Below are 144,179 nucleotides of genomic sequence, written 5' to 3'. Positions count from 1 at the left end.
CCGGATGGTCTGTTTCAATATACTTGTTTACCATTTGGGCTACATGGGGCTCCAGCGACCTTTCAAAGGTTAATGGACATAGTCCTCAAACCCCATCGTCGGTATGCTTCGGCATATCTGGACGACATTATAATATTTAGTGATGACTGGGAAAGCCACTTACCAAAAGTACAAGCAGTACTAAACTCCCTCAGAGCCGCGGGGTTAACAGCAAACCCAAAGAAATGTTCCTTAGGCTTGGAGGAAGCACGGTATCTGGGGTACATAATTGGGAGAGGGGTGATAAAGCCACAGTTCAACAAAGTTGAGGCTATCCAAAACTGGCCCCAGCCCTCAACCAAAAATCAGGTTAGAGCTTTTCTAGGAATTGTAGGTTATTACCGCAGGTTCATTCCAAACTTTGCCAGCACAGCAGCGCCCCTGACAGATCTTACCAAGGGAAGTAAGTCTGTCATGGTCAAGTGGGACACGAAGGCTGAAAGCGCCTTTCAAGAGTTGAAACTGGCCCTGTGTAACCAACCAGTCTTAGTCACTCCTGACTTCAAAAAGGAGTTTGTTGTCCAAACTGATGCTTCTAATGTGGGTTTCGGAGCAGTTCTGTCACAAGAGGTGGGTGGTGAGGAACATCCTGTGACCTATTTGAGCAGAAAACTTACCCCGGCTGAGAAAAACTATAGCATAGTTGAACGGGAGTGCTTGGCAATTAAGTGGGCACTTGAGTCCCTGAGATATTATTTATTGGGTCGTCGGTTTAGTTTGGTTACAGACCACTCTCCTCTTACGTGGATGTGTCAAGCTAAAGAGAGAAATGCAAGAGTTACACGGTGGTTTCTTACTTTGCAGAACTTCAAATATACTGTGGAACACAGAGCAGGAAAACTGCAGGGCAATGCTGACGCGTTGTCTAGGACACACTGCCTTGTAGCTAAATGTGTCCGATCCCACGGGCTCGAACAGAGGAAGAGGGTATGTGAGGCAGTGACAGGTAAAGTCATTGAGGGAAGGTACATTTCCCCTAGAATCCTGTCAAATGTATCCTAGGCTCCAGGGAATGAGTAGTTTTTGCAATAGAAAACTCTAGCTTTCCAATCTCGGCTTAAGGAAAAGCCGGAAAAAGGGCCTGGAGTTGGATTGGGGAAGAGCAGGACGGGTTCCCCAATCCCTAGTCCATCTCTGTTTGTAGGACAAGGCTGCTGCTCAATTAGCTGCACCTGCAGCCTATATATAAAAAGGTGCAGACACAATGTGTGTCAGTCTCACCCCTGACTCAGACTGGAGACTACTAAGTCTGAAGTAGCCTGTATTCTAAGTGAGTAAAGACCTGTGTTACTTTGTGTCCAGTGCCTGGTAGGAAGGCACTTGGTATAGTTAGATAATATCTTGTTTAGTTAGTGCTCAGACGAGCAGGATTTATTTTGTATTTTGCCTTGTTGTACAAGAGGCTGTTTCTTTGACAAGAATAAAACACAGGCAAAGCCCTGTTATGAACTTTAATGCACGGTGTCCCTGTCTCTGGCTACTAAGAAACCGCTGTACCAACCTCTCCTGATGCTAAACCCCCACACAGGTCAGAAGGGTTACTAGGACAAATGACAAAAAAAATATTGTGCTGTTTGTCTAATAGCCTTTAGAAAGCATATGCCCAACCTATGCTTATGAGTCTAACGTATTCATCATGAGTAGAGCGTTCCCTCTGTCTCTCCTCACTGTACACTTCAGCCAACACTCACTTGTGAGAAAACAGGTAAACATAGGCAGCAGTAAGCAGTAAGAGTCCAGGGTATGGTTTGGAAAGGGTTATTAGACAAACATCACAATACAGTAGATTCGTAAACTGGCCATACATTTTAGATAGCTGTCGGCCAAACTATAGTTTTAATGACTCCGCCATACACGTGTTTTCAATAGAGAGAGGGGAGAAAGCTGCTGCCAGAATCCTCCATGTGGTTTTACAGAGGGATGGGGGCTCCCTCTGTAAGCCAATCAAGACCCCCGCAACACTATCGTGGAGTGCCGAGGGCAGCTGTGGGCCTAATAAGTCCCCAGTTCTGCCGTGGACATTAGCCTATCAGGCCCTGCACTTCAACTCGTCCTGCAAAACAACAAGCTCTCATAAATCTACGTCAACATAAAAATAATGTTTTTATTGTGCATAAGTAGTAAGGGTATGTTCACACGCTAGACTAAAAACGTCTGAAAATACGGAGCTGAAAAGAAAGCTTCTTTTAATTTGGAGCTTCTTTTGGGGCTTCTTTTCAGGCTTCTTTTGAGGCGTTTTTTGAGGCGTTTTTCATAGTGTTCAATGGAAAATCAATTCCAAAAAACGCCTCAAAAAGTGACACGCTCCATTTTTTAAAACAGAGGCGTAAAAAGACGCCCCCTATGAACTAAATGCTGTTTTTCCCATTGATTTCAATGGGCAGATGTTTGTAGGCGTTCACCTTCCGTTTTTTCAGGCGGTTTTCGAGGCGTAAACGCTGCGTGTGAACATACCCTAAGACATAAAGAAAACTTGATTAAATTTGGTATCACAGAAATCATATTGACATGCAGAATAAAATTTATACCACATTGTGAACGCCATAAAAGCAAATCCTAAAATACAATGGAGGAAATTTATTGTTTTCTCCATTTCCCCCCAAATTTATAAAAGTTATTCAATACATTATATGTACACCAAAATGGTGCCATTAAAAAAAATACAACTCGACTTGAATAAACAAGCCCTCATACAGCTCGATGGAAAAATAAAAACATTTCAGCTTTCTGAATGCAGAGATGAAAAAAATAACAAAAAACGCTGCGTCCATAAAGAAGCAGTCCGGCAAAATAATTTCCCTTCCCCGTTTGAAAATGCGATGAAGTGAAATATAGTGAGGTGTATTTGCTTACCGGGTGCTTTTTTTCTACAGTTAACCGCTCAGTTCCAGGGCGCCGTTGGATTGTGTGATCTCCATTCTGACTCCCTGAATCCTACAGCATCAACTGTAGGGACTGTAAGTCAGTGTCTCAATGCAAGCCTACTTATATTGTTGCAGACAAATCCACTCTTAATGCATCATGCGCACGACCGTTGTGACACTCAGGCCATTTTTGACGGCATCCGAGTGGCACCCCATAGTCTTCACTGACCCATTCTATTTAGCGGGTGAATCGGGACCATGAAAAATTATTATTATTATACTCGGCCGGCGTACACGGTCGTGTGCATGAGGCGTTAGTCCTCAGTTTTGGAAAGCGATACTCTGCATAGCATGTTGTTTCAGCATGTGTACAACTATTAAAAGTTACGTTTTAACTAAAATACATTCACCCTCTTGATACTACACCGCGTTCCAAATTATTATGCAAATGTTGATTTTCCTAAATAGTCGATGCAAATGACAGTCAATATAATCTTCAAGCCATCAACCATTGGAGTATAATGCGAGTTTTATTGAACAAATCTCCTAATGATGACAGATTTTTTTTTAGAAGTAAAAAACTCAAAATGCACTGTTTCAAATTATTATGCACAACAGAGATCAAAACATTTTAAAGGTTGTAAAGAGAACTAAAATGGTAATTTGTTGAATTTGCAGCATCAGGAGGTCATATTTACAGAAATCAAAAGCTCTTTCAATAAAAAAAACTTAGCAGGCCAAGTTACATGTTAACATAGGACCCCTTCTTTGATATCACCTTCAGAATTCTTGCATCCATTGAATTTGTGAGTATTTGGACAGTTTCTGCTTGAATATCTTTGCAGGATGTCAGAATAGCCTCCCAGAGCTTCTGTTTTGATGGGAACTGCCTCCCACCCTCATAGATATTTTGCTTGAGGATGCTCCAAAGGTTCTCAATAGGGTTGAGGTCAGGGGAATATGGGGGCCACACCATGAGTTTCTCTCCTTTTATGCCCATAGCAGCCAATGACACATAGGTATTCTTTGCAGCATGAGATGGTGCATTGTCATGCATGAAGATAATTTTGCTACGGAAGGCACGGTTCTTTATGTACCACGGAAGAAAGTGGTCAGTCATAAACTCTACGTACTTTGCAGAGGTCATTTTCACACCGTCAGGGACCCTAAAGGGGCCTACCAGCTCTCTCCCCATGATTCCAGCCCAAAATATGACTCCACCACCTCCTTGCTGACGTCGCAGCCTTTTTGGGACATGGTGGCTGTTCACCAACCATCCACTACTCCATCCATCTGGACCATCCAGAGTTGCACGGCACTCATCAGTAAACACGGTTTGAAAATTAGTCTTCATGTATTTCTGAGCCCACTGCAACCGTTTCTGCTTGTGAGCATTGTTTAGGGGTGGCCGAATAATAGCTTTATGCACACTTGCAAACCTCTGGAGGATCCTACACCTTGAGGCTCGCGGGACTCCAGAGGCACCAGCGGCTTCAAATACCTGGCATAATGGCATTTTAGCAGCTGCTCTCCTAATCCTATTAATTTGTCTGGTAGAAACCTTCCTCATTATGCCTTTATCTGAACAAACCCATCTGTGCTCTGAATCAGCCACAAATATTTTCACAGTACGATGATCACGCTTAAGTTTTCTTGAAATATCCAATGTTTTCATACCTTGTCCAAGGTATTGCACTATTTCACGCTTTTCGGCAGCAGAGAGATCCTTTTTCTTTCCCATATTGCTTGAAACCTGTGGCCTGCTTAATAATGTGGAAGGTCCTTCTTAAGTAGTTTTCCTTTGATTGGGCACACCTGGCAAACTAATTATCACAGGTGTCTGAGATTGATTACAATGATCCAAAGAGCCCTAAGACACAATACCAACCATGAGTTTAATTCAAAAACTAATAATTAAATGTTTATGACACTTAAATCCAATGTGCATAATAATTTGGAACACGGTGTATATTTGACATTTGGTGAACTCTTGGGGTCTGTACCACTAACAGCCCTGTTACTGTTTGTTTCTTTATTATTTACATATATTTAAAGAGGCTCTGTCACCAGATTATAAGTGCCCTATCTCCTACATAATCTGATCAGCGCTGTAATGTAGATTACAACAGTGGTTTTTATTTTGAAAAACGATCATTTTTGAGCAAGTTATGAGCAATTTTAGATTTATGCTAATTAGTTTCTTAACCTCTTAATGACCAGGCCATTTTGCACGTTAATGACCAAGGATTGTTTTTTGCGGGACGAGTTGTATTTTGTAATTGTACCATTTTTAGATGCTTATTATATATTGATTATTTTTTATTAACTTTGTTTTAGGAGAGAATTGAAAATAAGCAGCTATTGCAGCATTAATTTTCAATTTATAAATTTACGCCGTTTACTATGCAGCGTAAATAACATGTTAACTTTATTCTATGCGTCGGCACGATTATGGGGATACCAAATATGTAAAGGTTTTATATGTTTTCCTATGTTTTCACAATAAAAAGCCTTTTAGAAAAAAATTACTTGTTTTTGCATCGCCGCAATCCAAGAGATGTCATTTTTTTTATTTTTCCACCAATGTGGCCGTATGTGGGCTTGATTTTTGCGGGCCAATGTGTAGTTTTCATTAGTACTATTTTGGGGTACATAGGACTTATAGATTAACTTTTATTTAATTGTTTATGGGGGGAATGGGAGAAAAGAGAGAATTTTGCCGTTGTTTTTTTGGATGCCGTTCATCTGGCGGTTTAATTAATGTGTTCGTTTTATTGTTCAAGTTGTTACGATCCCGGGGATACCGTATATGTGCATGTGTTATTTGTTTTGACACTTTTACTAAATAAAACTACGTTTTATTTGATTTTGATTGTCATTTTTTTTTTTTTTCACAAACTTTATTTAACTGATTTACATTTTTTTTTTAGTCCCACCAGGGGACTTCACTATGCGATCTGCTGATCGCATATATAATGCTTTGGTATACTTAGTATACCAAAGCATTATTGCCTGTCAGTGTAAAACTGACAGGCAATCTATTAGGCCATGCCTAACAGGCATTTGCTGAAGGCAGACCTGGGGGTCTTTGTTAGGCCCCCGGCTGCCATGGAAACCCGACGGCGACCCGTGATTTCTCCCTCTGTCAAACAGATTAGATGTCACTGTCACTATTGACAGCGGCATTTACTGGGTTAAACTGCCGGAATCGGAGCGCACTTCGATTCCGGCAGTTGCAGCAGGAGCCAGGCTGTGTATAACAGCCGTGCTCCTGCCGCTGATCGCGTTGGTAAACTATCAGTACCCGCGCCATCACAGGACGGATATATCCGTCCTCCTGCGCGAACTAGCAGCTGCAGAGGACGGATATATCCGTCCTTCGGCGTTAAGTGGTTAATAGACAACTGGGCGTGTTTTTACTTTTTACCAACTGAGCGTTGTGAAGAGAAGTGTATGACGCTGACCAATCAGTGACCAATCAGCGTCATACACTTCTCATTGTTCCAGCCCAGCTTCTTTCACTGCACAATCACGCTGTGCACAATCACGCTGTGCAGTGAAAGAAGCTGGGCTGGAACAATGAGAAGTGTATGATGCTGATTGGTCACTGATTGGTCAGCCTCATACACTTCTCTTCACAACGCCCAGTTGGTAAAAAGTAAAAACACGCCCAGTTGTCTATTAAGAAACTAATTAGCATAAATCGAAAATTGCTCATATCTTGCAAAAAAATTAATGTTTTTCAAAATAATAACCACTGTTGTTATCTATATTACAGCGCGATCAGATTATGTAGGAGATAGGGCACTTATAATCTGGTGATAGAGCCCCTTTAAATATATTTAAAAAAAAATTAAATGTAATGTACCATCGTCGTGCCTGGCTTGACTTTCGATCACATACTGAGAAGCCTTTATACACTAAGCTATAAATATCTTCCTTTAGCAGATATGATTCCTAATCACAAGGAAAAAAAACAACCTCTCCCTTGTTTACTTACAGCAAATGTGAATAGGCAAGAAAGTGTTCACATAATGATGTATTCCGCCTAATTAAATATCTGACAGCTCAAAAACAAAGTCATAGGTAAACATATAATAAAGCATCTAGGTAACAGCATATATTGTGATAGTATAAGTGGAGAGTTTACTGTATCTAATAGGTGTCATTTACAAGATGTGAACTAAATAAGATAAAAACATGATTAAAATTCATGAATGAGAAAACTAGCGTTTCAGCTTTGCATATTTACTCTCTAAGAAATTACATACAAATTTCTCTAACAATTGATTTTCTTCCCTACTGTTTTGTGATATGGCAAAAATGGTAAGAAATTCTACACTTCTCAGAAAATGGTCCATAATAGAAATTGATTTAGTAGGCCTACTATACTTTGAGAATTTACAAATATTGTGTACAGTGGCAGATTAAAGGCCTTTTTGCACCGTCTGATAAGCGGCCAGTGCAGCCAAGCGCCGATCAACGAGAGATTGTTGACCGGTGCTCGTTTGCTCCTGTCACACGGAGATATGGATGGGGACGAGCGGTCGTTACGCCGATCGCTCGTCCCCATACATTATAATCATGTCAGCAGCGCGTCTCCCTGTTTGCACCAATCACACAAATACACTGTTTTATTAAAGAGAAAAAAAACAAAAAAACGATTTCAATGGTGTACATAGCCTTCAACACATCAAATAATAATAAAAAAAATTGTAACTAAACTTTTAAATCTTTAAAGTGTAACTAAACTTTTAAAACTTTTGACATGTCATAGTGACATGCCAGAAGTTTTAATCGGTGGAGGTCCAAGAGCTGGGAACCCCACCGTTTGCTAAAATGTAGCTCGGTTGAATGCTTCGCCGCTTCATTTCTGATCGGCATTCCTCGAAGTGGTGTACGTCTCAATAGAAAGTCTATAAGTCCGTACACCGCTTGCTCGGCTTTCCGAGAAAAGCCGATCAGAAACGAAGCGGCACAGCGTTCACCCGAGTGCTTTGTTTTAGCAACCTGTGGGGTCTCAGTGGTCGGACCCCCACCGATCAAAACATCTGACATTTCACTTTGACATGTCAAAAGTTTTTTAGAAGATTAGTTACCCTTTAAGCAGTTAGACACCCCTCCCCTTGCAGTAAAATAATTACTGAGGACTGTATGGGGGGGATTATATTCCAAGGGGAGGTCAGTTTGTCTGACTGACTGCTGAAGGCTCTATGGGGGGTCTGAATGTCTGACTCTGACAGCTCTGTGGGGGGAAGATATCCCCCATAGAGCCCTCAGTGGTCAGTCAGATAATCTGACCTCCCCTTGCAATATAATAATTACTGAGGGCTCTACGGGAAGGGTGGGGATTATACTGTAAGGGAGGTTTAACCTTTTAACTGACTGCAGAGGGCTCTATGAAGGGGGGCATATCCCCCCATCCCCCATAGAGCCCTCAGTTGTTATTATACAGCAGGCAGGGGGGGTTGAGCATCTAACTGATTGCTGAGGGCACTATGGGGGGAAATTATTATCCACCCATAGAGCCCTCTGTAGTCAGTTAGATGGTTAGACCCCCCTGCTGTATAATCCTCCTTAGCGTCGGCCGATCACTTTAATTTTGGCTGGGGCAGGAGGATCAAACTAACCTCACCGCCCTGCTCTCCTGTTCCTCTCTGGCGGCGCGTGCAGCATCAGAAAGGCGTGTTCTAAACACTAGCAGACGTGCCTATCATACCGCTCATCTGCTAGACCTATCCCGGCCCAGCCCGCCCCTGCAATTTTTCTACCTGCCCTTCCTCTCCATCAGCAGCAGCCGTCAGCAGTGCTAGCGCGCTGCATAGTTCTTTTAGTATTTTTTAAAATGATGTGATGCCCGAACTGCCCCTATGATGATCCGCGGCAGATTGTGTAACATGGGCCGAGGTGGTGTATGGTCCTGACATGGATGTCACAGAAGAGATGCCATAGAGACTAGGAGTAATGGCAAAACAAAATCTCTACTCCGGTTTTACATCACACCCGATTACAGCAACAAGAATATAAATTCTCAGAATAGAGAGACACAGTCTATACTGTTGGTTCAGGCAGGTGAATGATGGCTGGCAGGCTCACACTTCCACTACATAGAGTCAAGGGCACTTCTCCCTGATACAGGGTTATGTCCTAAATAGATCTCCGGCCTAGCACTAGGACTTAACCGGCTGCTTATTTGCTTTTCTGCTCCACTCAAACTGTTAAATATGGGGAGGCTCTTGCCCGTCACTCGCCGACCACCACTGTGCACTGCATACACGTGGGGAGGTTTCTGCCACCATCTACACTCGACACAGCAGCTCTCACAACTGATGAACGGAAAGCCAAACGGAAACAATAGCTTCCGATTGCATTACCATTGATTTCAATGGTAATGCTTCCGTTGCAGTTGGTTTCCGTTCCGTAAAGTTTCAGGTGTTTTTAGTGGAATTAATAGCATAGTTGACTGTTCTATTGCTTCCGTGAAAAAAACGGATACCTTGCGGAACGGAAACCAATTGTAAAGGAAGCATTACCATTGAAATCAATGGTAATGCAAACGGAATCTATGGTTTCCGTTTGGCTTTCCGTTCATCATTTCCTCCGACGGAAAGGTCGAATGAAACCCATGAACGGAAGACCGACGCTGTTGTGAACACACCCTTAGTTCAAATTTCTTATAATGTGCAGATTTCTGCCCCTATTCATATATATGAACATTTTAACAGTACTCAGGCATTTCTTAGAATTAGGAATACTTGCACGCAAGCACAAAAATGCCCTATTACTGGTATCTTATGAGATCTCATTTTTACACTTTGCGCACACTGTTGGTTTCATCGTTGTGCTCGGTTCTAGTATCATATTATCTATGTATGTAATGAGCTTGGTTTTGTATTTATGTAGTAAGCTTGTACTTATGTACAGCGCCCTGGAATTAATGGCGCTTTAAAATAGAAATAGTAATAACAATAATTTTGCCTATCATTACCTTATACACATCCCAGCTTGACATGACTACTGCACTCATTTACTAGTTTTGGTATTATTCCAGCCTTATTAACTGTATGCTTGTGGAAAAACTAGTCTGAAACAGCTTATTATCCCCCAGAGCTTGTAAGAGCCTTGAATTAGGTATATATTATATATATACATTATTTTTCGTTCTCATGTAGAAGTTAGAAAAAACACATACACAGAAGCTGTATACTTTTATCTGAGTCATAGCAGTCCAAGGTCGTACATTAACCCCAGCCACAAGCCACAGTTGCTAAACAGAATGCCACCTAGGTGCCCCCCTTTGTGTATGCCACAGGGCTCCCATTGGCAAAAACAGCCCCCCTTTGGTATATCGTACAATGTATTAGGAAAGTCTTGAGACTTTTTAAATTTTTACACATTTTGTTATGTTGAGGCCTTGTGCTAAAATAAAATAAAAATTCACATTTTTCCCCATCATTCTGCACTACAATTTATTGAAAAGGAAAAACGAAAATATTACATTGACATAAGTATTCAGACCCTTTACTCAGTACTTAGTTGGAGCACCTTTGGCAACGATATCAGTCTCCAGTCTTCTTTTGCATGATGCCACAAGACCTGCACACCTGGATTTGGGGATTTTCTGCTGTTATTCTTTGCAGATTCTCTCGAACTCTGTCAGGTTGGATGGGAAACGTCAGTGGACAGCCATTTTCAGGTCTCTCCAGAGATGTTCAATTGGGTTCAAGTCAGGGCTCTGGCTGGGCCACTCAAGGGCATTCACAGAGTTGTCCCTAAGCCACTTATGTGTTGTCTTGTGTGAGCTTAGGGTCGTTGTCTTGTTGGAAGTTGAACCTGTGGCAAAGTCTGAGGTCCAAAGAACTCAGGATCAGGTTTTCATGAAGAATATCTCTGTACTGTAACGTCCGTGGTCGCTAACCACGAACTCCTTCCATCCAGTCGACGCCCTTCTCTCCTGAGATGTCTGCACATACGGCCGTCCTGTTCCACAGTGACCACCAGGGTGCACTCGCGAGCTCAGTCCAGACTTAAGAAACCAGAGCGTACGCATGTGAGAGATTGAGCTGATTGCTCCCAGAGTACCCTGGGCTATAAGAAGGTCCCAGGCCCATCCTCCCATGCCTGGGCGTTGTTGTCGTATCCTAAGATTGTCTTGCAAATGGTCGCCTAGTGTTTCCTGCTCCCAGTGTTCCCTGTTCCTGTATCCTGTAACCTGTATCCTAATCTAGTGCCGTGCTGAACTGTAGCCGTGCTGTGCTGTGTACCGCGCCTGTCCTGCTACTCCACGCCTGATGTCTACCTGCTGCCTAGTCCCAGCCAAGCCTGCCTTGCTACTGTCCGAGCTGCCACAAGTACCCTATATGAACTATAGACTCTGACCTGCGCCATGTTGGCCAGCTGCCATACCGCCAAGGCGATACGGCCCAGTGGGTCCACGAACCCTACGTGACATGTACTTTGTTCCATTCATCTTTTCCTAAATCCTGACCAGTCTCTCTGTCCCAGCCGCTGAAAAACACACCCAGAGCAAGAGGCTGCCACCACCTGTAGGGATGGTATTGGGCAGGTGATGAGCAGTGCCTGGTTTCCTCCTGACATGATGCTTAGAATTGAGGCCAAAAAGTTCAATCAGACCACAGAACCTTGTTTCTCACAGTCTGAGAGTCCTTTAGGTTCTTTTTTGCAAACACCAGATGGGCTTTTATGCGTCTTTTACTGAGGAGAGGCTTCTTTCTAGCCACACAGTGCTGCAGTGATGGTTGACGCCCTGTAAGTTTCTCCCATCTGCACACAGGATCTTTTTAGTTAAGACAGAGTGACCATTGGGTTCTTGGTCACCTCTCTTACCAAGGCCCTACTCCCCAGATTTCTTAATTTGGTAGGGCGACCAGCTCTAGGAAGAGTCCTGGTTGTTCCACACTTCTTCCATTTAAGAATTATGGAGGTCACTGTGCTCTTGGGAACTTTCATTGCAGCAGAAACTTTTTTGTATCCTTCTCAAGATCTGTGCCTTCACTCAATCCTGTCTCTGAGCTCTACAGGCAGTTCTTTCCTCCTTATGGCTTGGTTTTTGCTCTGATATGCATTGCCAGCTGTGAGACCTTATATAGACAGGGATGTGTCTTTCCAAATCATGCCCAATCAAATTAATTTACCACAGGTGGACTCAAATCAAGGTGTAGAAACATTTCAAAGATGATCTAGAGAAATGGGAGCCCCCCAGAGCTAAATTTCAAGTGTCATAGCAAAGGTTCTTAATATTTATGTTCATTCAAAATGTGAGTTTTTGTAATAAAATTTGGAAGAAAATTCTAACATTCAGTTTTCACTTTGTCATTATGGGGTGTTGAGTGTAGAATCATGGGGAAAAACGTAAATTTTTTTTATTTTAGCACAAGAACTCAACATAACAACATAACAAAATGTGAAAAAAGTGAAAGGGTATGAAGATTTTCCGAATGCACTGTAGTTAAACATGGTCAACATACATGTTGTGAACAGTACCTATGAATTTTCCAAACTTGTGTAGCCCACCAGCCTATAATTAAAAAAAAACATTTCCCACACTATGAATATAATTACATGTGCATATATATATATATATATATACTCACTACAAGCACTACATTATACTCATCCATTAATTATAGATGTATATGCGCACATTCATAGGCGTGCAAAGTTGATTCAGTTAGACTGTGCACCGTGGGAAGAGGAAAAGAGGTGTGCTGCGCAAAGGACACCACAACAAACCTCCCAACCATTTTTCTCACCGTCTTAATACAAAAGTTTAGTGTTAAACGGGTTGTTCGACGGCACCAAAAAAAACCCTCAACAAACACATACAAAATGCCTCACTAATGCTAATACAACATTATACAAAAAAAATAAATATTTTCATATCTATTACCTACCGCTGATAACGCGGCACAAACACTCCCACACTTTCAGGTTGTATGCAGTAACTTAGCGCTGAACTGGCTATACCACAGGTCCTGTCATGCATTACTGTGCTCTTGTCAGCCTAATCGCCGCCCACAAGATACAGCTGCAACTTAGAAGGGGCTGGTTTAGGAAAGAATCAGTAGCAGTACCACTGTGCCAGCCTCTTTTGGTTACATGTTTCATGACACCAACAGAGTAAGAAACAGGCAAAATGTCATGTGGGGCTGTGTCTACACATTAACAGTTAGGTCAGAACTACAGAGGTCCAGGGATCACGTGACAGATGTTCTTTTAGCGTTTCTGGCCAAAATTACAAGCATATTGGTAAGCATGTTAAATTCGTATATAATTTCTAGGCAAGTGTTTAGTTTCTCTGTCTAACCCCTTTAAGCCTACAATTAGACTTTCAGATCTAAGTTCAACACATAGATACAATGCCAGGACCAAGGACAGTATAAAGATCAATTGCAAAGTCAGGTTAAAGCTGCATTCACATCTGCGTCAGGGCTCCGGTCCGACGTTCCATCTGAGCTTTCCATTGGAACGGAGCCCTGACTGACAGAAGCGGAAACCATAGGTTACATTTCCATCACCATTGATTTTAATGGTGACGGATCCGATGCAAATGGTTTTCTTTGTCTCCGTTGTGCAATGGTTCCGTCATTTTGACCATAGCATTCTCCATCGTGTAAAATAGATTGCTGCCAATTATATACTCAATTTATATTAAAATCCTCATAATGCCACACACTTGGCCCCCTGAATGTACAAGTGCCACACATTGTGCCCTGACTATAATAACATCACACACTGTGCCCCCTGATCCCTGAATCTAATAGCATCACACACTGTACTCCCTGAATCAAATAGCATCACACACTGTGCCTCTGAATCTAATAGCATCCCATACTATGCCCCCAGAATATAATAGCACCACACACTGTGCCCCTTGAATATTATAGTGCCGCACATATTGTGCCCCGTTAAACACTATGAAAATACTAGTGCAACACACACTGTGCCCCCTGAATATAATAGTCACACACTGTGTCCCTTGAATATAATAGTTATACACACATTGTCTCCCTGCATGTGAGTCACACACTGTGCCCCTGAAAATAATAGTGCTGCACACATTTTGCCCCTGAATATAATAGTTATAGGAAAAAAACAGACGAAATGATCCAGCGCTCGTAGAAAGTTATAAAAAGGAAACTAAGTTCCACGTTTATTCCATTGATTTAAATGTTCAAGTGCAAGGAGGTGGTGGCAGCAGCCTACGCATTTTGGACAATGCTTTTGTCCTTATTCATAGGTCGTGAGCCATGAATAAGGACAAAAGCGTTGTCCGAAATGCATATACATATATATATATATATATATATATATATATATATATATATATATATATATATATATATATATATACAAAAGTATAGGCAGCTCAACACAAGTTCCAATTCAGTGAAAAAAGGTTTTATTCACTCACGACTTTCTACATACGACTTTCTAATACTGACTTGACGCTGAAACAATTTGGTTTGTTTAATAGATGTAATTTTTTACCTCCTACTAACATATCTGTAATCAAGGCATTCATGACAGCGGTAAAAAATTATCTAGAAAGATTGAGGGACAATCATAACTTGGATAGATTTAAACATCCGAATATCAGACATGATGAGTTACAGGCACTTACAGAACCTGTCCAGGACAATGACCTGATCATGAAACCCGCCGACAAGGGTGGGGCGGTCGTTGCCATGGATAAAAGTATGTATATGTCTGACATAAGACGTCAACTAGGAGACACAAATGTATATAGATGGCTCTCACATGATCCTAAATTTGAAATAGCTCGTTAAATCAAGTCTATATTAGATGAAGCTAAGGTATCTGGTTTGATTGATAGTGAACTATATGCATATTTAACAGTTAACCATCCGGTTACACCTGTGATCTATATTCTGCCAAAAGTGCATAAGTCATTCATTAATCCCCCTGGACCACCCATTGTGTCTGGTGTGACTCTGTTTTGAGTCATTTAGCTATTTTGTTTGGATAAGGCACTTAGATCTTTTACAGTAGATACTTCCTAATATATACGAGATACAGCTGATTTTTTGTTTAAATTACAGGATATAGATTTGAGAGGTGAGAGTGAGGTATATCTTGTATCATTTGATGTCATAAGCCTCTACACATCTATTGATCATGAAAGGGGGCTGTTGGCGGTTGCTAAAAAATTACAAAGTTCTCAGTTTTCCTTGGAAAGTTATGAGTTCTTATTGAATTTATTGCAAATTGTGTTGATCTGTAATTATTTTCCCTTTGAGGATGATTTTTTTTATGCAGATGCGCGGTACAGCTATGGGCGCAAATGTCGCGCCCACCTACGCAAACATTTTCATGAGTGTGTTGGAGGAAGAACACGTCTATGTGTCCCACCACTTCAGACAAGTTCTGAAGTGGTGGAGATATATAGATGACATATTCCTAGTGTGGAGGGGAGACTTATCTGAATTGAATAATTTTCATACTTTTCGGGATTGATCTGATTTGGGGTTTTCTATGGAATGTTCAAAGGAATTAATACATTTTATTGATGTTAAGGTTAGCCTTGTTAACCAGATGATTATAACCAATCTGTATAAAAAACCAACAGACAAAAATAATCTATTACGATTTGAAAGTAATCATCCGCAACCGATGGTTAGATCACTCCCCTATAGTCAATTCCTTAGAGTTAGAAAAATCGTTAATAGGGATGAGTTATTGGCTCAAGCTTGAGACCTTGACCAAAAAATTTAGAGAAAGAGGATACCCCATGTCCTTAATTCAGAATCACCGACAAAAAGTGAAGAATCAGACACGTGATGTCCTATTACAATGTACACCAAAAGGGACAACAAAACTCAGAGAATACCTTTTGTCTCTACTTAGAGCGATGTGAGCCAGCCTATATCATCAATTATTCTGAGACATTGGCCAATGTTAGGGGGTTGCTTAGAAAAAGTTACAGAATTTAAAGTTCCCCCCTTATTATCCTACCGCTGATCCCATAATTTGTGAGACAAACTTGTCAGGGCGGATTTGTGTCCAACATGGATAGGGTCCCAGACTTATCTTGCCTCTATTAACAAGGGATGCTACCCATGCCTAAATTGCATCAATTGTCCCCTCATTATTAAGGGGAAATCCTTTTCACACCCAAAAACGAACGATATCTATTGAATTAATCATCGTTTATCTTGTAATACAAATAATATGATCTATAATAAAGTATCCTTGTGACTTGTGGATGTGGGTGAGACCACGTTAGACTTGAGAATAAGAATAAACCAACATCGGTATACAATACGAAAAAAACGATTAGATCTACTAGTCTCTAAGCACTTTACGGAAATGAAACATGCAGAGAAACCTTTGAGTCCATTGAGATAGGGAGGGGACAGAACACGCTTTCTCAAACAGAAGGAACTGGAGTTATTGGTTAAAAACGCTTAAACCAAATGGCTTAAATATTGAGTTCAAATGGGTGGCGTTATTTGAGAGGGTTAGCTTGCCCAAAGTCTTACTGTGTTGGAATAGTTTACTTTTCTCCGTGTAAATTAGATTGAACATTGTCTGTCTGTAGGTCTGTCTGTAGGTATAGAGTTTAAAGAACTGTGTATTTACTATGATCTAGATGGGCAAACCTACTGTACAGAGTCCCTTATAGACACCATTGCCATAATTCTATCTGTTGTGACAATATAACCATGCTCTTAACAAGCATTATTTGAGCCTCAAAATGAAACTTTTTTCTTGATCAACAATATTAATAATAATAATAACAAAAATGTAACATAAAAGATTCCTGGAATTTCCTGGTGGTGTTAGCTGCAGTATTTGAACCGGCACTCCACAAGCTATCTTCATGTGGCTGGCATGCACAAACTGGGTGTGCTATTTGCAGACTCAGTTAGCTTATGTGTCAAGCCATTGGGATGTTTGAGATATCCTGCAGGAGGACTCAGTGGGTCCCTGAAGGGGTACTAGTGGAAATAGGAATCTTTTCCTCCCAAACATGTTAGGATTATATAAACTCAAGACCATCCTGACCTTTTAGGTCCATTAATGATTTAACCTAAAGAGTTTATTATTGATTAATATAGATGTTATTAGGGAATATTGGGATTGTTTGCCCTATCTCAACATGGCTGTGACTGCCTCAGAGAGGTGGAGTCAGGGTTACTTTGTTATGATGGAAGCCATAGCAACAAATGCATAGACATGAGCACTTGTAATGACTAGACGCCTGGGGATGGTAGGGTAATATGAGGCACTGTGTCCAGCTGGGAACTCTGAGGGGTAGGGTTTTAATGTAAAACACAAGTTTATTGACACAATGTAATAAACTAATTATATATAAAAGATGCACGTTGCACTGTCGTATGCGTGAATAAAACCATTTTTCACTGAACTGGAACCTGTGTTGTGCTGCCTATTCTTTTGGGAATACAAATGTGGGACTGGAGTCTGAGGAGGTCCTAAAGCAATTCCAGACCATCACATTACCTCCACCATGCTTGACAGATGGCGTCAGGCACTCTCCCATCAACTTTTCAGTTGTTCTGCGTCTCACAAATTTTCTCCACTTCTCTTTCTACTCTGGTTAGAGCCTGTTTGTGCTGTCCTCTGAAGGGAGTAGTACACACCGTTGTAGGAAATCTTCAGTTTCTTGGCAATTTCGTGCATGGAATAGCCTTCATTTCTAAGAACAAGAATAGACTGTCGAGTTTCACATGAAAGCTCTCTTTTTCTAGCCATTTTGAGAGTTTTTAATCAAACCCACAAATGTAATGCTCCAGATTCTCAACTAGCTCAAAGGAAGGTCAGTTTTATAGCTCCTCTAAACAGCAAAACTGTTTACAGCGGTGCTAACATAATTGCACAAGGGTTTTCAAGCGTTTTCTAATCATTCATTAGCCTTCTAACACAGTTCGCAAACACAATGTACCATTAGAACACTGGAGTGATGGTTGCTGGAAATGGGCCTCTATACACCTATAGATATTGCATTAAAAACCAGACGTTTGCAGCTAGAATAGTCATTTAGCACATTAACAATGTATAGAGTATATTTCTGATTAATTTAATGTTATCTTCATTGAAAAAAACTGTGCTTTTCTTGCAAAAATAAGGAAATTTCTAAGTGACCCTAAACTTTTGAACGGTAGTGTGTATATATATATATATATATATATATATATATGTGTGTGTGTGTGTATATATATATATATATATATGTATATATATATACACACACTGTATATGCAGACCTAGCCAAAAGTTTTGAGACTGATACAGATTAAGGTTTTGCTGCTTCAGTTTTTATAGTGGCAACTTGCATTAACTCTATATTGTTTTGAAAAGTGACCAGGTGAATTGAAACTAATTGCAAAATCGTTCCTTCCAATGAAAATTAATTTAATGACGAAAAATCAATTTCCACAGCATTTCAGCCCTGCTACAAAATGACCTGCTAACATAATTTCACTTATCTCCTCGTTAGGTCAGGAGAAAGTGTTAATGAGGACAAGGCAGCTGATATCGCTCTGTCATGCTGATTGAACTATAAGAGCAGACTGGTTGCTTTGAAAGGGAGATGGTGCTTGAAATCATTGTTAATCTTCTTCTGTTAACCATGGTTACCTTCAACTAAACACATGCAGTCATCAGCAGTTTGCTTTAAAAGGACTTTACAGGCAATGACATTGCTGCTTCTCAGATTGCCCCTAAATCAACCATTTATCGGATCATCAAGAACTGCAAGGAGAGAGGTTTAATTGCTGTGAAGAAGGCTTCAGGGCGCACAAGAAAGTCCAGCAAATGCCATGACTGTCCCCTAAAGAGGATTCAGCTATGGGATTGGTTCAAAACCAGTGCAGAGCTTGCTCAGGAATGGCAGCAGGCAGGTGACAGTGTATTTGCATGCAAAGTGAGGAAAAGACTTTTGAAAGCTGGCCTAGTGTCAAGAAGGGCAGCAAATAAGCCACTTCTCTCCAAGAAAAACATCAAGGACGGACTGACATTCTGCAGGAAGTATATGGATTGGATAGCAGAGGACTGTGGTAACGTTATTTTCTCTGATGAAGCCCCCTTCATACTGTTTGAGACATCTGAAAGAAGGATTGTCCGAAGAAGAAAAAGTGAGCACTACCATGAGCCCTGTGTCATGCCAACAGCAAAAAATCCGGAGACCATTCATGTGTGGAGTTGCTTTTCATCCAAGGGAGTGGGCACACTTACAATTTTGCCTAAGAACACTTCCATGAATAAAGAATGGTATCTAAACATCCTCCAAGAGCAACTTCTCCCAATAATCCAGGAGGAATTTGATGCTTTTTCCAGCAAGATGGAGCACCATGTCACAAGGCAAAAGTGATAACTAAATGACTTGGTGAACAAAACGTTGTAATTTTGGGTCAATGGCCAAGAAACTCCCCAGATCTCAATCCCATTGAGAACCTGTGGTCAGTCCTCAAAAAGCGGGTGGACAAACAAAACCACAGAAATTGGGATAAACTTCAAGCACTAATTAGCCAAGAATGGGTTGCCATCAGTCAGGATTTGGCGCAGAAGCAAATATCCAGCATGCCAGGGCGAATTGCAAGAGGTCTTGAAAAGAATAGGGGTCAACACTGTAAATATTGAGACTTCGCATAAACTTGATGTATTTGTCAATAAAAGTCTTAAAACATATAAAATGCTTATAATTGTACTTCAGTATACCATAGAAACATCTGACTAAAAGATCTAAAAGCACTGAAGCAGCAAACTGTGAAAACCAAAATTTGTGTCAGTCTCAAAACTTTTGCCTAGGACTGTATATATATATATATATATATATATATATATATATATATAAATATATATATATATACACTACCGTTCAAAAGTTTAGGGTCACTTAGAAATTTCCTTATTTTTGAAAGAAGAACACAGTTTTTTTCAATGAAGATAGCATTAAATTGATTAGAACTACACTCTATACATTGTTAATGTGCTGAATGACTATTATAGCTGCAAACGTCTGGTTTTTAATGCCATATCTACATAGGTGTATAGAGGCCCATTTCCAGCAACCATCACTCCAGTGTGCTAATGGTACATTGTGTTTGCTAACTGTGTTAGAAGGCTAATGGATGATTAGAAAACACTTGAAAACCCTTGTGCAATTATGTTAGCACCGCTGTAAACAGTTTTGCTGTTTAGAGGAGCTATAAAACTGACCTTCCTTTGAGCTAGTTGAGAATCTGGAGCATTACATTTGTGGGTTCGATTAAACTCTCAAAATGGCTAGAAAAAGAGAGCTTTCATGTGAAACTCGACAGTCTATTCTTGTTCTTAGAAATGAAGGCTATTCCATGCGAGAAATTTCCAAGAAACTGAAGATTTCCTACAACGGTGTGTACTACTCCCTTCAGGGATGCTGGCCTTCAGGGCAGAGTGGCAAAGAAAAAGCCATATCTGAAACTGGCTAATAAAAGGAAAAGATTAATATGGGCAAAAGCACACAGACCTTGGACAGAGGAAGATTGGAAATAAATGTTATGGACAGACGAATCGAAGTTTGAGGTGTTTGGATCACACAGAAGAACATTTGTGAGATGCAGAACAACTGAAAAGATGATGGGAGAGTGCCTGACGCCATCTGTCAAGCATGGTGGATGTAATGTGATGGTCTGGGGTTGCTTTGGTGCTGGTAAAGTGGGAGATTTGTAAAAGGGATTTTGAATAAGGAAGGCTATCACTCCATTTTGCAATGCCATGCCATACCCTGTGGACAGCGCTTGATTGGAGCCAATTTCATCCTACAACAGGACAATGACCCAAAGCACACCTCCAAATTATGCAAGAACTATTTAGGGAAGAAGCAGGCAGCTGGTATTCTATCTGTTATGAAGTGGCCAGCGCAGTCACCAGATCTCAACCCCATAGAGCTGTTGTGGGAGCAGCTTAACCGTATGGTACGCAAGAAGTGCCCATCAAGCCAATCCAACTTGTGGGAGGGCCTTCAGGAAGCATGGGGTGAAATTTCTCCCGATTACCTCAGCAAATTAACAGCTAGAATGCCAAAGGTCTGCAATGCTGTAATTGCTGCAAATGGAGCATTCTTTGACTAAAGTAAAGTTTGAAGGAGAAAATTATTATTTCAAATAAAAATGATTATTTCTAACCTTGTCAATGTCTTGACTATATTTTCTAGTCATTTTGCAACTCATTTGATAAATATAAGTGTGAGTTTTCATGGAAAACACAAAATTGTCTGGATGACGCCAAACTTTTAAACGGTAGTGTATATATATACAGTGAAGGAAATAAGTATTTGATCCCTTGCTGATTTTGTAAGTTTGCCCACTGTCAAAGTCATGAACAGTCTAAAATTTTTAGGCTAGGTTAATTTTATCAGTGAGAGATAGATTATATAAAAAAAAAAACAAACAGAAAATCACAGTCAAAATTATATATATTTATTTGCATTGTGCACAGAGAAATAAGTATTTGATCCCCTACCAACCATTAAGAGTTCAGCCTCCTCCAGACCAGGTACACGCTCCAAATCAACTTGGTGCCTGCATTAAAGACAGCTTTCTTAAATGGTCACCTGTATAAAAGACTCCTGTCCACAGACTCAATTAATCAGTCTGACTCTAACCTCTACAACATGGGCAGGACCAAAGAGCTTTCTAAGGATGTCAGGGACAAGATCATAGACCTGCACAAGGCTGGAATGGGCTACAAAACCATAAGTAAGATGCTGGGTGAGAAGGAGACAACTGTTGGTGCAATAGTAAGAAAATGGAAGACATACAAAATGACTGTCAATCGGCATCGATCTAGGTTCCATGCAAAATCTCACCTCGTGGGGTATCCTTGATCCTGAGGAAGGTGAGAGCTCAGCCGAAAACTACACGGGGGGAACTTGTTAATGATCTCAAGGCAGCTGGGACCACAGTCACCAAGAAAACCATTGGTAACACATTACGCCGTAATGGATAAAAACCCTGCAGTGCCCGCAAGGTCCCCCTGCTCAAGAAGGAACATTAACAGGCCCGTCTGAAGTTTGCAAATGAACATTTGGATGATTCTGAGAGTGATTGGGAGAAGGTGCTGTGGTCAGATGAGACTAAAATTGAGCTCTTTGGCATTAACTCAACTCGCCGTGTTTGGAGGAAGAGAAATGCTGCCTATGACCCAAAGAACACCGTCCCCACTGTCAAGCATGGAGGTGGAAACATTATGTTTTGGGGGTGTTTCTCTGCTAAGGGCACAGGACTACTTCACCGAATCAATGGGAGAATGGATGGAGCATGTACCGTCAAATCCTGAGTGACAGCCTCCTTCCCTCCACTAGGACATAAAAAATGTCTCGTGGCTGGGTCTTCCAGCACGACAATGACCCGAAACATACAGCGAAGGCAACAAAGGAGTGGCTCAAAAAGAAGCACATTAAGGTCATGGAGTGGCCTAGCCAGTCTACAGACCTTAATCCTATCGAAAACTTATAGAGGGAGCTGAAGATCCGAGTTGCCAAGTGACAGCTTCGAAATCTTAATGATTTACAGATGATCTGCAAAGAGGAGTGGGACAAAATTCCATGTAACATGTGTGCAAACCTCATCAACAACTACAAAAAACATCTGACTGCTGTGCTTGCCAACAAGGGTTTTGCCACCAAGTATTGTTTGCTAAAGGGATAAAATACTTATTTCTCTGTGCACAATGCAAATAAATATATATAATTTTGACTATGTGATTTTCATTTTTTTTTTTTTTATATATATAATCTATCTCTCACTGGTAAAATTGACCTAGCCTAAAAATTCTAGACTGTTCATGTCTTTGACAGTGGGCAAACTTACAAAATCAGCAAGGGATCAAATACTTATTTCCTTCACTGTATATATATATATATATATATATATATATATATATATATATATATATATATATATATATATACAGGGCCGGCCTTAGGACGGATGGCGCCCCATGCGAAATTATCTTTTGGCACTCCACCCCCATCATAAGAAAAAATGCCCCGTAAAAAATTATAATGCCCCCCACAGTATAATGCCCTATATATTTCCCCAACACTGTATAATGCCCCATACAGTATAATAATAATATTTAATAATATAATATATTATATCCCCTTCAATAACACAGTATTCTGTGCTCTAATTGTGCCCACACAGTATACCCTTGTCGACATTGCCCTCCAAAAAATTTTTCACTCACCTACGCCCCGTTTCCACGACAAACTGAGCTGCTCCACGATGGGATCCTGTGTAGGCCGGCATGATCCTGTAGCCTAGTACGGAGTTTCCCAACCTTTTCGGACTCGAGGCACCACTGGAAATGTAAAATTTCCTCAAGGCACCCCTACCAAAAATTGTTTTGAGAAAGACAGAAAACAGCTAAAAACAAGCACTACACTCATAGGGTATGTTCACACAGCTTTTTTTGTAAGGCAAAAAAAGTCTGCCTCCAAGTCTCTTCAAGAATTTTGAAGCAGAGTTTGAATTGGCAGCGTTGTTTGACAGCGTTGTTTTTTTTAAACCATTGAAGCTAATGCAAAAGACGAAGGCAAAACAGCACTCCAAACGAGCGCCGCAGGTATTTTCTGCGTCCTATTAATTTCAATTGGAGCACAGAGGTGGAAACCACTTGAAGACTATCAGCCCCCCACTCACAGTGAAATGACCATCAGCCCGCCACTCACAGTAAAATGACCATCAGCCCCCCACTCACAGTAAAATGACCATCAGCCCAGCACTCACAGTAAAATGACTATCAGCCCCCACTCTCACTAAAATGACCATCAGCCCGACACTCTTAGATTCTGCCTGTAGATAGGGCCACACACCACCCCTTGTAGGTAGTGCTACACGGCTCCTTGTAGGTAGTGCCACACAGCCCCCTTGTAGGTAGTGCCATACATCCTCCTTCTAGGTAGTGCCCCGTAGCCCCCTTGTCGGTAGTGCCACACAGCCCCTTTGTAGATAGCACGCCCCCCCCACCACCGCACTTCCTGTAGATAGCGCCACTGTAGTGCCCTAAAAGAGTAAAATCCCCCTATGGCCGGGGATTCCACTCCTGGAGCACTCCGCTTGATGTCTCTGTCCATATATGGACAGTGACATCAGAGGCAACTTCTGAAGCGGAATCCCTGTCCACAGCGTTGCCAACGCTGTGACCCTGGATTCCACTGCAGGAGAAGCCCCTGTCGTCTGTGTCTACTTATGGACAGGGACGTCATTGGCTTCTCCTGAAGTGGAATCCCCTGTCACAATATCGGGGATTCCTCTCCAGGAGAAGCCCCTGATGTCTCTGTCCAATTATGGACAGTGACGTCAAGGCCTTCTCCTGGAGTGGTTTCCCCGATCACAGAGTCGGCAATGCTGTGGACGGGGATTCCGCTTCAAGACTTGCCCCTGATGTCCCTGTCCATATATCGACAAAGACATTAAGCGCTCCATCCAGAAGCGGAATCCCAGCCACATGAGGATTCCACTCCTTCAGGGAGCTACAGTGGACCTAGTAGATAGCAAAGCAGGAAGATACCACCCTGCTCTGCTATAGTGGCGTCGCTACCGCTGTAGCAGCCGCAGCAGCTGCTAGCGGCTCCGCCGGCCATGGGTGGGCCCGTCCCTGTCCCGACGGGTTGCACGGGTGCCCTAATGCCCTGTGTTGCGGCTAGCAAATTGCTATGGCTGTTACAGCGGTAGCAACGCCACTGAGTAAAGAAGAGCCTGGGCGAAAAAGCAGCTGCTGAGTCGCCGGGCCCGGGCGCTTCTAAATCATGCAGGGGAAAGGAGCCATCGCCCGCTTCTGCCTGCTGGAGTGATGCGCCCCTTAAAAAGAGGTACTTCAAAGGCTGCATTGTGTAAAAGTCTCTGTTCAATATACATTTGTTTCGTAAGAAAAAATATGAATAATAAATGTATGCAACTGTATGCCTATACAGTTATATATGTCTGCCTTTGTCCTCCATTCTAAAAAATTGTATAACTTAATGGGTACCTTTCATTTCATTTGACTTTTCAGGATAAGCTGCCATGTGTGTACCTGGCCATTATATGACTTTGCTTATGCAATTTTTAGCAGTTTTCCCCTTTGCATTCTATATCTAAAGTTTGCATTTCTCTCTGAGCTGGAGGTGGAGACTAGCAGCCATACAATACACACAGTAAGTAGAAGATAATCTGCTCCATAACCTTCTCTCTGACTCAGAAACAGCCCCAGGATCATGCAGGACATATACAGAGAAGTGCTTTGGTTGTGATGGAAAGTTTCTATTCCTGTCTTTCTGCTCTTATCTCATGCACTTCCTGCTCACTCTCCCCCCTCCCCTCTCCATAGTCTTCCATAGACATGTATAATCTGATACATGTGAGCTGCAGTCCAACTCGAGATGTATAGAGCTGAATTTTCAGAGTTAAAGTCAGTTTAACAAAGGGAGGGGGGCAGGAAAACAGCCGGATAAGAGCTGCAAGAGGCTTGTTACTCTGATAAGATATATGACAAATTTTCTTATAATTGCCTTTACTATTCATTTATGCAAAGTTTGTTGAAATGACAGTGCCCATTTAAAGCGAATCTCCACCCTTTATCGTCATGCAATTTTTAGGTCCAAAATTCTATACTGATTACATCTTTAGAGTGGTTCGAGCTCAATTTTCAGATACAGAGCTTTAAATTCAATGCATAGCCATAGAGTTAGATGATGAAATGCTAGCTACATACAGCCACCTCTAGGGGAGAATGAATAAGCACCTAAACTCTTTCTTTAGATATTGCAATCATATTAAATGTATTAAATCTTTATCTTTTAAATTATACTGAAACTCTAGGTGCAATATTCGGGCTGGGTTCACACGACCTATTTTCAGACGTAAACGAGGCGTATTATGCCTCGTTTTACGTCTGAAAATAGGGCTACAATACATCGGCAAACATCTGCCCATTCATTAGAATGGGTTTGCCGACGTACTGTGCAGACGACCTGTCATTTACGCGTCGTCGTTTGACAGCTGTCAAACGACGACGCGTAAAAATACAGCCTCGTCAAAAGATGTGCAGGACACTTCTTTGGACGTTTTTGGAGCCGTTTTCTCATAGACTCCAATGAAAACAGCTCCAAAAACGGACGTAAAAAACGCAGCGAAAACGGCGCGAAAAACGCCGCGAAAAACGCGAGTTCTCAAAAAACATCTGAAAATCAGGGGCTGTTTTCCCTTGAAAACAGCTCCGTATTTTCAGACGTTTTTGGTCACTACGTGTGCACATACCCTCGGGGAGCAGAACTCATTTGAAGTTAGGGAACAGAATGAAAAGTTTTACTTATTGCACAGCATTTCAGTGACCCCAGGGGTTTAATACAGGAACTTTTCTTCATGAGAACATTAGCAGTTACACATCTTGTTATTTTATTTTATAATTTGTGTATATCAAAAATTATCCCGGCAGCAAAAGGGTTAAATCTATTTTTATGCAGGGAATTTGGAGCTTTGTATCAGAATAACAAATCTTCAACCTCTATAAAGATATTTAAGAAATGAATCAGCACAGAATTATTAAGCTGAAACTTACTTTAGGGTATACTTATTGGGGCATTCATGTAATTTAGCCAAACAAAAAAAACTATTTTGGCATATGTCTGGCCCATAAAAGGCTATTGAAATGTTAAGCTATGTTCACATGGTAAGAAAATCTGCCATGGGTATGGGAATAATCTGCTGGAGAAATCCGTAGCTGAAACTCATACTTTAGCGCATTGGCAAAGGGATCCGCCTGAAGATTAGCTTCATTGAAGAGTAGTGCAGAATCCATGTCATAATGAACATACTACAGATTATAAAATCCACAGCGTGGTCATTATCCTGTACAGATTTTTTCCAGAGCATGTTAGTGGGGTATAAAATACCCCAATCACATGCATTGCCAGTGGAATTGCTGCAGATTCTGCCTGGATTTACATGCCCTTATAGTTTTTGTCAGAATACCTTCCAGATATATGCCAAACAAAGTTGGAAAATGTGGTGTTAACAGAGCCATATACACTTTTTTTTGTCCCACACCATAGAGGCTGTAGGCCTTCTTTTTGAAAAGGATGAGTGTGTTTCATATCAAACAATGGGGGACAAGAACTTACTTTTCAAAAAGGAGCAATTAAGAGGTGTAGTATAAGGAACTCTGTAATAAAATGATTAAGAATATTACAAATCACTTCAGAGGTTTGTTGCCTGTATAAATAAGGCAACAAAGGTTTGTTGCCCTGCAGTAGTAGGTACATTATCCAATATAGATATATGATATAATGTTCACCATTCGGTACATGTTCATATGTTATATTTATCAGTAATCAAGTTAAGAAGTGAGCTTTATCTCATAACTTTCTCAAATAAACAATTAGGGACTTGGAAGGTATTACCTTTCCCCCTCTACTGCTGTGCTGGAAATAGGCACAGCTATCCAGGGCTTAATGCAGCTGTTGTCTTCTCCCATGGTATTGGTTTCCAGTCACAATGCTCTATAAATATACGTGGAAAAAAAAAATCATAGTTGTCCACGCCACTGATGATTGCTGATCCAGAGCATTTTTACTCTAGCCAACAAAGGGGAGGACCAGTTCCACTGATTTAATTGAAACGTAAGGCAAATTTCAGAGATTAGGAAAATGGAGCTACTGGGGTTGTATAACCTTAATTGTACTAGGGTCATGTAATCATTAACGCCTCCCTTCTGGTTCTTAAAATGCAAGTGCCCAGGGTGCTCTGTACACTATAGAGCCTTATACCACAGAAAATAACAAAATGGCTGCATGTTACTTGGCTGTACAGGTTGCCTGATAACACCCTTCTCTGACATCACTAAGAGCTCTACAGTTATTGACTGAAGCTTCACCTCACATACTTCATGTTCTACCCGTTCCCTGCATGCACTATTCACATAATACTAGTAATACTAAAAGCTCTGCAACTTTTCAGCTAATTCTCTCCGCTCTTTGGTCCAAATGCAGAAGGAATCAGTTAAAATTGAGCAGAGAGCTCTCAATATAATCAGCATTATGTGCAGAGTACATGCAGCGAGAGCAGGAAGTTAGTGTGGTGCAGCTTCAGCCAATAGTGATATGGAACATAAATACTATGGGCTTCGGTGACCTAGAGCCAAGGAGTGTAGTTGCCTGTGTGTGAAGAATAATGAGATGAAATTGCAATAGAAGTGATTGAGTGAGTCCCATTAAGACAGGGACCAGGAGGGCAGCATAGTGAGAGAAAAAGAGGCTGCTGAAGAAAGCCACAGAGGCAGAGCGGATTTTTTTTTGCACATTCTCTCAAAATTTTGGTGTTTTTCACAAATAAATATTGAATTTATCGACCAAATTTTTTCACTAACATAAAGTACAATATGTCACGAGAAAGCAATCTCAGAATCATTTGGATAGGTAAAAGCATTCCAAAATTATTACCACACAAAGTAACACATCAGATTTGAAAAAAAATCTGCTGTGCCACAAGGCCAATACAGGCTGCGTCCTCAAGGGGTTAAAAGAATATGGCTACCACAGCAAAACCCCAAAAAAAAAACATAAATATGTTTTGTAAGTGAAAACAAAACCTTTGGCTATTACTGTGTGCGCTTCCTCAGCAGTAGTAGAGTGTATATTTTCTCTCCTCTGCTTCAGTCCTCCTAACAGTACTGATTCTCATGTGCATATATCTCCCCCTACAAATATGTAACGTTTGGTTTATACCTCTATGTGACCAGTATTTCTGTTAGTGCACATAGTGCGAATTGGGATAGCAAGGATATACAATAACAGTTTTGTTTTTTTTACTTCGGGAAACACAGTTTAGCCATTGTTTTGTTGAATAAATAATGCTGCACATGGTCAATACAGGTCTTCAGGGTGTGCTTTTACATAAAGCAGTGTTTGACTTCTGATTTACTAATGTATGGCAATTTTTATAAAATTGTTGCATTGTAATTGATAGAAACTGCTGAGAAAATAATTAGAGCTATGATATCATTACATATAGTTCTTTGTTTACCTTGTGTTATAGATTTTATCCATTGATTACTTTTGCAGTAGGTCATTCCACATTAGGCTGTTTGCCTTATATGCAACTTGTGTCTCTTAAAGGGAATGTATCGCTAGAAAAATTATTATTATTTTTTTTTTAGTTAAACAGTTAGTGTATAAATGATTAAAGAATGTTCTAATTTTTTTAATTTTTTCATGAGTCAGGAAATATTATAAATTAGATTCTAATTTATAACATTTCCCTGTGCTGGTCACTAGAGGGAGCAATTCCCAAAATTGCATAATTGGCATGTGGTAAAGCAACCACATTGCTTTATGCTGCAAAATTTGAGAAGACACACTCGCTCTAGCGTCCTCAAACAATCCCCCCTCCTTTATCCTGGCTAGTGCCATGAGAAAGGAGGGGATTCAACGTTCAAACCTCCTACACTGTGTGCCGCCATTTTTTGAGCGAATACACAGTGTAGTAGGCTTACATACAGTGCTAATCACACAGTAAAATACACAGACATAACTTACCTGCTCCTGCCGCCGCCACTCCCTCTGGTCCGTCCGCTCCGTCTGCTCCCTCCGCTCCTAGTGCTTGCTTCAGAACACATGTTCCAGAAGCCGCGACCGGAAGTAGTAATCTTACTGTAAGGCCGCGGCTTCCGGTCCACAAGAAAATGGCGCCGGATGTCGCTCGGCCGAAGACCTTCCATTTGGACTGTGTGGGAGCGGTGCATGCGCCGTTCCCACACAGACGGCGTACAGCATAGTGAATGGAACGGCTCCCGTTCGCATTCACTATGGGGCTGTATGTGCCGTATTCCATGTCTGTATGTGTCGTTAATCGACACATACAGAGATGAAAAAAAAATGCCAGCCCCATAGACAAGAAAAAGTTTGAAAATAAAAAAAAGTAAAACACAAACACACAAATAAATAAAACATTTTTTAATAAAACACTAAAAGCAAATTTATATAAAAAAATTTTTTTTCGCGACACCCTTCCTTTAAGCTCACGGACTTAACGATTACCATTCTGAATGATGTGGTTAACAATAATTGTTATGTTCATGGTACTAAAAATGATTGATGGAAATTCGTTCTATTGGTGAAATGCACTTACTTTCACCGGAATTGCAGCATACAGTTTGTTACTGCCTAAGAAAAATACATGTGGAGCAATGCAAATGCATTCCAAATAAAATAAAAAATATTGGCATAATATGGTCAAACTTTTTGTTTATTGTGTTGTTCCTGAAAATAGTTTTCTAAGCCTGTTCTTGAGAGAACTCCCATTCCCTGTGTGCTCCAGTGGCTTGTGTTCAACCCCTTCCAAATCTCTTATGTTTTTTCTACAGTGTGGTAGGCAAAACTGTACCCCAAATTGAAGATGTAACATCAAAGGTGACATTAAACTTTTTAATAGACCTTACAGCTGCTGCTTGGCATTAAGTGCTCTCCATTATATCTTTCTTGTTAAAGAATATATTTTTAGTGTAAACTGTTAAAGAATATATTTTTAGTGTAAACTGAGTAACTAATATATTCCATTTATTTTAGGTGCAAAATGCAGAACAACAATGATAAGCCAGAAAATCAGCTTTTAGTAAATGATAATCCAGTGTCCCCTGATCAAAATGGCTTATCATCCCTTGAGGAAGTGTTACCAAAAGAAACTGATGTGCAGCCTAGTAAAGACAGTACATGTGGCTCAGCTGAGCAAGACATTTCAGATGAGCTGAGCAGGCAGCTAGAAGATATAATTCAGACATATGCTTCTGTTTCTGTAAATGTTGAGAACCAAAACTCTGGTTTGCCAATCAAGGAAGAACAATCGAAATATGATGGAGAAACTGAGGATGCAAATGCGGAGGAGCCAAAAGAAGCCATTTCTTCATCAGATGTCTCATCAGCAAAAGACTCTGCTTCAAATAAAGACCAAAAACTGGATAAGAAAATGTTAAAAGGCTTAGGTATGTGCGTACATTTTTATGCTCTATTCTAAATAAAAGTGCACTAGGAATTGCAATGCAGTGTAAACAGATGCATCAAGGGTATTTTTTCAAATGAAAGAGAGGCAGATAGTTTTGGAAATATTTTCTAAAAAATGTCCCCAGATACTTTAGCTCAAAAACCACATTTAATAATTACATGTTGTTACATGTTAGGTAGAGCCACCTAAAGTGTTAACGGAAAAAAAAGTTTATGACAAATATTTTAACACTTTGCTGCAAGTTAATGGTTTTTTTTTTATCAATGGAGTTTTCCCGGGATTATGTTTTATATTACTCTTAAAAAAACAAAAAAAACAATTAGAATAATTTAGAAAATGCTCCTGGGAATAGATATTACTGTTACATACTTGGCGCTCCGTAGTGTTCTTTTTATCCTCAGAACGTCCACCTAATGTATCGAGTGCTAGAAGTTGCTCCTAGGTCAAATATTCCTATTGGCTAACCTACACAATAGCAGTAATCATTTTGCCGCCCATGTACAGGAGAAGCCTGACTGTTGGACTAAGCTACTGAGCGTGTTTGACTACCGGCGCGTAAAACATTAGTTGGACCTTCTGAGAGGGAAGCAAACTAATACCAGGGTGGGCCATAACAAGTATGTAACAGCAATATCTCGATACAGGAGCATTTTTTTTATAAATTATTTTAATTGGAGAACTGTTCTGTTTTCTTAGATCTAACTGAGAAATGTGTTGAAGCAATCCTGTGCAAAATATATTAGACTGAAGGTTTTAGATTGGTGTGTCAACGGATACCCTTTAGTCACTTGCCCAGATCCAAATCCATTAGTTATATCGATATATCGGAGAGAAGTAAGAGACACACAGACATGCTTTGTATACCCAAAAAATCCTTTTCTGGTTTATTGTTAGTATGCAGTTACAATTGTATCCCAAAAGAGAAATTGACTTGAGCGGAGGGAGTTGGCTTGAGCTAAGCCAATCACACGCAAGAAAGGTTTCTTGTGGGAACATACAAGTAAGACAGAAGCTTATAATAATAATGAGTAATAATGAGAAATAATGAGTAAGACAAGATTTCCCATAACAATCTTACAGCTGCAAATACAACATGTACATTCTCATAGCAGATTCAGATAAAGAATGGTAAACGCATGATTTCCCAGACAGTCCCAGAGCAAGTTTTGTCCTACAGAGAAACAGATGATGATTCAAAATATAAAATGGATTCTTTATACAAAATGAAATTACCTAAACACATTTTATTCACTTTCACATTTCCCACCTTTTGTTTATTTGCGGATGTTTTGTATCCAAGCCAGGTACTTAAAGGGGATCTGTCACTAGTTTAGTAATGCCCTATTTCCAAACTAATCTCATAGGTGCTGTCAAACTGATAATGCTATTGAAAATGGTGTCTCAAAAAGTTTATTATTTTAAAGGTTATGAGCTTTTTTCTAAGGGTATGTGCACACGCTAGCTGTCATTTACGTGTGAAAAGACAGACTGTTTTCAAGAGAAAACAGCTGCCTCGTTTCACTCGTAAATGCTCCTCCTCGCATTTTGCGAGGCGTCTGAGACGCTCGTAAATCTTGAGCTGTGCTTCATTGAGTTCAATGAAGAACAGCTCAAATTACGTGGCAAAGAAGTGCCCTGCACTTCTTTGCCGAGGCAGTCCATTTACGCGTCGTCGTTTGACAACTGTCAAACGACGACGCGTAAATTACAGGTTGTCTGCACAGTATGTCGGCAAACCCATTCAAATGAATGGGCAGATGTTTGCCGACGTATTGCAGCCCTATTTTCAGATGTAGAACGAGGCATAATACGCCTCGTTTACGTCTGAAAATAGGTCGTGTGAACCCAGCCTAAATATGCAAATTAGTCTATACTAGACAAATGGGCGTCAAGAGCAGCGATTCTCCTGAGGTGGAGCTGTCTCAAAGCCTCTGATGCTGTCCTATCAGCATGAAGCTGCTTCAAGCAGTATGAGAGACTGAGACTGGAGGGAAGGGGATCACTTAAATTGCAATTGTTTTGGCAGGCGCCAGAATATGAGGCACCGAAGCAAATATAATGCGATACATAATAAAACAACCTGCAGGATACTCTGGAGCAAACCCATTATCCATCCCCCAATACCCTTAAACCAGTAAGAGGGGTTTAGCCATGACAACCAATCTAACCACTCCAGGTTCCAACCATCTTTGGAATTAGCTTTCCTGAACTCTTTCTTTATTTTCTTAGCTTGATCTATGTCATGCTTGACTTGCAAAATTCCGGAATGTCTATATAATAGCAGCATTCTGGACGAACTATTGAGCACATGCCCCCTTGGCAGGCTTCCAAATAATCTAGTACTTGTAATGACAGGGATAGGGAAACAGACAAGTGAGCCCTAATCTACCCGCCACTCAGTCCCTGCCTACTTGCAACGACCCGCCCTAGGCGACGGGGTACAACTGGGCGACGGTCCCTACACTCAGTAAGTGCACGACAGACAACCAGACAAGGAAACACAGAACAAAGGGAAACGGGGCAGTTGCCCACGGCAACACCGTGAGCAACAAGAGTAGTAAACGAGCTGAGTCAAACCAGGAGAGTACGAGGTGCCAAACGCAGAGCAGGAGAGTAGTGAACAAGCCGAGTCAAACCAGGAGTGTACGAGGTACCAAACGCAGAGCAGAAGAGTAGTCAGTAAGCCAGGGTCAATACGAAGCAGGGACAAGTAGTTCAAGAAGCTGCAGCAGGGCCAGGAAACCAACAGAGAAGAATCACAAGCAAGGAGGAACAGGAAAGGCAGGTATAAATAGACAGAGGGCGGGAGCTAGCTCCGTCTGGCCAGGCTGTGATAGGCTCTCCCACTCCTAAGCCTGCCATCCTGAGTGGTGGAAGATGGAGTCAGTCTCACAGACATAGAAGCAGGTGCAGACTGATTACCTATGGGCGTGGATACAGAAGCTGTGCCTGGCAGATCCTTAACAGTACTATTGTATGTTGGTTAGTCACTAATACTCTGGGATTGTATTAACAGAACTTTCACCACTACGGATATACAAGATCGTGGGCAGCATTTTTTCCAAACCTAAAAATACACAGGAGTAATGTCACATAACATGACTTCAGGGTTCTCATTGCTTATGAGTTACAAAAACTAGTTACTTTCACCTCATAACTCCACATAATAAACCACTTTTAATACGTTGTCATTTTCAGTACTGTGGCATATTTACATACATTATGATTATAAACCTCAAACAATATAAACAATAGGCCTCAACTAATAAAATAATGCTTTCACCAATCTCAGTATTTCATCCCAGGATTGGGTCCCATCAGGGGCATAACTAGAAAAGTCTGGGCCCCATAGAAAACTTCCCTCCCCTGGGTGCCACACACAGCTCCCCCTTGCATATGGTGCCCCCCTGTAGACTGTGCCATACAGCCCCCCTGGAGATTCTGCCGTACAGCCCCCTGTAAATTCTGCCATACAGCCCCCCTGTAGATTGTGCCATAGAGCCCTCTGTAGACAGTGCTATACAGCCCCCCTGTAGATAGTGTCACGCACCCCTTGTCGATAGTGTCAACCTCCCCCCTGTAGATATTGCCCACCTCCCCCCTAATAGACAGTGCCATAAAGCCCACCTTGTAGATAATGCCCCCACCTCCCCCTTGTAGATAATGCCATAGAGCCCACCCTGTAGATAGTGCCCCCACCTCCCCCTTGTAAATAGTGACATACAGCCCCCCTTGTAAATAGCACCCCATCCTCCCCCTTGTAGATAGTGCCATGCAGCCCCTCCTTTAGATATCGTCCCCCACTTCCCCCTTGTAGATAGTACCATACTCCTCCCCTGTATAAAGTGCTCCCCATCTCCCCCTTATAATTAGTGCCATACAGCCCCCTGTACATAGCGCCATACAGTCCACCTGTAGATAGCGCCATACAGTACCCCTGTAGATAGCGCCATAGAGCCCTCTGTTAATAGCGCCATAGAGCCCCCTGTAGATAGCATCATACAGCACCCTGTAGATGGCGCTATACAGCCCCTCCTGTAGATAGCGCCATACAACCTCCCCCTTGTAGATAGTGCCATACAGCCCCCCAAACAAATAAAACCAAAAAATCTAATATTACCTAAGCCCCGTTCCCGCGATGAATGGAGCTTCTCCAAATAATTAATGGCTATGGGATCCTTGCGTAGGCCGGCGTGATTCAGTAACATCATCATGCCTGCCTGCACAGGGATCTTGTGGCTGTGCCTGATGGGCTGCAGGCTGAACTTGGCCTGTAGCCTAGTAAATGGCAGAGCAGGTGGATACCTCCCTGCTCTGCCATAGTGTTCAATAGTATCTGCGTCCTAAGGATGCATATACTATTAAATGCAGAGGCGTTGCTGCTGTAGCAGCAATAGCGGCTGCTAGTCGCACCACCGAGCATGGGGGGGCCATGCCGGCATGGTCCCCCTCATGCCGTGGGCCACGTAGCAGCCTCTATCGCTGCTACAACGGTAGTTATGCCACTGGGTCTCATTAGTGCATTGACAAGTCCTGTACATAATCATCCTCTTCTGTCTTCTGCAATTCACTGTCTGTCACCCTTAGGGTAACTCAGAGTTGTCTCTTCAACCAACCCTAGGTTCTGGGGTTTTTGGGGGCACAGACGCACAAGATGGCCTCCGAGGCCACAATACATAGACAGACAGAGACCCGAAGTGCATCTGCGTTGTCTCTCCTGGATAGAGAATTTGAGATGGTCCGTCTTCAAAGATTCCTCAGGTGGAACAGCAGATGAGGACAGCAGGGGTTGCTGAAATGTGAGAGCCGGACTAGGGAGTCCTCCCTCCCGAGGAGCAGCTCAGAACCTTTCTCGGATCTTTATGTCAATCCGGGCTGCCAGAAGAATGAGGGTAGATGGCAGCTCTCGGGCGGCAAGCTCGTCCTTAATCATGGGGGACAGTCCCTGCCAAAATGTTGCCACCAAGGCCTCATTGTTCCATAACAACTCTCCCTTAGGGTGCGGAAGTGAATGGTGTACTCGCCTACTGAAGTTTCTCCCTGGCAAAGGTTCAGCAAGGAGGCGGCTGCCGACAAGACTCGTCCAGGTTCCTCAAATACCATACAAAATATCCGTAGGAGCCCATGGAAATCACGGGTCTTTAGTCCTTGTCGTTTCCAGATGGGGTTCGCCCATGCTAGGGCCCTGCCAGTGAGGAAAGAGACGATGAAAGTGACCCTTGCGCCGTCAGTGGAAAATGCTTTGGCATACAGGCTGAAGGGGATCTGGCACTGGTCGAGAAATCCCCTGCAGGTCCTCGTGTCTCCATCATAGTGATGAGGTAGTGGCAGAGAAAATCGGGAGTCAGCACTGCCAGTAGGTGTAGTGGGAGGATCCGTACTGCCAGGAGGTGTAGTAGGAGGAACAGCAGAGGCAATATGAGCAGGTGCCAGGGGAACTGCAGCTTGTGCCTCAAGTCGCTTGTGATGTCGTCACGGTCTTGAGTTGACCAGCGGAGTCCATGTCACGACGCGGTGTGGACCCACTGGGCCGTACTGCCGTAGCGTTATAGCAGCTGGCCAAACAGGTTACAAAGTCAATGTCTATAATTCGGATAAGGTACCTGTGACAATTCAGACAGTAGCGATGGATTAGGCTAAGATGGAATTCTGGCAGCAGGCAGACAACAGGTGCGGTGAAACACAGCGGGTGTAGTAGGCGACACAACACGACTCCAACACTGTACAGCATGGGAACACGGTAGCACGGGATACGGGATACAGGTAGCAGCAACGGGAACACTGGAACTGGAAAACACTCAAGGTACCATTTGCAAAGACAGACACGGGTAGGTACAAACAACGCTCAGGCAATAAAGAAAGAGGCAGGGACCTTCTTATAGTCCAGGGTGCTCTGGGAGCAATCAGCTAATCTCACACATGTGTGCACTCTGGCTCTTTAAGACTGGACTGAGCTCGCGAGTGCACCCTAGTGGTCACTGCGGAACAGGATGGCCAACATGTGCTGGCATCTTTGGAGAGAAAGGCGGCAGCAGGATGAGAGGAGTTCGTGGTCAGCGACCACGGACGTTACACTGTGTATGGAATCTGACTAAGCAAAATGTGGGGATTGGGAACAGTCAGGGTCTGTGTTTTAAGAATTGGGTTTGTACATACATTATCAGAACCTCGTGTCTCACTCTTTACAAATCTCAAACAATGATGGGGTGGGTCCGAATTTTCAATATCTGTATTTAATTCCCATACTTTTGGACCCAGCGGAAGCAATGTGGCTGGGTTCACAACACTACAACACTAGATAATAACACATGAAAAAGCAAAGAAGTGAGAGTTCATACTTAGTGAGTCTAGTCTAGCGCCCACACTGTTGAAGACACCTCATCCCTGGCACTACATTTACAGTCCACATTTTGTAGTCTATCTATATACAGACAAATGCTTGGATTGCGCTTGTTGTAATTTTCTACTATCAGCGTGAGAGAGCACCTCTGCATAGTATATTACTGAGGGTGGTACTAAGGTCAGCAGTGTGAAGATAATAGACGATTAGTGTTGTGTCTTGCAAGAACATTTCACATTCTTTCTGACACTCCCACACACCGTAACCAGCTGCCTGCCGTTTCCCACAACCCCCCTCCTCTCAGACCCATTTTTGTAGAACTATGAGTCTCAGCAAGACAAAATGCTGAAAATAACTAAGACTCTGCTATATTTATAATTCTAAAACCTGACTGCACACAGCCAACCCCAGTCATTTAAAACCCATACATAAGGCACGCAAACTAGTCATCCAATTTACACAACCTTGTACTTAAGTTCAGTGTTCTAGGGTTTTTTACACACTCTTTAGTAACGAACAATTCAGTAGATATACAAAATGTTCTCATTACAGCTGATAGGAGTGAGAGAGCATGCAGTATAGATCTAAAATCAATATTATACTGTGGCCAACTGGTCTCAGTCCGTCAGCCATGAAATATCATTGGAAAGAGATTTCCCACATTTGTCAGTCCATTCTCATTTGAACCAGTCTGGTCCTCACACTCGTCTTCGACACACACACTGCACACGTGTCCACATTACACCCCCGTCATAATTTACATTGCTCACTGCAATGTACCCAGCTGTATTAGTCTTCATCATCACTAGTACAGTCACTCTCCTTGTCAAAATCTATGCCTGTATACACGTACCACTCATACCAACTTACTTGCACCACCAGTAATCCCTTACTCTCTGAGTTCCCCATTATCAGGAGTTAACCACAGAAGTCCTGATGGTACTACTGGATATTACCTCCGAATATCCAACTTCTCTGTCCCTAAATATCTTTGTCACCAATGGAGAGTCTGTCGATCCGGACAGTTTTCTATCCTCGACTCCCTGTCACCCAAGCACAGTCTGCCAATCCTGGAAAGTTGTCTGTCCCCCACGCACAGTCTGTCGATCCGGAAAATTGTCTGTCCCTGACTCTCTGTCATACAGTCTGTCGATCTGGACAGTTGTGTCACCCACTGACACCTATAGTACCTCACTGTGTCAGACGTCTCTGACACTCAAACAACTGAGCCGGACTTGACTTACCTGGTACTCAACTCTCTCAGACCAAGCGGGCAACAGGGTAACCTTTCCGTTGGTCTTTAACGATTTTACACAACAGCCAAATAATATATGAATTTACCAACAACAGACCTATAACAATACAACACAAACCCAACAGCCACCAATTCATTGCAGTTTTATTCTACAAAACCTTAATCTTCTTCACCTTTCCACACAGCGTGAGGAACCAAACACAATGGACACACTACCAGACCTCTGAAATTAGGTGACATTTTTTCTAACTGTCCAATCGGTAATACCTGAACGACTTACGTTACGTTATATGTATGTTAAAACTCCTCTCAACCATCCGCTCAGTATGATAGAACTGTAACCTAGCCTAGGGGTCTGACAAAGCTCATTCACTGAAGCAATATTTCTCATCACTTTTGCTTTTAACTCTAAGAGAACATTTACACTGTCGAAAATATACGCTCATATCATTCATAACTTTAACTCACTTATGCCCTTTATACCATTGACTCAAGAAAGATTTACACATCTGCAATCATTCATCACACAATAGTTTTAAACATACCTCTGAACAAGTGACTGCGTCTGGGAGATTGTCTCATCACAAAAACTAATACAAGGTCTTAACAATACATACAAGTAAAATGGTTTCTGCAAGAATAAGTTTCTTATTTACCGCGGTTTTGTTGTTACACCGATGCATCAATGACCGACTTCCTAGTGACAGTTATCAGACGATTAATCTCCCAGGTTTCGGCACCAAAAACTGTTGATGCAATCCTGTGCAAAATATATTAGACTGAAGGTTTAAGGCCCCATGCACACGACCGTAAAATAGTCCGTAATTACGGGCACATTCATTTCTATGGCTGACGGACACCTTCTCGTATATTTACAGTAAGGTGTACGTGCCATAGTAACTTTCCGAAAAAATAGGGCATGTCCTATTTTTTTATTTTATGTACCATGCTCCCATACTTTATAATGGGAGCACAGCCCGTAAATGCGGCCAGCTGTCTGCGGTTGTGGGCATTGAGCCTTAGATTGGTGTGTCAACGACACCCTTTAGTCACTTGCCCAGATCCAAATCCATTCGTTATATCGATATATCGGAGAGAAGTAATGGACACACAGACATGTTTTGCATGCCCAAAAATCCTTCTATGGTTTATTTCTTGTATGCATCTACAAATGTATCTTGAGGAGGAGGAGTTGGCTTGAGCGGAATGTGTTGGCTTGAGCTGAGCCAATCACAAGCAAGAAAAGTTTTTTTTATGAGAGCTTACAAGTAAGACAAAAGCTTCTAACAAGAAGTAATGGGTAAGACAAGATTTCCTATAACAATCTTACAGCTGCAAAGACAACACGTACATTCTCATAGCAGATTCAGATAAAGAATGGTAAACACAATATCTCCCAAACTGTCCCAGAGCATGTTTTGTCTTACAGAGAAACAGATGATCCTTCACAATATAAAATGGATTCTTCATACAAAATTGAATCACTTAAACATATTTTACTCACTTTCATAAAATGTAAGTAAAGCAAATGTAAGATCCGCACAACAGTCTTGTTCTGAAATTACAGACACAGGGACTGGGGGAACGTGTATGCAAGTGGGTAAAGGATTGGTTAAGGGACAGAAAACAGAGTTGTTATAAATGGAACTTACTGAAAATGGGTTGAAGTCAGCAGCGGGGTACAACACGGATTGGTGTTAGACCCAATACTTTTTTATTAATGACCTTGCGGATGGGATTGATAGCAAGGTGTGAGTTTTTGCTGACGATACAAAACTTTGTAGGATACTTAAAACTCAGCTTGACTCTAAAATATTACATAAAGACCTAGATAAGCTGGCAGCATGGGAAAAATCATGGCAGATAAAATTTAATGTTGATAAATGTAAAGTAATGCACTTAGGACGCAATAATAACATTAATTAATATACATTAAATGGAATAAAACTGGGGATAATGGAACAAAAGAATGACCTGGGTATTCTGGTAACAAATAAGTTAGGCAGCAGCATTCAATGTCAGGCAGCAGCTGCAAAAGCAAATTGGATTTTGGGGTATATTGTAATGACAGGAGGGTAGGGAAACAGACAGTGAGCCCTAATCTACCCACCACTCAGTCCCTGCCTACTTGCAACGACCCGCCCTAGGCGACGGGGTACAACTGGGCGACGGTCCCTACGCTCAGTAGGTGCACGACAGACAAACAGACAAGGGGACACAAGCAAAGGGAAATGGGGCAGTTGCCCATGGCAACACCGTGAGCAACAAGAGAGGTGAACGAGCCGAGTCAAACCAGGAATGTACGAGGTACCAAACGCAGAGCAGGAGAGTAGTCAGTAAGCCGGGGTCAGTATGAAGCAAGGTCAAATAGCTAGGAGCTGCAGCAAGGCCAGGAAACCACACGAGAAGAATCACAAGCAAAGGAGGAACAGGAAAGGCAGGTATAAATAGACAGAGGGCGGGAGCTAGCTCCGTCTGGCCAGGCTGTGATAGGCTCTCCCACTGCTAAGCCTGCCACCCTGAGTGGTAGAAGATGGAGTCAGTCTCAGAACATAGAACCAGGTACAGACTGATTACCCATGGGCGTATACACAGAAGTTGTGCCTGGCAGATCCTTTACAGTACCCCCCCCCCTTTTATGAGGGGCCACCGGACCCTTTCTAAGTGGACCTGGTTTATTGAGGAAACAAAGGTGGAACTTCCTGACCAATACCCCAGAGTGAACATCCCGAGCGGGTACCCAAGTCCTCTCCTCAGGCCCGTATCCTCTCCAATGGACCAGGTACTGGAGGGAGCCTTGGACCATCTTGCTGTCCACAATCTTGGCCACCTCGAATTCCACCCCCTCAGGGTTGAGAACGGGAACAGGAGGTTTCCTCGAGGGAGTCCAGGACGGGGAGCAGCGTTTAAGGAGGGAGGCATGAAACACGTCGTGTATGCGAAAAGATGGGGGCAACTCCAGTCAGAAGGAGACAGGATTGAGGACTTCAATGACCTTATACGGCCCTATAAACCGGGGAGCAAACTTCTTGGACGGGACCTTAAGGCGCAAGTTCTTAGACGATAACCACAACAGATCCCCGACCATAAACAAGGGGTTAGCAGAACGTCTTCTATCAGCCTGAGTTTTTTGTATACTCTGGGACGCCTCTAGGTTCTTCTGAACCTGGGCCCAGACTGTGCACAGTTCCCAATGGACGACCTCTACCTCGGGATTGTTGGAACTACCAGGTGAAACGGAGGAGAACCGTGGATTAAACCCAAAATTACAGAAAAAGGGGGAGACCCCTGACGAGTTACTGACCCGGTTATTAAGGGAAAATTCGGCGAGGGGAATGAATGAGACCCAATCATATTGACAGTCAGAGATAAAACACCTTAAATATTGTTCTAGAGACTGATTAGTCCTCTCAGTTTGGCCATTAGTTTCAGGATGGAAGGCAGAGGAGAAGGACAGATCAATCTCCAACTTTTTACAGAAGGCTCTCCAAAACAATGAAACAAATTGTACCCCTCTGTCCGAAACAATATTGACAGGGACCCCATGGAGACGCAGGATGTGTTTGAAAAACAAGGTAGCTAACGTCTTAGCATTGGGTAGTTTCTTGAGGGGCACAAAGTGGCACATCTTACTGAAGCAGTCTACTACCACCCACACCACCGACTTGCCTTGAGATGGAGGCAAATCGGTGATAAAATCCATGGAAATATGGGTCCAAGGTCTCTGGGGAATGGGCAAAGAACGTAGTAAGCCCGCTGGTCGGGACCTGGGAGTCTTGGACCTGGCACAAACCTCACAAGCGGCGACGTAGGCCTTAACGTCTTTAGGCAACCCAGGCCACCAATAGTTTCTGGCAATGAGGTGTTTGGTACCCAGGATGCCTGGATGACCAGATAGTGCGGAGTCATGATTTTCCCTAAGTACCCTTAGCCGGAATTGCAGGGGAACAAACAGCTTGTTCTCAGGAAGGTTCCCGGGAGCTGAACCTTGATCAGCCGCAATTTCAGAGACTAAATCAGAATCAATAGAAGAAACGACTATACCAGGAGGCAAAATACAAGCAGGATCTTCCTCCGAAGGAGGGCTGGCCATGAAGCTACTCGACAGTGCATCGGCCTTAATATTTTTAGACCCAGCCCTATAGGTAACCAAAAAGTTGAATCTGGTAAAAAATAGCGCCCATCGAGCTTGTCTCGGGTTTAGCCTCCGGGCAGATTCTAGGAAAACCAGATTCTTGTGGTCGGTAAGGACCGTTACCTGGTGCCTAGCCCCCTCCAGGAAGTGGCGCCACTCTTCAAATGCCCATTTAATGGCTAAGAGTTTGCGGTTGCCAATATTATAGTTACTCTCAGTGGGCGAAAACTTCCTGGAGAAGTAGGCACAGGGACGGAGATGGGTGAGGGACCTGGTACCCTGGGACAAGACAGCCCCCACTCCCACCTCGGATGCGTCAACCTCCACGATAAATGGCTCCATTTGGTTGGGCTGGACCAGCACCGGGGCCGAGATAAAGCACTTCTTAAGGACCTCAAAAGCCTGGACAGCCTCAGGAGGCCAGTGGAGGAGATCAGCACCTTTGCGAGTGAGGTCCGTAAGAGGCTTAGCGATGACCGAGAAGTTAGCAATAAATCTCTTGTAATAATTAGCGAACCCCAAGAAACACTGTAACGCCTTCAGGGAGGCAGGTTGGACCCATTCCGCCACAGCCTGGACCTTGGCAGGGTCCATGCGGAATTCATGAGGAGTGAGGATTTGACCCAAAAATGGTATCTCTTGCACCCCAAACACACATTTTTCGGTCTTAGCAAACAGTTTGTTTTCCCGAAGGACCTGGAGCACCTTCCTGACATTCTCAATGTGGGAGGACAAGTCCTTGGAAAACACAAGTATGTCATCAAGGTACACTACAAGAAATACCCCCAGGTAATCTCTTAAAATCTCATTTATGAAATTCTGGAAGGCCGCGGGGGCATTACACAACCCAAAGGGCATGACGAGGTATTCGAAATGACCTTCGGGCGTGTTAAACGCAGTCTTCCACTCATCCCCCTCTTTGATGCGGATAAGGTTATACGCCCCCCCCCCCCCCGTAGATCAAACTTAGAGAACCATTGGGCCCCCTGGACTTGATTAAAGGGATCAGGAATCAAAGGAAGGGGATACTGGTTCCTTACAGTGACCTTATTCAAGTTACGGTAGTCAATGCATGGCCTAAGACCACCATCCTTCTTCCCTAAGAAGAAGAAGCCAGCACCTACCGGAGAAGTAGAGGGGCGAATGTAACCCTTGGCCAGGCATTCCTGGATATACTCTCTCATGGCTTCACGTTCGGAACAAGAAAGGTTAAATATCCTACCCTTAGGGAGCTTAGCTCCTGGTACCAAATCGATAGCGCAATCGTATTCTCTATGAGGAGGTAACACTTCAGAGGCCTCCTTAGAGAAAACATCGGCGAAGTCCTGAACAAACTCAGGTAGCGTGTTCACCTCCTCAGGGGGAGAAATGGAATTAACAGAAAAACATGACGCCAAGCATTCATTACCCCATTTGGTAAGCTCCCCAGTATTCCAGTCAAACGTGGGATTATGCAACTGCAACCAGTGAAGGCCTAAAACCAAATCGGACGATAATCCCTGCATCAACAGTACAGAGCACTGCTCCAAATGCATGGAGCAAACAAGGAGTTCAAAAACAGGGGTATGCTGAGTAAAATAACCATTAGCAAGAGGAGTGGAGTCGATACCCACTACCGGGACAGGTTTAAGCAAATCAATCAAAGGCATAGCTAGAGACATAGCAAATTCCACAGACATGATATTAGCAGAAGACCCTGAATCCACGAAGGCACTGCCTGTAGCAGACCTACCACCAAAAGAGACCTGAAAGGGAAGCAAGATTTTACTATGTTTCATATTTACGGGAAATACCTGTACGCCCAAGTGACCTCCCCGATGATCACTTAGGCGCGGAAGTTTTCCGGCTGCTTATTCTTACGCCTAGGACAGGTGTTCACTTGATGTTTGTCATCCCCACAATAGAAGCAGAGACCATTCTTCCTGCGGAACTCTCTACGTTGTCGGGGGGACACGGAGGCCCCGAGTTGCATAGGTACCTCCGAGTCTTCCGTGGAAGAGCGAAGCAACGGGACCTCGGGAGGCATCATGGGGGAGTCAGAGGGGAAAACACAAAACCGTTCAAGTTGTCGTTCCCTGAGACGTCGGTCAAGTCATACCGCTAAAGCCATAACCTGGTCTAAGGAGTCAGAACAGGGATAGCTAACTAGCAGGTCTTTCAGGGCGTTCGACAGACCCAACCTAAACTGGCACCTTAAGGCAGGGTCATTCCACCAAGAAGCTACACACCACTTCCTAAAGTCAGAGCAATACTCCTCCACAGGTCTCTTACCCTGACGTAAGGTCACCAGCTGACTCTCGGCAAAGGCAGTCCTGTCAGTCTCGTCATAAATGAGTCCGAGAGCAGAAAAGAAACGGTCAACGGAGGAAAGTTCAGGAGCGTCAGGAGCCAGGGAGAAGGCCCATTCTTCGGGCCCTTCCTGGAGCCGGGACACGATTATACCCACCCGCTGGCTCTCAGAACCTGAGGAGTGGGGCTTTAAGCGAAAGTAGAGCTTACAACACTCCCGAAAGGAGAGAAAAGTCCTCCGGTCCCCTGAGAACCGGTCAGGCAACTTGAGGTGGGGTTCAAGAGGTGAGGTGAGGGGTACTACCATGGCAGCGTCAGGCTGGTTGACCCTCTGAGCCAGGGCCTGGACCTGTAGGGAGAGACCCTGCATTTGCTGAGCCAGGGTTTCAAGGGGGTCCATAATAGAGTGAGGGACCAGGGTAGCCTAGGTATATGGGCTTGTGATTATGTAATGACAGGGGGGTAGGGAAACAGACAGTGAGCCCTAATCTACCCACCACTCAGTCCCTGCCTACTTGCAACGACCCGCCCTAGGCGACGGGGTACAACTGTGCGACGGTCCCTACGCTCAGTAGGTGCACGACAGACAAACAGACAAGGGGACACAAGCAAAGGGAAATGGGGCAGTTGCCTACGGCAACACCGTGAGCAACAAGAGAGGTGAACGAGCCGAGTCAAACCAGGAATGTACGAGGTACCAAACGCAGAGCAGGAGAGTAGTCAGTAAGCCGGGGTCAGTATGAAGCAAGGTCAAATAGCTAGGAGCTGCAGCAAGGCCAGGAAACCACACGAGAAGAATCACAAGCAAAGGAGGAACAGGAAAGGCAGGTATAAATAGACAGAGGGCGGGAGCTAGCTCCGTCTGGCCAGGCTGCGATAGGCTCTCCCACTCCTAAGCCTGCCATCCTGAGTGGTGGAAGATGGAGTCAGTCTCAGAGACATAGAACCAGGTGCAGACTGATTACCCATGGGCGTATACACAGAAGTTGTGCCTGGCAGATCCTTTACATATATAAAAAGAGAGATAAAAACCCGAGATTCAAATGTAATATTACCACTCTATAAATCCCTTTTAAGGCAACAACTAGAACATGGAATTCAGTTTTGAGCTCCACATGGTAAAAAGGACAAATGAGAACTGGAGAGGGTTCAAAGGCAGGCAATGAGATAATTAAATGGGATGGGAAGTGTCGCTTACAATGAAAGGCTGGAAAAATTGGGCTTGTTCAGCTTGGAAAAAAGACTTCTTAGAGGGGATCTTATTAATATGTACAGTGAAGGAAATAAGTATTTGATCCCTTGCTGATTTTGTAAATTTGCCCACTCTCAAAGACATGAACAGTCTAGAATTTTTAGGCTAGGTTAATTTTACCAGTGAGAGATAGATTATATTAAAAAAAAAACAGAAAATCACATTGTCAAAATTATATATATTTATTTGCATTGTGCACAGAGAAATAAGTATTTGATCCCTTTGGCAAACAAGACTTAATACTTGGTGGCAAAACCCTTGTTGGCAAGCACAGCAGTCAGATGTTTTTTGTAGTTGATGATGAGGTTTGCACACATGTTAGATGGAATTTTGGCCCACTCCTCTTTGCAGATCATCTGTAAATCATTAAGATTTCGAGCTGTCGCTTGGCAACTCTGATCTTCAGCTCCCTCCATAAGTTTTCGATGGGATTAAGGTCTGGAGACTGGATAGGCCACTCCATGACCTTAATGTGCTTCTTTTTGAGCCACTCCTTTGTTGCCTTGGCTGTATGTTTCGGGTCAATGTCGTGCTGGAAGACCCAGCCACGAGCCATTTTTAATGTCCTGGTGGAGGAAAGGAGGTTGTCACTCAGGATTTGACGGTACATGGCTCCATCCATTCTCCCATTAATGCGGTGAAGTAGTCCTGTGCCCATAGCAAAGAAACACCCCAAAACATAATGTTTCTACCTCCATGCTTGACAGTGGGGACGGTGTTCTTTGGGTCATAGGCAGCATTTCTCTTCCTCCAAACACGGCGAGTTGAGTTAATGCCAAAGAGCTCAATTTTAGTCTCATCTGACCACAGCACCTTCTCCCAATCACTCTCAGAATCATCCAGATGTTCATTTGCAAACTTCAGACGGGCCTGTACATGTGCCTTCTTGAGCAGTGGGAAATTGCGGGCACTACAGGATTTTAATCTATTACGGTGTAATGTGTTACCAATGGTTTTCTTGGTGACTGTGGTCCCAGCTGCCTTGAGATCATTAACAAGTTCCCCCCGTGTAGTTTTCGGCTGAGCTCTCATCTTCCTCAGGATCAAGGATACCCCACGAGGTGATATTTTGCATGGAGCCCCAGATCGATGTCGATTGACAGTCATTTTGTATGTCTTCCATTTTCTTACTATTGCACCAACAGTTGTCTCCTTCTCACCCAGCGTCTTACTTATGGTTTTGTAGCCCATTCCAGCCTTGTGCAGGTCTATGATCTTGTCCCTGACATCCTTAGAAAGCTCTTTGGTCTTGCCCATGTTGTAGAGGTTAGAGTCAGACTGATTAATTGAGTCTGTGGACAGGAGTCTTTTATACAGGTGACCATTTAAGACAGCTGTCTTTAATGCAGGCACCAAGTTGATTTGGAGCGTGTAACTGGTCTGGAGGAGGCTGAACTCTTAATGGTTGGTAGGGGATCAAATACTTATTTCTCAGTGCACAATGCAAATAAATATATATAATTTTGACTATGTGATTTTCTTATTTTTGTTTTATATAATCTATCTCTCACTGGTAAAATTAACCTAGCCTAAAAATTCTAGACTGTTCATGACTTTGACAGTGGGCAAACTTACAAAATCAGCAAGGGATCAAATACTTATTTCCTTCACTGTATAAGTATATGTGTTTGCAATACAGAGAACTAGCACATGATCTGTTCCTTCCAAAGACTCTACAAAGGACAAGGGGATACGCATTGCGTGTGGAAGAAAGACGTTTCAGACATCAATAGAGAAAAGGATTCTTTACAGATAGTAGAGATGGCAGATACTGTCAGCATTTAAAAAAAGGCTAGATGCCTGATGGACATGTGTTTTTTTTTTCAACCTATGTACCTCTGTAGTATTGAATCGTGGGACAACACCTTTAACAGTTTACAGCCAATTACTTGTAAGAACAAATGAACCAATCAAACAAAAAAATATAATTGTGAAAAATGCAAAGTGATGACAAGTTCAGTTATGACATCCTTGGTGTCAATGGTGTACAATAATGTTTGAAACTGCCATCAACTAATTCAGACACATCCAGATGGCCCAAACACTAAATGGGACTCCCGAACCACTAGTTGGGGGACACCATCTTAAACTGAATCATAATATGATATTATATGAAAATATACTGTACAAAATTATATATAACATATTTACATATAGTGCTTTTAATTTTTTCAGATTGGTCTGAGGATTTTTATCTTGGTGATTGTCTAATTATTTCCTTATGTGGTCAAGTATTACATTTTAAAGTAATAAAAAAACTATAATTAGCTTACTGTGTCAGTCTAGTTATACTATTCCACCCAAGCTAACATCGGGCGTAAAGAGAAAGCTCCTACAAGCTGGGCGATGCTGTTGCCATGGCAACCCTATGAGATATGGAAAGTATCGTGCACTGGTCCAATTCTTATTAAATGGACCCGTGCATGATACTGCCGTTTTTCACAGCCGATTTGCACCTGATTTCATAGACCCCTCATAGACTTGTGTATATTGAGGGATCCGTGAAAACAGGCAAAAATAGGACATGTCCTATTTTTTCACGGGACGTTCACACGGTCTGTGAAAACAACGGTCAGGTGAATAGCTCCATAGAAGTACATTGATTTTTATGCAGCCGTATGACGGCCGTTAAAAAAACGTCCATCACACGGCCGACTTCCACGTTCATGTGAATAAGGCCTAACTGGACTGACACTTAAAACGTTAACTATTTAGCAATAATAATACAATAGAATAATTCTTATATCATTAATAGTTTTAAAAATGTATTAATCTACGTATTTAAATGTGCCCTCTACCATTGTCCCGATGTGAAGACATAAAAAGCATCCTCCTCCTGGAATCCAGTAAATATGTGTTAATCCCGGTGTGCAAGAAACATGTTCAAATGCTTTCCCTTAGTGATATCCTAGTGATCCACTGTCAGATAAAGACAAAAGAGACATAGTACAATACCTCCAGGCCACCATAGCATACTAAAATCTGTCTTTATTAATACTCACAAACCAGGCTGTACACAAGGTACAAAATTGTATGAAAAGTAAGATTAAAAAGTCCACATGTAGACCAAATGCCCATGGAATTTTTTTATCTTACTAGGAGATCTCTGAGGGAAAACAAGTTAATATGTTCTTTGCACACCAGGATTGACAACTATTCACTGGATTCTAGGAGAAGAAGGCTGCCGTACATGCTCTGTCGGGTGTGGAATATGCAGGGATATTGTCCCCTAGAATGCAATATTTCTAGGAGAGAATACTTCCGTACATACGAAGTCTGATAGAGCATGTATGTCAGATTCTAATAGAATCTGAGGTACACAGAGGAACAGTAGAGGACCTATGCACCTCTATGGGCTTTGTTTTAATGCAAGTTTTAATGTCGTTTTTTGAGAGGAAAGACTTATTCAGTTTTTGTAGTCACTCCTCAAAAAAGCTGCATGAAAAACTGCATGTGTGAATCTTGTTTTAGATAGTTTTTATAAATGACCTCCTACTGTGTTTTTTGTATAAGAAATAAAATAAGTATTTTCATGTTTTATTTATTTTATTGGGGTAGGTACATTTTTCTAGAGCTGATTCTGTGTTCTTAGTCAATTACTTCAGACCCAGTTCTTTGGCCTCAATATATAGATAGCACACATTATCTCATAACAAAACACTACAGATATAATTGCCCTCAAAACATCCCTGATCCATGGAGGCCTTGACTTTACGAGACCTCTTAAGGTTCCTGTGGTATTTGGCACCAAGACGTTAGGTAGGCCTCCATGGATCAGACTTTTTTTTATAGCACATCCCACAGATGCATGATTAGATTGAGATCTGGGGAATTTGGAGGCCAAGTCGACACCTTAAACTCTTTGTCATGTTCCTCAAACCATTCCTGAACAACTGCAGTGTGGCAGAGCCCTTATTCTGCTAAAAGGGAAAACCGTTGCGATAAAGGGGTGTACTAGGATGGAAACAATATTTAGGTAGGTGATGCGTGTCAAAGTAACATGCACATGAATGCCAGGGCCCAAGGTTTCCCAACAGAACATTGCCCAGAGCATAACACTGTTTCTGCCAGTTTGCCTACTTCTCATCCTGGTGCATCCTGATAACATCTCTTCCCCAAGTAAGCAAATGTGTGTTCTGACACCTTTCTATCATAACCAGCGTTTACGTTATAAGCAATTTGTGCTACAATAGCTCTTTTGTGGGATCAGATCACACGGACCAGCCTTCACTTCCCACCCGCCTCATTTAGCCTTGGGTGCCGAAAAACCCTGTCGCAGATTCATCAGACCCTTATGCTTGCCCGTTTTTCAAAACCTGACTGCTCATATATCTATATATACATATACATATATATTGTCAAGTCCATGTCCGCGGGCCGTCAGGCCCACTCACCACCTGACGGCCGCAGCCATGGGTCTGCGAGCGCTGGCCCCAGTCTCCTCCTCAGGAGAAGCCAGCGCTCACTTCCGTTTACCTCGGCTGGGTCCTGTAGGGTGCTCGCGCACGCTCGTGCCCGCTCTTATAGGGCCAGCGTGCGCACCTGAAGTTAATGTCAAAATTAGCCCATGAGTACAATGGACTATAAAAAGGGCTCAGCCGTTTCCTCCCATGCCTGAGCGTTGTTGTCGTACCCAAAGTTTTTCTAAGTAAATGGTCTTCTAGTGTTTCCCAGGTCCCAGTGTTCCCCGTTCCTGTACCTGTATCCTGTATCCTGTGCTATCCTGGTTAAGTGCCGTGCTGAGCTGAAGTCGTGCTGTGCTATATATCATACCTGCCCTGCTACACCACGCCTGACATCTGCCTGCTGTCTAGTCCCAGCCGAGCCTGTCTCACTATTGTCTGAGCTGCCACAGGTACACTATATGAACTATAGACTGTGACCTGCATCCTGTTGGTCAGCTGCTATACCGTCAAGGCGGTATGGTCAAGTTGGTCCACGTACCCAACGTGAGAGTACGCTCATGTCAAGGACCCAGCTGGTCGATCTAAGACCAAGATGACGTCACAAGAGATGCGGACGGATATGCTAGAACTCCGGTCTCGACAGGACCAACTCCTCCAGGCCTTGAATATTATCGCACGTCGGCAGGAGGTACAAGCTGCCATTCCTCCTACTACACCTCCTGGCAGTGTTGATCCCCGATTTTCTTTGCCACTTCCTGATCGCTATGATGGAGATGCAGGGACCTGTCGTGGATTTTTGAACCAGTGTCATACTTCAGCCTGTATGCAAGGGCATTTTCATCTGATGGCGCAAGGGTCGCTTTCATCATCTCTCTCCTCACTGGTAGGGCCCTTGCATGGGCGAATCCTATCTGGGAGAGACAAGGACCAGAGACTCGTGACTTCCAGGGGTTCCTCCGGACATTTTGCATGGTGTTTGAGGAGCCTGGACAAGTCCCGTCTGTAGCCGCCTCCTTGCTGAACCTACGCCAAGGAGACACCTCCGTGGGCGAGTACGCCATCCACTTCCGCACCGGGGCGGGACAACTGTTGTGGAACAAAGAGGCCCTAATGGCTACATTCTGTCAGGGACTGTCTCCTAAGATTAAGGACGAACTTGCCGCTGGAGATCTACCGTCTACCCTGGATGACCTCATGCTTCTGGCCGCCCAGATTGATATAAGGATCCGAGAATGGCTCCAAGAAGCTCGTCGGGAGGGAGGTCTCCCTAGTCCGGTCCCTACTGTGCAGCAACCCCTGCTGTCCTCAGATGCCGACCCTCCTAAAGAGTCTGTGAGGATGGACCAGTTTAAGCTATCTACACAGGAGAGACAACCCAGACGCACCTCGGGATTCTGTCTATATTGCGGCCTCGGAGGCCATCTTGTGCGTCTGTGTCCCCAAAAGCCCCAAAGGTAGGAGAGACAACCTTGGATAAAGAAGGATTTTTGTCTAAATTGTCTATTCCCGTGACCATAATGTCTGGCGAAAAAACGCATGGGGTCTCTGAGTATCTGGACTCTGGTTCTGCGACTAATTTCATTTATAGAGACCTGGTGGATTTTCTCGAATTACCCACTACCCATCTGGAGAGGCCGTTGATGGTTGCATCTGTAAATGGACTGCCTCTGCCAGACCCAGTTGTAGCTGTCACGAAGCCGCTGAGGCTCCAAGTAGGGGCTCTCCACTCCGAGCTTCTATTGTTCTTTGTCTTGTCCAGGGCCGTTAACCCCGTGCTGCTGGGCCTGCCTTGGCTCCAACTGCATGCCGCAGTCCTGGACTGGAACTCTAGAGAAGTTCTACAGTGGGGCCCCGAGTGTCTCAACCGTTGACTGGCACGAATTCGTTTGGCTCAGCCTCCTCTGCCTCGGTCATTGGCGGGATTGCCTGGTCATTATGCTGCATTTTCGGACATCTTTAGCAAGAGAGGCGGAGACGCTGCCCCCACACCGGGCGTATGACTGTCCTAACGAGCTGATTCATGGTGCATTCCTTCCCCGTGGTAGGGTATATCCTCTCTCCTTGCCAGAGACTCTGTCCATGTCCACTTATGTTAAGGAGAACTTGGAGAGGGGCTTCATACGGATGTCTTCCTCCCCGGCAGGAGCCGGGTTCTTATTTGTCAAGAAAAAGGATGGTTCCCTGCTGCTTGTATTGACTACCGGGGTCTCAACCAGATCACGGTGAAAAATAAGTATCCGTTGCCTTTGATCTCAGAATAGTTTGATCATATATGTGGTGCCAAGATTTGTTCCAAACTAGACCTGCTTGGGGCTTGCAACCTAATCCGGATTCGTGTGATGAATGGAGGACTGCATTTAACCTCGGTGACGGACACTATGAATATCTAGTAATGCCCTTCGGCCTGTGTAATGCTCCCGCGGTCTCGAGGAGTTCGTTAATGACATCTTCCGTGACCTCCCCTATGTTTGTGTTGTGGTCTATCTTGATGACATCTTGATATTTTTTCTCCAGATCCTATAACTCATTAGAGACAAGTCTGTCAAGTTTTGCTGCAGTTAAGGGAGAATCGCCTGTTGGAGAAGTGCATGTTTGAGAGAGATGCACTACCCTTCCTGGGCTACATCATCTCGAATCGAGGTCTCAAGATGGATCCTGAAAAGGTCAAGTTCGTCCTGGAATGGCCACGCCCTCAAGGCTTGAGGACCATACAGCGCTTTCTGGGATTCGCCAATTTTTACAGTTCATTCCAAACTTCTCCTCATTGACATCTCCTATCTCTAACCCCACCAAGAAGGACATGAACGCCAAGGTGTGGACTCCTGAGGCAGAGTACCTTCACTTCAGCCTCTATCCTCCATCATTCAGATGTTTCTCGACAGTTCTCGTTGGAGGCGGACGCCTCCTCTGTGAGTGCTGGTGCACTCCTGTTCCAGATAGGTTCCAAGGGCAAGTCAATGGTATGTGGATATTTCTCTAAGCTCTTATCTTCCGCAGAACGCAACCACTTGATTGGGGATTGGGAGTTACTGGCCATCAAATTGGCCCTGGAGGAGTGGAGACATCTACTAGAGAGCGCAGCTCATCCCATCCTGATTTTTACGGACCACAAGAATCTCACCTATCTCCAGACGGCCCAACGGCTGAACCCTCATCAGGCCAGGTGGTCGCTGTTCTTTACCAGGTTCCAGTTTGAGCTCCATTATCGCCCGGCTGACAAGAATGTGAGGGCCGATGCCTTGTCCTGGTCATTTGAGACAGAGGACACCATGGAGATTCCACAGAATATTATTGATCCGTCTTGCATTGTCTCTGTCAACCACTTGCAAGTTAGGGACATCCCTCCGGGGAGGACCTTTGTGCGCCTGGCTGACAGAGGGAGAATCCTCTGCTGGGGAAATTGCTCTAGACTGGCAGTTAACGTAAGTAACTGTAAGACCCGATACCTGATTGCCCATCATTTCTGTTGGTCCACGCTGCCCAAGGTCATCATGGACTTTATTTCTTCCTGCTCAGTCTGTGCAGCTAACAAGGTTGCTCACTCCAGACCTGCTGGTCTGCTCCAGACGCTGCCGGAGCCCGATGTTCCCTGGCAGCATATAGCTATGGACTTTATTACTGACCTGCCTCTCTCTGCGGGAAGCAGTACTGTCTGGGTGGTGGTGGACCGATTTTCGAAAATTGCTCACTCCGTTCCACTGACCGGCCTTCCTTCTGCTCCTCAACTGGCAAACCTTTTCATCCCACACATCTTCTGCCTGCACGGCTTGCCATGGCATATTGTGTCTGATCGGGGGGTCCAGTTCACCTCTAGGTTCTGGAGAGCCCTCTGTAGACTTCTCAACCTGAAATTGGACTTTATCCTCTGCCTCCCATCCTCAGTCCAATGGTCAAGTCGAGAGGATCAAACAGTTCTTAGAGAACTACCTACGCCACTTCAGCTCCAAGCAGCATGATGACTGGGTGCAGCTTCTTCCATGAGCTGAGTTCTCATATAACAATAACACTAGCGAGTCCACAAAAACCACACCGTTCTTCATTGTCTACGGCCAACACCCACAAATTCCTCTCTCGGTGCCCGCTATGTCTGAGGTACTAGCAGCTGATTCCGCTTTTAGGGACTACCTGCAGATCTGGTAGCAGACCCGAGCCTCCATCTTACTGGCAGTCGACCGCATGAAATGGAAGCAGACAATAGGAGAAGAGAACGTCCTCAATTTCTCGCTGGCACAAGGGTCTGGCTGTCCTCCAGGAATATAAGACTGAGGGTGCCATCATACAAATTTGCTCCCAGGTTCCTCAGACCCTTTGAGATCTTACATCAGATCAACCCTGTCGCTTTGGCTACCTCCTACCTTCAAGATCCCCAACTCCTTCCATGTCTCTCTCCTGAAGACGGTAGTTCTGAACCGCTATACCAAGACTCCTAGCCCTGCAGTTGCCTCCAGCGGTCCTTCGGACACCTTCGAGGTTAAGGAGATCTTGGACACTAAGAGAGTGAGAGGAAAAACGTTTTATTTGGTGGATTGGAGGGGGTTTGGTCCTGAAGAGAGGTCCTGGGAGCCAGATGAGAACCTCAATGCTCCAAACCCTCCTGAAGAAGTTTCTCTCTCGCTCTGGTCCCAAGAGGAGGGGGCGTAAGAGGGGGGATATTGTCATGTCCATGGCCGCAGGCTGTCAGGCTCACTCACCTCCTGACGGCTGCAGCCATGGGTCTGCGAGCGCTGGCCCCAGTCTCCTCCTCAGACACCACTTCCGCACGTGCCCGAACATAAAGAGCCAGCACGCACCTGAAGTTAATGTCAAAATTAGCCCATGAGAACTCTGGACTATAAGAAAGGCTCAGCCCTTTGCTCCCATGCCTTATCGTACCCAAAGTTTGTCTAAGCAAATGGTCTCCTAGATTTTCCCAGTTCCCAGTGTTCTTCGTTCCTGTACATGTATTCTGTATCCCGTGCTATCCTGGTTAAGTTCCATGCTGAGCTGAAGTCGTGCTGTGCTATATACCACGCCCGCCCTGCTACACCATGCCTGACATCTGCTGTCTAGTCCCAGCCGAGCCTGTCTCACTACTGTCCGAGCTGCTACAGGTACACTATACAAACTATAGACTGTGACCTGCATCCTGTTGGCCAGCTTCCATACCGTCAAGGCGGTACGGTTCAGTGGGTCAACGTACCCAACGTGACATATATATATGTATATATATATATATATATATATATATATATATATATATATATACACTACCGTTCAAAAGTTTGGGGTCACCCAGACAATTTTGTGTTTTCCATGAAAACTCACACTTATATTTATCAAATGAGTTGCAAAATGACTAGAAAATATAGTCAAGACATTGACAAGGTTCGAATAATGATTTTTATTTCAAATAATAATTTTCTCCTTCAAACTTTGCTTTCGTGAAAGAATGCTCCATTTGCAGCAATTACAGCATTGCAGACCTTTGGCATTCTAGCTGTTAATTTGCTCACGTAATCGGGAGAAATTTCACCCCATGTTTCCAGAAGGCCCTCCCACAAGTTGGATTGGCTTGATGGGCACTTCTTGCGTACCATATGGTCAAGCTGCTCCCACAACAGCTCTATGGGGTTGAGATCTGCTGACTGCGCTGGCCACTCCATTACAGATAGAATACCAGCTGCCTGCTTTTTCCCTAAATAGTTCTTGCATAATTTGGAGGTGTGCTTTGGGTCATTGTCCTGTTGTAGGATGAAATTGGCTCCAATCAAGCACTGTCCACAGGGTATGGCATGGCGTTGTAAAATGGAGTGATAGCTTTCCTTATTCAAAATCCCTTTTACCTTGTACAAATCTCCCACTTTACCAGCACCAAAGCAACCCCAGACCATCACATTACCTCCACCATGCTTGACAGATGGCGTCAGGCACTATTCCAGCATCTTTTCAGTTGTTCTGCGTCTCACAAATGTTCTTCTGTGTGATCCAAACACCTCAAACTTCGATTCGTCTGTCCATAACACTTTTTTCCAATCTTCCTCTGTCCAATGTCTGTGTGCTTTTACCCATATTAATCTTTTCCTTTTATTAGCCAGTCTCAGATATGGCTTTTTCTTTGCCACTCTGCCCTGAAGGCCAGCATCCCGGAGTCGCCTCTTCACTGTAGACGTTGACACTGGCATTTTGCGGGTACTATTTAATGAAGCTGCCAGTTGAGGACCTGTGAGGCGTCTATTTCTCAAACTACAGGGTGGGCCATTTATATGGATACACCTAAATAAAATGGGAATGGTTGGTGATATTAACTTCCTGTTTGTGGCACATTAGTATATGGGAGGGGGGAAACTTTTCAAGCTGGGTGTTGACCATGGTGGCCATTTTGAAGTCGGACATTTTGTATCCAACTTTAGTTTCTTCAATGGGAAGAGGGTCATGTGACACATCAAACTTATCGAGAATTTCACAAGAAAAACAATGGTGTGCTTGGTTTTAACATTACTTTATTCTTTCATGAGTTATTTACAAGCTTCTCTTTGTTTACAGCCATTGACATGTCGCAGAGGTTAACACGTGAGGAGCGGATAGAAATTGTGTTGATGTCTGGTGAACGCAGTACCCGGGTCATTGCAACAGATTTCAATGCAAGACACCCTACGAGACCACCCATCTCCCATGCTATAGTTTGCAAACTGCTTGCCAAGTTTCGTGAAACTGGTTCAGTGTTGGATTTGCCCAAATGTGGACGCATGAAAACTGTCACTAATGAAGAAACATCAGTGGCTGTCCTAGCTTCATTCAGCAAGAGCCCACAGCGTAGCACTCGCCGCATGTCACTGGAGAGTGGCACCCTTACAAACTCCAGCTGCTGCAGCATCTCAACGAGGATGACCCAGATCGGCGCACTGAATTTGCAGAATGGGCAAAACAAAAATTGGAACAGGACACTCAGTTTACACAGAACATTTTGTTCAGTGATGAGGCAAACTTTTATGTGAATGGTGAAGTTAACAAACAAAATCACCTCTATTGGTCTGACACTAACCCACATTGGATAGATCCCTCCAAGACTGTTGGAACACAAAAATTGATGGTATGGTGTGGTATATGGGGTACAAAGATAGTAGGGCAATTTTTCATCAATGGAAACCTCAAGGCCACGGGATATCTGAAAGTGCTACATGATGATGTGTTTCCCTCTTTATGCACTGAAGCTGGCACGTTCCCTGAGTTTTTCCAGCAAGATGGTGCACCACGACATTATGGGTGTCAGGTCCAAGCATTCCTAGATGAACAGTTTCCTGGAAAGTGGATTGGTCGTCGTGGGCCAGTTGAATGGCCCCCTAGGTCTCCCGATCTGACCCCCTTAGACTTTTATCTTTGGGGTCATCTGAAGGCAATTGTCTATGCTGTGAAGATACGAGATGTGCAGCAACTGAAACTACGGATACTGGAAGCCTGTGCTAGCATTTCTTCTGCTGTGTTGCTATCAGTGTGTGAAGAGTGGGAGAAGAGGGTTGCATTGACAATCCAACACAATGGGCAGCACTTTGAACACATTTTATAAGTGGTCAGAAACTTGTAAATAACTCATGAAAGAATAAAGTAACGTTAAAACCAAGCACACCATTGTTTTTCATGTGAAATTCTCGATAAGTTTGATGTGTCACATGACCCTCTTCCCATTGAAAAAACTAAGGTTGGATACAAAATGACCGACTTCAAAATGGCCGCCATGGTCAACACCCAGCTTGAAAAGTTTCCCCCCTCCCATATACTAATGTGCCACATACAGGAAGTTAATATCACCAACCATTCCCATTTTATTTAGGTGTATCCATATAAATGGCCCACCCTGTAGAGACTCTAATGTACTTGTCTTGTTGCTCAGTTGTGCAGCGGGGCCTCCCACTTCTCTTTCTACTCTGGTTAGAGCCTGTTTGTGTTGTCCTCTGAAGGGAGTAGTACACACCGTTGTAGGAAATCTTCAGTTTCTTGGCAATTTCTCGCATGGAATAGCCTTCATTTCTAAGAACAAGAATAGACTGTCGAGTATCACATGAAAGCTCTCTTTTTCTAGCCATTTTGAGAGTTTAATCGAACCCACCAATGTAATGCTCCAGATTCTAAACTCGCTCAAAGGAAGGTCAGTTTTATAGCTCCTCTAAACAGCAAAACTCTTTACAGCGGTGCTAACATAATTGCACAAGGGTTTTCAAGTGTTTTCTAATCATCCATTAGCCTTCTAACACAGTTAGCAAACAAAATTAGAACACTGGAGTGATGGTTGCTGGAAATGGGCCTCTGTACACCTATGTAGATCTTGCATTAAAAAACAGACATTTGCAGCTAGAATAGTCATTTAGCACATTAACAATGTATAGAGTGTATTTCTGATTAATTTAAAGTTATCTTCAGTGAAAAAAAAAAACTGTGCTTTTCTTGCAAAAATAAGGAAATTTCTAAGTGTCCGTAAACTTTTGAACGGTAGTATATATACAGTGGAGGAAATAAGTATTTGATCCCTTGCTGATTTTGTAAGTTTGCCCACTGTCAAAGTCATGAACAGTCTAGAATTTTTAGGCTAGGTTTATTTTACCAGTGAGAGATAGATTATATAAAAAAAAAAAAAGAAAATCACATTGTCAAAATTATATATATTTATTTGCATTGTGCACAGAGAAATAAGTATTTGATCCCCTACCAACCATTAAGAGTTCAGCCTCCTCCAGACCAGTTACACGCTCCAAATCAACTTGGTGCCTGCATTAAAGACAGCTGTCTTAAATGGTCGCCTGTTTAAAAGACTCCTGTCCACAGACTCAATTAATCAGTCTGACTCTAACCTCTACAACATAGGCAAGACCAAAGAGCTTTCTAAGGATGTCAGGGACAAGATCATAGACCTGCACAAGGCTGGAATGGGCTACAAAACCATAAGTAAGATGCTGGGTGAGAAGGAGACAACTGTTGGTGCAATAGTAAGAAAATGGAAGACATACAAAATGACTGTCAATCGACATCGATCTGGGGCTCCATGCAAAATCTCACCTCGTGGGGTATCCTTGATCCTGAGGAAGGTGAGAGCTCAGCCGAAAACTACACGGGGGGAACTTGTTAATGATCTCAAGGCAGCTGGGATCACAGTCACCAAGAAAACCATTGGTAACACATTACGCCGTAATGGATTAAAATCCTGCAGTGCCTGCAAGGTCCCCCTGCTCAAGAAAGCACATGTAAATGCCCGTCTGAAGTTTGCAAATGAACATCTGGATGATTCTGAGAGTGATTGGGAGAAGGTGCTGTGGTCAGATGAGACTAAAATTGAGCTCTTTGGCATTAACTCAACTCGCCGTTTTTGGAGGAAGAGAAATACTGCCTATGACCCAAAGAACACCATCCCCACTGTCAAGCATGGAGGTGGAAACATTATGTTTTGGGGGTGTTTCTCTGCTAAGGGCACAGGACTACTTCACCGCATCAATGGGAGAATGGATGGAGCCATGTACCGTCAAATCCTGAGTGACAACCTCCTTCCCTCCACCAGGACATTAAAAATGGCTCGTGGCTGGGTCTTCCAGCACGACAATTACCCGAAACATACAGCCAAGACAACAAAGGAGTGGCTCAAAAAGAAGCACATTAAGGTCATGGAGTGGCCTATCCAGTCTCCAGACCTTAATCCCATCGAAAACTTATGGAGGTAGCTGAAGATCCGAGTTGCCAAGCGACAGCCTCGAAAACTTAATGATTTACAGATGATCTGCAAAGAGGAGTGGGCCAAAATTCCATCTAACATGTGTGCAAACCTCATCATCAACTACTAAAAATGTCTGACTGCTGTGCTTGCCAACAAGGGTTTTGCCACCAAGTATTAAGTCTTGTTTGCCAAAGGGATCAAACACTTATTTCTCTGTGCACAATGCAAATAAATATATATAATTTTGACAATGTGATTTTTTTTTTAAAATATAATCTATCTCTCACTGGCAAAATTAACCTAGCCTAAAAATTCTAGACTGTTCATGTCTTTGATAGTGGGCAAACTTACAAAATCAGCAAGGGATCAAATACTTATTTCCTTCACTATATATATATAGTCAAACAAAAAAAAAGACAAACAAAAAAGATCCAGACAAACAAAAAAAATCCAGCAGCACCGGTGGAAAGATGTAGGAAGATGTGGGTGCAAGCCTCAGAGAGCAGACCAAGCTCTCAATATCCACAGAGATCCAAAAATAGGCAGCACACCATAGAGTTAGTGAAAAAAGAGGGTACTTTATTGGCCCCAAGTGCGACGTTTCAGCTCTATCCACTAGAGCCTTTCTCAAGCCTACATGTCGCCCCGCAAAACAAAAGTTATGGCTCTTTAACCCCTTCCCGCTGCAGCCCTTTTTCAGATTTTCATTTTGGTTTTTTCCTCCCCACCTTCCAAAAGCCATAACATCTTTATTTTTCCGTCGATATAGTACTATGAGGGCTTGATTTTTGCGGGCCGATTTGAAGTTTTTCGTAGTTATTTTGCCATATAATGTACTAGGAAACGGTAAAAAAATTATTTGTGGGGTAGAAAATGAAAAAAACAGTAATTCCTCCATGGTGTTTTGCGCGCTGTTTTTACGGAATTCACTGTGCAATTAAAACAACATGTTAACTTTATTCTGTGGATCAATACGATTACGGCGATATGAAATATATATAGTTTTTTCTATATTTTACTACTTTTACAAGTAAAAACCTAAGTGTAAAAAATAACATTTATTTTGTGTCGCCAAATTCCGAGAGCCATAACTTTTTTATTTTTCCGTCGATTAAGTGGTATGATGGCTTATTTTTTTCGGGATAAGCTGTAGTTTTTAATGATACCATTTTGGTATACATGCGACGGTTTAATCACTTTTTATTTGATTTTTTGTTGGAGATTAGGTGACCACAAAAATAGAGATATTGGCGTTTATAATTTTTTTTTTTTACGGCGTTCACCGTGCAGGTTAAATAATGATATATTGTAATAGTTCAGACTTTTACGGACGCGGCGATACCAATTATGTTTATTTATTTATTTTTTTACTATGCTCTAGGGCGAAAATGGGAAAAGGAGGGGTTTTTGAACTTTTATTTATATATATATATATATATATATATATATATATATATATATATATACAGTGAAGGAAATAAGTATTTGATCCCTTGCTGATTTTGTAAGTTTGCCCACTGTCAAAGACATGAACAGTCTAGAATTTTTAGGCTAGGTTCATTTTACCAGTGAGAGATAGATTATATAAAAAAAAAAAAAACAGAAAATCCCATAGTCAAAATTATATATATTTATTAGCATTGTGCACAGAGAAATAAGTATTTGATCGCTTTGGCAAACAAGACTTAATACTTGGTGGCAAAACCCTTGTTGGCAAGCACAGCAGTCAGACATTTTTTGTAGTTGATGATGAGGCTTGCACACATGTTAGATGGCATTTTGGCCCCCTCCTCTTTGCAGATCATCTGTAAATCATTAAGATTTCGAGGCTGTCGCTTGGCAACTCGGATCTTCAGCTCCCTCCATAAGTTTTCGATGGGATTAAGGTCTGGAGACTGGCTAGGCCACTCCATGACCTTAATGTGCTTCTTTTTGAGCCACTCCTTTGTTGCCTTGGCTGTATGTTTCGGGTAATTGTCGTGCTGGAAGACCCAGCCACGAGCCATTTTTAATGTCCTGGTGGAGGGAAGGAGGTTGTCACTCAGGATTTGACGGTACATGGCTCCATCCATTCTCCCATTGATGCGGTGAAGTAGTCCTGTGCCCTTAGCAGAGAAACACCCCCAAAACATAATGTTTCCACCTCCGTGCTTGACAGTGGGGACGGTGTTCTTTGGGTCATAGGCAGCATTTCTCTTCCTCCAAACACGGCGAGTTGAGTTAATGCCAAAGAGCTCAATTTTAGTCTCATCTGACCACAGCACCTTCTCCCAATCACTCTCAGAATCATCCAGATGTTCATTTGCAAACTTCAGACGGGCCTGTATGTGTGCCTTCTTGAGCAGGGGGACCTTGCGGGCACTGCAGGATTTTAATCCATTACGGCGTAATGTATTACCAATGGTTTTCTTGGTGACTGTGGTCCCAGCTGCCTTGAGATCATTAACAATTTCCCCCAGTGTAGTTTTCGGCTGAGCTCTCACCTTCCTCAGGATCAAGGATACCCCACGAGGTGAGATTTTGCATGGAGCCCCAGATCGATGTCGATTGACAGTCATTTTGTATGTCTTCCATTTTCTTACTATTGCACCAACAGTTGTCTCCTTCTCACCCAGCGTCTTACTTATGGTTTTGTAGCCAATTCCAGTCTTGTGCAGGTCTATGATCTTGTCCCTGACATCCTTAGAAAGCTCTTTGGTCTTGCCCATGTTGTAGAGGTTAGAGTCAGACTGATTAATTGAGTCTGTGGACAGGAGTCTTTTATACAGGTGACCATGTAAGACAGCTGTCTTTAATGCAGGCACCAAGTTGATTTGGAGCGTGTAACTGGTCTGGAGGAGGCTGAACTCTTAATGGTTGGTAGGGGATCAAGTACTTATTTCTCTGTGCACAATGCAAATAAATTTATATAATTTTGACTATGTGATTTTCTTTTTTTTTTAAATATAATCTATCTCTCACTGGTAAAATTAACCTAGCCTAAAAATTCTAGACTGTACATGTCTTTGACAGTGGGCAAACTTACAAAATCAGCAAGGGATCAAATACTTATTTCCTTCACTGTATATATATATATATATATATATATATATATATATATATATATATATATATATATATATATATATATACCTATCTGAAGGAACACTCTGGGCAAAACTGATAAAATGTGTTCTGCCTAGTGCAGAGCAGCAGGAGTTGGCGCATGCACACAGATTCAAAGAACCCCTACCTCCTCAAGGCATGCACTAAGCATAGCACAGTATATCGGTTTTGCCAAGAGTGCTCCTCTAATTGTTGTTTGAACACTTTTTCTGATTTTCTGTTATAGATACAGTAAATTTAGTAAAAATTTAGCAAATAAAGCTTTTTTTATTTTAATAATTACTAAATTAATCCAATCATCTATTTTCTTTTCTTAACCCCTTCCAAAAATTTGGCGTTGGGTTTCGTCACAACTGGGAAAGTGGAGTATGGAGCAGGCTCATAGGCGGATGTTACAGATGAAACCTCACTGCAAGGACTGGAAAAGGAGATAACACTGATCTCAGCAATTTTTAAAATGCTGCAGTTAATAGCGACCATGACATACAAGCCATCAGAAAAAGGAGCATGGCCCCCTCCGATAGCCCATTGCTTTCCCCCCGCAAAGCAATCATGGAGTGCTGATTGTTGCCATTGCAGGTTGGGGACCTAATGATGGACCCCAGTTCTGCCATCTTTAGGCTCCTATTAAGTCCTTGTAGAGGAAGGGCTTAATAGGAGCCGGTATAAAACACAATCTACTGCAATACATAAGTCTTGCACTATATTGTGCAAGCGATCCAATGATGGCTTGTTCAAGTCTCCTAGGGGGACTAATAAAATAAAGTAAAATCAGTTAAACAAAACAAAATTATATACAAAAACATATTAAGAGTAAAATTAAAAAAGCCTCTAATTTTCCCTAAAAAAAGTTTGTAAAAAAATATCTAATAAACATAATTAATATTGCCGCATCCGTAAAAGTCCAAACTATTGCAATATAACATTATTTAACCCACATGTCAAACACCGAAAAAATTTAATTTAAAAATGCCAGAATTGCTGTGTTTGGCTCAACTCATCACCCACACAAATAGAATAAAAAGTGATCAAAAAATTGTGTGTACTCCAAAATGGTACCAATAAAAACTATTGCTCGCCCCACAAAAAACAGCCAGCACACCGCTTTTTTTTTAACAACTTTTTTTTTCTTACTAAAAGTAGTAAAACATCAAAAAATATATAAATTAGGTGTCCTCGTAATCTTATTGACAAGAAGAATAATGTTAACATGTAGTTTTAACCACACTATAAATACCGTAAAAAAGAATCCCAAAAAAAAAAAAATGGAGGAATCACTGTTGTTTTTCGCATTCTACCCCACAAATAATTTTTTTCTATTTTCCCAGTATATTATATGGTACAATAAATGGTGCCGTGAAAAACAACACCTCGTCCCGCAAGAAAAAAAGCCCTCTTGCGGCTATATCGATGGAAAAATAAAAAAGTTATAACTTATGGAAGGTGGGGAGTAGAAAATGAAAAACTGAATAATAAATAGTTTAAAATGATAAAAAAATAATTTTAATAAATTGACCGTGTTTCACTTCAAACTCATGGTGTTTTATAAATGAATAGAGAAGATCTTATTCGAATATTAGGATTTCACAAAACAACACAATTATTTCATTCCACTTGCTTGCTTTTTAAATGAAGTTTTATATAAATGAGAGAGGAGCCAATGTAATATTAGAAGCAGAAGTCTTAGTGAAATGTAGAGTTAATCTCTGTCACTGTGTTTTGTCTAGAGACCTCTTTACATTTTTTTCTGGAATCTTTTTTTATGCTTGATAATCATAGCCCATTATGAAGACTCAAGTTATAAACATTTCTCGCACATATTCAGCAGATGTGAGTCTTTTTATGCCTGCTCATTAGATTTGCAAATGAATCCATGGATTATCCAAATTCATGGTTTCCATGGGTATGGTAATAAGGCTTTTTCTTCTTTTCTTCTGTGAAGCTTAATAGTTAGAGCACTGTATTCTTCGAAATGTCACAGTAAGTGGAATAATTGATTTAATTCATGCAGAACTAGAGCATGGCATAAGTATACATGTTATCAAAAATGGGCATGACTAAGTCTATTATATTGAAATACACAACATACATTGAGTTTAAAATTATTATTTCAGTCAAATAAACATATAGCTGTCTTCTTTAAATTAATATCACCTTCAGTGCTCATATATTATAAAATATCTGTCATCAAAATGCGGATGAACACTTAATTTTAGAATGCTATAATACCGTACATATATTCTGCACTATGTGGCGTTATTTACTTGTAATACCTTACTCTGTAACCCCTCAGAATTTGATCCTTATTTCCTAATTAAAATAACTCTTTATGAATATTCATTAGGTGCTCCTCTCCTGTCCAAGACATATACATTATAACACATACTGAAAGCTGATTGGCCTGTCATTCACTTCACATGTAATGCTGAGCAACAGTGAATGTAATTGGTTAAAGCTCCCATGAAATATATTTACAAGCACCCAAAAGAGATAGGAAAACCCCTTAGACTTTCGTGCAGATAAAGTTACTTGAAAAATGGGATATTAAAAAGTAGAGATATATGTGTATTATTTTTAATATTTTTAATTTTTGGTAACTAAAAACACTTATTTTAGTTTTAACGAGAACACTTTTTTTTTTCTTATACACTTTGTTAAACTTTGATTACCACTACTTTAGTCCCCCTAGGGGACTTCACTATGCGATCTACTAATCGCTTATATAACAATAGCAATCCGAGGGGCCATGGTTGGGTCAAGGTTGCCATGGCAGCCCATCGCCCCCTGTGTTGGTGTCGCGAGGCCTCTATGGTATGGCAGAAGGAGCCCCCTCCCTCTGTAGCTACTTAGTTTCCGCGGTCTTTATTGATCGCAGTATCTAAGGAGTTAACAACCGGTATTGGATGTAACTCCTATCCTAGCCATTGCAGGGTGGCTTGGGCACAGCTCTTGTGCCTGTAACGTCCACTGGGCATACCATTATATCCTATTGTGGTCAACAGACTGCAATTAGGATGTAATAGTACACTCGTTTGCTCGAACGTGTTAAATTATAAAATTCTGATTGCCTGTAGCCACCACTAGGAGGAGCCTAAGAGTATACTGCATATTAGCTTATTATTAAATTCAATTTATAAACAATATAAGTATGTACTAAGCCCCTAAGTCATTCAACATTTCCTATTAAACTACATTGCCGTAATTATTTATGTTAAAATTGTCAGTATATGCATATTTTTCAGATCGGGAGTTTGAAATATTGTAACGTGTAATTGCAGCTTAAAATACTCAACACACCAACTAATGAGTCAATAAAATTGGGTTGTGATGAATTATAGACCAAATGTAGACTATATCACAAAATACAGATGACAAAATACGAACTGCCTACAGAATACACAAGCTGGACGTAGATCGCTGGAGATATTATGACAGGGTTGGAATACAAATGAATCCACCTTTGTTTCTTTCCTAACATCCACATAACATATACAGATAATGGAAGTCTAAGCACAGCTGATGGGATGCCTGCTAATTCTCTAGTGGGAATTGTATCATTACAGCCAGAAGATTTCACTTTTCTATAGCTATCAAAAAAGGCTACACAAAAACACAATTATTTTCATCCTTTCTTATATATGGATTGTTATACAATTACCTATATCAAATAAACTATCTGCAATAAGTATAACCTAAATTTTGTGGGCCCCTTAACTGTCATGAGTCATTCAAAGAACTCTTCTGTGGCCGAGGCCCAGATACAATTCCAAACTCTACAAGTTTGAAGCTAGACCTCTGTGTCTTGTTTTTTTCCTGACTACCTAATTTGAAACATGGCGCAAAAGTCTATATATATTTTCTCCAATTTGCTAAAATGTGTTTTAACATAACTTACTCCTACTGATATGTTACAAGTTAGGAAAATGGCAAACGTGCTAAGTCATCTTAAAAACCAATACATTTAATGCAAATTGTGGTATTATAGACATTCACATGATTTAATACAAAAAAACAAAAAACAAAACAGACCATTCAGTTGTTTTCTTCTGTTAATATTTTGAAAATTCGATTTGGCTGCATCTTAGTTGTCTAGAAAAGCAGGGTCCCAACTAATATGGCCACCACAATAAGTGCCACCCACCTTTCCTAAATATCTGAACAGCAAATCTTCCTAATTATGCAGTGATATACGGCGGATGTCGGGAAGGGGTTAAATCACATTTAGATAGACTTAGCCATTCAGAGCTCCGAGTGCAAGGGCAGACATATCATAGCGGTGGAGTATGTGGCTGCTTTGGGGCCCTTAGTGAGAAGGAATAAAGCTATGGTTGATCCCTTTGCTACCGTGTTGAGATGACCAGTGCAGGACTCCCCTCTCCAGGGGGAATTGGCCCAAGTGTCATGGAAATGCCATGAGGGGGTAATAAACACCAGGATTTTCTGTCCCGGGTTTAAAAACCCAGCACCATAATGGAGGCCCATTTTGATCTTTATTTTGGGACCCCCCTATCTTCTATGTACGCTACTGTGAGAACAGAAATATGATTGTCATCAAGCATTTCCAGAGAATCATGGCTGGATAGAGAGATATGAAACATATAATACAGTACATGCGTTGTAATCAATAAATTGTAGACATTGTAGCAGTTAGATATAAAGTTGATTTTATAACAAATTTTTACTTTAAGGTAAAGAGGCTGCTCTTCTGCTACAAAGCTTAAGCAAACTGAACACACCCGAGGAAAAACTGGAAGCCTTGACGAAAAAGTATGCAGAAATGGTTAGTATGGCATGAATGTGGAATATGCATTAAGGTGGGGGCATACTTGCATTGTATTTCTGCAGCGTGAGCATACACTGAGAAACATTTTTCATTGTATGCCTATGGGAAAAATATTTTGCAATGCAAGAACTAGAGAAATCCTTTTTTTCCAATTGGCATACATTGTAGTTTAAATACAATGCAAGTACGCCACATGTGAGCACACCCTTAAAATGCAGTCCATGCATATGTTCTTCTGTTAATTCGGACAATAAAGTAATTAAGACACAATTTATTTTGCAATATGCATATGTAATGATTGCAAATCAACTATTGTGTTTCCAAAACTGTGAAAATAAGGGATGTTTCCGAATTAATTGCATTTAAGATAAGACAAGCATTGGGTGGCCCCATGCCCACTTCAGTTTTTTCCTTCAGGGTGCTAGCCGTTTTTCTGACGGCTAGCACACTGACCCATTCACTTCAATGGGGCCATACACACTTCAGTTTTTTTGACGGTCCCGTTGCTCTGCTCCGATCCAAAGTAGAGCATGTCCTACTTTGGGCCGAAATTCCATGACCATGAGGCCCATGCAAGTCAATGGGGCCGTCAAAAAAACTGAAAGGACACGGAAGGCATCCGTGTGCCGTCCGTGTGTGACGGAGCCGTTGCCTAGCAACGGCCGGGCGGGCAGAAAAACATTACAGAAATATTACACTAATCGGCAGCCACTTGTCTCTATCAATCACTGATAGAGAAAAGAGGCTGCTGATTAAAAATAAAATAAAAATCACTTCATACGTACCCGGTCGTTGTCTTGTTGACAAGTCCCTCTTCATCCTCCAGTCCGACCTTCCTGTATGATGATGCGGCAGCCTGTGATTGGCTGCAGAGGCGGTCACATGGGATGAAGCGTCATCCCTGGAGGCCGGCCTTCTGACGTCATCCTGACGTGCGTGACCGCCACTACAGCCTGTGATTGGCTGCAGTGGCGACATGGATGAAACGTCATCGCTGGAGGCCGGACAGGAGGAATGTAAGTATGAAATGTTTTAATTTTTTTTTTCATTACATTAAAATTTTATTTTCCGAGCGCCGAGCATGGTACTGTCCAGGGTGCTGAAAGAATTACCGCCAATCAGTGCAGCCCATTAACTCTTCCAGCACCCTAGACAGTACCATGCTCGGCGCACGGAAACAGAAACACGGAGTGCACACGGTTGTGCACACGGCCGCTAAAACGGCCACACGAATCCATGACAAACGGCCGTGAAAAATGTCTCGGAAGTGTGCACGAGGCCTTACTGTCCTATTTGAGTTAGGTTTTTACCTATTCGCTTTTTTAAGTAAAAGGATCCATGCTGCTACTGAACGCAGTTTAGAATTTTTAATATTTTTGTATTTAAAGAGAACCTTTCACCTGCCCATACATGTGCAGCTGGGTGCACCATGTAATAGCACTGCTGCACAAACCTTGTCTCACTTTTAAAAAAAAATTATGTCCTCCTCTGTTATTTAGATATCGGTGCCATTATATATGGCGCCCGATATGTAAATAACCCCCTGAACTGTCAAAGGGGCGAGTAAATGGCATGGGGGCGTGTAACATGGCTGTGACACTGTCCAATCAGCTACGGACAGTGTTACAGCTGCTTGTGCACTGTGATCTCTCTCGCAAGATCACACAGTCTTTCCTTCACTATCTGACAAGAGATGGAGAGGAGAGAGTGCGAGCGATAGGATAGGATAGGAAAAAAATGTCAAGTGCCCTAGGGTTTGTGCAGTCCTGCCCATTACATAAAACACTCAGCTGCACATGAATGGGCAAGTGAAAGGTTCACCTTAAGTACTTACATTATTCAATATTAATAGGTAAAGCTGGATTCCACGCACAAATCTGTCAAATCTGACAGCAAGGTACAATATAATTTTCCGAATGTGATTTTTTTTTAAATATCTAGTGCCGCTATATTCCAGGCATGAACATTTGCCTGTCCTTATTGATCTCATCTACTTATTCTATGCCTTTTTAAAGTGTATGTTTAGTTTTGCTGCCAATAAAGTGGCTTTTGCTTTTTTTCTGTTTTTATTGTTTTTGGTTGTTTGTTGTTTTCTGAATGTTAGGTTTAGATGGTAGAAATCAATCCAGTTTATTAAATCCAAATTACCCATCTGCCTTATGCCTTTCTTGAACCTCTCTACATGTCCTCCCTGAACATTTCAAAATGAGCTCCAGTGAGAGTTTACTGTGCACATGGCTATGCTATGCTCATGTGACGTATACTAAAGACCAATCAAACGACTTGTTTCCTAACTATACATAGTTTACTCAGAGTATTGCCAAATCGACAACCCCTGCCTCTATAGCAGTGAAATTGCCACCTGCGCAGTACTGTCACCTGGAACACATTTTAGAGCAGCACGTCACCAAGTAGCAGGGACTGAGGCAACATCAGTATGAAGACCCTAAACAGCTTCCTGATGATTTTCACTTCACGACCATTAGTTAGTGATATATATAACTGTACGGGCACCTTCTGGATTAGTATACATGAAAGGCATTTCTGGATGAGCTTTCTTTCTTTAGTTATATTGGATAACGGCAAACAAGCAACCTTCATAGGTACCTAGAAGAAAAATAAATATATAAAAATTCTTAAAGATACCGATTGCGTTGAGAAAAAAATCACAATCCCTTCTTAGACTGCTGTGAATTAGATGTTCAGCCGGCAATTTGTATAACCTGTTGATTTTATGTGCTGTGTGCCCTGAGCGGATCTTCTCATTATGCTGTTTGAGTGTACACAATGGGCGGATATGCTGCGTTAAAGGTACACAGCATATCTGTCCTGGAAACCGGAAGGAATTCTGCCTGAAAAACCGGACAAAATTTTTGGGCAAGAATGTCCGCTGCGGAAATGCTGAGGAAAATAAAGTTTATACTTACCACCCAGGCGTTGTCATGGAGATGTGCCCTTCTATTCTGAGTAAAGACTGGCCTCGTGGGTTGACACTGTAGTTCATGTGACCGCTGCAGCCTGTGATTGGCTGCAGTAGTCACATGGGATGAAACGTCATCCCAGGAGGACAAACTGTGCTCAGAACAGCGGCTCGTGTTGCTATAACAATGGCCATGGTAAGTATGAACCTTTTTATTATTTTTCAAGCAAATATAGCTCTTCTTTATCTGGATTGCAACGGAATCGCAACATTTGCCTATTTATTGCGGGTTTTACCTCCCCATTGAATTTAATGGGGAAAACCCAAAACAGAAGAGCAACGATTCTGCAGCATAAACTGACCTTCATACGGATTAAAGAACTGCACCGCAGGTCAATTTATGAGCGGTTTCTCTGCAGATTTTTTCCGCTGTGTGGGGATGAGATTTGTTCAAATCCCATCCACGAGATTTGTACTACGCTCCGCAGTGTTTTTAGACTGTGTATGTCTCTACCCTTACAAAAATACTGCGTGAGCTGCAGCAGCATCCCCCTCCTCCTTGTCTTCTATTTACTGTTTAAAATTAGACAGAATGTTTGGAGACCTGAGGAGGTTTCTGAAAATGTACAAAGTGCCTGTAGTCAGGGAAAGGGGAACTGCTGGCTACAGGAAGGTGAGGTAGATGCCAATTTCCCCAAATAACATATATCTCATAGTTTTACACGTTCACATATACTACTGAATTAGTAGGTAGTACGTTTTAAAATCCCATCAATGAAAACAATGGCATTTCGTGAAAAATCATATATCTAGCGTTAAGCAAGCTTTTATTCAGAAAATTATTTGTGTGTCAATTGCTATACAGTTATCTGCTAATTGTGTACATATAAAATGTTATTATTAGTGCTTTTGTATCTATGTAGCTTGAAGAGCACCGTATAGAGCAAAAGCATATGAAGCAGCTGCAAAAACGCCAAATCCAACTTATAAAAGAAAAAGACCAGCTACAAAGTGATCATAACAAAGCAATCCTTGCCCGAAGCAAACTTGAGAGTCTGTGCCGGGAGCTGCAGAGACACAACAAAACGCTTAAGGTATATTATTTTATTGTCTGTAATATGTATAGATCTGATGACATTTTAACATATGACATATGTAATTTCTTTAGTTAAGGGTGCACTTCCATAAAAAAAAATGTTTAGCAGGGTTTTACACTGTTTCGGAAAGACAGCACAAATAGGAAAGGCGGTAGTGTATGTCTGTATGTGAGAAATGATATGAAGGCGAGTGTGAAAGAGACAATAGTGGGTGAAGATTGTGAGGAGGTTGAAACCTTGTGGGTGTAACTAGAAAGGGAGGTAAACACTGAAAAAATTACTTTTGGTGTAATCTATAGACCCCCCAATATAACTGAGGAGATGGAAGGTCAGCTATATAAACAGATGGAGCGGGCTGCACAGGCGGGTACTGTAGTGATAATGGGAGATTTTAATTTCCGGGATATTAATTGGTGTCATGGTTCAGCTTCAACTGCAAAGGGGAGACATTTCCTCAACCTGTTGCAGGAAAATTTTATGTGCCAGCTTGTGGAAGACCCGACTAGAGGTGAAGCTCTGTTGGATCTGGTCATTTCTAATAATGCAGATCTTGTTGGGAATGTCAATGTTCGTGAAAACCTCGGTAACAGTGATCACAATATAGTTACATTTTACCTATACTGTAAAAAACAAACGCAGGCTGGGAGGGCAAAAACATTTAATTTTAAGAAAGCCAATTTCCCCAGGATGAGGGCTGCAATTCAGGATGTAGACTGGGAAGAACTAATGTCATATAATGGGACAAATGATAAATGGGAGATTTTCAAATCTACTTTGAGCTATTATAGTGCAAAATTTATTCCTATAGGTAACAAGTATAAACGACTCAAATTAAATCCCACATGGCTTACACCTTCTGTGAAAGGGGCAATACATGACAAAAAAAGGGCATTTAAAAAATACAAATCTGAGGGTACATCTGCAGCCTTTGTAAAATATCAGGAGCTTAATAAAATCTGTAAAAATTTTATAAAATTAGCAAAAATACAAAATGAAAGGCAGGTGGCCAAGGATAGTAAAACAAATCCCAAAAAATTCTTCAAGTATATAAATGCTAAAAAGCCAAGGTCTGAACATGTAGGACCCCTAGATAATGGTAATAGGGAGTTGGTCACAGGGGATCAAGAGAAGGCAGAGTTACTAAATGGGTTCTTTAGCTCTGTATATACAACTGAAGAAAGAGCAGCTGATGTAGCCGGTGCCAGTGCTGTTAATATATCAGTTGAAATACTGAATTGGATGAATGTAGATATGGTCTAAGCTAAATTAAATAAAATAAATGTGCACAAGACCCCGGGACCAGATGGGTTACACCCTAGAATTCTTAAAGAGCTTAGTTCAGTTATTTCTGTCCCCCTTTTCATAATATTCATAGTGACTGGTATAGTGCCAAGGGACTGGCGCAGGGCAAATGTGGTGCCTATTTTCAAAAAGGGCTCTAGGTCTTCCCCGGGTAATTATAGACCAGTAAGCTTAACATCCATCGTGGGAAAAAAGTTTGAGGGGCTATTGAGGGACTATATACAGGATTATGTGACAAAAAATAGTATTATAAGTGACAGCCAGCACGGTTTTACTAAGGACAGAAGTTGTCAAACGAACCTAATCTGTTTTTATGAAGAGGTAAGCAGAAGCCTAGACAGAGGGGCCGCTGTGGATTTAGTGTTTTTGGACTTTGCAAAGGCATTTGACACTGTCCCCCAAAGACGCCTAATGGGTAAATTAAGGACTATAGGTTTAGAACATATAGTTTGTAATTGGATTGAGAATTGGCTCAAGGACCGTATCCAGAGAGTTGTGGTCAATGATTCCTACTCTGAATGGTCCCCGGTAATAAGTGGTGTACCCCAGGGTTCAGTGCTGGGACCACTATTATTCAACTTATTTATTAATGATATAGAGGATGGGATTAATAGCACTATTTCTATTTTTGCAGATGACACCAAGCTATGTAATATAGTTCAGTCTATGGAAGATGTTCATGAATTGCAAGCGGATTTAAACAAACTAAGTGTTTGGGCGTCCACTTGGCAGATGAAGTTTAATGTAGATAAATGTAAAGTTATGCATCTGGGTACCAACAACCTGCATGCATCATATGTCCTAGGGGGAGCTACACTGGCGGATTCACTTGTTGAGAAGGATCTGGGAGTACTTGTAAATCATAAACTAAATAACAGCATGCAGTGTCAATCAGCTGCTTCAAAGGCCAGCATTATATTGTCGTGTATTAAAAGAGGCATAGACTCACGGGACAGGGATGTAATATTGCCACTTTACAAAGCATTAGTGAGGCCTCATCTAGAATATGCAGTTCAGTTCTGGGCTCCAGTTCATAGAAAAGATGCCCTGGAGTTGGAAAAAATACAAAGAAGAGCAACGAAGCTAATTAGGGGCATGGAGAATTTAAGTTATGAGGAAAGATTAAAAGAATTAAACCTATTTAGTCTTGAAAAAAGACGACTAAGGGGGGACATGATTAATTTATATAAATATATTAATGGCACATACAAAAAATATGGTGAAATCCTGTTCCATGTAAAACCCCCTCAAAAAACAAGGGGGCATTCCCTCCGTCTGGAGAAAAAAAGGTTCAACCTGCAGAGGCGACAAGCCTTCTTTACCGTGAGAACGGTGAATCTATGGAATAGCCTGGTCACAGCAGGGACAATAGATGGCTTTAAAAAAGGGTTAGATAATTTCCTAGAACAAAAAAGTATTAGCTCCTATGTATAGAAATTTTTCCTTCCCTTTTCCCGTCCCTTGGTTGAACTTGATGGACATGTGTCTTTTTTCAGCCGTACTAACTATGTAACTATGTAACAAGCTATATGTGCCAAATACACAAATTCTTTCTTTTACAAATGGGTTGTGTCTTTTATTGATAGAATTTTTTTAAATTTACTCTATATTCTACTTCGTGTCCTGTCCCTTGAACTTTTTCTATGTGCACTGTTAGGCTGGATTCACACAAGCATGTTCGGTCCGTAAAGGTCGGAACGTATTTTGGCCGCAAGTCCCGGACCGAACACACTGCAGGGAGCCGGGCTCCTAGCATCATAGTTATGTACGATGCTAGGAGTCCCTGCCTCTCCGTGGAACTACTGTCCCGTACTGAAAACATGATTACAGTATGGGACAGTTGTCCCGCAGAGAGACAGGGACTCCTAGCGTTGTACATAACTATGATGCTAGGCGCCCGGCTCGCTGCAGTGTGTTCGGCCCGGGACTTGCGGCCGAAATACGTTCCGTCCTTTACAGACTGAACACGCTCGTGTGAATCCAGCCTTAGCAGGACAGAGAGGATCACTTAAAGCCAGGATCACACAGACAGTTTTGATGTAGTTTTTATTGTAGTTTTTACCTCAGTTTTTTGAGCCAAACACATAAGTGGACACAAAACAAAGGAGAAGCATCAGTCTTTTGTTTATACTTTTTCTTCCTTTTGGATCCAATTCTGACTTTGGCTAAAAAAAACTAAGCCAAAAACCTCAATAAAAACGGCATCAAAACTGTGTGTGTGATCCTGGCCTAACACTTCCTGGCCGACCAGTTGTCACAGTTGCCAGAAGAAGTAAGTGAACCCATTTGAATTACCTGGATTTCTGCATGGATTACTAATAAAACATGGTCTGATTGTTATCTAAGTCAGAATTATAGACAAACACAATGTAACTAAACGAATTACACAATTTTGGACTATTCCTCCCTGCAAATGTGTTTTAGTTTATCAATTTCTTCGTGGTATGTATTGCGTACACAGCCCTCTTCACGTCATGCCACAGCATCTCGATAGGGTTAAGGTTAGTACTTGGACTTTGCCTTTTCTAAACACAAATCTTCTTTTTAAACCATTCTGTAATTGATTTCTTTGCGTTCTTTGGGTCATTGTCTGGTTCCATCTCCCAACGTCTCTCCAGCTTGAGAACATGGACTGTTGCCCTTACATTCTCCTGTAAAATGTTTTGATATATCTTGGAACTCATTGCAAGTTGTCCAAGAACTGAAGGCAGTAAAGCCACCTCAAACCATGGTGTTCCCTCCACCATACTTAACAGGTGGGATGAGGTTATTTTGTGTGTGTAGTGTTGTTTTTCCTCCAAATATAGCGTTGTGCATTTGTGATAAAAAGTTCAAATTTTTTACTCATCTTTCCATAGAACATTTTACCAGAAGCTTTGTGGAAAATTCAGGTGGCCTCGGGCAGCAGCTACCTCCATGGTGCCCTTCTATGAAGTCCATTCTTGTTCAGTGTTTCTCTAATAGGGTACACTAAACAGAGTTTGCAGTTTGAAGAGTCTTCAGCAGGTCTTTTGCTGTTACCCTTCGGTTCTTTCTCACCTCTTTCAGGATTGCCCGTTGTGCTGTTGGAGTGATCTTAACAGGACACCAACTACTAGGGAGAGTAGCACAATTCCTGAATTTACTTAATTGTAGACAATTTTCTAATCGTGGATTGACATACACCCAGGTCTTTAGAAATGCTTTTATAGTCTTTGTCAGCTTTATGCGTCCCCATACCACCTCGGTTGAGGTCTATTGAAAGTTGTTTGCCTGGAGGCATGGTTCACACCAACCAATCTTTCTTGAGAAGAACAGAGTTGTCAGTAACCAGCCTTCGTGTGCCTTATCTAATGGGCAAAGCACCTGTAAAACCCACACTCCAAATTTCATCTCCTTAATGAAAACATCTTTTGCTAAATAGTTCTTGAAGATTTCATTAAAACAGAGGTTCACTTACTTTTTCACCACGTTGTGTGGATGTTTACTCAAATTGCTTAATAAAAGACATGAACAGTATAACTATTTGTGTGTTATTAGTTTAGTTAGATTGTGTTTGTCTATAATTGTGATCAGATAACAATCAGACCACATTTTATTAGTAATCAATGCAGAAATCCAGATAATTCCAAAGAGTTCACTAACTTTTTCTTTCAGCTGTGTATAGGAATCTTATATGATATAGGAGAACTTACACTTTAAATTTTGCTGCGGTATGCAATTGTTGGGAGGAAGGAGTGCGGCTTATTTATGAGTTAGCTTCTGTGCATAGCTAGAGCGCTGTCAATAATCAGCGGCCAGCGGGGGAGTGGCAGTTCATGAATACATTAGACTCCTTCCTCACAATGATCACATTGCACTGCAACGTTTAAACTGTAAGTGCTCCAATGTCATACAACATTCCCACATAAGTAAGAGACTGCTCAAATCAGCGCGTCTGACACTACTTTATGCTGCCATCCGAGAGGGCAGCATAAAGTTCAAGACAGGTTCCCTTTAAGGGCGGGTTCACACATAGCGGAATTTCACTTAAATTCCGCTGCGGACACTCCGCAGCGTTAATCCGCAGCGGAGCCGTTTCTCCATTGACTTTCACTTTAATTTAGCAGTGTTCGTTTACACGATGCGTACAATTCCGCTGCGGAGCATAGGCTGCGGAGCGGAATTTGTTGTCCGCAGCATGCTCTGTCTGTTGCGGAGCAGTGGCGGACTGGTTGCGGACTCATGGCGGAATTTCTCCATTGACTTCAATGGAGAGTCAAAATTCCGCAATGAAGTCCGCAGATCTTATGTGTGCTGCGGAGCGTATTGTTTTTACTACCATGACATTTCTTCATTCTGGCTGGACCTATGTATTTCTAGGTCTACAGCCAGACTGAGGAAGTCAATGGGGCTCCCGTAATGACGGGAGCGTTGCTAGGAGACGTCTGTAAATAGTCACTGTCCAGGGTGCTGAAAGAGTTACGCGATCGGCAGTAACTGTTTCTGCACCCGGGACAGTGACTACCGATCTCAATATACATGTATCTGTAAAAAAACATATAAGTTCATACTTACCGAGAACTCCCTGCGTCTGTCTCCAGGCCGGCCTCCCAGGATGACGTTTTAGTGTAAGTGACGGCTGCAGCCAATCACAGGCCAAGCACAGGCTGCAGCGGTCACATGGACTGGAGCGTCATCCAGGGAGGTCGGGCCGGATGCCGAAAGAAGGACGCGTCACCAAGACAACGGGCGGTAAGTATGAAATTCTTTGACTTTCACTAGGGAAAGTGCTGTCCCTTCTCTCTATCCTGCACTGAATAGGGAGAAGAGAAGCACTTTTCCTGCAGTCCGCAGCGGCCAGTCCGCATCAATTTTCTGCACATTTTGTGCAGATCCGCTGCAGAATCTGCAACGCAGATTCTGTGCGGCATTGATGCGGACAGTTGCGGAGGAATTCCGCCATGTGTGGTCATGCCCTTAGGATATGATTGCAGCTTGGGCCAAATCAAACTTATGCAACAAGTGAACTTGCACTTACACCACTTGCAGTTTATTTTCCCTGACACACATACACTTGCAAGGCAATTGAGTTACATTTCTGGTCATTTTTTTCTGTCTTTTTGCAACTTAAAGGGATATTATAATTTTAGCAAATAAAGGAAATTCAATATATATAAATATACTGAAAAGCTATACAATTTTCTGATATACTTTCTGTATGAACTCCTCATGGTCTCAAGATCTCTGCTTGCAGTCATTCAATGGTAACCTTCATTGTTTACTTCAAGTGGATAAAAAAGTGTCCTGGACTCACAGGTGCTTAGATCGTTACAGTTACACTATGTGTATCAATGTCTTGTAAGAGCCTAGCACCTGTATGTCTATCATATGACCAGGACAGATTTTTATACCCTGGAAGTAGATAATGGAGGTTCCTATTGAATCATTCAAGCAGAGATCTTGAAAACTGTGAGAAGTTGATACAGAGAGTATATTAGAAAATCGTATAATGTTTCACAATACAATGAATACGATTTTTTGCTAAAACGGTAACATTCTTTTAAAGGGAACTTATCAGCAAGATCATGGACAGCATTATATAAATCTATATCCTATTAAATTCTATTAAACTACATTTTACTCTAAAGTGATGCGTAGTTTTGGCGAAAACATAGTTTTAACATTCACTTGTGGCCAGTGCTATATGTTGGGCTTAGGGAGAAGTATCCGCTTGGTGGCTCCCCTCCAGCTTCCCCATCCTGTCTCAGTATGAATGACAGGTCTCTCCCTATTTGTGTATTGGGAGAGACCTGTCAATCATACTCAGCTGGGGAGGAAAAAGCCAGAGGGGAGTCAGGCTGGCGAAGCTGGAGGGGAGCCGTCCAGCAGACAATATTTCTGAGCCTGGTACATAGCACTGGTCAGGTGTTAAAACTTGGCTTTTTAAAATAATACTTGGTCCAATAGGATTCCTTGTGAGGTTTTACAACATCTTTTGTTGAGTTTGCCAACAGATTTTGACAGGAAGGAATACAGATCAAATATTATACATTTTCCATATTTTTTCCTATCTGTCAGAAGCTAAAAAAACAAACCAGAAGCCGATGACAACCTGATGATAGATGATAGATAGATAGATAGATAGATAGATAGATAGATAGATAGATAGATAGATAGATAGATAGATAGATAGATAGATAGATAGATAGATAGATAGATAGATAGATAGATGATAGATAGATAGATAGATAGATAGATAGATAGATAGATAGATAGATAGATAGATAGATAGATAGATAGATTAGATAGATGATAGATAGATAGATAGATAGATAGATAGATAGATAGATAGATAGATAGATAGATAGATAGATAGATAGATAGATAGATAGATAGATAGATAGATAGATAGATAGATAGATAGATAGATAGATATAAAGTCATGTGGTTCCAGCAGCATTGGCACTGGTTCATGCCGGCAGTCTGTGCTGAGTGAGAGAGGTGTGACCACAGGAGTGCGCTAACAGGGGAAGCGGAGGAAAGAAGAGTGACAAGGGTTATGTGAGCTAACAGGTGTAACAGTGACGATGGCGATGATCTAAGAGCACTGTGAAGTATTTCCTACATCATTTTTTTCTCCAGTGCTCTTTTATGTCATATGTGTCATTACTGTTTTTCTGGGACATGACACAACTCAGCTGTTATCAGAGCGCCATCATATGCCATATCTAGGGGCAATACAAATTGACAGCCTCATAGTATAAATACTTGCACAATCACATAGAAATAGCAAGCCTTGATGTAAGTACAAGTTGCAGATACATACAATATTTACTAGCAAGTAATTTGATGTTTAAGGCTGAAAACTAAAATTTAATGACCAAATGTAAATATTCAGTAACATCCAAAAACATCCAATGTAAACACTTGCTGCAAGTTATACCACTTGTATATGTTGCTTTTAGGAGGAGACCCTTCAACGAGTCCGAGAAGATGAGGAAAAACGGAAAGAAATCACTAACCATTTCCAGATAACACTGGCAGATATCCAGAGTCAGATAGAGCAGCAGAGTGAGAGAAACACTTCGCTGTGCCAGGAAAATGCCGACCTGGCAGAGAAACTCAAGAGCATTGTTGGCCAATATGAAGTCAGAGAAGAGGTAAGGTGGAACAGCTGCCCTAGCTGTCAATCTCCCTTGAAAACAAGCAAACCTGTAAAGGGAGGCAATAAAATGCTTTCCAGTCCACATGGAGTTTTATATCGATATTGCCGGAATTATGATCACAACAGGTGCACTATACAATTATGCCAAACACTGCTCGTTGTGTAATAGAAATAAATGACTTCCATATGAAGAATATTAACTCAATGTAAACGGCTCGCCAAACACAGTCCACTATTGATATAGTACAAGATTGTTAAATAATTGTTTATGTATATTACCCTATGGATGCCATTTGCTAGACATTACTTTTATTTATTGTATTTCAGAAATACACGTTACATATGGATATAATCTAGGATTTAGTTCGCCTGTAGTGTTGATAGCATACCAAATAACTTGCTAGGCCATGACTGTAAATCCAAAAAGATTTTGATGAATTACTATCAATGTTGGATAGAGATAGATAATATTTTATAGTTATTTTTAAACTAAGCTCTGCAAAAAAACACATTATTATAGATTTGTTAACATTTCAGCTATTATATATAAAAATGTAATAAATATAGTTCGTACGGTTCAAAAAAGACATATGTCTATCAATTATCTTAAGACTTAGGGCCAGCTCACACGTTGTGTAAATACTGCAGATTTTACGCAGCAAATACAGTAGCAGCAAAGTTGATGAGATTGAATAAATCCCATCCACATGCTGCGTAAATACTGAGCAGAAATACCGCTCTGTGGTATGGAAATTCATTCCGCAGCATGTCAATTGTCTTTACGTAAATGCTGCTTATGTGTTACAGGATTTTCCCATTGAATTCAATGGGCATGTAAATCCTGCATCAAATAGCAGTTTTTCCGTTTTTTGCGGCAGATTTGCAGCAATCCCGCCGCAAAACCGGAACTCAGAAAAAAATAAAAAATAAACTTACCTACGAGTCTGTGTTTCATCCTCCTGGGATGACGTTTCACCTCATGTGACCGCAGCTGCAGCCAATCACAGGCTATAGCGGTGGTCACATGGATGAGACCTCATCCCAGGAGGACTGCCTGGATGACGTCAGAGGGCCAGCTTCCTGGGATAACGCTTCATCCCATGTGACCGCCGCTGCAGCCAATCACAGTTTGGTGCGCTTTTTCGCCTGGAATTCCCTGCTGCGCACAGGGCGGATGCGATGCATGCTATTACGCAGTGTATCCGCCACGTGTGAACTCAGCCTTAAAGGGGTTTTTCCAGGAATACACATGGATTATCTATACTGTAAAAGCAGGACTGGTTTTTCTAATAGATGCTTGAATATTGGAAAGCTTGATGATAATCATAATCAATTTAATTTTTTGTTTTCTTATAGCATCTGGATCAAATGTTTAAACAGAGGGAGCTCCAGCAGAAGTTGGTAGATGCCAGGCTAGAGCAAGCCCAAGTGCTGATGAAAGAAGCTGAGGAAAAGCATAAGCGGGAGAAAGAATTTGTAAGTGTTGAGAATGTCTAAATCTTATTCTGGAAACTAACCACCTAGTACCCAACCAATACCAATGACCTACTATTTGCTGATCAGAGCTTCCTATGAAATTTTATGTAAAATATGTATACCGCTGCATCCAGTGGGTGGCCCCATGAACTTCCATTCCGGGTACCGCAACAAAACATTCCTTGTATGTAAAGAAGTGGTCAAAAGATACCATATGGCCCATCAATGGCACCTTTATAACTAAGTTGAGTTGGATAGAGCCATGCACTCCCCTATTGTACAATTCAGCAAGCTGCCCCATTTACTTCAGGGAGTGCTTTGCTCAGGTGCCATGAAGTGGGAGCTGGCAGTAGGGGCACTCAGCAGGTGCAGTAAGGCCTTATTAACACGAGAGTATTTCACGTCCGTGTTACGCACGTTAAAACAACGGACGTCACACGGATTTATGCAATTCAATGGGGCCATTCAGTGTTTTTCATGCAGCGTGTGTCCGCTGCGTGAAACTCACTGCATGTCCTATTCTTGTGCGTTTTTTGCACCCATTGAAGTCAAAGGGTGCGTCAAAATCACGGACAGCACACGGACGCACATCTGTGTGCTGTCCATGATTCACACACCAGTTGCTAAAGTAATGATGAGAAAAAGAAAAACACCTTCTTCAGTTGTTTTTGCTGACGTAAAACATGCATGAGATACGGATGACATACGCGCGTAAAAAACGCAGATACGCACTGTACATGGATGTCACACGGAACTGCAATGCAGGAAAAATGCTGCATTTTTTTACGCGCGCAAAACAGACATGTTCGTGTGAATGAGGCCTAAGGTTGATAAAACAGACATATTTTTATATTTGAAGATCTTTTCTGGGTTTTAGGAGACTAAAGGTTATACTAAGTATAGCACTAGATGCCTGATACAGAGATCTCAATAGTTTAATAGTTTAAAATAGGTCATTCGATTTGTTATCATTAAGTAGCATACCATTATGGTGCCGGGTTTTGTCACCTAGAACAGGAAGGCCTGGTATTTGTTACCCTTTCCATGACTCTTGGGCCAACTTCCCCCTGTTTGCTAAGAGTGCAGTTCCTCTAGAGAGGAGTCAATGCCCAAGTTATCGCCACCGACTATAGGTGGTGATAAATAACACTAACCAGGGCTGAGCTCCCTCTCTCCAGGGGCTAAGGGAATAGAATGATTTAAAGTAAGATAGTGGTTTTGTTGTTATACGTGATGACATTACATCACCTGTTTGTAAATCCATTTGGAATATGACCAACAACAGACCACATATGTTATGTCTGTGAAGTCATGCTTTGACGTTCTGTCTCCCTAACCTGGGCCAATGTGTTGTTAGCACTAGATGGTCGATATCTGATATTATTGATACTATTGATGGGATAGATGTATCAAAATGTTTTTTACAATCTTAACAAAATACACCTATGAATTTTGTTATAGAATAAAATAAGCGTGTTATTTCTATTTAGTAATTGAAGATAGCAACAGTAACAGCTCAAGATCATCATATTTTTATCCAGCTAGACACATCCCTCAGGCATTGCCATCTGTCTATACCAGCTATCCATATACTCTTCCTAAACAATTTGATTAAGGAGGCAGCTGTTCCACTTTCCTGTCTTTCTCTATTACTTGGCAGCTGCGACTCCTATTTATTATTGCTTAGTTTTACAATTCATACCCAGATGCTTATTAAAACATAATGTTCTTTTAGCTCAAGAGTTGTATCTATTGACCGCAATAACAATAAATCACAAAAAAACATACTTTCTTTAAAATATCTATATATATTTGCCAACTGAAAAATGTACTGACAAAAAAAACGTTTTTGTTTTTTTTAATGTAGTCATTGCATAAGATTGTTTGATTTACATTTGAGACTATGTATTGCTAACAATATACCGCATATGCCTGTGCAAATACACATTCTACATTGGCCGTTCTATGTACATAGTATACTATTGTTCATATACGTTGGCTATATACTATAGACAAATCACTTTTTTTTGCATACAATGGCAGTCAAATGTTTGGATATGCCTAGTTGAAAGTTAGTTTCTCATGATCTTAAGTATACAGTGACATACGTTGGCCATTGACCACAGTGTTAAAATAAAAAGTGTACCGCATTCTAAACTTTTTTTTATGGTACTACATTGTATAGGAAAGAACAGCCAGCATCAGAAAGGCCCCAAATGTTGCACACACGGGTGAATAAAGTGTCCTGCTTTTACTAAACCTTTTGGCATGCTGCCTATCTTTAGATTTTATGTATCAAGATGACGTGGAATCTAAGTTTTGATGCTTGCAGCCATTTACTGTGTATACGGTGCTGCTTTCTTTTTTCTTTTAAATATATGTATATATATATATATATATATATATATATATAAATATATATAGTGCTGTGAAAAAGTATTTTCTATTCTTGCATATTTATCACACTTGAAAGTTTCAGATCATCAATCTACTTTAAATATTAGACAAAGATAACCAAAGTAAATACAATATTCTGGTTTCTGGTTTTAAATAATGGTTTCAATGCATTTCAACCCTACCTGGCCCTATGTGAAAAAGTAATTGCACACTAAAACATCCAGTTACCAAATTCAATTAACAATTGAGAACAACTTCACTAGCCACACCTAGGCATGTTTCTTAGGAGACCTATTTCATTTAAACATCGCCTAAAGGGGTTTTCTCATCTTGGACATCTTGGATATGCCATAAATGTCCAAGATGGGAAAACCCTTTTAAGTAGACCCTGTCTGGCAATGTGAAGCAGGCTGGAAGGTCTCAAATAGAAGCACATGATGCCAAGTTCTAAAGGGGTTCAAATAGGGACGCCTAAGAAAGACATTGAAATCTCCCAGTCTGGAAAGGATTGCAAAGCCATTGCTAAGGCTCTGTGTTTGGTGGATAGCATACTAAAATTTCACCAAGCGTGCATCAATGACTCACCTATTAGGTCACAGTTGCCTCAGTTAAGGTCAATGTACACGACGAGTACACGATTCCACAATAAGAATAGACACTGGCCAAAATGGTATTCATGGGAGAGTTGCAAGGCACAAACCACTGCTGACCAAAAAGAACAGAAAGATCGTCCTGCTTTTGCCTAAAAACATGTAGATGACTCCCAAGAATTTTGGAATAATATTCTGTGGACTAAAGAGTTAAAGGCAGTACGTTTTGGAAGACATGGGTCTCATTACATCTGGCATAAAGCAAACAGCGCATTCCACTATAATAACATCATACTACCGACAGTCATACATGGTGGTGGCGGTATGATGGTCTGGGACTGCTTTATTTCTGCAGGACCTGGACGCCTTGTCATAATTTATAGAACCACAAATTCTGTTTTCTGTCAAAAATCCTGATGGAGAATGTCTGCCCGTCAGTTTGTGACATAAAGAGTCAGAGTCATGATTTGAATCCTATTGAGATTATGTGGAAAAACCTGAAATGGGCAGTTCATGCTCAAAAACCCTCCAATGTAGCCGAATCAAAACACTTCTGCAAAGAAGAGTGGGACAAAATTAATCCAGGGTCATGTAGAAGACTCATCGCAAATTTAGCAAGAGTTTGATTGCAGTTGTTACTGCCAACAACGTAGTGTAATGGTCTTTTCTACATTAGTATTGGATTTCTTCTAGAATAGCAAAAGCTATGTCTGGGGGTCCTAATCATTGTTTTTGTGGATGTTGAACTGAGGGGCTATGGTTCACGTCTGGTGGAGTTGCCTCACAGTGAAAAGCTTTTGGATGCGGTTTTATGGGCACATTTTCTCAGTCAGCAAAGTGAATCTTACAAAAAAGAGGTAGGGCTCAAAAGTTGCTTTCATTCACACTTCTCTTAAAATAATAGCAATTTTGTTCTTAGCTAGAATTGTGGAAAAGATCAATTGTTAATTTTATCTTGGTTAAGGAAAAATTTGACTTGATAATGATTTCTGAACAATTGTCTAGTATGAAACTGCAAACATTTGAAGTGGTTTGGCGTCCTTAGCTTCAGCACCAACAAGATAGATACTTTTGGTTTCATAGTTGGTGTTATACGCGACTCAACATTTGCAAAATCAATAAAAACATTGAAATAAAAATTAGCAAAACAAAGATAAATTATAACAACGTAAAAGAAAATAATATCATAATTACTTTAAAAAAAATATATTAGATAATCGTTTATACACAGTAAAAAACTTTTGGTACCCTCATAATAACTAATAAAACTAATGTACACTATTGTTCAAAAGTTTGGAATCATTGAGAAATGTCCTTGTTTTTAAAAGAAAATCACTATTGTTTTCATTGAAAGAAAATGTATTGCAATAATATTCTTTTTTTTTGTTTTGTTTTTTGTAAATTCTTTATATAAGGATTTTCATCTTAAACAATGTAATCAAATATAATTATGTGACTCAAATAGTCAATACTATGTTGAACTCATAAGAGGTGTGATTAAATGCCTTCAACCTGCATGAAGGAGATCTTGTGGATAGGTGTTTAGTCTCAGATTTGAAATCAGATGAGTGTGTATATGGGAGTTCAAACTGCGGTAATAGGATATATCTGCAGATTTATAAAATTGTATCCAATTGTCCCCAATTTTTTTACATTTGTCTAAGTCTTGGTTTAACTCCTTAATGGCCAGCTTATTTTAGACCTTAATGACCAAGCTATTTTTTTAAGTTTTTCAATCGTCGCATTCCAAGAGCTATAACTTTTTTATTTTTGTGTCGACATAGCTGTATAAGGTCTTGTTTATTGTGGGACAAGTTGTATTTTTTAATAGCACCATTTTTGGGTACATATAAACTATTGATTAACTTTTATTAACTTTTTTGTGGGGTAATAAAAAAAAAACCATACATTTTGCCATTCCTTTTTGCGTCTTAGATTTACGCCATTTACTATGTTCAGTGAGTCATTACGATTGTGGCGATACCAAATTTATATAGATTTATTTATGTTTCACTACTTTTACACAATATAAATACTTTTTTATCAAAACTGTTTTTGTGTCGCCATGTTTTAAGAGCAATAATTGTTTTATTTTTATGCCGATGCAGCTGTATGAGGGCTTGTTTTTGCGGGACGACTTCTAGTGGTACCATTTCGGAGTGCATGCGACTTTTTGATCACTTTTTCATAAAAAATTTTTAAGGGCAGGATGAACAGAAAGCAATTCAGGCATTGATTTTTTTATTTTATTTTTTACGGCATTCACCTTGCAGGTTAAATAACATAATCATTTTATAGGTGGGGTCGTTACGGACGCGCCGATACCAAATACCAAATATGTGTAATGTTTTAATTTATTTTAGTTTTTTCATATTAAAAGTGTTTTATAAGGGAAAAAGTGCGGTTTTCATTTTTTTTATTTGAGATTTTTATTTATTTATTATTAACTTTATTAAACTTTTTGATAACTTTATTTTTAGTCCCACTAGGGGACTTCACTATGCGATCTTCTGATCGCTTTTATAATACACTGCAATACTTCTGTATTGCAGCGTATTATTGCCAGTCAGTGTAAAACTGGCAGGCACCTGCTGGGTCATGCTTCAGGCATGGCCTAGCAGGCATACACTACAGGCAGACCTGGGGGTCTTTGTTAGGCTCCGGCTGCCATTGAAGCCATCGGCACCCTGCGATTGCAATTGCAGGGTGCCGATGGGGTGAGAGAGGGAGCGCCCTCCCGCCAAAACCACTAGGACTCGCTATTGAGCGCCACATCTAAGAGGGTACACGGGTGAGATCGATGTTGAAATCAATCCTACCCGTTAGAGCAGATGCCCGGCTGTCTCTAGACCGCCCGACACCCGCTTTAGCTGGCATAGGACACCCGTGCCGGGCTTATGTCACAGCGCCGTGAAAAGGAGGTGCTCTGGCATAAGTACCCTAATGGCCGCCGGGAAAAGGCGTATTGGCGGTTGTTAAGGGGTTAAGAGCCATTTTATTTTTTCGTAAGATTGTATCATATTAATTTCTCTTAACCACTCAGTAATTGTAGGGGATTCGTCGTCTTTCCAGTGTCTAGATATTAAAGTCTTTGCTGTGCTTATAAGGTGTGGTAAAGTCGAATTGCAGTTTTTAAATTGATTTGACTCCTCTAAATTGAGTAAAGTTAATTCTGGAGTAAGGGTAATGTCCTTACCCAGAAATTTTCTTAAGGTTGCTTGGACGTCTTGCCAAAATTGGTGAATTATGGACAGTTAAACCATATATGTAGAAGCGTACCATTATCTGTTTCACACCTCCAGCAAGTGGGAGAATAAGATGGGTCGCTTTTATTCAAATTCTCCGGTGTTTTATACCATCTTGATATGATCCTGAATTCTCGTTGATATTGAGAAGGAGTGTGAATGTTTTAAGATCAGTTTGATTTGGTCTGCAGAAAAGTTTATATTTAAGTCTTTCTCCCATTTCGAGTTGTAAGAAGGTGGATCAGAAGTTTGTAGTAAGGACTTGTAGATTTTTAAAATCATACTCTGGATCGGTTTAGGTTGGGGACAGAATTTGGATAGCAAATTGTATTTTGTTGAGTCGGTCATCTCTGGTAAGAACAATCTGACTGCTTTCAAGATCGTTTTGGAGTCCTGATCAGTTAAGTTTGAATCTTTAAACTCAGGTAAATCAGTTAGTTGGTGGGCGATGTTGTTGTGTTTAATTAAATGTTTTACCGCTAATGTGGCTAATAATGAATTTTTAGAAATGGTCTGCTTCAAGGATCTGAATTTGTTCGGTATGAGAAATGTGAAAGGGGTAAGTTCACAAATCTTAGGAACCATCAAGTTTTTCCTATTAAGTTTGTGCCAGGTCCGTAATGTGAGATTTGTTAGAGAGTTTCGGATTGTGTTATATTGTATTCTATTGTGGGGGGTGATCCACATATACTTTTCAAATTCTTGGTTCAGCATGTTCAATTCTATATCAGTCCATAATTTGCAGTTTGGATAAAAGTATAGTTCTAGGACATCGTTGATTTGGGTTGTGTCTCTATACTTTTCAAAATCAGGTATTCCGATCCCTCCCAATTTCCTAGGTTTTGTCAATGTTCCATATTTGACTCTAAAACCTTTAGAATGCCAAATAAACGTCGTTGTTATTTGTTTAAGGTTCTTAAAAAAAGGAGTGGGGGATGTTGATGGGAAGAGTCTGTAAGAAGTAGAGGACCTTTAGCAGAATTATCATTTTCACAAGATTATTTCATCCAAACCACGGGATTTGTATTAAATTCCAGTTGATAAGATCTCTCTCTATTTTTTCCAACAAAGGTTTGTAGTTTAGGTCATATCATTTCGTTAAGTCAGGGTCTATCTTAACACTTAGATAATTTATGCTGGTGCAGGTATTTTTAAAGGGGTAGGATTTAGACCAGGTGGTCCAGTTTCTTATGCAAACGTTTATATAGAGAAATTCCAAATTAGAGTTGTTTATTTTAAAGTTGGATATTTTCCCGAACAGTTCAAATTCCTTGAGTAATATCTTAAGCGATGTGTGTGGATTTGTCATAATGATGAGCATATCGTCTGCAAAAATAGCAGTTTTATGTACAATTTTATTACATAAAATTCCTTTTATCTTTGTATTTTCTCTTATTCTTTGGGCTCATACTTCCATCATTAATATGAATAGCAGGGGGGATAATTGACAGCCTTGTCTTGTACCGTTTCTGATTTTAAATGAATGTGAGAGGACTTCATTCATTTTAATTTTAGCAGATGGGGTTATCTACAAGGCCATAATTTTGTCTAGCAAATTTTCTGGTAGACCAAATTTTACAAGAGTCAATTTTAAAAATTACCAGTTGACCATATCAAACGCTTTTTCTGCGTCTGTTGATAGGAGAGCTAATGGTATATTTTGTTTTTTAGCATACTGTATGATGTTAATTATTCTCAAGGTGTTATCTTTTGCTTCTCTGTTAGAAGTGAAACCCACCTATTCAAGATTTATAAGGGAGGGTAGTGAAGGTTGTATTCTGTTTGCAATTATTTTAGCATAGATTATAATGTCATTATTAATTAATGAAATTGGTCTGTAGTTGTGTCTTTACCTTCTTTAGGAATCAAGGTGAGGTGTGCAGTTAGGGATTCTTCTCGGAATGGATTGGAGGAATCTATGCTATTTAAATAATAAGTCATATGGGGAATGAGAATGTCTTTAAACTTTTTGTAATAAATACTTGAGAACCCATCTGGACAGGACACTTCCAATTTGGGCTTGATTTGACTGTATTTTCGACTTCTTGGGTTGAGAATGGCTTATTAAGTATTGTTTTTTGAGTCTCATTGATACATGGTAAGTGTATATTTATTGTGCTGTCCTTTTCTTGGACGTTTCGGGTATCCAAGTTATATAGCTCTTCATAATATGCATTAAATACTTTGGATATTTCGTGTGTTGTATGTACCAAATTGTTCTGTTTATTTTTAATCTTTGGAATAAACATTGCGGACTTATGTTTTTTTATCAGGAAGGCTAGTTTTTTTTACCGCATTTGTCAGATTGAGCATATGATATGAATTTTATGTAAATTTGAATTTGAGTAAAAGAGGAATCTTTCTGTATCCATATTTATGATAAATTTTGGTGGTATTAGTAAGAGTCCACATCCTGGATAAAAATGGTTTTAATTTCGTTCTCTGTTATATTAGGAAAGAAAAAGATAGATCCGGAGTATATATAAAATATAACTTTTACTTTGTTTCTTTTAAAAATATTTGTAAAAACATAACATGTGTACATGGAGGTTTCATATGCCAATACTGCATGCGATTTTTCATATATTCATTATGATATGCATGATGTGCATTTTCATCATTTTTTTGGAGACAGCAAAACTTTTGTAGGGATTATAAATCTGTACTATTTTCTTATTTCTCTTTTCTAGAGGTTCCCCCACATTTATTTATTTTCTTTATCTTGCATGGATTACATATAGAGGTAATAGGAAAATGTAGGGGCTGTTGCCCTCCTACCCCTTTTTGTTGTTGTTAGTAGTCCTCCATCAATTGTGTCCTGTGTCATGGAAGTGGGTGACCTCTTTGAGATAGCAAGTGATAAATGAATGTTCTCCCAACGCGTTTCCTCCTTTAAAAAAAAAAAAATTAAGACAGCCCAATAAGTATTTGACATCTTTGCTATTATTTAATAGACTTTCGTTAAGTTTCCAATTAAAAGCAGACTTGGATTTGGGGTTCAATTCTAGGTTTATAAAGTGTGGTGCATGATCCTCTAACCAAGCTCAATAAATTATGAGGGATTAGTAGATAATCTATCCTTGAGTATTTTTTTGTGAACCGCCGAATAGAAAGAGTATTCCTTGGTGGATGGAAATTTGATTCTCCATGAATCCATCAGTTGTGATTCAGATAATAGTTTTTTTGATAGATTTCAATGTTTTAAATTGAATCGTTCAGGAGAAATTGGATGTCTCTAAGGATGGTTGTAGAGGGGTGTTGATGTCTTCTTCAAATATCAGTGAGCCTTCTTGGAATTTCTCTAATGACTCAAATATATGTTTGAAAAATTTGTCCTGACCTGCGTTGGGTGTGCAAATGTTTGCGAAAGTGAATAATTTGTTGTGAATTGAGTCTTTTACAAAAACATACCCTTGTCTGTTTGACAGTCTTTTATTCTGAATTTTTTGTGTATTATAATGGAAACTCCTTTATGTCTCTAAGGGGTAGGGATGGGTTGTACCATTGGGTGCAATTTTTATTCTTTGTGAGAGGAGTATTTTTTAAAGTGGGTCTCCTGCAAGAACACTACAACTATTTTTTTTTATTGCAGAAATTGGAGAATTTGCAATCTCTTCTAAGGGACATTAATACCTTTCACATTGTAAGTTGCTAGTCTAAGTTCAGCTATTTAAAAAAAGAGAAAATTATTGGAGATTAAATTCAAAATACTTATGGGTAGTGAGACACATATTGATTCGGGTAATAAGAATGGATGTGATGATGGAGGGTTGGGGAAGGGAGAAAACAAGTTATAAGGTGAACAGTTTTCAAAGAAAATAACAATTGACATGTTATGCAGTTGGAAATTGTGGGGGAATCCCATTACACATCAGGGTAGATTGCATAGATTAATATTCCAGGTAGAGTGACTATTTCCTCACAGGTAGGCCTTGAGGAGATCCAGTGCTCCTCCCAGCAAAATCTCTGGAAACGAAATATATAATTAACAGGCAAGTAAATTGTATCATTGCAGATGTTTACCTCAATTATGGTAAAAACAGAAAGGTAGATAAAATAACACTGTCCGTGCGAAATCGCATCTTGTTGGTAGAGCATTTTCCACGAGGTAGATATGCTTACAGTTGAGAATATACACAATTTTATAGCATAGTATTTCTATCACTGAAAACAAATAAGCATTCTACATATTTCTTAAATGTACAAGTAACTAAACATTAATATTTAAACATAGGTAGGCCTGTGTATAAAAAAGGATACATCAAGAGACATCTTCTCTGTCCCATAAGATCAATCAAAAGTTCTTGTGTGTAAAAGGTAAGGTGTTCGAATGGTTCCTGAGAAAAAGAACAAGAAATTTGAGGTCCATACAGTAAGTCAAGAGGTTCAGTTATAGGTAGCCTTGTCATTCCCCCTTGGGGTTTTTGTGAAGTCCGTATCAGATTTTTTCATCCTCTTGGTCCTTTGTGGTGTGATTATTTCCCAATCTCCCGGACTAGGTAATGGTGGGAGATCCAATTTCTCCTCTGAAGTGATCCAGTCTGGGATTTTTAGATGGTTGAGATCCAATTTATTCAGGACAAATGGCAGATCATCCGGAGTGTTGATTGTTAATGACTTATTAGCCAGAGAAATTGTAATTCCAAATGGAAACATCCACCTGTACGGGATGTTTTTTTTTCCGAAGGACTCTAGTTAGAGGTTGTAGTTGTCTTCTTAAATCCAATGTAAATCTGGATAGATCCTGGTAAATCTGAATATCATTGTTATCGAGCTCAATTTTTTTTGCTATTCTTGAATTTGTTAGAATTTCTTCTTTAAAGGGGTTTTCCCACGAACTAAAATACAGTTAAATGTGTCCATAAATGGCAGTTATACATTTGTGCAATTACATGATATTTTCTAAAATGTATTGTTATAAAGATATATTTGTCATGTCCGTGACTGCGGGCCAACAGGTTCACTCTCCCCCTGACGGCCGCAGCCATGGGTCGGCGAGCGCTGGCCCCAGTCTCCTCCTCAGGAGACGCCAGCACTCACTTCCACTTACCTCGGCCGGATCCCGTAGGGTGCGCGTGCACGCTCGTGCCCGCTCTTAAAGCTGCAGCGCGCACCAGACTTTGATGAACTATTAGCCCATGAGTACCCTGGACTATAAGAGGGGTTCAGCCCCTTGCTTCTTGCTTCTGAGCGTTGTTGTGGTTCCCTAAGTTTGTCTATATGATGGTCTCCTGGTGTGTTCCTGTTCCTGTATCCCATGCTATCCTGGTCATGTGCCGTGCTGAGCCAGAGTCGTGCCGTGCTGTATACCACGCCTGTCCTGCTTCACCACGCCTGACATCTGCCTGCTGCCTAGTCCCAGCCGAGCCTGCCTTGCTACTGTCCGAGCTGCCACAAGTACCATACACAAACTATAGACTTTAGCCTGCGCAATATTGGCCAGCTGCCATACCGCCAAGGCGGTACGGCCCAGTGGGTCCACGAACCCTACGTGACAGTACGCTCAGGCCATGGACCCCGCTGGTCGATTCAAGACCATGATGACGTCACAGGAGATGTGGGCGCATATGCTAGTCCTCTGGTCTCGACAAGACCAACTCCTCCAGGTGTTGAACATTCTCGCACGTCGGCAGGAGGCACAAGCTGCCGTTCCTCCTACTACACCTCCTGGCAGTGTTGATCCTCAAACTACACCTCCTGGCAGTGTTGACCGCATTTTTCTTTGCCACTTCCTGACCGCTATGATGGAGACGCATGTACCTGTCGTGGATTTTTGAACCAGTGCCAGATCCACTTCAGCCTGTATACTAGGACATTTTCGTCTGATGGTTGCAAGGGTCGCTTTCATCATCTCTCTCCTCACTGGCAAGGCCCTTGCATGGGCGAACCTTATCTGGGAGAGACAAGGACCAGAGACCCGTGAGTTCCAGGGCTTCCTATGGACTTTTCGCATGGTGTTTGAGGAGCCTGGATGGGTCTCATCTGCAGCGGTTTCCTTGATTAATCTACGCTAATGAGACACCTCCGTGAGCGAGTACGCAATTCACTTCCGCACCCTGGTGGGAGAACTGTTATGGAACAATGAGAACCTGGTGGCTGCATTCTGGCATGGACAGTCTCATAAAATTAAGGACGAACTTGCCGCTCGAGATCTGCCATCTATCCTGGATGACCTCATCCTTCTGTCCGCCCGGATTGATATGCGGATCCGAGAACGCCTCCAAGAGGTTCGTCGAGAGGGAGGCCTCCCTAGTCTGGCCCCTACTTTGCAGCAACCCCTGCTGTCCTCAGATGTCGATCCTCCTAAGGAGTCTGTGATGATGGACCAGTGTAAGCTATCCACCCAGGAGAGACAACGCAGACGTACTTCGGGACTCTGTCTATATTGCGGCCTCGGTGGCCATCTTGTGCGTCTGTGTCCCCAAAAATCCCAAAGCCTAGGGTTGCTAGGAGAGACAACCTTGAGTAAGAAAGGACTTCCGTCTAAATTGTCCATACCAGTGACCATAGTGTCCGCAGAGAGAACGCATCAGGTCTCTGCGTATCTGGACTCTGGATCCACTGCTAATTTAATTTATAGAGACCTGGTGGATCTTCTTCAATTACCCCCCTGGAGAGGCCGTTGACGGTTGCATCTGTAAATGGACTACCTCTGCCAGACCCAGTTATAGCTGTGACCAAGCTGCTGAGGCTCCAAGTGGGAGCTCTTCACTCCGAACTTCTGTCGTTCTATGTCCTATCCAAAGCTGTTAACCCTGTGTTGCTGGGTTTGCCTCGGCTCCGACTTCATGCCCCAATCCTGGACTGGAATTCTGGAGAGGTTCTCCAGTGGGGCCCTGAGTGTCAAAGCCGATTCCTGGTGCAGATTAGTTCGGCTCAGCCTCCTCTGCCTCGGTCATTGGCAGGATTGCCAGGTCATTATGCTGCATTTTTGGACGTCTTCAGCAAGAGGGAGGCAGAGACATTGCCTCCACACCGGGCGTATGACTGCCCTATCGAGCTGATTCCTGGTGCATCCCTTCCCCGTGGTAGGGTATATCCTCTTTCCTTGCCAGAGACTCTGTCCATGTCCGCCTATGTGAAAGAGAACTTGGAGAAGAGGTTCATACGGAAGTCTTCCTCTCCTGCAGAAGCCTGGTTCTTCTTCGTAAAAAAGAAGGATGGTTCTCTTCATCCTTGTATTGACTACACCTGATCACGGTGAAAAATAAATATCCGTTGCCACTGATCTCAGAACTGTTTGATCGTATACGTGGTACGAATGGAAGACTGCATTTAACACCCGTGATGGACACTATGAATATCTAGTAATGCCCTTCGGCGTGTGTAATGCTCACAATCATGATAATATCTTGATTTTTTTCTCCGGATCCTATGACGCATCAGAGACATGTCCGTCAAGTTTTGCTGCGGTTAAGGGAGAATCGTCTGTACGCTAAGTTGGAGAAGTGCGTTTTTGAGAAAGATGCTCTACCCTTCCTGGGCTAGATCGCCTCGAATCGAGGTCTCGAGATGGATTCTGAAATGGTAAAGGCTGTCCTGGAATGGCCATGCCCTCAAGGCTTGCGGGCCATACAGCGCTTTCTGGGATTCGCCAATTTCTACAGACAGTTTATTCCAAACTTCTCCTCACTGACTTCTACCAACTCTAACCTCACTAAGAAGGGCATGAACGCCAAGGTGTGGACTCCTGAGGCAGAGTCCGGATTTCATAGCCTGAAAAGTGCCTTCACATCAGCCTCTATCCTCCATCATCCAGATGTTTCTCTACAGTTCTCATTGGAGGTGGACGCATCCTCTGTTGGTGCTGGTGCACTCCTGTTCCACAGAGGCTCCAAGGGCAAGTCAATGGTATGTGGATATTTTTCCAAGCTCTTCTTTTCCGCAGAACGCAACTACTCAATTGGGGATCGGCAGTTACTGGCCATCAAATTGGCTCTGGAAGAGTGGAGACATCTACTAGAGGGAGCAGCTCATCCCATCCTGATTTTTACGGACCATAAGAACCTCACCTATCTTCAGACGGCCCAACGGCTGAACCCTCGTTAGGCCAGGTGGGCACTGTTCTTTACCAGGTTACAGTTTGAGCTCCATTATCGCCCGGCCGACAAGAATGTGAGGGCCGATGCCATGTCCAGGTCTTTCGAGACAGAAGACACCATGGAGATTCCACAGAAGATTATTGACCCGTCTTGCATTGTCTCTGTCAATCCCCTGCAAGCTGGGGACATTCCTCCAGGGAGGACTTTTGTTCGCCTGGCTGACCGTGGAAGAATCCTCCTCTGGGGACACTACTCTAGACTGGCAGGTCACGCGGGGACTCGTAAGACCCGGGATCTGATTGCTCGTCATTTCTGGTGGCCCACGCTGCCCAAGGACATTATGGACTTTGTTTCTTACTGTTCAGTATGTGCAGCCAACAAGGTCGCTCACTCCAGACCTGCTGGTCTGCTCCAGCCATTGCCTGTGCCCAATGCTCCCTGGCAGCATATAGCTATGGACTTTATCACTGACCTGCCTCTCTCTGCCTGATGCAGTACTGTCTGGCTGGTAGTGGATCGATTTTCAAAGATGGCCCACTTCGTTCCTCTGACCAGTCTTCCTTCTGCTCCTCTGCTAGCCAAGCTGTTCATCCAACACATCTTCCGCCTGCACGGCTTGCCGCAGCATATTGTGTCTGATCAGGGGGTTCAGTTCACCTCGAAGTTCTGGAGAGGCCTCTGCAGACTCCTAGGTGTAAAGTTGGACTTTTCCTCGGCCTACCATCCTCAGTCCAATGGTTAGGTCGAGAGGATCAATCAGATCTTGGAGAACTACCTACGTCACTTCATCTCCAAGCAGCATGATGACTGGGTGCAGTTGCTTCCATAGACGGAGTTCTCTTACAATAATCATACCAGCGAGTCCACACAGAAGACACCGTTCTTTACCGTCTATGGCCAACACCCACAAATTCCTCTCCCGGTCCCTGTTACGTCCGAGGTGCTAGCTGCTGACATGGCTTTTGGGGACTTTCTGCAGATTTGGCAGCAAACTCGATCCTCCATCCCGCTGGCGGTCGACCGCATGAAGCGGAAGGCGAACACAAGGAGAAGAGAACCTCCTCAGTTTCTTCCTGGCACGAAGGTCTGGCTGTCCTCCAGGAATATTCGACTGAGGGTGCCGTTGTACAAATTTGCTCCCAACATCCTCGGACCCTCCGAGATCCTGCAGCAGATCAACCCTGTTGCCTACAAGCTTCGGCTGCCTCCAACCCTCAAGATCCCCAACTCCTTCCATGTTTCTCTCCTGAAACCAGTGGTTCTGAACCGCTTTACCAAAACTCCTAGCGCTGCAGTAGCCTCCAGCGGCCCTTCAGACACCTTCGAGGTTAAGGAGATCTTGGACACCAAGGGAGTGAGAGGAAAGACTTTTTATTTGGTGGATTGGAGGGGGTTTGGTCCTGGAGAGGTCCTGGGAGCCAGATGAGAACCTCAATGCCCCTACTCTTCTGAAGAAGTTTCTCTCTCACTCTGGTCCCAAGAAGAGGGGGCGTAAGAGGGGGGATACTGTCATGTCTGTGGCTGCGGGCTGTCAGGTTCACTCTCCCCGACTGCCGCAGACATGAGTCGGCGAGCGATCACTTCCACTTACCTCTGCTGGATCCCGTAGGGTGCACGTGCACGCTCGTGCCTGCTCTTAAAGGAGCAGCGTGCGCACCGGACTTTGATTAACTATTAGCTCATGAGTGCCCTGGACTATAAGAGGGATTCAGCCCCTTGCTTCTATGCCTGAGTGTTGTTGTCGTTCCCTAAGTTTGTCTATGTCATGGTCTCCTAGTGTGTTCCTGTTCCTGTATCCCGTGCTATCCTGGTCGTGTGCCGTGCTGAGCCAGAATCATGCTGTGCTTTATACCATGCCTGTCCTGCTACACCACGTCTAAATAAGACAAAACTAGACAAGATAAAATTACATAACCCTCGCAGGATAAAAGATGGAATCAGAACACTGAAGCAGCGGAACAACCAGATAGTAACCCGGTCACAGGATCGCTCAAAATGCTAGAATGCATGCATAGTAAGTTTTTAAACAGGTGAAAGGTATAACACATTTGCACAGATTGGTATATATGCATATATAAATGTAAGTACATCCGTACAATCAAGTTTAAGCAACAGTATACCTACACCTGCAAAGTACGGGAATAGCTGAGAGATCAAGATCGGGGGTCCGCTGCTGACACGACACTCATTTTACAGATGCTTCGTCAGGGGGTTATATAGGGTAGTAGAAGGGAGTTTAGCTTGATATTAGCTTGATATTAGACTATGAGGCAAGTCAGTAAAAGTTTTGGGCAGTGCCCATGTTACATTTAAGCGCAGATACGCTTTATTATCAACTATAATCTGAGGCTTTGCTGAGCCCTTAGGTCACATTAATAAAAGTTACATATGTTTTCTCTTGTAAAAAGTATATTACTGTTGTTCTCCCTGGAGGGTTAAGGCAGTCTTTGTAGAGGTTAGTAGGTTGCTATAAACCCTGGTATTAACCTCTTATTAGAACTCTCCCTATTGTTCAGGTGTCGGTGGGTTAGTGGAATATGGCCGCCGTCACAAGTTTCCCCTTCTTTCCGGTTGGGACTGGCAGGTTTCGCCTTAAGGTCATGGTTCCTTTATCCAGGGGATCTTTCCCCACAAGCGGTGGTTGCTTGGCCGTTTTCCGGGACGTTTTTGGGCAATCAAATGCAGCGTCCGGGTCGCGGACCGCAGGAAAGATCGGGGATCCGGCGTGGGTACTAGGCCTCAGTAGGCCGTGGGTGTCTCCATGCATGTAAACGAAAAAGGAGACCTGCTTTATCCTCTCACTGCGGTTGTTCTTTCTGCTGCAACGATATGGCTGCAGAAGCTGTAGATTTAACTGGATGGCGCTGGATAAGAATCCAGTATGCAAAGCTCTCCCGTGTACGTCCGTCTCCTTGCTCAGCCAGGCCACACCCCTGCATTGTAATATTATTCTATACAAGAGAGGCATCAGTCAGCACTACTCATATATGATATAGAATCTCAAAAGTATAACAAACAATGGCTTCTGTAGTTTTCAAAATTTGTATAACTTACTGATGCTGAGTGATTATATAGCAACAAGCCAATTTTCCATAGAAAGAAATAAAGAGCCTCGGCACACATCATTTAAAACATTTTTCTTTCGTTTATTTTCTCATATCCTTACAGGTAGGAAACAGGAGACAAACAAAGAACAGGCGGCCAGTAGCTGTTTCACATCAATGAGAAGTGAAACGGCCGTAGGACGCCTGCTGTTTTGTTTGTGTCTCTTTTCATACCTTCATGGATATGCAAAAATAAAGTAAAGAAAAGACGTTGTTTTAAATGGTTAGTGCTGTGGTTCTTTTCTCCTTTCTATGGCGCAATGTAACATTAACTAGGTATACAAAGATCGCATTTCAGAACCCATCACTCCTGTGTTCCAGTAGTTCATTGTGTTGGTAAATCCTAAATTATCATGTTAAAGGGATAATTCTTAATTAGAAAACCTTTGTACAATTATGTTAGCAAGGCTAAAAATTATTGTTTATGGAAGCAATGAAAGTAGCCTTCTTAGGGCTACGTGAGTATCTGGGGTATTATTTGTTGGTTTGATTATGGTTTCAAAATGGTCGGGAAGGCAGGTCCTCATCTGAGTTTTATTAAATGGTACCGTAAAAAAACAGTCTCATCTTCAACACTTGGGAGGCGAATCCGGGCTGCTTGCCTCATAGGCAGAGTTTCATAGAAATAGCTATATGTGAGTTTTGATAATAAAAAGAAATAAGACAAGAGAACACATGGACGGAGGATGATTGGAGAAAGGTGTTATGGAAAGACAAATCTAAGTTTGAGGTGTTTGGATCACAAAGAAGAATATTTGTTTGGCGGAAAACAAATGTAAAGATCCTGGACGTTATGGTGGAGGAAATGTTATGGCCTTGTGCCGCTTTAGTGCTAGTCAAGTGGGAAATTTGTACAGGGTAAAAGGAATCTTAAACAGCGAGGGCTAACACATTGTTTTGAATGCCAAGCCATACCTCTGGACGGTGCTTGATAGGAGCCAATTTCATCCTACAACAGGACTATGTCCCAAAGCACTGTTGTAGGAGCAGCTTGAGCGTACGGTACAAAAAAAAAAAAGCCTAATAAGCCAGTCCAACTTGTGGGAGGACCTTCAGGTAGCACAGGGTGACATTTCTGCAGATTGCCTCAACAAATTGACAGGTAGAATGTCAAATGTCTGCAAGGCTGCTACAAATTAAGTATTACTTTATGAAAGCAAAATTTACAGCAGTAGTTTTTCAAAGCAGAAATCATTATTTCTAGCCTTGTCATTGTCTTCATTATACTTTCTATTAATTTTACATCTTTTTTCATAAATAAAAGTCTGAGTTTTCATGGAAATTGTCATATTTTGTTTATTTGAAAACATTTTGGCTGCTGTATTGTGGGGGTGAGAAAAAAACAAATGGGTTTATGATCCTTAAATAGGCACCAATTTTTCGAACAATTTACTTGAAACTAATAGTATACCTGACATAGATCAACTTTATAATTTACTTACTGTTAAATTTAGTTTTATCCATGCAAATTCTGTGTGAAGTTACTAACACTAGGTGTCTCCCTTCCTAAGAACTGCTGTCCACCCTGTTGTCAAGCAAAATTCATCCCTGGTTACAGAGCAGTGGTGCCGGATTGCAGAAAGTGGCAGTGTATCTCTTCACTACCTGCCAATATAAGTCTATAGAGAAGGGTCGGGAGAGCAGGAGCAGAGGGAGAGCAGAGGGAGAGCAGAGGGAGAGACACAGACACACTGCTCATACAGGTCCATAGAGAGGAGAGGGGGGAGTCGGAGCAGACTGAGAAAGACACACAGATGTGCTACAGCTGCCTAGTTGTGTTTTATCTCAACCCAGTAATGAATTCACAGCTCCACTGCTCATTACTGCTGAATAATCTCCTCCATGTTTCTGCAGCTTCTGTATATACGTGATAGAGAAGATATAGAAGAGCAGGATTATCCTCTTCTTTGTGTGCAGTGTTTATAAAACATGATAGCTGTTAGGGTCCACCCACTAGCTCAGAGAATACTGAGAATTATAGATACAGCCTGCAGAGGGAAAAACTGTTAAAAATTCAGAAATACTGTTATTCCTCATGTACATACTTATGACAGTTTATTCAGAAAAGTTACCTGAATAGTTAAGTATGCTTTCAGGCCAAAATCGGTTGTGTTTTTAAAGAGAATCTGTCACTAGTTTAGTAATCTCCTAGCTAATCTAAGAGACTCTGTCACACTGATAATGCTAGTGAAAATTGTCCCAAAACGTTTATTATTTTAAAAGTTATGAGCTTGTTTCTAAATATGCAAATGAGCCTATACTTGACAAATGTGCGTCAATACAGCGATTCTCCTGATGTGGAGCGACCTCACAGCCTCTGATGCTGTCCTATCAGCATGAAGCTGCTTCACACAGTGTGAGAGACTGAGGCTAGAGGAAAGGGTGATTACTTGAAATAGTCATATCTCCGGTTGTGGACAACCTCAAACAGCGGTCCTGGTGTCATATATAAGATGAGATTCAAATCTTTCATATGACACCAGGAACACAGTTCTAGCTGTAACGGAACCGGAGATATCACCAGTTGAAAACACAGTCGGGAATGGAAGCTGTATACTATATGATCACACTGTGTTGCTGGGCAGGGAAGGGGGAGAAGTTGTATGACGATTGGATAGCGTCATGCAGAAAACATTACACCGCCCCAAGTGAACAGAAAGAGTCACCTCCTATTTGGCATAATTATTAATTAGCATATTTAGAAAAATACTCATAACTTTGCAAATAATAAACTTTTTTGAAAACATCACATCACACTGTAGTGATCAGCAGCAAAGCGCCTATTAGATTAGTAAGGGATAGGGAATTAATAAACAGGTGACAGATCCTATTTAAGAGGGATTTGTTTCCCTTTCCATTTAGCTTAGACTGGTACTCCTTACCTCAATATTAGCTAATATGTGTCTACAATTTTCCTATTGTTTGCATATTGCATATTGCTATTATATATGTGCTATCTTGTACATTTATATTTGTGACCCATATGTTTTTGTGTTTGCATGTTTACCATTACTTTTTCTTCTCTAATATTACACCGGGTTGCAAATGACTGATATTCCTTACCAACAACTTTTAACTGTGGACAACACAAAAAAAACAGTGGACACCATGTCAGGGCATGAAATCAGGTAGTTGCCAGAGATTAGACCACTTTTTAGTTTAACTAGTTTGAAAAGTTTATTTGACCACAAACGTTGCAAAAGGAAATAAGTTATTCTAAACCTGCCACTTGATGCAACTCTAGCCACAATCCACAGTCTTTAATTCTTGTAGTTTTTGTATGTTTACTAGAATATCTTGTTGTCCAATAGAGTACACACTCCACAAGCAGAAGCCTGTTTTTATACTTAAAGGACGGGTGTCGCGATTTTTTTTTTTTTATATAATATTGCTTTTAGTATGTTATTAAAATACATTTTATTTATTTGTGTGTTTGTGTTTTACTTTTTTCTTTTTTCTAACTTTTACTTCTCTATGGGGGCTGCCATTTTGTTTTTCATCTCTGTATGTGTGGATTAACGACACATACAGACATGGAATACGGCAGCTACAGTGCATAGGGCACAATGAACGGGAGCCGTTCAATTGACTCTGCTCTCTGGCTCTGAACTGCGCAGACGCAGGTCAGAGTCACACAGCAGAGCAGCTGTTTGCAGGGAGATAGCAGGCGCCATCATGAAGACCAGCTGCACTGCAGGTAAGACATGTGTTTCTCTGTCTGTCCCACTCTCTATCTTACAGACACCGCTCTCGTGACCCAAGACGGCCCCCCCCTGACGGCCCCCCCCCTGTATGAAGGACACATGATGCAACTGTACAGGGAAAGCCCTGAACGGTAAATCTCTCTAGTTGTGCTGAGACTGAGAGGTTCATTAGTCACATTCCCAAACAGTCTCAGCACAACTAGGCTGGATTCACACGAGCGTGTGCTTTTTGCACGCGCAAAAGGCACTTGACAGCTCCGTGTGTCAGCAGCGTATGATGCGCGGCTGCGTGATTTTCGCGCAGCCGCCATCATTATGACACTCCGTCTGGATGTTTGTAAACAGAAAAGCACGGGGTGCTTTTCTGTTTTCATTCATCCTTTTCACTGCTGTTGCGCGAGTCACGCGCGTCACACGGAAGTGCTTCCGTGCGACATGCGTGGTTTTCACGCACCCATTAACTTCAATGGGTGCGTGATGCACGAAAAACGCTCAAAGAACGGACATGTCATGATTTTTACGCAGCGGACTAACGCTGCGTAAAAATCACGCAACTGTCTGCACAGCCCCATAGACTAATATAGGTCCGTGCAACGCGCGTGAAAATCACGCGCGTTGCACGGACGTATATCCCGTTCGTTTGAATAAGCCCTAAGGGTAAGGCCACAAACAATGTTTACAGCTGAAAAATCGGAAGCAGAACGCCTACAAGCATCTGCCCATTGGTTTCAATGGGAAATACGGCGTTCTGTTCCGACAGGGCGTTTTTTACGTGGTCGTTTTCCAAAACCGGCACGTAAAAAGACGCCCATCAAAATGAAGTGCACATCACTTCTTGGGACGTTTTTGGAGCCGTTTTTCATTGACTTTATAGAAAAACAGCTCCAAAAACGGCCGTTAAAAAACGCGAGTTTGATTAAAAAATTGCTGAAAATCATGAGCGGTTTTCCCTTTGTTTAGTAAGCGTGTGAACATACCCTTAGCCTTTTGGTGTGTCCTATAACACATCCAAAATGGCTGCCGGACACTGCTTAGCAATTTGAAGACACCTTTTCCTGGCTTGTGGGAGGGGGGGTGAGATTCCCTCCCACATTTACAGCAGCTGTGAGTCAGGTTGCTTTGCCTTATTCACCTTGCTGTAATTCTGGGAAGTGCTCCCCCTGGTGGCCAACATAGGAAAACATGTCAAATTATTATTTGATATTTAATACTTTCCACCATATGGAAGAAAAAAAAAATACAGCAAAAAACTTAAAAAATATAATAGAAATAAGTAACGACACTTAAAAAAAAGGTTTAATTCGCGACACATTCCCTTTAATAAATATAAATTGGCATGTTATTACAAGGTCCTAAATATTCATGTAATGTCTAATGCAGCCTCAGATACACATTGAATCCAGAAGGTAGCAGAAGGTAGCCACTAAGGACTTGCCTTGAAATATATGGTGGACACTGTATATCAGCGTAGTTGGATACTGTATAGATTTATTATTTAAGCATTGTATGGTGACATGGTTAGGGCACTGAATGGCAGTATTCAGGTTTAACCCGTTAGTGACCGCCCATAGGTGGTTTTTATGGCTGTCACTAATGGGCTTTATTCTGTTGCAGTAGCCTTTTTACGGCGCTGCATCAGAATAAATAAACAGAGCAGGGAGCCATTAAATCTTCCTGCTCTCAGCTACCTCCAGTAGCTGAGGGCTGGGAGCATCCCTGCTCTAACGGACGAGGTCGATATCAGTATCGATCTCGCTCGTTTAATGCCTCAGATGCGGCACTTAATAGATAGATAAGATCTCAGGGTGCCATTGTCTTCTATGGCAGCCGGGGGCTTAATAAACGCCCCCAGGTCTACCGCTAGTTAATGCCTGCTAGGCCAGAGGCATGGCCTTGCAGATACCTGTCCGTTTTACACAGACAGTCAGTAATACACTGCAATACAGAAGTATCACAGTGTATTATAAAAGCGATCTGATGATCGCATAGTGAAGTCCCCTAGTAGGACTAGTAAAAAAGCTAATAATAAATAAGTGGGGAAAAAAATTAAAAACTGACTTTTTCCCTTTACAAAATGCTTTATTATTAAAAAAAATGACACATATTTGGTATAGCCGCGTCCATAACTACCCCAACAATAAAGTTATTACATTATTTAACACGCTTCGCGAACAGCGTAAAAAATGAAATTAAAAAAATCCAAGAATTGCTGTTTTCTGTGAATCCTGCCTTAAAAAAAATTGATAAAAAGTGATCAAAAAGTCGCATGTACTCTAAAATACATACAACTGCATCAGCGGAAAAATAAAAAAGTTATGGCTCTTGAAATATGGAGACACAAAACCAAATCATTTTGAAAAAAAATGTTTTTAGTGTGTAAAAGTAGTAAAACATACACAATTAATATAAATTTGGTATCGTTGCAATCTTAACAACCCACTGAACAAGGTTATTGTGTTATTTATACCACACGGTAAACTGCGTAAATTTAGTACGCAAAAAAATTGACGAAATTGCTGTTTTCTTTCTATTCCCCCCCCCAAAGTAAATAAAATGTAATCAATAAATTATATGTACCCCAAAGTGGTGCTATTAAAAAATACAACTTGTCCTGCAAAAAACAAGACCTTATATAACTATGTCGACGCAAAAGTAAAAAAGTTATAGCTCTTTGAATGCAACGATGGAAAAACGTAAAAGATAGTTTGGTCATTAAGGCATAAAATAGGCTGATAAATTCTAAAGTATAGATAACAGCAGCACTTTCAGCATACCAAAGATCCCCAAGAGTGGTTGGTGCACGCAGTAAAAATAATCCCAGGTCCAAAGGGGACTTGCTTGAGAAAGACCCTATTAGCCTAATTTAGGGTTAAAATGTTGCAAGTTCATGCTTGGTGAATAAACAAGTACATGACTTTCTTCAATTGGAGTGCTGTGGTTGTCTCTTCTCTAACTTTAGTATTCAGGTATAAACATTTGAGTAAAAAGATCATATGTATCTGTGAGATATATCTTATGTCATTACAATTGCACCTATTGAAGGGTGGGATATATTAGGCAGCAAGTGAACAGCTAGTTCTTGATGTTGATGTGTTGAAAGCAGGAAAATCGGGCAAGTGTAAGGATCTGACGACTTTGATAAGGGTCAAATTGTGATGTCTAGACGACTGGGTCAGAGCATCTACAGCAGTAACAGCAGGTCTTGTAGGGTGTTCCCAGTATGCAGTTGTCAGTACCTTCCAAAAGTAATTCAAGGAAGGACAACCAGTGAACCAGTGTCAGGGTCATGGGCGCCCAAGGCTCATTGATGCGCATGGGCCGCAAAGGCTACACATTTTATTAGATCCAACAGAAGAGTTACTGTAGCCCAAATTGCTGAAAAGGTGACTGCTGGCTATAATAGAAAGGTGACAATACATACAGCATACCTCCAAACTTTTGAATTCGGAAAAGAGGGTAATTTTTAAGCCACGCCCCCTAACCACGCACAATATTCTGCATAAACACATCAAATCACAGCCAGATCTTTCTGCATTGTCACTTCGGATCTCTAGACTGTCTGGATATCACAGATATTATGGATCCGGTTATATCGTCTTTGTGTTACTTTTCCTATCTTGGGTATAACATCTGCTCATCACGGCGGCAGCATCTGCAGGACAAACCAAAAGGCTGAGAACAATGAAAATCAAGAGGGAGACCCTGTGGTTGATGACTTTTTAATTGAAAGGTAGCAGAGTTACATGATGGGGATTTTTTTTTTCCATTTGTGTAACTCTGCTACCGGTCAATGGAAAAATCATCCACCAGAGCCCCCCTGTAGATTGCTCCACACACAGCCCCCCTGAACATAATGCCAGACACAGCCCCCCTGTAGATAGCTCCACACACAGCCCCCCTGTAGATAGCTCCACACAAAGCCCCCTTGTAGATAGCTCCACACACAGCCCCCCTGTAGATAGCTCCACACACAGCCCCCTGTAGATAGCTCCACACACAGCCCCCTGTAGATAGCGTCAGTTACAGCCCCCTGTAGATAGCGTCAGACACAGCCCCCGTGTAGATAGCACCACACACAGCCCCCCGTAGATAGCGCCACACACAGCCCCCTGTACATAGCTCCACACACAGCCCCCCCTGTACATAGCGTCAGATACAGCCCCCTGTAGATAGTGCCACAAACAGCCCCCTGTAGATAGCGCCAGACACAGGCCCCCTGTAGATAGCGCCAGACACAGCCCCCCTGTAAATAGCGCCAGATACAGCCCCCCTGTACATAGCGTCAGATACAGCCCCCTGTAGATAGTGCCACACACAGCCCCCTGTAGATAGCTCCACACACAGCCCCCTATACATAGCGCCACACACAGCCCCCTGTAGATAGCGCCACACACAGCACCCCTGTAGATAGCGCCACACACAGCACCCCTGTAGATAGCGCCACACAGCACCCCTGTGGATAGCGCCACACACAGCACCCCTGTAGATATCGCCACACACAGTCCCGCTGTAGGTGCCACCTTGCCGCCAGAGCGGAGAGCGGTAGAGGTAGGCTTTATTCACACGACAGGGTCCGAGTGTCGGCCGATAAAAACGGCCGTTTTGGGCCGTTTTTCCCGGCCGTTTTGCATCCTTTCCGATTCTGTTCCGGGCCGTGTTGCCGTTTTTAATGGCCGGTTTTGACCCGTTTTGCATCCGTTTTTTTACCTGTCCGTTTTAAAATCGGATGAATTTCAATTCAATTTGTTGCCACACACAGCCCCCCTGTAGATAGCGCCACACACAGCCCCCTGTACATAGCTCCACACACAGCCCCCCCTGTACATAGCATCAGATACAGCCCCCTATAGATAGTGCCACACACAGCCCCCTTTAAATAGCGCCAGACACAGGCCCCCTGTAGATAGCTCCACACACAGCCCCCTGTACATAGCGCCACACACAGCCCCCCTGTAGATAGCGCCACACACATCACCCCTGTAGATAGCTCCACACACAGTCCCCCTGTAGGTGCCAAATTGCCGCCAGAGCGGAGAGTGGTAGAGGTAGGCTTTATTCACACGACAGGGTCCGAGTGTCGGCTGATAAAAACTGCCATTTTGGGCCGTTTTTCCCGGCCGTTTTGCATCCTTTTCGATTCTGTTCCGGGCCGTGTTGCCGTTTTTAACGCCCGATTTTGACCCGTTTTGCATCCGTTTTTTCCCTGTCCATTTTAAAATCGGATGAATTTCATTTAAATTTGTTGGCACACACAGCCCCCCTGTAGATAGCTCCACACACAGCCCCCCTGTAGATAGTGCCAAACACAGCTCCCCTGTAGATAGCTCCAAACATAGCCCCCCTGTAGATAGCTCCACACACAGCACCCCTGTAGATAGCGCCACACACAGCAACCCTGTAGGTGCCACATTGCTGCCAGAGTGGAGAGCGGTAGAGGTAGGCTTTATTCACACGACAGGGTCCGAGCGTCGGCAGATAAAAACTGCAGTTTTGGGCTGTTTTTCCCGGCCGTTTTCCATCCGTTCCGATTCTGTTCCGGGCCATGTTGCCGTTTTTAACGGCCGATTTTGACCCGTTTTTGCATCCGTTTTTTTCCCTGTCCGTTTTAAAATCGGATGAATTTCATTTAAATTTGTTGCCACACACAGCCCTCTGTAGATAATGCCACAGCCCCCCTGGTAGGTAATGCCACACAGCCCCCTGTAGGTAATGCCACCCAGCCCCCTGTAGGTAATGCCACCCAGCCCCCTGCAGGTAATGCCACCCAGCCCCCTGTAGGTAATGCCACACAGCCCCTTGTAGGTTGCACCCATCCCCCCTTCCAGGAGAAGTCACTGACTTCAATGTCCATATATGGACAGTGTAGTCACTGACTTCTCCTGGAGAGGAATCCCCTGCCACAGGGTCGGGGATTCCGCTTCAGAAGTGAGTGACGTCACTGTGTCCATATATGGACAGTGTGGTCACTCACTTCTTCTTTAGCGGAATCCCCAGCCACAGGGTCGGGGATTCCGCTTCACAAGTGAGTGACGTCGCTGTGTCCATATATGGACAGTGTAGTCACTGACTTCTCCTGGAGAGGAATCCCCTGCCACAGGGTCGGGGATTCCGCTTCAGAAGTGAGTGACGTCACTGTGTCCATATATGGACAGTGTGGTCACTCACTTCTTCTTTAGCGGAATCCCCAGCCACAGGGTCGGGGATTCCGCTTCACAAGTGAGTGACGTCGCTGTGTCCATATATGGACAGTGTAGTCACTCATTTCTCCTGTAGCGGAATCCCCAATCCCCGGCCAGGGATTGGGGATTTCGACTCCTACAGGGAGCAAAAAAAGACCCTCCTCCTCCTCACATGCACACTGCACTGTGAGGAGGAGGAGGAGGAGGAGAGAGAGAGTGAGCGACGGAAGACACGGCCATCACTCGGGACACATCCGGTGTTGGCCATGTATTACCCGGCCCCATAGACTTCTATGGGAGCCGGGCGGCCGGGTAAACATGCCGAAAATAGGGCATGTCCCATTTTTTGACGGCCAGGTTTCCCGGGCCGTCCAAAAAATCAGTCGTGTGAATAGCCCCATCACTCACCGTCAGAAAAAGGCAGGAGCCTTGCAGCGGCGTTCTCACTGGTGTCGATGCCGGCCCGGGAGTGAACCAGTCCAGTTACCTGACCGGTGAGGTCAGATCACAGGTCAGGTGACTGGACTGGTCCACTCACTGGCCGGCATCGACCCCAATGAGAACACCGCCTCAAGACTCCTGCCTTTTTCTGATCGTTGCTGCAGTCAGCAGCGATGAGCTGTTCTGATGCAGCGCCCAGCAGAACATTTACAGACCGCCCGGGACGGCGGTGAGAAACCGGGACTGTCCCGCCTAATCCGGGACGGTTGGGAGGTATGCATACAGTACATCACAGCTTGCTATGTATGAGGCTGTGTAGCCGAAGACCAGGCAGAGTGCCCATGCTGACCCCTGTCTGGTGCCGACATTGCCTACAATGGGCACATGAGCATCAGAACTGGACCATGGAATAATGGAAGAAAGTGACCTGGTCTGATAAATTGCATTTTCTTTTACATCATGTGGATGGAGGGGTGCGTGTCTGTCGCTTATCTGGGTGTACTTTGCTTACCAGGAGTGTGCATAGCTTACCATGGAAAGAAGGCGAGCTGTACAGCTTTTGAAATTACAAGAAAAACTGTAAAGAATGGTGACAAGGGGGGGGGGGATTACTTTGCTTGTCGCCAAGAGCCCCGTCTTCTGTAACACCGTCCCTGATAAAATCTTATACTCCTGCATATAATATTATTGCTCCCATAAACATATCCTCATAAACCTCTTCAGCCATTTTTAAGAGGCTTACATTCAGCGCAGCGTAATAAAGTACTAGTATTGGTTCCATAGTACTGGGAGCTGTACTTCTCCCTATTATTAAACTAAGAATGGCTACAGATCAGTCACGTCAGTTTATATCTAAAGATTATAAAAACAGTCACAGTATTTATAGCTGCAATGGTGTGATGGCCAGTATTGATGTTGTAATATACACATTAGTGCATATAAACATCCGCAAACCAAGAAAGAAACATTTTCTGGGAGACCAGTGCTACCTATTTTATTAATAAGACTATTTAATATCAGCAGAAATAGATTTACTGTTGTACAACAGGGGAATTACTGCCAGTATCTGGCATGACATCCTAGGATTTGTAGACCCACAATACACCATTAAATTGTATTTTGGTGTATTCATTAGATGCAGCAATTGTTGATTTATTTTGGCATGATTTCCCATTTGTCTTTTCAAAACTACTCCATATATAGAACTTGGCAATAAAATGTTGTAAATGTATGCTCTTACTGCATTCAATTAATATAACATTTACATGATATTCATAATAAAATTACCAATAAAATATTTTCCCTATTAAAATTAATAATGTCTTTGCAATAGGCATTCCAAGTGTTTTTATTACTGTAAGCGAACAGAACAATTGTATTACTACCAAAATTGCATTGTCAATTTATTGCTGCCACCTGGTGGTTACAATGAAGTATGCGCAGATAATTGAATGTTTATATGTATCTAATTTCATATTTAAATTTCTCATATAACTCTCAAATGCTATTTATTCATTAATTTAAAAATATCACTAATGAGGTTAAATATAGATGTAATTAGGAAAAAATTGTATATATTATTCAATCAATAAGAATGAATACTTTTTTTTAGGGCCTGCGCATAAACGTTAATAACAGATGTGCTGGTAGATGGCATCGGAGTGAAATACTTTCCTTTCACACTACTTTGTCTACCAAACTGCCATCAGACTCTCTAGTCTGCCAGCTGCTCGGACACATTGAATGACGTTACCAAAGTATAAGGGGGTGTTGTGGCTGGCTTATTTTTTGGCGGGCGGGGCAATATTATGGCCACTGTGACTGACACTATGAGGTTGCACTGGTGAGTAGTGTGGTTGATGCTGTTAAAAGGGCATTGTGGCTGGCACTATACAGGGTTACTGTGGTGGGTACTGTGGCTGGCACTTTTGTGGGGACATTATAGTGGGTGGTATGGTTTGTCTTTTATGTGGGCATTGTGATAGGTAGTGTAGATGGCTTTTCTATGGGGGCGTTGTGGTGGAAACTGTGACTGGCATCTTTATAAAGGTGTTGTGGCTGATGCTTGTATAGGGGCGCTGTGGTGGGAACTGTAACTGAAACTTTTATAGGACTTACTGTTGTGGGTACCGTGGCTGTCACTGTTATGGGGACACTGTGGCAAGTAGTGTGGCAGCACTTTAAGCCATGTTGAGAAGTGGTGGATTTGCGATGCAAATTCCACACCACAAATCTACAGCAATGTATAGTACAATACATGTGGATGGGTTATTCAAAATCCCATCCACATGTAGTGGAAAAATTACTCATGCAAATATGAGCATGCTGCAGACTTTTGAATCTGCAGCATTTTCATTATGTAGTTGAAAAGACATGGATTTTCACAGCGGATTTGAATGTATAGGCTGGAATTCGCAGTGATCGGCAGCAAAATCTGCATCTAACACGTGGATGTGTATAAATATTGTAAGTATAACCTGGTGTTTGTATTGTGGCTGATTGGCCATGTTATGTGGGGCATTAGGTTGGTACTGGGTCACAATAAGTTTACTAAAGATGATATGGATGGACAGATGGATGGATGGATGGACGGATGGACGGATGGACGTATGGACGGATGGACGTCCGGACAGACAGACAGTGTAATTGCTACATTACTAAGGCTTAGTAAAAACATTGCTTTTTTGATTTCAGAAAAAGCTGCAATAAAATATGAAAGCGTACAATTTGGGGGGCCTATGACCTTTATTGCTTGGGTGCCCACGGCACTCAGCCGCTGAACACAGAAATTGGACGGGGTCTTGGATAGGACAAAGTCTGAAGTGTTTGGATCAAAGAGGAAAACATGTGAGAACTGTGAATCTATGGAATAGCCTACCGCAGGAGCTGGTCACAGCAGGGACAGTAGATGGCTTTAAAAAATGCTTAGATAATTTCCTAGAACGAAAAAATATCAGCTCCTATGTTAGGTCTCATGCACACGGCCGTGCCCGTAATCACGGCCCGCGGGCCGCATTTTCGTGCAGTGCTCCGATACAAAGTATGGGAACACGGCCCGTAAAAAATGAAAAGTAGGACATGCTCCATAATTCCCGGCACGGTTCTACGGTAGCGATACGGACAGGTGTCCATGGAAAATAGAACCGGACAGGTCCGTAATTGTGGACCGTATTGCGGTCCACAACTACAGAGTTTTTTTAGGGTCATGTGCATGGGACCTTAATGTGTAGAAATTTTGTTTCATCCCTTCCCTTTTTTCCCATCCCTTGGTTGAACTTGATGGACATGTGTCTTTTTTTCAACCGTTCTAACTATGTAACTATGTTAAATGTGAGACGTAGAACAAATTAACCAATAAAAGAAAAATTACACGGGGCGCCTTATCGAGCAGATTATTCCATAGAGGTAAAGCAGAGAAGGACGATGACTGTATTGCTCACCTTGTAGTGTTGTAAAAATCCACATACAACACTGGTGTACATGTATAGAAAATTTTCATGCAAAAAATGGGGAAACTTGTGAGGCACTGACAACATCCAAGACGACCACTATGTAAAACATAGAAGAAATTTATTGATAGTAATGATAATGATTGCGGTTAATCGTTGTTTCTATTAATATCAATAAATACCTTCTGTTTTTTACATAACTGTCGTCTCGGATGTTGGCAGTGCTTCACAAGTTTCCCCATTTTTTGCATGAAAATTTAGAGTAGAACAAATTAAAGGATAGTGGAGGAGTTCTTGATGGTTTCATTTGTGTAAATGTTATCACGCACCAGGACAATTTTCAGAAGGATACATTCCTACACTGTGCAAAAACAGAAGACGAAACATGTAGCAGGAGTACTGTCTTTGATGGCTGGCCCAATTGGCAGATCTCAACATTATCAAGCTCTTCATCCAATGGCCTTGTTAGCACAGAAGCACATGCTTGGACGTTTTGGTGTCTTCAACATGTGTAGCAAAAATGTTGAATGTTATTTTTTAAATGTAGTTACAAAAGCTACTGTAACTGCCTTGATAATATACCTCTATTGTGTAAATTGGGACGTATTTGGGGTCAGTGCTTAGGACAGCATTAGCTAGAAATACAGCCCTGCCTCTAGGAAGAGCTAAAGAAGTTGTAGCTTGATATTTTCTCTGAATATTTTCAAAAACCTGTAAAAAAAAAAAGTCATATGAAGTTGAAATAATTTCTGACATTTGTAATGAAACCTTCAGAGTTTGTTCAGATTTGGCAGATATGGCAGATTTGTTTTAGAAATTTCTACTACTTAAAATCTGTTCCATACATCAGAATGAGGTTGTTCCTGCAGCATGGCCAAGGATCTTACTGCTACCAATCTGCTAGATGTGAACATGCCCTCACTAACAGTCATTTCACTGTTTCTTTTGTGCACTATGGTATGCTTTTAAAACTCGTGAATATTAAGAAATGTCAGATTATATTTACACAACTGTTATAAATACTATACGTAGTAAAACTTTTCTTCCTCAAAATAGGACAGTGGTTAAATGGGGTTTTCTGGGATTAGATAAAAGTAGTGACAGACACAGATGGGCCCTGTGCAAGAACAGTCTAAGGGCCCCTTAGGGTGCAGTCATATGCGGCGTATTTGCCTTGAGATATATTGAGTTGCAGAATATTTCTTCTGTTGGACATAGTACAGCTTTTCGCAGCATATTTTTACACTACGGAAATACAAGGCAAATACGCCAAATGTGACTGATCCCTTACCCTCCAATAGCTCATCAAACTACACCCCATCCTTATGGCTCTCTGACAATGCACCAATAATTGTGAGCCATTGTTATTAGCTCAGCCCCTTACATGCAAATCGATACTCAGTACAAAGCTACTTTTAGGAGGCAGTGGGCCCCCCACTAACCAATGGGCTACTGTGCAGCCGCACAGGTTGCATCAATGGTATGTCCGCCCCTGGGTAAATTATCTTTTTTTTTTCAAAAAACTTGTCCATGGGCTGTGTCTGGTATTGCAGTTCATCCCCATTTAAAAGAATTACCTAGCTGCTTTTATATTCCAGTATCTAATACATAAGAGTTGTATTGCAGAGTATGATATTCTTTTTTTCTAAAACCAGGAACTTGAGCTGACTAGCTGGTTCCAACATTAGCCATTATCTTATACTTCCAAACATTTGGGAAATCTAACTGCACCCCCATAACAACAGTCGAATGCACCCATAAAGAGAACCACTGTGCTCCGTATCAACCAGTAAGCCTCGTAACAGCCACAGTGCCCCCAAACAGCCATGGTACAAAAAAATAATAATATATTGTTTGAATATTGTTTGATATCACATTACAGTGTTCTGCTATTTAGTGTGTGACCTTGCCGTCATTTGCTTTTTATCTTTTTAGTATTTATCTTATTGTGGGAACTGTGATAATTATTTTTACACTACACAGCGTTATTTTATTGTATATTAAGAAAGAAGATGTTAATTTGAAGTAGACCACATCTGCGTATTAGCATTACCCAAAATGTACCGCGCAGGTAAAATCCTAAATGTGTGTGGGTGCGTGTGCATGTGTGAGTGAGCTTGGGAATGTCACATCAAGGTGACTTTAAATTACGTATTATTACAATCGGCCTCAGCGAAACAAAATGGACCTTGTCTACGATTGTAACATGATTTCATGTGTACACATTTCGGTAGTCGCTTGTGAATTTCAGAGAGCGCTAATTCGGAGAGTAATTTTCAGTTTTGTACATGTCTATTGTCCTATCACAAAATGCATTTAACCGAAACAGAAAGGATCACTTTATTGAGGATGAGAGGGTATGGCGAAAAAAAAATAAGATCCAATCGAGAAGTAGCAGCTTTATTCAATGCCACTTATCCTATCCGTGATCCAATTTCATTGTCATCTGTTAAAAGAACTGTTCATCGTTTTGAAATAACCAGTTCAATTAAAGACGCATCAAGATCCAGAAGACTCAAACATGCTAGTAATGATGAAAAAGCTTTAGATGTTCTCCTCACTGTACATGATAATCCTCATACATCTGTCTTGAGAGGAGCACAACAAGCGACTACCGAAATGTGTACACATGAAATCATGTTACAATCGTAGACAAGGTCCATTTTGTATCGCCGAGGCCGATTGTAATAATACGTAATTTAAAGTCAGCTTGATGTGACATTCCCAATCTCACACACACACGTACACGCGCCCACACACATTTAGGATTTTACCCGCGCGGTACATTTTGGGTAACGCTAACACCGGTGGTAGCCGATAATGAAGATGATAACTTTAACGTCTCAGCAAATATCTCAGCAAAAAAAAATCCTATCTCAAAATCGATTGCAGCATCGTTTTTGTACTGAAATTGTAAATGAGCCCTCACTTGATCCCCTGTGCCATTTAAGATTTTGCTGCCCCCAAGGGGGTGGGGGGTGGTGTTTTTTGGCGTTAACTGGTAGATTTTATGACCCCATTAAATCCCACCAAATTTCAACCCTCTACCTCGAGCCGTTCAAAAGTTATGAGGCTGTTTCGGGACTTTTGGTGGACACTGTATATATATATATATATATATATATATATATATATATATATATATATAGGATATGAGATAAAATCATGTTATTATTCGATGATGCTAATAATAACAGTGGGCAGCAGTTAAGCTGGCCATACACATTAGATAAGCCGTCAGGGGAAACAAGGATCAGGCATGTTGGGTTTCATCTTGCCCTATCCTACGTTCCCTTGGAAAATAGGTGTTGGCACGAGCTTATCCACCTCTTTCTATTGAAATAAACATGCAAGCTTGGCTGAGCATACATATTTATGGAGATTCCTACCTAAACGCTATCTTACGTGTATGGCCAGAAGGATGAGGTTATACTGACATAGACTGCCAGATGTCAGGACTTTTAGTGATAGTAGCAACAGAGATGGGTATGGATCTATGTCAACCTCGTGAAAAAGATTATGGCTCTTAATGTATAAAATGGAAATAGCCGCTACTCTAATATAGTATGGGAAGTATACATCTTGGCAAGTTAGTTTTTAATAAATGTCCACTCACAGTTAGGTTTTAATAAACTCCTTGTATAGGAAGTTTCTAAGTTTCTCTCTGGATTTAGTTTACCTTCTCTACCTCATTATTTTCCATGTATGGCAGAACAATACTCTTATAGACCTATTATAATGTAGAAATATTGGTCCCAAGGCATGTGATTGGGTAAAGCATTTTACGGGGAAAGGCCTGCAAGTGGAATGGCGAGTCAATATACATCCCACTCTCCCACAAACCCTTTCGCCTATCTTGGTTATTGAAATAAGAGTTTATTATTTTGTTTATGATTATTTATTAATATTATTTTATTTTTTTCAGTTGCTTACCCAGGCTGCTGAATGGAAGTTACAGACCAAAATGTTGAAAGATCAAGAAACTTTACTAAAAACACAGGTAAACTAGAAAAAAAATACATGTTATTAAGACTCTACCAGCTGAATATTACTTAACTTGGGCAAGGTTTCCGCAGAGCGCTCATTCACCGTTTAATGGGAATGTCTCATATAGTTCATTTTAGTTTCATTGATTAGATGTAAGTTTTTAGCGGATAAATAATGGTTTTATTTATTATCTTTTTGTCAAATTGTGGAGCTATTTGTTTTTCATAACTTCCCTTGAGGCTGTCATTTTGGTGGCACACAAATCCTTCCATATAGACAGTGCAGCATGGTGTCTGTACTTTATGGCAGATGCAATAAATGGGAGTTATTGGTCAGAAAATTGGTAAACATTTAATACAGTCTTCAGGAAGAGATGGAGTACAGTCTTATTTGTTTATGCTCAGTGGCCAGTGCACAACCTGTAATATTTTAGGATTTTTTTCTGCCACATTATCATTTGATGAGGATAGCCGGTGATACATTCAAATGTTCTCATTTCTACATCTATTGACAGTTAATACAGTATAGTATAACTACTCTTAGGGCTTATTCAGACGAATGTAAAATACGTCCGTGCAACGCGCGTGATTTTCACGCGCCTCGCACGGACCTATGTTAGTCAATGGGGCCATTCAGACAGTCCGTGATTTTCACGCTGCGTAAAACTCACGACATGTCCTATATTTGTGCGTTTTTTGCACATCACGCACCCATTAAAGTCAATGGGTGTGTGAAAATCACACGCAGCACACGGAAGCACTTCCGTGTGACGTGTGTGATTCGCGCAACAGCAGTAAAAAGTATGAATGAAAACAGAAAAGCACCACGTGCTTTTCTGTTTACAAACATACAAACAGAGTGTCATAATGATGGCGGCTGCGCGAAAATCACGCAGCCACTCATCATACTTTGCTGACTCACGGAGCTGTTATGAACTTTTTGCGCACGCAAAACGCCGTGTTTTTTGCGCGCGCAAAACGCACTCGCTCGTGTGAATCCGGCCTTAAAGTGGTAAAAAACATTTCTTCTTTGGCAAGTAAAACACTTTGGAACGTCTAGTGACAATCCTGAAGGAATATAATAATTATAATTTCCGAACAGCATATATGATTAAAAATGCTAAACAGAGGAAATGTTACCAGTGTTTGACAAAAGAATGTTGTGAAAAATGTTACATTCTAGAGAAGTTTAGATTTGCTTGCATTGATGATAAACCCACATTAATATTTCAAAGAGAGTCAGATTTACACAAAAAGTGTCATTTGTCAAGATTCTGCTAATTATTCATATTTTTTTCTGCTGACAGATAGCGCTATACTCTGAAAGATTTGATGAGTTCCAGAGTTCTTTGACAAAAAGCAACGAGGTTTTTTCAACTTTCAAAAAGGAAATGGAGAAGGTGAATATTTTAGTTTTTTTATTTAGAGGACATTAAAGTGCTATAAAAGTCTTAATATCAGTAGGTGTCTAAGGGCTCATTCAGATGAGCGTATACGTAGTTTGTGTGATGGACATTAAAACAACGGCCGTCACACAGACTCATGTACCTCAATGGGGCAGTTCACACTACCGTTGTTTCAACGGAGCGTGTAAAGGGTCCGTGATAAAATAGGACATGTCCTATTTTGTTTGTGCTTCACGCATCCCTCCATAGATTCTAGTCTATGGGGGATGCGTGATAACGTGTCCCGCACAGGTGCAGCAAGGGTGCACCTCGGACGTGAAGAACGGAAGTTTTTCACCTCCGAGGTTGGCTACGTTCATCTGAATGTAGCCTAACTTCTGGGAACTCGAGATTTTGGAAACAAGGAGTCCGCAGGGCCACTTTTCTTGGCAGATCGGGCTGATCATGCACAGTCACCCTCCACTGAAATTAATGGTAGATATCGAATAGGGGCAGATTTAAATTACCAAAACCTTTGACTGCCTAATATTTGCCTATCCCAACCTTTCATGATAGAATATTTTGTACTTTTTAAGATTGACCTGATAACTGAACAATGAAAGAGCTAGTTCTTAAGACATTTCAACATTGGAAATGTATGCCATATCCTTATATCATAAATACAAAAATGGCCATAACTTGGCCAAAAATGCTCGTTTTTTTAAAATAAAAACGTTACTGTAATCTACATTGCAGCGCCTATCTGCTGCAATAGCAGATAGGGGTTGCAAAATCTGGTGACAGAGCCTCTTTAAGTCAATCCCCTAAATGTCATAAAAGTCAGACAATAATCCAGTACCTGCTTCTATGTCTCAATTGCCCAACTATGGTTTCCCTTCAACACAACTAATAGCTAAATCTGGCCATAGATACAACCATAACCATTATCCAACCATTGACATCCACCATACAGCTTCTATGTTTCCTGTATATATAGAAACTGTATTGTTCTATCAAATCCGATTCCGTCAGGCCAGCTGAACTGACAGCTCGGCTGAAAGCTGATCCTGCGTGTCTCTGACACGCAGGATCCAGCTAATAACGATCACATCTAAGTTCATGAACTAAGATGTGATCATAATTAGCTGGAGCCTGCTTTCGGGACCAGCTTTACGTCAAGTCATCAGTCCAGCTGAGATGACCGATTTGACGGATTGATACAGCTTTTATGTATGCAGGATACATAGAAGCTTTACCTTAAAAAGTAAAACTTTATTAAAAAATCAATTACATTTTTTTTAAAATTAGATAAAACATTGATTTATTTAAAAATAAATTGTCTTGAAAGGTGTACATAGCCTTTAACTGTAAGGCTGGGTTCACACGACCTATTTTCAGACGTAAACGAGGCGTTTTACGCCTCGATTTACGTCTGAAAATACAGCTCCAATACGTCTGCAAATATCTGGCCATTCATTTGAATGGGTTTGCCGACGTACTGTGCAGACGACCTGTCATTTACGCGTCGCTGTGAAACGACGACGCGTAAAAAAGACGGCTCGTCAAAAGAAGTGCAGGACACTTCTTGAGATGTAATTTGAGCCGTTTTTCATTGATCCAATGAAGAACAGCTCCAAATTACGTCCGTAATTGACGCCTCGCAAAACATGAGTACATGCAATTACGTCTGAAATTACGTAGCAGTTTTCTCCTGAAAACAGCTCCGTAATTTCAGACGTAAATGCAGTTATCGTGTGCACATACCCTAAGGGGGTCGTCGGCACAGTACGTCGGCAAACCCATTCAAATGAATGGGCAGATGTTTGCCGACTCATTTACGTCTGAAAATAGGTCATGTGAACCCAGCCTAATTGTTATGTCGATGGTACAATGCAAAAGATCTACCCTTGCACCTGCAGGGTGCTGCGTGTTTGTTTGTTTTTCGTTTGCTTGTTTGTATGTCCATGGTACAGCCATCATTAACAGTTTCAAAGAAAATCTGTTTCAAGATTTGAAACTGCTTCAAATGTCCTTGTTTGTTAGTATCTAGCTCATAGCATTCAGCTAGCCAGCTACTGTCTCATGAAATAAACATGCAGCAAAGCAAATAATACCACTACACAGTGCTCAAATAATACCACCATATAGTTCACAAATAATTTTGCCAAAAAGAGCCCAAATAATGATGTCTGTCATGATCTGTGGGTATGTAGACCTACTGGGCCATACCGCCGTAGCGGGATAGCAGCTGGCCAAACAGTGTACCAAGTCAATGTATATATAGTCCAAGCACAAAGGTACCTGTAGTAGTTCAGACAATAGCAACGGCTAGGCTCAGATGGGACTTTGGCAGCAGACCTGCGGCCATCGGGGTGTGAGTAATCCCGACGGTCCGCGGCCGTGGATGCTACAGTATCCCTCTCATACACCCCCTCTTCTTGGGACCAGAGCGAGAGAGGAACTTCTTAATGAGGGTAGGAGCATTGAGGTTCTCTTCTGGCTCCCAGGACCTCTCCTCTGGACCAAACCCCTTCCAATCCACCAAATAAAAAGTTCTTCCTTCTACTTTTTTGACGTCCAGGATCTCCTTAACCTCGAACACGTCAGATGAACCGCTGGGAGACACGAGTCTTACTATAGCGGTTCAGGGCCACAGGCTTCAGGAGGGACACTTGAAAGGAGTTGGGGATTCTGAGGGTAGGAGGCATCCGAAGTTTATAGGAGACAGGGTTTATTTGTTGTAGTATCTCAAAGGGTCAGAGGAACTTGGGAGCATACTTGTAGATGGATATTCCTAGAGGACAGCCAGACTTTGGTTCCCGGCAGATACTGAGGCGGCTCTCTTCTTCTAGTATCCGCCTTTCTCTTCATGTGATCAACTGCCTGTATAATAGAGGAACGGCTTTGCTGCCACACCTGTAGAAAGTCTCTAAATGCAGAGTCAGCTACGGGTACCTGGGATGTAGCCGGAACAGGAAGAGGGATTTGTGGATGTTGGCCATACACAATGTAGAATTGTGTAAAAGCAGTGGACTCACTTGTGTGGTTGTTGTATGAGAACTCGGCTCATGGAAGAAGCTATACCCAGTCATCATGCTGCGTGGAGATGAAGTGGTGAAGATAATTCTCCATGATTTGGTTAATCCTCTCGACTTGGCCATTGGACTGGGGATGGTAGGCTGAAGAAAAGTCCAAGCTCACGTCTAGGAGTTTACAGAGGGCTCTACAGAATTTCGGGGTGAACTGAACCCCCCGATCAGACATGATATGAAGAGGCAAGCCATGTAAGCGGAAGATGTGTTGGATGAAGAGATGAGCCAGTCGAGAAGCAGATGGTAGGGCGGTCAGCGGAACAAAATGAGCCAGTAGCTCCCGATCCCCAATAGAATAATTGCGCTCTGCGGGAGAAAAAAGTCTAGAAAAATAGCCACATACCACTACCTTCCCTTTGGAACGTCTCTGGAACAGAAGTGCACTTGCACCAACATAGGAGGTGTCCACCTACAATGAAAACTGTTGAGATACATCAGGATGATGGAGGGTCCAGGCTGACGTGAAGGCACTCTTAATGCTAATGAATGCAGATTCTGTCTCTGGAGTCCACATCTTGACGTTCATACCTTTTTTGGTGAGGTTAGAGATGGGAGCCGTCAGTGAAGAGAAGTTTGGGATAAACTGCTGGTAGAAGTTGGCGAATCCCAAAAAACGCTGTATGGACCTCAGTCCCTGAGGACGTGGCCATTCCAGGACAGACTTTACCTTCTCAGAATCCCTCTTGAGGCCTTGACCTGAGATGTTGTAGCCCAGGAAGGGTAGAGAATTCTTCTCAAAAACGCACTTCTCCAGCTTGGCATACAGACGATGCTCCCTCAAACGCAGCAGAATTTAACGAACATGCCTCCGGTGAGTCTTCGGATCTGGAGAGAAAATCAGAATATCGTCGAGATAGACCACAACACAGACATAGAGTAGATCTCGGAATATATCATTGACAAATTCCTGGAAGACCGCGGGAGCATTACACAGACCGAAGGGCATCACCAGGTATTCATAGTGCCCATCTCTGAAGTTAAACGCCATCTTCCACTCGTCACCTTGACGGATTCGGATCAAATTGTAAGCCACACGCAAGTCTAATTTAGAAAAAACCTTGGCTCCTCATATGCGGTTAAATAGTTCGGAAATTAGTAGCAATGGATATTTGTTCTTGACCGTGATTTGCTTGAAACCTTGGTAGTCAATGCAAGGACGAAAAGATCCGTCATTTTTCTTGACAAAGAAGAACCCAGCCCCGGACGGGGAGGAGGATTTTTGTATGAAACCCCTCTCCAGATTCTCCTTGATATAGGCCAACATAGACTGAGTCAGCGGGAAGGAGAGAGGGTATACCCATCCACGCCGAGGGGACACATTCGTAACCAGTTCAATGGGGCAGTCATAAGCCCGGTGTGGAGGAAGCATCTCAGCCTCCTTCTTGCTGAAGACATCCACAAACTGAGAGAAATGAGGGGGTAATCCTGCCAATGACTGAGGCAGTGGAGGCTGGACAGGATGGATCTGCAACAGACAGCGGCTGCGACATTTGGAGCCCCATTGGAGAACCTCTCTGGAATTCCAGTCCAAAACTTGGGCATGTAGTTGGAGCCAAGGCAGGCCCAGTAGGACAAGATTGACGGCTTTAAGCAAAACAAGAAACTAAATTAGTTCAGAATTTAGGGCTCCAACTTGGAGCTTCAGCGGCTTGGTTTCAAATACGATCGGATCGGGCAGAGGCAGTCCATTCACCGAGGCAACAGCCAAAGATGTCTCCAGAGGGACTGTGGGCAACTGGAGAAGATCCACTAGGTCTTTTTTTGGATGAAGTTTGCTGCAGACCCTGAGTCCAGATAGGCAGAGACCCGGTGCATCTTTTCACCAGACACTATGGTCACGGGAATGGACAGTTCTGACGAGAACTTTCCATTTAGCGCCGTTCCACCTAGGGTTGTCTCTCCAACCAATCCTAGGCATTGGAGTTTTTTGGTTTCTGACGGCACAAATGCACAACATGGCCTCTGAGGCCGCAATACAGACAAAGTCCCGAAGTGCGTCTGCTGTATTTCTCCTGGGCAGATAGTTTGAGCCGGTCTATTTGTGTAGACTCCTCTGATTGGACAGCTGATGAGGGCAGCAGGGTATGCTGGAATGTAGGAGCCAGCCTAGGCAATCTCCTGACCCAGTGAATCTCTTGAGACCGTTCCGGGATCCTCCTGTCAAGCCGGGTGGCTAGAAGGATGAGGTCATCTAGGGTAGATATCAGAGGAAAGACCTTGCCAGAATCTTGTCACTGAATCGCGTACTCGCCCACGGAGGTATCTCTTTGGCGAAGAGTCAGCAGGGATGCAGCCACTGAAGAGATTCGGCCAGGTTCCTCAAATAGAGTTCAGAAAGTCCGTAGGAAACACTGTAGGTCATGGATACTCCAGTCCCTGACGTTCCCAGATGGGGTTCGCCCATTCCAGGGCCTTGTCAGTAAGAAGAGAAGCTATGAATGCGATCCCTGCGCCATCCGAAGGAAATGCACTGGCATGTAGACTGAAGTGGATCTGACACTGGTTCAGAAATCCCCTGCACGTCGTAACAGGGAGGCAGTGGCAGAGAGAATAGCGAGTCTGTACTGTCAGGAGGTATAGTAGGAGGAGCAGAAGGAGCAATAGGAGCAGGTGACGGGAGGGTTGCAGCTTGCATATCCATCCGATGCGCAATAATTTTCACCGCCTGGAGGAGGTGGTCCTGTCGTGACCGGATGTCAAGCATTTCCGCCTGCATGGCTTGTGACGTCGTCGCGGTCTTGGGTTGACCAGCGGGGTCCATGGCCTGAGCGTACTGTCACGATCTGTGGGTATGTGGGCCCACTGGTCCGTACCTCCATGGCGGGATAGCAGATGGCCAAACAGTGTACTAAGTCAATGTATATATAGTCCAAGCACAAGGGTACCTGTAGTAGTTCAGACAGTAGCAATGGCTATGCTAAGATGGGACCTTAGCAGCAGACACCAGGCGTGGTGTAACACAGCAGGCGTGACTGGTGGCACAACACGACTCCAACTTTCTAAGGCACAGGAACAAGGTAGCACAGGATACAGGGTAGAGGTAAAAGGTACGGGAGCACTGGGAACAGGATAACTCTAAGGGACCATTTGCAAGACTAACACAGGTAAACACAAGAATGCTCAGGCAAGGACTAAAGAGGCAGGGTTCTTCTTATAGTCCAGGGTGATCATGGGCTAATAGATGATTATTTTGATGTGCGCACGCTGGCCCTTTAAGGCCGGCAACGAGCGTGCGTGTGCACTCTACAGGACACAGCAGAACGGAGCGGAAGTGAGTGTTGGCGTCTCCTAGGGAAAAGATGCGGACCAGCGCTCACAGATCCATGGCTGCGGCCGTCGGGGGTGAGTAATCCCGATGGTCCGCGGACGTAGACACTGCAATGTCATACATTGCTCAAGTAATGCCATTATATATTGCATAAATAACTATGCCAGATATTGTCCAAATAATTCCACCATACAGTACTTAAATAATACAACACTGCAGTGCTATAGTAATACCATCATATAGTGCCCACATAATGCTGCATTACAGAGTCCAAATAATACCAACATATCTTATCCAATACAGGAAAGACTGTAACTTAAAAATAATTACCAGTTTAACTATAAGTATCAGGGTAACATACATACCAGCTGCTATGAGGCTGAATAGCTAAGGTGGCCCATCTCCTCTCATAGGTGAAGTACAGTTAGTGATCGCTGTGGATGATGGGAGGAAAAAGTGGGAGAAGTAGTGGAAAACTGAAAGTAGCTCACTAGAATTCTGAGAAAATGAGTGGAAACAAACAAATGTCCTCAACTCACTTGCTGCTAAAGGTGGTTCTGCCATGGGGCCTAATAATGACCTTTTTTACACCCCTTACTGCCAAGAGTTGCTACCCTTTAGGTTCAAAGCACAGAGCCTGGGATCTGGTGCACAGGCCCTATATCTCCAAGAATCATTGGATGTACAAATATAGAATAATAGGCAGCAAATCCAAGCTGAAAGCTCCTGGGCCCCAGCGCAAAATATTTAACTGGACCTCACCTAATTTCCACCGTTTTTATATGCCGCTGCATTCAATGTCTTTTTTGTAGTATCTAGGTGCACTAAAAAAAAGTGTTCATATATTGAAAACGTTAAGGTAATGTATTATGCAGCAGATCTGAGATGTCAAACTCTGCTTTTTTCATATGTGCCCAATAGGAACACTCTGTGCACCACCCATAGCTACACCACTTAGTCTGATCAACATATCAAAGCACACTTTTACCAATTTCAGCTAAAAATTATTCTGCCTAGATATGCCACTATGCAGCACAGCTACATGTCAATAGAATATATGCCTTCCAAGAGCATTGGAAAGCTGAACATTTTCTGTGGGAACTGTAATGTCTATATTTATTTATTTACCCAGAAACAGATATAGCTAAGAAACGTCTGAATAGCTATTTTGGCAGGACAACTTAACAACAATGAATTATTTTTACATTTATGGATACATGTTCTTTAAACCATTCACAAAGCCATTTTTTATTAGTAGAAGTCTTTACAGTAGATAGATATTTGTTATAAATAACTGAACAGTAGAATGAGACACATTATAAATTGAAGAAAATTCCAATTCCGAGTGCGATCACTACAGTGCTTGATGTTATTGTTTGTGTATGTTATATTCTCGGAGCAACAACAATGTACAAAGCTGTCAATGGATAACATACGTGTATAATACATACAATACATACAAATGTTCAATACCAGGATGCAGTACACATATGAGCTCAGGACCTTGAAACATGCTGTATAGTGGAATTTATATATTGCCAAACAAAAGTATTGTTCTTATTGCAAGATAAATCATCTCTGCTCTCGAAGACCCGACAGCCTTGTAAAATATTAATGTCATAATAAATTCGCTCTTTGAACAGCAGACATAAAATGTAATTACCTTTGTCAAAATACAGTGATCACTGGCGCTGTGACATTTTTTCTTCAACACCTTGTTCATTTTATTTCTGCAGCATCCAGTCATTTGTTTTTATGATTATGTGCTAACTGGAATTTGTGTTGTGACTTTCTAGATGACAAAGAAGATAAAGAAACTAGAAAAAGACACAAACACCTGGAAAACACGATTTGAAAATTGTAATAAAGCTCTGCTGGACATGATTGAAGAGGTGAGAAATTTTCTATCAAATCATCGCTGGCCAGCAGTGAAGGGGATTGCTAGTTTTTTTTTCCTTTTCTTTTATTTTCTGACAGTTTCATTTATTTAGCTCTTGTCAGAGCAAACTTTACTTGACCCTGACAAGCACTGTAGATTCCATAATGATTATCAATCTGGAAAAAGTAAAATAAATGTAAAAGAAAAGGAAAATGATCCATTAAATATTATTTGTCTGATGTGGAATGATAAACATTTACGGGATCATATATAAATAATTTAGCTGGAACGTGTATGTAAGGTATCACTTAGGCCTCATTTACACGAGCGTGTGCGTTTTGCGCGCGCAAAAAAACGCTGCGTTTTGCGTGCGCAAAAGGCAATTGACAGCTCCGTGTGTCATCCGTGTATGATGCGCGGCTGCGTGATTTTCGCGCAGCCGCCATCATAGAGATGAGGCTAGTCAACGCCCGTCACTGTCCAAGGTGCTGAAAGAGCTAACTGATCGGCAGTAACTCTTTCAGCACCCTCGACAGTGAATTCCGATCACAATATACACCAACCTGTGAATAAAAAAAGACGTTCAAACTTACCATGAACTGCCTGCTTCCTCCAGTCCGGTCTCCCGGCCGTTGCCTTGGTGACGCGTCCCTCTCTTGTCATCCGGCCCCACCTCCCAGGATGACGCGGCAGGCCATGAGACCGCTGCAGCCTGTGATTGGCTGCAGCCTGTGCTTGGCCTGTGATTGGCTGCAGCTGTCACTTGGCCTTAATTGTCATCCCGGGAGGTCGGACTGGAGGAAGGAGCTGGGACTTATCGGTAAGTCCGAACTTCTGTTTTTTTTAACACGTATATGTATATTGTGATCGAAAGTCACTGTCCATGGTGCTGAAACAGTTTAAGTCTTTGAGCACCGTGGGCAGTGACTGTCTCCTGACGTCGCGTACCCGAACATTTTTTGCCGGGTTCGGTCAAAACGAGTTCGGCCGAACCCGGTGAAGTTCGGTGCGCTCATCTCTAATTTGACACTCCGTTTGGATGTTTGTAACCAGAAAAGCACGTGGTGCTTTTCTGTTTACATTCATCCTTTTGACAGCTCTTGCGTGATTTTCGCGCATGCAACGCAGGACCGTCCGTGTGGCATGCGTTGTTTTCACGCACCCATTGAAGTCAATGGGTGCGTGTTGCGTGAAAAACGCAAGAATATAGAACATGTCGTGAGTTTTACGCAACGCACTCACGCAGCGCAAAATTCACGCATCGTCTAAACAGCCCCATAGACTATTATAGGTGCGTACGACACGCGTGAAAAGCACGCGCGTCGCACGCGCGTATAATACGCTCGTGTAAATGAGGCCTTATTGTGATGACAGCGCCAGTCTTGTCCATAGGATGTGTCCTGACAACAACCTGGTATTGCAACAGTCTTATTTCAATTCAATGATTATGAGCTGCAGTATCAGACACATCTTATAGAAATGAGCTGCATTGTTTTTGAGTAAAAAGCAGACCCTTTTTTCTGATCCTGGACAACACTTTTTAGGCCAGGATCACACATGCAGGTTTGTGGCAGTTTTTGGCTTTGTTTTTTAGTCAAACACAGGAGTGGACATGAAGGAAAGGAGATCATTAGTCTTTTATTGATACCTTTCCTTCCTTTTGGATTCACTTCTTGCTCTGGCTAAAAAAAAAAAACTGAGCAAAAAAGTGCAACAAAACTTGGCCGTAGTGTTTTAAAAAAATAAAAAGCAACTCGAGCATCGAGATAATATATGCTCTGTCTCTCCACACTCTATAGCGCTTGAGTTACGGAAACGGTGCAGCTTGCCGTTCTATGCTGTTTCCGTAACTCCCATTCACTTCTATGGCCCTTTAAGACCGGGCGCGCGTGCACCCTACGGGAGCCAGTATGTCCTGGTGTGGGGGTTGAAGTATAGAGCGGGGTCACGCGCTGAGCCTGCTCCGTACGCTGTGGGTGTCAGCTGTGTATTACAGCTGACACCCTGCACTAATAGCCAGGAACATCGATTGCGCTATTCCTGGTTGTTTAACCCCTCAAATACTGCGGTCAAACACGACTGCAGTGTCTGAGGCATTAACATTAACAGCTCAACGATACCCCCCCCCCCCCCCCCCGCGACTCGATCGCAGTGTGCCGATGGTTTTCATGACAGCCCAGGGGCCAAATGAAGGCCCCCAGATCTGCCTTCACTCTGCCTCTGTTAACAGAAGCCTGTAAAAATGACAATATACGATCTAACTATCACCAGTTCAAGTCCCCTAGGGGGACTAATAATATGTGTAAAAGTTTTAAGAAAATAATTTTTACCCTACATATATCTTTTAAAAAAAGGAAAAGTTAACATAACTGGTATCACCACGTCCGTAAAAGTCCAAACTATTACAATATAGTGTTGTTTAACCTTCTCGGTGAACAACGTAACAAAAAAAAAATTGCTGATTTTGGGTCACCTTAACTCTCTAATAAAATGCAATAAAAAGTGATCAAAAATTGCATGTACCCCAAAATGGTACCAATAAAAACTACAGCTTGCTCCGCAAAAAAATAAGCCCTCACATTATTCAATCGACGAAAAAATAAAAAAGTTAGGCTCTCAGAATATGGCAACAGAATTTTTTTTTAACAAATCTTTTTTTTTTTATAAAAGTGGTAAAACATTTAAAAATAAAAATAATTTGGTATCACCGCAATCATATCAACCCATAGAATAAAGTGAACATGTAGTATTTACTGCACAATGAACGCCATAAAAAAAGAAATTCACCAAACATGCCACATTCGCTGTTTTTTGCCCATTTCACACAACAAATAATTTTTTTTCAGTTACCCAGTAAATTTTATAATACAATAAATGGTGCCATGAAAAACTACAACTTGCCCCGCAAAATCAAGCCTTCATAGGGCTATGTCGACATAAAAATAAAAAACGTATGGCTTTTAGATAGAGTGGAGGAAAAAAATGTAAATTAACAAATTTAAATTGGCCGTGTTCTTAAGGGGTTAAGCTGTGCGGCCCTCCACACAGGGAAAATCTGCATCTGTGCAGACTCCCTGAGCTCTCCCCTCAATGATCGACAGAGCGCTGATGAAGCTCTCTGCCCAATCATAAAGAGAACTGTGTGTTACATCTTCACAGTCTGCTCTATCCCCTACCTGCACTGATCTCTATGCTCTCTCCAGTAAGCTAAACAATTAGTGCTCAGATTCCTGCTACAGAAGGTGGAAGCTAGAGAAGGTCGCAATGCACAAGTGACCGGAAGCTAGTGTCAGAGAGGGGGCGTAGGGACAGTCTGTGTGGAGGGGGGAGCAGTCTGTGGGAGAGGGGGCATAAGGAGCAGTCTGTGAGAGAGGGGCATAAGGAGCAGTCTGTGGGAGAGGTGGCATAAGGAGCAGTCTGTGAGAGAGGGGGCATAAGGAGCAGTCTGTGAGAGAGTGGGTAACTATGTGAAGAAGTCTATTAGAGGGGTGACCATGGTGAGCTGTCTGTGTGACACAGGGGGGGGCTGGGCAGCTGTCTGTGAGACAGAGGGCTGCATGGGGAGCAGTGTGTGTGTGTGTGTGTGTGTGTGTGTGTGTGTGTGTGTGTTAGAGGGGGGACCATGAAAGCAGTCAGTGAGAGAGATGGGGGCATGGAGAGCAGTCTGTGTAACAAAGGGGGGCATGTGTCACAGAGAGGGGCATGGGGAGCAGTCTGTGTGAAAGGGTGAACCATGAAGAGCAGTCTGCGAGAGAGGAGGTAACCCTGTGGAGGAGTTTGTGAAAGGGAGAACCATGGAGAACACTCTGTGTGACAGAAAGGGCATGAGAAGCAGTCTGGGAGAGAGAGGGATCATGGGCATCTGTCTGTGAGGGAGGTGGGGCACAAGGAGAAGTCTGTGTAACAAGGGGTTCATTGGAAGCAGTCTGTGTAACATGGGGCATGGGGAGCACTCTGTGAGAGAGGGTGACATGGGAAGCAGTCTGTGTGAGATGGGATCATAGGCAGCAGTCTGTGAGAGATGTGGGACATTGGGAGCAGTCTGTTTAACAGGGAGTCATGGGTAGCAGTCTGTGTTTCAGAGGGAGCAGGTGGAGCAGTCTGTGAGAGATTGTCCATTCTAGCCTCAGCCTTCCTGCTACAGGGACAATGCTGTAGCCTGAAGGGGTGTGTAAGCCACTGGACATCAGGTATTCAACATTAAACACTTCTCTCCCCTAGACCACCAGGGATGCAGATATTAACCCATTCACTGACATCTATATAGATAACACCTCCTCCCTCTCTGCCCAGGTAACCTCTGGACAGGTCACAGAGCATGCCTAGAAAACTCTCCCATAGAAATCAATGGGTTTCCTCCCATACACAGGCCTATGTTCCATGTGGCTGCTGCGAAGCCTAGCTCCAAATTATGTTAACAGCAGCTCAGACAAGATGACTGCCCCCATAATTACAGGGTGAGAAGTATGGAGCGCGCTCACGCGCTAAGCGCACTCCATATGCTGCGGGTGTCAGCTGCGTACTGCACTAGTGGCCAGGAACAGCACTGTTCCCGGCCGTTAAACCCCTCAAATGCTGCTGTCAATCGCGACCGCAGCATCTGAGGCGTTATAGAGAGGGGGCAGCCCCCTCTAACAGCTCATCGGCGTCCACACAATGCGATCTTGGGGTGCCGATGGTTGTCATGGTAGCCCAGGGGGCTAATGAAGGCCCCCAGGACTGCCTTCACTCTGCCTCTGTTAAGCCCTGCCTGTGGAAGGGCTTAACAAAAGCCGGTAAAAATGACTATACACCGCATAACATTAGTACTGCAGTATATTGTACCAGCGATCCAATGATCGCTGGTTCAAGTTCCCTCGGGAGACTAATAGATTGTGTAAAAAAAGTTAAATAAAGTTTTTAGTAGTGAAAGATATATTTTTTTAAAATAAAAAGTTCAAAATAGCCCCGTTTTCCCATTTTTCATCTGAAGTATTGTAAAAAATAAACAAAATTGGTATCGCTGTGTCCGTAAAAGTTTGAACTATAACAATATAGCATTTAATGTGCACGGGGAACACCGTAAAAAAAAAAAAAAAGAAAATGCCAGAATCGCTGTTTATTGGACAACTTAGCTGTGAAAAATGTAATAAAAAGTGATTGAAACATCGTATGGTACCAATAAAAACCACAGCTCGTGCTGCACAAAATAAGCCTTCACACGACTCAATCGACAAAGAAATAAAAAAGCTATGGCTTTCAGAATAAGAAAAAAATAATAATTTTCTAACAAATGTTTTTTTCTTTGTAAAAGGAGTAAAACAATAAAAAAAAACTATATAAATCTGGTATCGCCATAATTGTATTGACCAGCAGAATAAAGTTCATTTTTCATTTTTACCGCACGGTGAAAGACATAAAAACGAAACCCAAAAGAAAATGGAGGAATCAGAGTTTTTTCCTATTCCACCCCACATAGAATTTTTTTTCAGTTACCCAGTACTTTATATGGTACTTTAAATAGTGGCAATAGAAACTACAACTCCTCCCACAAAAAAAAGAAAAGCCTTCACACTACTCCATTGACGGAAAAATAAAAAAGTTATGGCTCATAGAAAGCGGGGAGTGCAAAACGAAAATGAAAAAAAAAATGGCTTGGACTGTAAGGGGTTAACCCCTTGAACACCAGGCCAATTTGAGTATTTTCAGTTTCGTTTTTTCCTCCCCACCTGCCAAAAGCCACAACTTTTTTATTTCTTCGTTGACAAAGTCGCATGAGGGCTTGCTTTTTGTGGGGCAAATTGTAGTTTTTCATGGCACTATTTTTTTGTACCGCGTACTGTAATGGGAAGCTTAAAAATATATATTTGTGGGGTGAAATGGGCAAAAACAGTGATTACGCCATTTTTGGAGTGTTTCGGTTTCTACGGCATCCATCAGGTGGTAAAAACTATATATTCACCATATTCTACAGGTTGATACGAATACAGCGATAAAAAAATTTATATGTTTTGTTTTATGTTTTACCACTTTTAGAAAAATAAAACTATTTGCTAAAAAAAAAAATGTTTTGTGTCGCTGTATTCTGAGAGCCATAACTTTTTTTATTTTTCCATCAATTTAGCGGCGTGATGGCTTACATTTTGCAGGGCGAGCTGTAGTTTTCACCGATACCATTTTGTGGCACATGCGACTTTTTGATGACTTTTCATTCCATTTTTTTTGGAGAGCTAAAGTGACCAAAAAACAGCAATTTGCCTGTGTTATATATATATATATTTCTTTTTTACGGCGTTCACCGAGTGGATTAAATAACGCCATATTATGATAGTTTAGACTTTTATAGATGCGGCGATACCAGTTATGTTAACTTTTCTTTTTTTTAACATTTCTTTAGGGAAAAATTGAGAAAAGGGGGGTTGTTTGAACTTTTTATATATTTATATTTTTTTGGAACATGAAAAAAAACTTTAACAGTTTTTCACTTTTTTTCTTAGTCCCCTTAGGGGACTTGGTCCAGCGATCGTTGGATCGCTTGCATGATATACGGCAATATTAATGTATTGCAGTATATTTTGATACTGACAGTCTCCTTTAAAGCCTTGCCAGAGGAAGGGCTTCAAAGATGACAGATCTGGGGGCCTTCATTAGGCCCCTAGGCTGCCATGGCAGCCCCTGATCGCGTCGTGGGGGGCGATGGCGCGTTGGAGTGGGCGCCCCCCTGATTCTAATAATTTAAATGCTACAGTCGCAATTGACCGCAGCATTTAAGGTGTTAAACGGGCGGAATCAATTCAATCTTTGATTCCTCCCGTTGCAGTGAGGTGTCGGCTGTATTACAAAGCCATCACCTGCTGAGTATGGAGCGCGCTCAGCCCGTGAGCCCACTCCATACTTTTCCTTAACGGCGGTCACGTACTAGTACGTGACATGTTGTTAAGGGGTCAAGAGTATTTCTGCATACTGTTTTGTAATACAGTTCTTTGAATATACAGTAAGCTCCTTTGCTCCCCTAGTGGTGGCTGCAGGCAGCCAGAAGTGTATCTTTACACTCTACGTCTATGCAGGTGATTTGGAGCTCTGTAACAGAAAAATGGAGCTCCAACCGCTATGAAGGCACGTTAAGAAATAAATCAGCACTTAATGGCACAATGGCTAGTCATTATGACTTTTATATACTAGACATATGAATCAGTAAACAGTCTTTATTACAGTTGGATATATTATTTTATTACATAATATAAAGCTTTATGTTAAATACCTCCTTACTACCTTACCTTGTGTCCCTATTTTTCTGCAGAAAACCATGAGGGCTAAAGAATATGAATGCTTTGTTGTTAAAATTGAGAGGCTGGAGAAACTTTGCAGAGCACTGCAGGAGGAAAGAATTGAACTATACAAAAGAATTAAAGATGCCAAGACACGAGATGAGGACGAAGAGGAGGAAGAAACGGCAGCTGAGGTCCTGGATTCGGCTTCGGCTGCTGTTGATGAAAAGTCTGTCACAGAGTCTTCTGTAATAGATGAAAAAATAATCAGAGATCTGGAAACCACCTTTATGGTGACCCACACTCTGGAGGAGACAGCAAAAGAAAGCAGTCCACAATGTCTACAATCAGAAGCCAATAAATTGGCCACAACAGGGGAAGATCCTGCACAGTTATTACAAGGTGCAGCCTGCTCAGATTCTACAGAGCAGAACCCTTCAAAAACAGAATTACAGCAAGTGTCACCAAATAATGATATGGAAGATGTAGACTAAGCTCAATTTTAGTCTCTATGCCAAGATTTGTCAATGATTTGTCCTTCCTAGATATTAGACACTTTATGTAGCTGCTCCTTCATCAATACATGAAAATTCTAATCTCAGATTGTCTGAGATTAAAAAAAAGTGTTTTGTTCTCAGAACAGCACCACTCATATCCATGGGCTGTGTCTTCTATTGAAATATTCACTTTACGAGTATGTTCACACTCACATTTCCGGGCGTAAACACCTTAAAAAAACACATGAAAGAACGGAAACTGAATGCCTACATTTGATTTCAATGGGAAAAACTGTTTCGTTCAGACGTGGTGTTTTTTATGCTGCCGTTTAACGGCGTGTAAAGAAACGCCCCGTAAAAAGAAGTAGCATATAACTTTTTGGGTCGTTTTTGGAGCTATTTTTAATTGTGTCAATAGAAAAACAGCCCCAAAAACTGCTCCAAAAAACGCATCAAACTACATTTGATGCTTTAAAAAAGAGTCTGTTTTCCGTTGAAAATAGATCCGTATTTTACAGCCATTTTTACTTTAGCTTGTGAACATACCCTAATCAGGCTGGGCTGCAATACCAGACACAGCCCACGGACAAGTATTGTGAAATAAAAAATTGCAATTTATTCAGATGTTGGGGCAGATTTACAAATTCAAAATGCAGTTCGCCACATTTATTAACTGTTTTAGACATGTTTTACGCCACACTCAAAACTGTGTGGATTAGAGGCAAAGGGAATGTGATGAAGCAGAAAGGGAGCATGGCCTAAAATGCAACACCGTGCGCCAAAATTGCACCAACATTTTGCCGCAATAAACTGGCCAAATTAAGACAACCAGGAGGTGGCATAAGGAAAAGTATCTAATAAGTCTAGGTATATGTGCCAAATTTATCATACAGCGTGCACCATTTTGATATATTTGGTGCATCTTCTGACTGCCTGGTCTAAGCTTACACTGTCTAAATCTTGGACAGTATTAGTAAATCTGCAGCAATGCATTAAATGAAAGGTCTAATTACACAAAACAGTGGAAAAATACGTCTGTTGTATACTATATTTATTTATGTATTGACGGGTAATGGAAACGGTCAGACTACGCTAAGAAAACATTATGTCACTAACCTGAGGATTTAACTGTGTACCTGACAGGAAGATGTAATGAAAATGCATGATGAAAACCAAGAATAACTATTCTGTATGGTACCATAATTTCAACATGCCCGATCCCTCTTTCCCTTAGCATCTGCCATCAAGGGAGAGTCGGGAGGCCACTATACACATTAGATATTCGGACAAAAATGGCAAAATTGGTGGTTTCGGCTTACTATTATCGCATGTGTATAGACAGCCTAAGGCTTTTACATATGTGGTTATAGTTAGTAAATTTAAAAAAAGTTATATTCAAAAAGAGCAGATATTCCAGAATAGCCACACATGTCTACGCACAACGCACAAAATATGAAATACTAGTGCTTTCTTTTGTAGTATATTACTAATAACTGACTTTTTGACACTTTTTTGTTAAATCGTGTTTGTTTTTAGCTTTTACATAACCATGACTGACAGTTTAAAGTGTTTTTTATTGCATTAAGAAAGAAATTATAATAAAAGTTGTTTTTGTGAATATCTTAATATTTTGAATAGACTTATTTTTTTTTTTATATGTTATGCCCTGCGCCATAATAGTATGTCGTGGCTCATTATTAGTTAAAGCGAGTCGCCATATTATTTTGATGTTGTGATGGCACAGACTTCGAAGTTGAGCGAGTACCTGTGGGTGTCAACTGTATAGCAACCACGGCCGGCATTTATGTAGTTAACAAAGGTAGAAGGCTCCCTCTGTACCCCATCGGATCCCACAAGCGATTTGGGGCTGCTCATAAGTTGATAAGGCAATCGGAGGCCCAACAATAGTCTCCTGGTTTGCCATGTACGGAAGCCTATTAGGCCCTGCCTGGTAGGGCCTAAAATGCTACCAGTCAATGTAAAACTGACAGTAGTAATATATAAGTAGTGCAATGTATTATACCTGTGTTTAGAAGATCAGGCCTCAAGTCACCTAGTAGGACTAAAAAAAATATATATTTTTGGTCACCTTGCCTCCAAGAAAATGTAACAAAAAGTGATCAAACAGCTGCATGTACTCCAAAATAGTACCAGTATAAACTACAGCTTGTCCTGCAAAAAAACAAGCCCTCCCACCGCTCTGCCAATGGAAAAATAAAAAAGTTATTGCAATGATAGAAAATGATGGCCCAGACTAATTTATATGTCCAGCAGTTTTTAGCCCAAAACCCAATATCATCATTTGCTAGACCCCACAGGTGGATCCCGAAAATGCAGCATAGATGAGGACGTTTTGGAGCCTTGTACTGCATATAGTGAAGAAGCCAAAGAATAGGCATTACTGTAACGCAAATATTTTGGTCAATACCCTGATTTACCACATAACAAAGTTCCATGGTACAAAAAGCTGGTCATGCACATCGTACAGATGGCATTGTATAAGGCTTACATGCTATCCCAATGAGCAGGCCAGGTAAGAACATTGATTCCGTTTCAAGAGGTGGCTATCAAGGCCCTAATATTTAGAAACCAGCAAGATGAATTCCTTGTGGGGTATACTTAGATTCACTGGAGAGACCATTGTACTGGTACCTCTAGGGCTCTGCAAATAAGACATTCCATCTGCAAACCATTCAGGCAAAATCTGCGCTCCTAAAGACAAACGGCGTTCTTTCCCTTCTGGACTTTGCTGTGTACCCAAGCCGCAGTTTCTGGCCACATATGGACTATTGCCATACTCGAGAGAAATTGCCTAACAAATGTGTTTTTTTTTTTCTCTATAGCCTTTATGAAAATAAACAATTTGAGCTAAAACTACATATCATTGGAGAGAAATAGCATTTCTATTTTCACAGCCCAACTCCAACAATTTTGCTGAAACACCTGTGGGATCAAAATGCTCACTACACCCCTAGATGAATTCCTTGAGGGATGTAAATTTCTAAATGGGATCACTTTCGGGGTTTCTACAATACTGGCATTTCAAGGATTTTGCAAATGTGACACGGCATTAGAAAACCACTTTAGCAAAATCTGCGCTCCAAAAGCTTAATGGCGCTCCTTCCTTCTGAGCCCTGCCATGTGCCAAAAAAAGGTTTATGACCGCATATGGGGTATTGTCGGCTCTGAAAGGATTGCCAATTTTTAGGGGTGCTTTTTCTCCTGAATTCCTTGTGAAAATGCAAAATTCTGGGCTTAAACTACATATTATTGGAAAAAATATATTTTTTATTTTCATGGCCCAATTCTAATAAATCAGCATTGTGAGACTAGGCTTGGACCGCACATCCACAATATATACTTTAATCTATAGCCGCTAGGCATAATTTATAAACATGAACATGAGGTTCTTTGTTAACATTTTGATCAAACTGTATACGCCCACTTGCTACTTCACGGCGACCTCTTTTAAAGAGGGCCCCTACTCTATTGGTTGCAGCACCGCATGGAGGCCACTGCCACACCGCTCCTGCAGAGGGAGCAATCCAGAGGCCCAAAAGTGCCCATGCTATCGGGCTATGCCAAGCCTCCTTGGCTCTGGGCCATGGCCACGTCCCCCCACAAGTGCAGCACCACAGCAACAGACACCACCTCACAGTACCACAACATGTGAACAAATGGTATAAACTCACCTTACTGTGCGCCCCCAGTGAACAACTGAGAGCACAAGCAAGAACAGAAATACATTCTAATAAATGCTATAAAACACGTGTGTAGTCAAAACACTCACTACACACATAGAAGAATTTCAAAATTGGTTCTTTTGGGGAGGTTTCTTATCTTTTGGCACCACAAGGCCTCTTCAAACATGCCTGAAAAATATCCTAATAAAAAGGCCAAAAATTCACAAGGTGCTCCTTCATTTCTGAGGCCCGTGTTTGAGTCAAGTAGTACATTAGGGCCACATATGGGGAATTTCTGAAAACTGCAGAATCAGGGTAATAAATACTTAGTTCTGTGTTACAGAAAAAAAAATGAATTCAAATCAAATGAATATCTGCAAAAAACAAAAAAGTGACGTTTTTACATTTCACCTCCACCTTGCTTTAATTCTTGAGAAAGGCATAAAGGGTTTACAAACTTACAGCTTAATTCTAATAAATTTTCGGAAACACCTGTAGGCTCACTACACTCCTAGATGAATTCTTTGAGATGTGTAGTTCCTAAATTGGTTACTTTTGGGGTCTTTCCACTGTACTGGTACATCAGGGGATTTGCAAACCTACAGTGGTGCCTGATAAACATCCTTGTCAAAAGGAGGCCCCAGAATGCACAAGGTGCTCTATCGTTTTTAAGACTTGTGTTTGAGTCATTTAACACACTAGGGCCACATAAAGGATATTTCGGAATACGGCAGAATCTAGGTAATAAATATTAAGTTGCGTTTCTCTGTTAACACCTGCTGTCTTACGAAAATAAATGTATTCAATTTGAATATCTGAAAAATTAATGGAATTTTGTGAATTTTATCTCCATTTTGCTTTCATTTCTGAGAAACACCAAAAGGGTTAACAATATTCCTAATTGCTGTTTTGAATACGTTGAGGGGTAAAGTTTTAAATTAAAGTCCCTAATAATTTTCTAATATATAGGAATTATATTAGCGTTAGTAAAGTCAAAGTGACAGCAACATCTATGGCTATGGGTAAACGGATGGTAGCCAGTGGTAACAAACAGCCTGTTTAAAGGAATTTTCCAGTTAGAAGATAAAGAATTAATCATTATCTGATATGGGGGGGGGGTCTGATTCTCAGCACCCCCCGCTTATCAGCTACTTTGAAGGGGCTGCAGCACTCATGCGAGCACTGCTTTCAAGTAAATGGAAGAAGGCTGTAATACTGTGAACTGCCGCTACAAGTGTGTCAGTGATTCACAGTACGAGCAGTGGAAGGAATGAAGGGGAAGCATCGCTCACATGAATGCAACGGGGTGACAAGAGTCGGATCCCCACCGTTCAGATATTGATGGCCTATCCTGAGGTTTTGCTCACATTGCTGGCCAGTTTGACTTTTCCATGTCAGCAGGTGATGCCCCTTCATATGCTGAAGGAGAGCCGTAGTTCCTACATTTGTGCTTGAACGGCAATGGCTAATTGCTTGCCTGGAGAGCTGGCACACTGCAATTATTCTGTCGGCTGGTGATGTAGAGAACATGCGGGGGGGAGCCCACACAAAGCCATCACCAGCAATGCTCGCAACATTTTTTTGCCGCTAAGTCTGACAGCTTTTAAGCCCACACCAAGGCGTCACCTGTTCCCGAGATGACAATAGTAGTAGCAGATCTGCCTATGGCAGGTTTTGATTTTTTTTGCCGTACTTTGGCTTCACTCTCCTCCATTGATGTCATGACCTCCTCGTTACACTAATATGGATCCCAGGTCCCAGCTTACACACAATCATCATCATCGTCATCATTATTATCATCTCCACCACTATTCCCAAACTTTGATATGTCATGGGCTCCTTACCCCCTCTCATGATTCCTACCTCTATATTTGCCCTGAGTGCCACTACCACCACCGCTACCAGTGCCCCTACCTCCACCACCATGGCTACAAGTGCCACTGCTAGCCCCACAAACACAGCTATGCATTTCAGTCATGTCCTCCACCTATGCCAGATCTTCCTCCTCATCACAGTCCAAACGTTGACTGTTCTCATACAACTCATCAACAGAAACCCTATCTTGAATCTCCGTCTTAGCATTTGGGGTGCTGTTTCTTAGGACAAAAGGAGGCGCCCACCTAGGGGGTCAGTGAAGACAAAAATTATGAAAAGTAATGCTTCTATTGGGCCACAAATTAACTAGAAAGAGGAGAAGCAGGAGAAATGCGCTGAACACTGGCTCAAAGTTAGGGTATGTGCACACGACCTATTTTCAGACGTAATTCAGGCATTTTACGCCTCGAATTATGCCTGAAAAGACGGCTCCAATACGTTGGCAAACATCTGCCCATTGCTTGCCATGGGTTTTACGGTGTTCTGTTCAGACGAGTTGTAATTTTACGCGTCGCTGTCAAAAGACGGCGCGTAAAAATACGCCCTCATCAAAGAAGTGCATGTCACTTCTTGGGATGTTTTTGGAGCCGTTTTTCGTTGACTCCATTGAAAAACAGCTCCAATTACGTCCGTAAAAGACGTCGTGAAAAATGCGAGTACTTGCAAAAACGTCTGAAATTCAGGGGCTGTTTTTGCCTGAAAACAGCTCCGTATTTTCAGACGTATTTTGCGTTTGCGTGTGAACATACCCTTACGGTGTCAGAGGTATCGTCATCCTGCTGTGACTGAGATGATAAGTAAGCCATCCAGTCCACAATGTCACCCTGCTTCCTACTACTTGCGCTATGGCCATCCAAGTTCTTACTGGCGGATGACGTGGCACGGGTGTTTCCTCTTACATTACCCCATCCATTGGCACTCTGTCTTTTACCAGACATATTTAAATGAAGCACCACTGAGCCTGCACTGGTTATTCAGACCATAAGGCCGATAATTAAGAAGAAAAAAATTCAGAAGTCACACAGTCTATCTACTACACTGTATTGTTGCTTTTTTCTGCCGTTATTGTTGGCAAAGTTTGATGCAGAACAATATGTAACATTTTAGTGCCACTTTTTTCATATGCAAAACAATAAGTGATGTCACGTCTGTATCAGCAGGCAGCGACATTCTATCAGCACCAGGGTTTAAATTTAAAATCTGTTTATTTAAAAAAAAAAATTGTCACTTGGACACAGACTGAAGTATAACGGCGCTGTATAAATACTTGACGCATAACTATGTGCCAATTTTTTGTGGCACTATTAGATATATGCAAAACAATAATGAGGCTGGGGTTTCATAAGGCAGTGGCATGCTAACAGCACCAGGAATAATATTATTGAAGAATATTTGTGAATTATGTGATGAAGATTGGTGATTCTTAAATTAATGTAAGAATTTTATAGCTGCAGCAGCACTCACTCACAGCAATGGTTGCCTGTGCCTGCCTAACATACTGACATTGATTGGCTCCTATCTCTCTCTAATATCTATATCTCGTTCACATTATTATAAATTGCTTGAGAAAGCGTTGTACGCAAAATGGCTGTTGGCCTGTTGCCTGACACTGTCTACGTCTTCCCCCCACACTTTTTTACAAGCATTAAAGAATTTTCTACGTCAGACCGGGTGAGTGCAGCTTTTTTTCTCTTTACTTGCATTGTGTTACATATGGTCTTACCTACGAAGTCCAGCACCTCCCTAGATTTGTACAGCAGCCCCTGTTGCGCCTCCGTGGGCAGTGAACTGCCGAATGTCCAGAAGTCCCAGCAGTGCTGACTGATTCTCCTGTACTTAAAGGAACAGTGTCACCCAAAAAAAATTTTTAATATGTTAAAGATGTTAGTGCTTTATTAAAAACGTTTGGATTAATTTGTGTGTTTGTGTGTTACTTTTTTTTATTTTTACACTTTTTCTTCCCTATGGGGGCTGCCATTTTTTTTTCCATTTCTGTATGTGTCGATTAACGACACATACAGACATGGAATACGGCAGCTCCAGTCCCATAGGGACTGCGAACGGTGCCCGTTCCATCCACTATCGTGTACGCTGCTGTGTGGAAACGGCGCATGCGCCGCTTCCACACAGTTCAATTTGAAATGCGCACCGTCCGGACAGTAAGATTACTACTTCCGGTCGCGGCTTCCGGACTTGTGCACATGGAGCAGCGGCAGCAGACGGAGCGGATGGACCGGAGGGAGCGGTGGCGACTGGAGCAGGTAAGTGATTTCTATGTATGTTCGTGCTTCAGTGTGTTTTACTAGTGTATGTAAACCTTCTACACTGTGTGTTAGCTCAAAAAATGGCGACACACAGTGTAGGAGGTTAGACCGTTCAAACCCCTCGTTTATCCCGGCACTAGACAGGATAAAGGAGGGGGGGATTCTGAGAGCTCACTAGAGCGAGGGATTTTTACCCAATTTTGCAGCATAAAGCAATGTGGTTGCTTTACCACATGCAATGCTGCAATTTTGGGAATGGCTCCATCTAGTGACCAGTGCTGGGAAATATTATAAATTGAATCCAATTTATAATATTTCCTGACTCGTGAAAAAAAAAAAAAAATTAGAACAATGTTTAATCACCTATACACTAACTGTTTAACTAAAAAAAAAAAACATGTTTTGCTGGCAACACATGTCCTTTAACCAAATTATAAATCTACCATTTCTCTTTTTCTCACTAAACACACTCACTGACACAAATCCACTATCTATCTATATTCTTTGTTTTACTATCTCTCATTCTCTGTCTGACGTCCTGTCTCTCTTATCTGCATCCTGACAAAGCACCTGTATTTTCTGGTTGGGCTATTTATAGTGGCAAAATTACAGTCATATGACTGTAATTTACAAAATCATCAGTGACTTACACCTATAACCCTCATGATTGGCTGTGCTGGAGGAGGGGAGGCCTGCAAGGCATTATGGGAAAGTCTGCCGTGCAGCCACCCGAGGTCATGTGATGCTTCCTCCCAGTCTTCTTGTCTTCTCCTGATCTGTAAAATGGCGGCATATGGGACAAATACCGAAAGTTTTGGATTCGCTAATATCAGAAACATTGGGAAATTCATAACTAATTAGATTCACTTAGAATCGATCCGCTCATATCTAATCATTATAGATATGTGCCCAGCATGTGCCACTGGAGATATACACCCCATTAACTGTAATATGGGTTCTCACCAATGACGACAATACCCTACATGTGGCTGTTCCAGGACTTGATCTGACAAGTCCACCCCTCCCATGTACCTATTATAGTCCTGGATGCAATCTGGTTTGGGGGTCTCTGTACTGGTACCTCGTACAGGTACATGGGTACTGGTGTGGCCATGTATTGTTGTCAATACAAGGACATCTCTCTTGTCCTTGTACTTGACACACAATATGTTGCTGCTAGTTTGTGCCCTGCTCTCACCCCTTCTGAGTGTTTGCCCAAGCAGAGTCTTAGGGAAGCCTCTCAGGTTTTTTCTAGCAGTGCCACATGCCACAGTACTTCAGAAAGCGAGGCACTTGAAGAGTGAAGAGATAAAAATTATCCAGGTAGAGGTGGTAACCCTGGTCCAGCAGTGGGTGCACCAAATCCCACACAATTTTTGCGTTAATTCCCAGTAAAGGGTGGCATTCTGGGGGCTGAATACTTCTGTCTTTCCCTTCATATATTCTAAATTTGTAGGTATACCCTGATGCACTCTCGCACAGCTTATACATTTTCACGCCATACCTTGCCCTCTTACTCGTCAGATACTGGCGGAATTGAAGCCTCCCTTTAAAATGTACCAAGGGCTCAATAGAAATACACTTCTCGGGGGTGTATGCTTGGGCAAACCGGCACTGAAATGGTCTAATAGGGGTCTCAGTTTATACAAACGGTCAAAACTGGGGTCATCTCGGGGTGGGCACTGCTCATTATCAGCATAATGTAAGAAGCAAAGTATTGCCTCATAACGCATCCTGGACATGGCCATGCGGTACATCGGGG

The 144,179-nt window shown here is 42.1% G+C and overlaps 1 protein-coding gene across 1 annotated transcript; it reads left to right on the top strand.

Moving 5' to 3' along the window:
* Positions 1-30,502: 30,502 nt before the first annotated feature.
* Positions 30,503-136,088, top strand: TXLNB (taxilin beta). Its single transcript, XM_075864289.1, has 9 exons — positions 30,503-30,908; positions 68,075-68,166; positions 72,013-72,183; positions 80,415-80,609; positions 81,971-82,090; positions 117,167-117,241; positions 118,535-118,627; positions 126,769-126,864; positions 134,131-136,088. Exons 1-9 carry the CDS (start codon positions 30,503-30,505, stop codon positions 134,590-134,592), a joined length of 1,710 nt encoding a protein of 569 aa, XP_075720404.1. The 3' UTR covers positions 134,593-136,088.
* The last annotated feature ends 8,091 nt before the right edge of the window (positions 136,089-144,179 follow it).

The sequence above is a fragment of the Rhinoderma darwinii genome, chromosome 4 (genome assembly GCF_050947455.1).
Source record: "Rhinoderma darwinii isolate aRhiDar2 chromosome 4, aRhiDar2.hap1, whole genome shotgun sequence".
NCBI classification, from domain to species: Eukaryota; Metazoa; Chordata; class Amphibia; order Anura; family Rhinodermatidae; genus Rhinoderma; species Rhinoderma darwinii.
Note: the sequence above shows the minus strand (reverse complement) of the source record. Positions and strands in the feature narration are given on the sequence as shown.

Bases quoted from the DNA above. Each gene is read 5' to 3' on its own strand.
- TXLNB (XM_075864289.1), top strand. From the start codon at position 30,503: ATGCAGAACAACAATGATAAGCCAGAAAATCAGCTTTTAGTAAATGAT. The intron at 80,610-81,970 runs GTAAGGTGGAAC...GTTTTCTTATAG, and splicing joins AATATGAAGTCAGAGAAGAG to CATCTGGATCAAATGTTTAA. The intron at 82,091-117,166 runs GTAAGTGTTGAG...TATTTTTTTCAG, and splicing joins ATAAGCGGGAGAAAGAATTT to TTGCTTACCCAGGCTGCTGA.